Raw genomic sequence first — 126,908 nt, 5'->3', positions numbered from 1 at the left:
AGATTTCTTAATAAGTAGCTGAATAAAGGTAACTTGTGGTGATTTACCCACAAGAATGCATATAGGGCCTTGTCTCTCACCAGTGAGAATGGCATTTCACTGTTGAACACTTGGTTGGACACTGGGACTTCTGCTCTCTCATTGAGAAGTTCCTACCTGAATGTCTCTCCCAATTTTCTCTTTTTTTTCACCTTGACCCACATCAATCAGGAATTGGGTAAATTCCGACTCAGGTGAGCAAATTGCTTGGTCAATTTCTGGGTGCTTGTTATTTCATGACAAATTTTGACAAATTTGAATTGATTGCTTAATCTGTTTTGGTTGCTGTTTGATACAAAGTAATGTTTCTAATTGAAAAGCAAAATACTGCACATGCTACAAATCTGAAATAAAAACAGACAAAGCTGGAAATTCAGCAACTAATAGCAACATCTGTGGACAGAAACAAAATTAATGTATCATGTCTGTGACCCTTCAACAGAAGCATTAACTCTGAAACATTCTACTGGAATGTTGACTCTGGAATCCATTAACTCGGGTATTGCTGTAAAAATCTGGTGACTGGTTATTCCAAATATCTCTGTTATGAACACCACTGCTCCACTGATTGCAGGCTATGGCATGCAGGAACCTGTACTTGGTCACCACCTATGGTATTATCAAGACAATGATGAATACCACAGACCAAAAGCAGCACAACCAGAACTCTTATGCTTACACTAGGAAATGATCATAACTCTGCAAAATAGGTTCGGTGAATTGGCCCTGCTAAATTGCCCATAGTGTTCAGGGATATGTAGATTAGGTGCATGAGTCAAGAGAAGTGTAAAGTGATAGGATAGGGGAATAGACCTGGTTGGGATACTCTTTGGAGGGTCAGTGCGGACTTGTTGGGCCAAATGGCCTGTTTCCACACTGTAGGGATTCTATTATTATCGATCACCAGTCAAAAGGCTACGTGATACTGTTTGAATTGAATATGTTTTCCAAACATGCAAGTGTAACACTGAGGGACCAATGCTGAATTATTATTTGGTGGACTAGTGCAGACAAACTTTTCTAGTCATCATTCATGGATAGAAAGTGGAGTACACAATGCATTACTTAAATACAAGGGGAAAAGGAAAGATGTCTATGAATAGTATGCAAGTAATGAACTACAAATGGAAACATTGGGTAGAAAGTTTCAGCACAGCACCTAACTGATGGCACCTAGAATCCAACAAAAATCGTCAGCTTATGCTGAAACTTAAGGTAATTTCAAGTGCATGCACTAAATATCATGATTGTGCGATGAAACAGATTTCAAATCAGAATCATACCACAACCAGAAACAGCAATCAATTCTTTATAGTTAGAACACAATCTAAAAATAACAATATAAACATTGTACATCAACAGCAACCTCCAGCAATGATCACCATAATTATACCTGCAAAGATAAGCAGACTGCCAATACATTTCGGAGACTTGAAAATTTATTAATCTGTGTTAAATCACATCAAATGCAATGTCACTTTGTTTTGGATTAATAGAAATTGTTTGATCCCTTCAGGGTAAACATATAGTTGCAACAAAGTTGACGTCGTAATTCATTGTGGATATATTTTAAGGGAGTGGATCTTAAACGACGGTTAATAATTTCTACTTCAACAGATAATAATGTATTATTCTCATGATTTGCAGTCAACCTGCATTGCAGCGTGGAGATCAAATGCCCTCTAGTTCATCTCCCTGTCAACTCTATCTGCATATGGTTTTATATTTAAATACAGACCTCAGAGTATTGTTTCACAAATCCGTGTATAAGATTAGTATTTTTTACATCTGAAGAAAAACATAACAATGATCTGACAAGGCTTAGTGGGAAAAATAATTGAGCAGATACTTAAAACAAATAATCATATTACAAAACTGGGTTTTTGTGAGAAACAAAGCTCACATATTAGTAAATTTCAGTCCAAGTCAAATTCTGAAGCAGCGAATTTTATTGATACGTACTTGCAAACACGGGTGCCTAATGAGTAAGCACACCGATCTGAGGGTTACATTCTGATTTATGCTGTTCAGTTGCATCTCTTGGTCCTCCCCTTTCACCCCATTAGTTACTTTTACTGTAGCACATAGCCTATCACAAGCTCTAGCTTCGCTCCACCTTTGTCTAGCTTCTCTCCGCCTCTGTTTACTTCTCCCATTACTCTAAACCTGTCGCCCCTTACTCTTATTTATCTCAATCCTTATATGTGACTATTCTGGCATAGTTTGCTGTCTTCGTGCGATCATCCTGCCAAAATAAATTCCATCCGTTGGCCACATCCCTCCTGAGACTGGCGCACTATTCTCCTGTTACTGGTACATCCCGCTACATGGTCGCTCTGCCCTATTAATCATAGATAATTCGGCCTGTTTTCGGTTCTCCTATTCTCCTATGCCTGGTACATCCCGCTCCACGATTGCTCTGCCTTATTAGTCATAGATAATTCTATCTGTTTTCGCTTCTCACTGTTTAGTATTTGCATGCGCAGCCTAATTTTATAATGTAAGCTTTTGCAGAAACAACACCTGTTCCCTTATTCTGCACAATTTTAACCTTACAGTTTTTAATTCAACCTTTCTTAAATTAGGACTCTGCTGGAATCTAAATTCATTGTTTCATGAAAGAATAAAAATTGTTTTACTAAACACCATTGTCCCACAATGTGATTAGCAATTGAAACACAAGGGAGATCACCATTTTATACAGTTCATTAAAAGGTAATATGAGCAACCTTGGTGATACACAAATGGTGAAAAGATAGTTTATGTAACCTCTGCAAGTGAACTTCAAGGCCAGACATGGAATGTTTCTTTAAACATGATGAAGCTGCTCAGAAACAACTGCTTATGGCACAGAAAGGAGTCATTCAACCCATCATATCCATGCTAGCTCAATTCTGGAGCAATTCAGTCTGGTCCCTTTCCTAATTTTGTTCCCATATCTTTGCACATTTATTGCTTTTGAGTGCCCATTCAATTTTCATCATCATCCTCGTATGAAGCAAGTTCCAGATTATCACTACTCCTCACGTACAAATATTTTTCATCAGTCCCTTGCATCATTTAGCCAAATCCTTGAGTCTATGTTCCCTAGCTCTCCCTTGTACTAAAGGAAACAGCTTTACTTGCTGCTTTATCTAAACCTCTCATTATGTTGGTCACCTCTGTCAAATCTACCAACAAGTTCCATTTTCCAAAGAGAACAATGCCATATTGTCCAACCTAACCTTACCTCCTGGATTTCTCATCCCTAAAACCATTCTGGCAAGTCTTTTGTTTAATTCTTTCAAAGACTTTCACACCCTTCCTAAAGAAGGGTGACCAGGCTGGATTAAATACTGTAATTGTTATCTAATCCAAACTTTATAATTCATTATAATGTTTTCAATGCCTCTATTTGTGAAGCTCAATATCCTATTTATTTTGTGCAATATAGTTTCACAATGTCCTGTCACCTTTAAGGAGTTATACACAAGTACCTCAAAGACTCTTCTGTTTTTGAAAACACTCCAGAATATTAGCATGAATTCTACCTTGCCTATCCTTATCCCTTCTGAGCAAATGCATCACATCAAATTCCTCTGTATTAAATTGCATTTGCCCTTGGTTTACCATTCTGCTAGTTTATCAATTAGCATCAATCTCACGTTTTATTACTCATCCAAGTTTGGCATTATCAGCAAATTTTAAATTTCACTGTGTATCCACATCCAACTTCCATTTTTTTTAAAGAAGTTGTGGCCCTGGATTGACCCTTGAGTAATGTCACTACTGTATTCAAACCTAAAAATAAGCTATTACCATGACTCACTGTTTTCAGTCCTTACGTAAATTTATTATTTACTCTATGTATTACTCCATCTTTCCTATTCCACATGCCTCAAGCTTGTTAACCAGCCTGTCAGATGGTACTTTGTCAAATTCTTTCTTAAAATCCATATAGCCAACATCTGCCACAATATCTTCACCAACATCTTGTTACTTCATTAAGAAATTCAAACAGATTAATCAAGCATCGAGTGACTTTTACAAATCCTTGTTGGCTATCACTAACCAATGCAAACTTGCACAAAAGTGGCCATTGATTTTTTTCCTTCATTATTGCTTCTAAAATCTAAATGTTGTTCTTGGAATCACACTAACAGAAGAATGCAATTATAAGTCATGAGTCTCTCATTAAGTATTACCTTAAATAACCATTAATCATGCTAATTTTATAAACTACTGACATTTAAGAAAAGCTTGCCTTCACCATCAGAAACACAAAAAAATTAAAAATCAATCAACCACATTTCTCTTGCCTTGCTTGAAACAAAATCAACAAGAATCAATATCTACTACAAAACAATCATCCTTGCATTATATATGTTACATAATTATGGGTAAGATAATATATGGAAAATGTAAATGAGAAAAAAGATGTAACAACATTCAGTTATTTAACTGATGGTCAAAGTAATATTGTAGATAGGAAATAAAATATATTACAAACGTATTTTTGAGCATTATATAAATGCAGGCCGCTTATTGAAATTAATATTGTAGGATAATCTTACAAACTAACTGAATATTTCTAATCCATGCTGAACATTCATACCAGTGCATCTCCATCCATTAAAAGACAGCCAAGAGATAGTAGGGGTGTAGTGTACACAATTTTCCCACACACATTCCTGTTGATGGGAAGTGAGCCGAAGTAAATAAGTCTCCTCCGAATATCAGTGAAATTAAATGGCTTTGTTGGTATGTGCTGAACCGATTGTTCAGATTTCAGAGGTACATCACCTGGCTCATATCAAGAAATAATAACAATGAACCGCCACAAGGTTTACTAGACGGAAGCAGTTTTGTAAATATTTTGAAACTATTCATACCCTTTATTTACGTAAAACTGTCAAAGTCAATATTATGTATGTGAAAATGTGCAATGAAAACTATTTAAATATATCCACATTTTTATCTTTTAGTTAAATCCTTGACCTGTTAATAAATAATGGTCGGGAAAAATGGGCTTCCTTATATTTGACAAATTTAACACAATTACTCAACACAAACTGACTGATCAGTGAGTAAACACAAAGATGTTCAAATTCAAAACAGGACAATTTAAAAATATTTTACCTTTGTTTAGATATTTTAAAATATTTTCATCTTAAAAATTAGCATACTTCACACCACAGCTGTTACACAGTACTTTGAAACCACAAGGGTCAAGTTGTTTCTCCTGTTTTAATTAAATATTGCTTCTGCCACTGGCATGCCCTGCCTTTTAATTTCCTGGAAACTTTAATTAATGTAATGACATTACTCTCAAACAGTGATTCCAGGTCATGATGGTCTTATTTCTGCCCTATTTGCACTGCTCAACTTCCTTTGTTGAAACTGTATTTATTAATCAAATCATCATCAATTAATAAATCAGAGGTAATCACAATTTTCTAGAGTTGATGCTAAGTCACTCATCATTGCCACTTGAACTGAAAAAAAATGAAATTGGTTTCCTGGTGGCAGTTAATAGTTAAAAACAAAAAAAAACAGCATGGTGATTTGGTGGTAGGAAAGATGCCCAGTTGTGGTAGGAGCACTCTGGATACATAACAACAAATGAATCTGGTGACCTCCAAGAATAATATGAAAAAAATACAAGTTTTTAGTTAACTTCAACAGATTATACACACATTGGGAAAGACTTCCTTCTGCATATTACCCCTATTGTTTTATAAAATATTAGAATTATCATTTTATTGAGTTCATACTTTCTTCTCTCCACATAAAATCCCTTGAAGACGTTGTTGAAATTGATGCAAAGCGAAGTCTAACTCTGAATCCGACTAAATTTCTCAGCATTTGATTGAACTGATACCAGCTGTACCGTCCGTACAAGAAAAAGAACTGATGAAAGCACAAGTTAACGTCTTCAATGTTTTAAATTAGAGAAGGAAATTAGGCATGAGTTTAAAGTTTTACATATCACTCCGGGATATAGCTGTCCCACTGACCATCTCCGCTGTGCTGCCTCGGCGGTTTCTGCTTCAGGGATCCCCCCGTTTTAACCTGGGGCTAGTGGGCGGTGCCTCGATCTGCCTGAAGTCACTCTCAGTGACTCTGGAACAGAGGAGGAAGTACATTACCCGATTGGACTGGACTCAAAACTTGCCAGCGATCCTCACACGGGGCAAGAACAGCTTTGATGTAAACCGAATCAGCCTTTCTCTCGGAGGAAAATCAAAGGTAAGAAAGACTGCCCGTTTCGGAATGAGAAGTGTTCGTAAACATAAGTCTTTAAAGAAAACAAACATTAGAGCTGAAATACATTTCCAGATTGACATTGTGATAGGTGGAAGATCTCCTTTGTGTGTGATATTCAATGAGATCGTAACCTGGTTGTTAATAAACAAGTTTACCATTCACCCAACAAGAGGTCATTCGCCCTCTTCGAAATAGTCAAGCTCTTTATATCAGGGAAATATTAGAAGAGTTTGTGACAATGATATCAATGTTAAAGTCCTTAGATTGGGTTGGGATATCTAGTCGACATGGACGAGTTGGATCGAAGGCTCTGTTTCCGTGCTGTACATCTCTATGACTCTAAAGTCACCTAACTATTATTGCAGTTCGATTCTGACTTTTATATTGCTGTTGAGCGAATTCAGGTGTGTATGGATCTAAAGGTAGTGGCGTAAATTTAGATTGGTACTGATGCTCTGTGACAAAAGTGCTGGGGTTTCACATGATTTGCAGTACAACTCCAATTTGTCATTGTTATGTTGAAAACGGCTAAATTGACTTACATTGATGGAATACTTGAAATTCAGTGTTTTAATGTTACAAAGAAATAGTTGGCACTTTGTGTGCCAAAACTTTGGAAAATTAAGTTTTTGTATCTGTAGGAATAGGAATGTATGGAACTGTAGACTGTATTGGAGTTTAAAATAATGTTCATTGAATGTGGATTGTGGGTAAGGTCTGGATTTGTTGCCCATACCTAATCACGCATGAACTGAATGGCTTGTTGAAAGAGAAGTAAAGAGTCAAGTAACATTGCTGTTGGTCTGGAGTCACATGTGGGCCAGACCAGGTAAAGATGGCAGATTTAGTCGTTAGTCTGAGTCATAGCCAGCTAAAGTCTGCAGTGTGACTCAGGTCTTGACAGTTTCCCTTTGCATATTGCAGATTTTCCTGCAAAATTGTGCATCAACAGAGTCAGGATCTGAGGTTCTTATTAACCAAGAGTCTCAGAACGAAATGCCCGATGACATTCTCTAAATTTCCTTGAGCCTTTTTAGTAATTAAAGGTTATACAAATGTACAGCATTGATAAAAATAGCTGGAAATAGTTGAAATGCTGGAGGAAAAATCAAAAGGTAGAACTGTCACATTAGTCCTGCTAAATGTCCAGCAGGTCAGTCAGCATTTAAAGAGCTGAATTATTTAGCTGCAAACCATCAGTAAAGTTTTGAAATATGCTTATTTAAAATATTAAACAGTCATTACTCTCTTTCAAATGAACAGAAGCCCATGACTTCAGATCCACAGCAACATGACTGACTCTTAACTCCCTGCTGGGGAATTAGGGCTGGGTATTAAAGCTGGCCTTGCCAGCGATACCTGCATTCAGTTATACCCTGCAATATATTTCTGACCTTGGCAGTTTCTTTTTCTTTAAATTTGATATGTGACTATTATTATCAATGGAAATATTTGTATGACTTATACTATAAATTGGCTGGGAAATATTACAAGGATAGGCAGTGAACATAAAGTCGCCATAGTTTTACCAAGCCATTGGGTTGCTGTATCATTAGAGAGAGACAACTGGTGATCATTTAACTTGTGGGACACCAGACCTCAGACAAGGTGGGGGGGGGGGGGGGGGGGGGGCGTTGAGAAGGAGAGACTTCATGATAAGTATAATCACCCAGTTAAAAAGTAGCTATAGGTCTGTGTGTAGGATTTGGGGCAGCGAGATTGGTTGAGGATTAAAGCAGATATGAAGAAAAATTGATGGTCTTTCAGCACACTTGTTCTCATAAATCCATATTTCAGAAATGAGTATAAGATGTTCTGTGTGATGCAGATGAGGAAATGTTCTCTCATATTTTGTTGTGTTCTATTTGTTTTTGTTTATTTTCACAGAATATTCCAAAATTATACATAAGCCAGCAAACTCCCCAAACCCCAAATGTCACTCTCCCAGTCACCTACAAACTATTAACCAAATTGCCTTCTAAGTGTCTGTTGCATCTGCATACTTAACCTCAGTTGCTGGTGTACAAGTACACCCAAGTATCAGTGCACATTCTCCTCCCTCAATTTATAACTATTCAAATAATAATCCACCTTTCTGTTTTTGCTCCCAAAGTGAATAACCTTACATTGATTTACATTAAACTGCATCTGCCATGTATTTGCCCACTCACTCAGCTTGTTAAAATCATACTGAATGAATCTCTACATTCTCCCAACTCACTTCCCCACCTGACTTTGTGTCATTTGTAAACTTGGAGATATTAAATTAATTATATTAGCATTAAATATTATCCTAGCTCCCTGATGTAAGTGATTAATATATATTGTGAATAACTGGGGTCTCAGCACTGGTCTCTGTGATACCCAGCTAATTGCTGCATGCTATTTGAAAACTAGTCACAAACACAGCAAATCACCATTGTTGCCTTGAGTTACAGATGTCACCCAATCAGGGTTGTGAGTTTCTGCCTTGGATTCTTATGTGACTGAACAGACTAATTCTTGACCCATAGATCTTGGAGCACATGGGGAAATATATTGCTTGAAGCAGTGGGCTCCAATGACCAAGATTTGTTTCCTTTTCTTTCCTTCTCTGCCACTGCCTTGTATCATTATTAAGCTATCTGGACTTAGAGTATGATGTAGCTTTTAACATTTTGAATGGCTTATAGCAATCTCTTCTCAGAGAAGAATGACAATGTTACAGTACTTCAAGAAAAACTTCAGTGTATTTTGGTAGCATTTTAAATATCGTCCCCTGGAATACTTGCCATTGTAGATTAGAGAAAGCCGGGACTGGTGGAGAAGACACATATGAATCCTGAGGGCAGTGTTCAATCCATCGTAACTGATTTTGCAGGAGTTTTACCTGAATAGCTATGAAGCTAGAGTCCAATGGATCAGAACTTTGAAGCTCGGGCATTACTGTGGTGTTTTCGGAATGTATTGAATTCTACGACCATCATACTCTTTCTTTGAACCATGTATTTGGGGCTCATCCATATGCATACTATCCTTTCTTTGTTGGATATTGTTCTCGAGAATGTTTTGAGTTGTTGATGCTATTCCAAATGAGTCAATTTAAAAAGTATCAATAAAAATAGATTATAAAATGAGTTAATAATCTTGACTCGTTGTCTAAGAATACTTGCCAAAATCCACTGTTCACATCTAATTAAGAGAGCAGTGTTCTATTTGCCAATTTTGCTAAGCTATTATCAACTAATGACATTGGATATATTTGCCTTGTGTAACTGAGTTAAATTGCATTAGGTACACACAAATCCTGATATTTCAGTTTGTTTAGAAACAGTGCCCACATCTGAGCACTTGTTAGTAAGACTGTAATTGATTAAATTACCCCTTTTACGGCATTATTTCACTTTTCGCATGAGTAGGTATATATCTCCCTTGGAGTAAAAAGGCAAATCGGCAATACATTTGACTTTACTGTAATATGTTAATGATTTTTCAGCTTACTCATCCTGAAAATAATTTAGGAAATGCTTCTCTAAATTCTGCGTTGCTGTCTTCATGAACAATTTACTCTACTTAAACGATGAGCTTTAATCATAAGAGGTACAGTTAGTAAGTTTGCAGATGACACCAAAATTGGAGGTGTAGTCGACAGTGAAGAAGGTTACCTCAGATTACAACAGGATCTTGACCAGATGGGCCAATGGGCTGAGAAGTGGCAGATGGAGTTTAATTCAGATAAATGCGAAGTGCTGCATTTTGGGAAAGCAAATCTTAGCAGGACTTATACGCTTAATGGTAAGGTCCTAGGGAGTGTTGCTGAACAAAGAAACCTTGGAGTGCAGATTCATAGCTCCTTGAAAGTGGAGTCGCAGGTAGATAGGATAGTGAAGAAGGCGTTTGGTATGCTTTCCTTTATTGGTCAGAGTATTGAGTACAGGATTTGGGAGGTCATGTTGCGGCTGTACAGGACATTGGTTAGGCCACTGTTGGAATATTGCATGCAATTCTGGTATACTTCCTATCGGAAATATGTCTTATTCATGGACTTACCCAAATGTCTTTTAAACATTGTCATTGTGCCCACATCAGGAAGTTCATTCCACACACAAACCACTCAGATAAGAGTCATAGAGTCATAGAGATGTACAGCATGGAAACAGACCCTTCGGTCCAACCGTCCATGCCGACCAGATATCCCAACCTAATCTAGTCCCACCTGCCAGCACCCGGCCCACATCCCTCCAAACACTTCCTATTCATATACCCATCCAAATGCCTCTTAATGTTGCAATTGTACCAACCTCTACCACATCCTCTGGCAGCTCATTCCATACATGTACCACCCTCTGCATGAAAATGTTGCCCCGTATGTCTCTTTTATATCTTTCCCCTCTCACCCTAAACCTATGCTCTCTAGTTCTGGACTCCCCAACCCCAGGAAAAAGACTTTGTCTATTTATCCTATCCATGCCCCTCATAATTTGTAAACCTCTATAAGGTCACCTCTCAGCCTCCGACGCTCCAGGGAAAACAGCCCCAGCCTGTTCAGCCTCTCCCTTTAGCTCAGATCCTCCAACCCTGGCAACATCCTTGCAAATCTTTTCTGAACCCTTTCAAGTTTCTCAACATCTTTCCGATAGGAAGGAGACCAGAATTGCACACAATATTCCAACAGTGGTCTAACCATTGTCCTGTACAGCCGCAACATGACCTCCCAACCCCTGAACTCAATACTCTGACCAATAAAGGGAAGCATACCAAAAGCCTTCTTCACTATCCTATCTACCTGCGACTCCACTTTCAAGGAGCTATGAACCTGCACTCCAAGGTCTCTTTGTTCAGCAACACTCCCTAGGACCTTACCATTAAGCGTATAAGTCCTGCTACAATTTGCTTTCCCAAAATGCAGCACCTCGCATTTATCTGAATTAAACTCCATCTGCCACTTCTCAGCCCATTGGCCCATCTGGTCAAGATCCTGTTGTAATCCGAGGTAACCCTCTTCGCTGTCCACTACACCTCCAATTTTGGTGTCATCTGCAAACTTACTAACTGTACCTCTTATGCTCGCATCCAAATCTTTTATGTAAATGACAAAAAGTAGAGGGCTCAGCACCGATCCTTGTGGCACTCCACTGGTCACAGGCCTCCAGTCTGAAAAACAACCCTCCACCTCTGTCTTCTACCTTTGAGCCATCAGACTCCCATGGGGAACCTTGTTGAACGCCTTACTGAGGTCCATATAGATCACATCTACTGCTTTGCCCTCATCAATCTTCTTTGTTACTTCATCAAAAAGCTCAATCAAGTTTGTGAGACATGATTTCCCACGCATAAAGCCATGTTGACTATCCCGAATCAGTCCTTGCCTTTCTAAATACATGTACATCCTGTCCTTCAGGATTCCCTCCAACAACTTGCCCACCACCGAGGTCAGGCTCACTGGTCTATAGTTCCCTGGCTTGTCCTTACCACCCTTCTTAAACAGTGGCACCACGTTTGCCAACCTCCAGTCTTCCAGCAAATCTGTGACTATCAATGTTACAAATATCTCAGCAAGAGGCCCAGCAATCACTTCTCTAGCTTCCCACAGAGTTCTCGGGTACACCTGATCAGGTCCTGGGGATTCATCTACCTTTAACCGTTTCAAGACATCCAGCACTTCCTCCTCTGTAATCTGGACATTTTGCAAGATGTCACCATCTATTTCCCTATAGTCTCTATCTTCCATATCCTTTTCCACAGTAAATACTGATGCAAAATATTCATTTAGTATCTCCCCCATTTTCTGTGGCTCCACACAAAGGCCGCCTTGTTGATCTTTGAGGGGTCCTATTCTCTCCCAATTACCCTTTTGTCCTTAATATATTTGTAAAACCCCTTTGGATTCTCCTCAATTCTATTTGCCAAAGCTATCTCATGTCCCCGTTTTGCCCTCCTGATTTCCCTCTTAAGTATACTCCTACTTTCTTTATACTCTTCTAAGGATTCACTCAATCTATCCTGTCTGTACCTGACATATGCTTCCATCTTTTTCTTAACCAAACCCTCAATTTCTTTAGTCATCCAGCGTTCCCTATAGTTACCACCCTGACAGGAATATACTTTTCTTTAAATAAAACATAGGTGAGGCAATTTGTTTCATTTTGTTGACCTGTGGTTGATTAAATTAAAAGTGAGAGAAATGGCTCTTAAAATTGCTAAAGAGGTTCTGGGATTTGAAGATTTGCCAGGAATGTTTAGAAGGAAAGAAATAGGCCATACTTTTAGAATTAGCCACAAAGTTAGATTTGAGTTTAAACAAGGACAAAGGTAAAGCTGAAATTGTAAGGGAGTTACTCAAACACTCAGGCATATCAGAGAAACAGACAAGTGCAGTAGAGGTGGTAAAACTTAAATTACAATTAAGGAAAATGGAGTTAGAAGATAAACAAAGAGAGAAAGAGAGGAAAGGGGGGAGAGAAAGAGAGGGAAGAGAGGGAGAGAGAAAGAGAAAGAAATAGAGGAGAGAGGAAAAAGAGAGAGAGGAGGTTCTTAGCTGAGCAAAGAGAGAGAAGAAAGGGAAAGAGAGAGAGAAGAGAGAATTTGAACTTGAGAATTTGTGACTTAGTCAGCAGTCAAGTTAGTAAGAGGGAAATGAAAAGAGAAGGTAGTGATATATATAAATATGTCAAAACTGTCACATTTTGATGAGAAAGATGTTGAAGCTTTGTTTATTTCATTTGAAAAAAATGGCTAGGCAGATGGAGTGGTCTGAGGATTTTTGGGTAATGCTAATTCAGACTAAACTGGTAGGCAGAGCTAGTGAGGTATTTGCCGCACTGTCAGATGAGGGGTCAAGAGATTGCGATGAGGTTAAACAGGCTATTTTAAGTACTTATGAATTGGTACCAGAAGCATATAGACAACAGGTCAGAAACCAGGGTCAAACTTATGTTGAGTTCGAAAGATTTAAATGTAGTCATTTTGATAGATGGATGTATGCTTTGAAAATCGATAGGACATTTGAGGCTCTACGAGAGATTATTCTGCTGAAGGAGTTTAAAAACTCATTTCCAGAGATGGTAAGAATTCACGTGGAGGAACAGAAAGTTCAAGAAGTGAGAAGGGCAGCAGAATTAGCAGATGAAGATATGTTGGTGCATAAGACAAGCTTCCGGCCAGAATTTGAGAGAGATAGAAGTTGGGAGAAGGGGCGATCCTACATTATGAAACCAAGAGTAGAGAGTACTGGTAAGAATTTACCACAGGGTAAAGAAGAAGCTCAACAGGGTGGGAAGGAAGTGAAAGGCCTCAGGTGTTTCCACTGTGGTAAAGTGGGACATGTAAAGTTACAGTGCTGGTCATTAAAGAAAGGCACTGTGGGAAAAGATATGGTAAAAGAAGCTAAGCCAGTGGCATTAGTGAAGGTCGTAAAGGAGACTCCAAGAAGAGCCAAGGAGCTGCAGGAGGGTGCACAGCCTAGGCAGGGGCTGGATATGGAATTAGTACCTTATCTCTACAAAGAATTTGCCTCTGTGGGTAAAGGTTACTCAGAAAGAACAGGGGGAGAAGGATAAGAAGTTATAATTTTGAGAGATACAGGAACTAACCAGTCGCTGACAGTAAGAGATGAGCGAATAAGCACTCTTTCCGATCTGTTACCTGAGAGTATGGTAATTTGGGAGATTGATGGACAGAAATTTAGCAATCCCCTATGTAAGGTTAGGCTGGAGTGCCAACTAAAGACTGGGGATGTTACAGTGGGAGTGATTGGTAAAGTGTCAGTTCCAGGAATTCAGTTTGTTCTTGGGAATGATTTGGCAGGATCCAAGGTGGGAGTGATACCCCTTGTTGTGGGAGTGGCATCCCTTGTTGTGGAGAAGCCCAAGGAAGACCAAGAAACTGAGGAGTTAAAACAGAAATGTCCTGGTACTTTCCCAGACTGTGTGGTAACCAGATCCCACTATCGTAAGTCACAGCACAAAGTGAAAAAGGAAAGAAAAAGATGAAGGAGTTGAAGTTCAATTAGCAGATACCCTGTTTGACATAATGGTGCAGAAAAAGCCTGAACAAGAGAGGGTCAGACAGAAGTGTTTAGTCCTGAAAGGCTAAGGGTGTTGCAACAGCAAGACAATATGATAAAATATATATATGTGGTTGCGTACTCCGAAAAGGAGGCAGAGAATATTCTGGAGGGTTATTATCTTAAAAGTAGAATTCTAAGATGGAAATGGAGACCACGGCAGGTTAATGTAGAGGAGAAATTGACCAAAGTTGCCCATAGCATACAGACAGAAGGTGTTATGGGTTGCACATGAACTATCTGTAGGAGGTCACCTCAGGGTACGAAAGACACAGGCTAAGGTACAAAAACATTTTCATTGACCTGGAATGCACAAGGATGTGGTTAACTTTTGTCAAACGTGTCATACATGCCAAATGGTAGGTAGGCCACAGGCGGTAATAAAACCAGCACCTTTGTTGCCAATTCCCGCATTTGAAGAACCTTTTACATGGGCTATAATTGATTGTGCAGGTCCCCTCCCAAGAACTAAAAGTGGGAACTGGTACTTGTTAACCATAATGGATGTGTCTACCAGATTTCCGGATGCAATTCCATTGCAGAATATCAAGGCAAAAAAGGGTAGTAGAGGAATTAGTAGCTTTCTTCACAAAGTAAGAGATATTCAGTTGGCCCAAGGGTCCGATTTTACTGCTAGGCAGTTTAAGGAGGTTATGGATAGCTTAGGTATACCGCACTTTTATTCCACTGTGTACCATCGTAAATCCCATGAAGCTTTAGAAAGGTGGCATGTTGAGAACATACTATCAGGATTACCCAAATGATTCGGATAAAGGTATCCCATTCGTATTGTTTGCCATTAGAAATTCCCCAAACAAATCTACTCAGTTCACTCCCTTCGAGTTATTATTCAGACATGAAGTGAAAGGTCCTTTGAAATTAATTAAAGAAAATTGACAGGACCAGTTTCAGAGACCTCACACTTAGATTATGTATTGGAGGTGAGGGAGAGATTAAATTGAATAGGTGAATTAGCTAAACAGCACCTAAAGAGGCCCAGTATAGAATGAAGCAGGCGGCAGATAAAAGCTTTGAGACCCGGACGTTTCCAGAGGGGATGGCGTGTTAGTACTGTTACCAGTGATAGGAGATCCCTTCAAAGCCAGGTTTAGTGGTCCGTATCAAATTGAGAAAAGTTGAGTCAGGTGAATTATCTAGTAAAGATGCCAGATAGAAATAAAAGGTATTGGACATGTCATGTGAACATGTTGAAACCATATTATACTAGAGAGAAAGAACTGGAGAAACAGGTGTTAGTTACTGCCCTGCAGATTAAGGAATCAAATCTGATTTGGATTTTGAGGTGCCTCAAAACAGATTTAAAAATGAAGAAGTCCTTGAGGAGTGGGATAGGTTAGTAAGCCTCAGGAGCATAGAACGCAGTTGAAAGATTTGTTACTGCAGAATAAGCACATATGCAAGAATCAGATGGGGAGGACTAATGCTATTGTATATGAAGTAGACGTAGGGTATTGTTCCAATAAAACAACACCCCTATTGGCTTAATCCTTTCAAAGCCAGACAGGTCCAGATGGAGGTGGAGGCCATGCTCGACGAGGACATCATCGATTCAAGCCAGAGCGAGTGGAGTTCACCAATCGTCTTAGTTCCCAAATTGGCTGGGACTCAACGATTCTGCATGGATTATCAGAAGGTCAACGCTGTTACAAAACTGGACTCATATCCAATTCCTAGATTGGAGGACTGGATCGCGAAAGTTGGACAAGCCAGTTACATCACCAAGTTGGACTTAAAGCGTTGTTACTGGCAGATACCTTTATCAGAGACGGTGAAAGAAATTTCTGCGTTTGTAACTCCAAATGGGCTATATTAGATTTAAGTGATGCCCTTTGGAATGAAGAATGCACCGGCCTCATTCCAAAGACTCACAAACAGAATTGTGGCTGGGTTAACAAACTGTGCAGTCTTTTTGGACGATGTAATGATCTTTAATAAGTCCTGGAAAGATCGCATGGTATAGTTGCGGATCTCTTTGACTATGAGACGCAAAATTGGTAATAACCTTAAATGAAACTGAATTCGCAAAAGCAGAGGTGACATTCTTGGGACATAACATCGGTCATGTAAGGTTGACCCCATGGAATGGAAAGAGGAAGGCCATCAAGGAATTTCCACGGCCAACCTCGAAGAAAAGCTTCGATTCTTTTTAGTGTAGTGGCACCGTTAACCAAATTGCTGAAGAAGAACACAAAGTTTCGGTGGACTTTGGAGGCATTTGACCATTTGAAATCAATGTTAACCACCACACCAATTTTAGCGACACCAATATTTTCAAAACCTTTTAAAGTCGCCAGTGTTGCTAGAGTTCAAAGTTTGGTAGAAGATTTGTAGCTCGGATGCTCGTTGTTGTGGTTCTGTTCGCCGAGCTGGGAATTTGTCTTGCAAACGTTTCGTCCCCTGTCTAGGTGACATCCTCAGTGCTTGGGAGCCTCCGGTGAAGCGCTTCTGTGCTGTTTTCTCCGGTATTTATAGTGGCCTGTCTCTGCCGCTTCTGGTTGTCAGTTCGAGCTGTCCACTGTAGTGGCTGGTATATTGGGTCCAGGTCGATGTGTTTGTTGATAGAGTCTGTGGATGAGTGCCATGCCTCTAGGAATTCCCTGGCTGTTCTCTGTTTGGCTTGCCCTATAATGGTAGTGTTGTCCCAGTCGAATTCATGTTGCTTGTCGTCTGTGTGTGTGGTTACTAAGGATAGCTGGTCGTGTCGTTTCGTGGCTAGTTGGTGTTTGTGTATACGGATCGTTAACTGTCTTCCTGTTTGTCCGATGTAGTGTTTTCTGCAGTCCTTGCATGGGATTTTGTACACTACATTAGTTTTGCTCATGTTGGGTATCGGGTCCTTTGTTCTGGTGAGTTGTTGTCTGAGAGTGGCTGTTGGTTTGTGTGTTGTTATGAGTCCTAGTGGTCACAGTAGTCTGGCTGTCAGTTCAGAAATGCTCCTGATGTATGGTAGTGTGGCTAGTCCTTTGGGTTGCGGCATATCCTCATTCCGTTGTCTCTCCCTTAGGCATCTGTTGATGAAATTGCCAGGGTATCCGTTTTTGGCGACTACTTTGTATAGGTGTTCCTCTTCCTCTTTTTGTAGTTCTGGTGTGCTGCAGTGTGTTGTGGTCCTTTTGAATAGTGTCCTGATGCAACTTCGTTTGTGTGTGTTGGGGTGGTTGCTTTCATAGTTTAGGACTTGGTCTGTGTGTGTGGCTTTCCTGTAAACCTTTGTGGTGAATTCTCCGTTCGGTGTTCTCTGTACCATCACGTCTAGGAATGGGAGTTGATTGTCCTTTTCTTCCTCTCTAGTGAATCGGATTCCTGTGAGTGTGGTGTTGATGATCTGGTGTGTGTTCTCTATTTCTGTGTTTTTAATTACTACAAAGGTGTCATCCACGTATCTGACCCAGAGTTTGGGTTGAAGTTGTGGTAAGACTGTTTGTTCTAACCTTTGCATTACTGCTTCTGCTATGAGTCCAGAGATCGGTGAGCCCATGGGTGTTCTGTTGATTTGTTCGTATATTTGGTTATTGAATGTGAAGTGTGTTGTGAGGCACAAGTCCAGTAGTTTAAGTATGCCATCTTTGTTGATAGGTTCGACGTCCTGTTGTCTGTTACGTCTGTCCAGCAGGTTGGCTATTGTTTCTTTGGCTAGTGTTTTGTCGATGGAGGTGAACAGTGCCGTTACATGGAATGAGACCATAGTTTCTTCCTTGTCTATGTGTATATTTCTGATGATGTCCAAGAATTCCTGTGTCGATTGTATAGATTGTCTGGATCCGCTGATCAGGTGTTTCAGTTTCTGCTCTAGTTCTTTGGCCAGTTTGTGTGATGGTGTCCCTGGTAGTGATACTATGGGTCTGAGTAGGATGTCTGGTTTGTGCACTTTGGGTAGTCCATAGAATCTGGGGGTGTTGTTGCTTTCAGGTTTCATTCTTTGTACTCATGGCACTATAGCACTCATCCACAGACTCTATCAACAAACACATCGACCTGGACCCAATATACCGGTCACTACAGTGGACAGCTCGAACTGACAACCAGAAGCGGCAGAGACAGGCTACTATTAATACCGGAGAAAACAGCACAGAAGCGCTTCACCGGAGGCTCCCAAGTATTGAGGATGTCACCTAGACAGGGGACGAAACGTTTGCAAGATAAATTCCCAGCTCGGCGAACAGAACCACAACAGTGTTGCTAGAGACATAGGAGATAGAGCTGTACTCCTACAGGAAGATGAGGAAGGGATTGAAGTTGATTATTTTTCGAAGAAGCTCAACATCCACCAGAGGAAATACTCTACACTCGAAAAGGAACTATTGAGTTTGGTACTGGCCTTGCAACATTTTAACATGTATGTCACGAAAAATGTGTTGGAGATGGTTGTGTGCACGGATCACAACCTGCTTACATTCGTAGAATGCTTTAAAGGCAAGAATGAGACTGTTTTGTTGGAGACTTATGTTACAGTCTTTTAAGAATGTAATCGCAGATGTGTTATCGCGGATTTAACTGATAAAGTTTAGATGAGATTTGTATTTATTTAATGTTTTATGGGAAGAAGTTAAGGTGAACTTTAGATTAAAGTTATTGGTATGTTAATGTAATGTATTTAAAGAATCAAAAAAAAGAAGCCATCTTTACATTATGATGGTTCATTTTTTTTTAAGGGGGAAGATGTTCTGAAGGTGTGGGTGTACTATACCTTTAAGAAAGTTAAAAGCTAGCAGAACTACCTGACAGCACCAACTGTTCTGAACAAGATACAATGTAACCTTTTGGTCCAGCAGCTAATGAAGCTGGTTGCCTGGAGACAGAAACAAATCTGAATTACGCCAATCAGTTTAAATTATAAAGCAAAAAATACCCAGCTCCAATCAAGTTTTAATTTAGTATATTTGCTGTGTTACTGGTTTAAATTAAACAGGAGGGTTTGTAACAAGCATAAAATATTTGACAATGTCTCATCTGAGGACTGTGTGGACTGAGTTAATTCATTGCTGCATCCACAATTGTCTCCCAATCCACAATGTAATTGAAGCATGAATGAAGGGAGTTCCCTGGTCATTGGTTAATTTGAAAAATATAAGGTAGCGTCTGTAATGAGGTCAGCCAGGTGGACCTCATAGAATATAAGTTTTCTGATTGGAACAGGTTAACAGCCCCTTTCAGGGAGATCTGGCTGGCACGTTTGAGCAGGACTGTCAGAGGTTCTGTTCACTCTGAGTGCTGGCTTTGAGGAAGCTGGAACAGTGCCAGGGACTCTCCATATGTAAATAAAGGGTGACTTGGTGACAGGAGACCAGCCTCTGTGCAATTATTTCAATGGCAATGAGAGAAAAAAAATCCCGCCTGAAGAAATTCATTCGCAACAGTCATCTTTGAATTGAGGTAAGTATTTCTGGCATCATGCGATTGTTTGGGAAGCTTGACTTGTTCAATCTTGCCATCGAAGACTGGGGCCAATATGTGGAAAGAATGCACTGTCTTTTCTGGACAAGTCATATTGGGACAGACACGAGGCAACAAATAATTCTCCTGGCAGCTTGTGGTCCGTCAGCTTTTTGGTTATTAGGACCCTAACGTTTCCTGAGTCACCAGATGCTAAAACCTTTCAAACATTGATGGATTTTCTTAAGGGATTTTATGAATCTAAGACTCTAATTCTGAGATGTTGTCAGTTTTACTTGGCAATTTGAGAACCAGGGGAATTCGTGTCGGGATTTTTGACGAGGTTAAGATGACTCGTCTTCCCTAAGGCATGGCTTTTAGGGAAGTGAGGGAGCAGCTATCATCCTCTAAGGTGCTGTCACACTATGATCCCAAATGAGATCTAGTGCTAACAAGTGACACCTCCACATTTGGTATTGGGGTAATGTTGCACACAGATGGCCCAATGGAGAGGAATGCCTGATTGCATATGCTTCTTGGACTTTCTCTGATGCAGAGCACACATACACCCAGATGGAGAAGGAAGATTTGGTGATCATCTTTGGTGTGAGAAAGTTCCACTAATTCCTTTATAGATATAAATTTGTAATAGTAACAGACCAGGGACCCCTGCTAGGGCTACTCAAAGAGAACAAAGGCCACCCTTAGCTTCAGGTTGAATTCAGCAGTGGGCCCTCATTCTAAGTGCATACCACTACAAATTGGAACACCGTCAGGGAGGCCAAGTAACAAGCCAACAGGGATGCCTTGAGCTGCCTCCCCCTGGCAGATACATTACTTTGGTTTTGCTACGAGAAGACTCCATTCTGTATTTAAACTTGCTGGGCATCCTTCTGGTCACCACTGACAATATCAGACTGTGGACACGCAAAAGTCCAGTCCTAGCAAAACTAAAACAGCTGGTGGTGATGGGCGAAACAGGAGGGCCATCACAACCAGAATTAAAATCATTCTGGACCTCGTGAGACCACATCAGTGGATAGAGAACGGGGACAAGGATGATTGTCCTGAACAAAGGTCACTGCAGACACTCACTGAACTCCACCAGGGTCATCCAAGGGTGTCCAAAATGAAGGTGTCAGCAGCAAGTTATGTCTGGAGGCCAGGACTGGATGCAGACATTGCTGCATTGGTGGGGCAGTGCCCAGAGCACCAACAAGTACAAGTACATTCATGGGAACACCTGGGTACACCTTGGACTCGATTACATGTCAGCTATATCGGTCCTTTCATGGGCTCAATGTTCTTAGTCATTGTGGACGCCTAAATGGTTGGATGTGTTTAGATTAAATTCACGAACACAGGGATGACAATAGAAAAGCTGTGAGCATCTTGTGTAATACAGAGGCTTCCAGAAGTGTTGGTCACAGATAATGAGCCATCATTTATCAGCAGGGAATTCAAGTATTTCCTAATGTCCAATGGCATTCAACATATAAGGATAGCTCCATACCACCTATCATGAGCCTGTTAACCTGTTCCAATCATGGAGCCCTGGCTGACAGATTCAAATAGAAGTGTCAGACATCCTGTTCACTCTGAGAGCTGGCTCTGAGGAAGCTGTACCAGTGTCAAGGACTATGCACGTGTAAATAAAAGGTGACTCGGTGGTGGGATCCCAGCCTCTGTAGAGTTATTTTATATAAGATTCAATGAATAGAGTTTTCAGGCAATGGCATTTATGACAAAGATTTCCAGGTCTTCCATCAAAGAAAGATGAAATAACATCCATCTTCTCTGATCAAAATATCATCCATGATGGTATTGACTGAAAAAAAGCAAAGTTATAACCTGAACATGACACCTAGCAAAGTGTCTTCTCCAGTCAACTCACATGTGTACCTGCTGCAGGAATAATTTGTAAGTGGCAAAACAGATTCCATTCTCTTGATTGATGCCTGCTCAGAGCTCTGCTGCTTTGCACTGTTGCTGATATGGGATATTTAACCCACTCTCAGTTCATAGTGGCTGCTTGCTGTATAGCTAAAACCCTTTTACTCTTTTTCCCTTCAAACTACAATCTGTGATATCATGAATGTCCCCTGTTGTACTCTCTCTTTTAGTTTTGACTAATTTTTGATACTTCTTCTTATAAATGAACCAAAGTTTATTCATTGGATGGCTGTTGTTGGGAGTTCATTGGAGGAAATTCAGGAGGCACAGATTGAGTCCTGCAAAGGTAGCGTGCCTGGTTCAGATAGGGATTGGAGGAAGTACGTGTTCAGGCCAATTCCTGCTGAGAGTGCTGGGTCTGGGGGTGTGACTGGTATATGGGATGGGTGGGAGTGAGGGGCAGGACCAAAGGAATAAGGGTTAGAGTTAATTGTCTGTGGGTTGTTGAAGGGAAGGTCTTGGTGGGTCAGGGATTCAGTTTAACAGCCACCAATGAGTTCGAGAATGCTTTAATTCCTCTAATTTTTCCTGGGTAACAGTTCAATGTCTCCGAAGTTTCAATGTCAGGAGGAATTCCCACAAAGTTAGCGAGATCGAAACTTCTTCGTGATCCCAATAGTTATAGTTCAGCAATGACCATCTTCCCATTGGAAGGTTTGAGACAGTGATGTGCAACATGATAACACATTGCTGTTAATTGGCTATATTTAGATAGCATCCTCCCTAATGTTGACTGACTTGCTGAATGTTGCCTAAATTTTCACCCAACAAAGGAGCAGCACTTCGAAAGCTTGTGATTTCAAATAAACTGTTGGACGATAACCTGGTGTCGTGTGACTTAGTCCATCCCAGTCCAACACTGGTATCTCCACATCATGGCTGCCATTTCTTTCATTGTGTCTATGTTATTCTTTTAAGTGCCAAAATGATCAGACAGACCCATATTTCTGTGATGAACACCAGTTAACAATGGTGCTGTCAGGCAGCATTTGTGGAAAGGGAAACAGCATTCATGTTTCACATTGACTTCCAGTTCAGATGAAGGACCAAAGATTTAACAGTTCAGAATTAAGGCCAATAAAAGCGGGAGGGGAAAGAGAGAAAATGCTCAGAGGTTTGATGTTGACTGAGCTGCTGAATATTGCCAAACCTTTCTGCCTTTATTTGAAATTCAGCAGCATTTAGCTTTTGTATAAGTGCTTTTTAGATTAGATTACTTACAGTGTGGAAACAGGCCCTTCGGCCCAACAAGTCCACACCGCCCCGCCAAAGCGTAACCCACCCATATCTCTACATGTACATCTACATCTACCCCTTACCTAACACTACGGGCAATTTAGCATGGCCAATTCACCTGACCTGCACATCTTTGGACTGTGGGAGGAAACCGGAGCACCCGGAGGAAACCCACGCAGACACGGGGAGAACGTGCAAACTCCACACAGTCAGTCGCCTGAGGCGGGAATTGAACCCGGGTCTCCAGCGCTGTGAGGCAGCAGTGCTAACCACTGTGCGAATATGACAGTGTGAATATGACAAAGAGCTGAAGCTGAGCAGTGATATATTGTATTTGGATTTCCACTCACAGTATGAATGCTCACTAGGTGGCAGTACAGTAGAAGCTTTGGGTTAAAGTTTTCAACAATGCTGCCCTCTGGAGGCATAAAAAAATGAAGTCTTGTATTTTTGTACCTGATTTTGGAAAGTAACCTTAGTTCATTTCTATGTCAGCACTGAGAAGTTCTAGAATGATCAACCACCTTGTGTTTAAGAATTTTTTTTCAAATTAATTAAAACAAAATATAAACGGGTAGAAATTGAAAAGTACACTAGGAAGGAGCTCAGAAACTGTGCAGAAGAATTGAGACGTAGGTCTGGATGGGATGCCCTTCGGAGGGTCGGTGTAGTCTCAATGGGTCCAATAGCCACTTTCCCCCCTACAGGGATTCTGTGATCTTTGAGGCAAAGGAAAGAGTAAACCTTTCAGTTTCACAACCTTTCTTCAAAACTGTGGAGAAGCTGATATCTTGAATATTTCCAGCAGCTCCAGACTTTGCTTTGGTGACAATACTACTGTTTTCTAATCACATTTCTTCTTTTTTTTTCCCAGTTTGATCAATATTTCTATGGTTGTAGACATTAGCAGTGATGCTTCAACATAAGATTGTATTACCCAGCCTGCTGCTATTGCTCATCAGTCAACGGGCAGAATTTGATTGTAGGTCACATACTTCAAATTCTTCCTTTCTGGTGAGTAGCTAGCTTCAACAAACTCTTATAACTGAGAAAAAAATTGAATAAATTCCTAGCTTTGTGGCATATTTTAAACTCTTACACAGACATGACTGAACTTCTTCCAACCAAAACTAATCATTGCTAAGTGTGATATGTTTTTATTAAGGGAAATGCACCCTTGATTATTTGTTGAAATTTGTCATATGTATTGACAAAATATTAAGGATGGTTCTTGATTAGCAAGGGGATCAAAAGTTACATGGAGAAGACAGGAGAATGGGGTTGAGAAAAAATTTAGCTAAATGGTCTACTTCTGCTCCTATATCTTATGGTTACGGAAGCTGCTGTAACAGCAGTGATTGCTTAGTGTTCCTGAAATAGATTCCTTAGATAGTACAGTCCCAAATCCGTGACCACTTCCAGCTTGAAGGACAAGGGCAGCAGATACCTGGAAACACTCCCAGCTGCACGTTCCCCTCCAAGTCACTCAACATTCTGACTTGGAAATAAATTGCCATTCCATCAGTGGCCTTCTGAATTACTGATCCATTGACACCACCAATACTTCGCCACCTCCTTGAAGAGACTTCTTGTGAATTTGTGAATTTATATTGAACTGTGCAATAAAATAACCTCATGTTTTAATTTAGGCAGACGATCCTTCCTTAAAAGAAGATAGTAATAATAATTTTCTTCGTAATGGTAAGCAATTAATTATTAATTTGTTTGTTTCTTTATCTGTTCCTTCATTCATCTTTTTTAATATGTGGAATGTGGGCGCCATTAACTAGAGAAACATTGATTACCCATACCTAATTGTGCTTGAGAAAATGGTAAGCCACGTTTTTGAACCAGTGCAGTCCTCCCGAGGGAAGGGTAGACAAGAACTAGCGGGCATAGGTTTAAGGTGCGTGAAGAAACATTTAGAAGGGACCTGAGGGAAATGTTTTCTCCCAGAAGGTGGTGCATGTAGAGAACGAGCTGCCAGAGGAAGTGGTAAAGGCGAGTACAATTACAAAATTAAAAATGCTTTTGGACAGATACATAGATTGAAAAAGTTTAGAAGGATATGGGCCAAACACAGGAAAATGGGACTAGTTCAGTTCAGGAAACCTGGTTGGCATGGATGAGTTGGGCTGAAGAACCATTTTACATGCTGTATGACACTATGACCCTATGTGGAAAAGATGATCACAATGCTACCGGAGTGGGAGTACCAGAATTTTGACCTAGTGATAGTGAGACATTGGCAGTATAGTCCCACTTAGGTTGTTGTGTAACCAGGAGGGTCACTTGCAAGTGATGGTGTTATATCTGTTGCTGTTGTCATTCTGTGTGGGAGAGGCCACAAATTTGAAAGGTGCTGTGGAAGGAGCCTGGTGAGTTGCTGCACTGAATCTAGGACTTGGTACACCCAGCTGCTGTTATGCATTGACCAAAGAAAGAGTGAGTGTTTAAGATAGTAAGGTGGGTGCTAATCAAGTGATTTGCATTATCTTACACAGTTTTGAGCTTCTTGAGTGTTTTTGGAGTGGCAACTTGTTACTTGAAGACTATGGTAAAGATAATGTTACCATAGTCCTAAAAGACCATAGGGATGCTCTCTCATGAGAGAGAGATGACTTATGAGTCTAATCCAATAATCAACATGCATTAGACAAGAGGACACTCTGGGAAAGTGGGATCTTCATGGTTACCTAAGCTGGTACAGATATTAAAGCCTCACTGGTGGTGCCACGTTGTTGGAAAACAACCGTCCAACCATCAGAGCTAACTATTGTGAGTCACAAGGGGAGTCATTCATGTCCAAACTTCCTAGCCTTTTACCTGCTCTTGTAGCTATTTATGTGACTAGTCCAGTTCAGTTTTGATCAATTCAGTCCTGCAGGATGTTGATTATGAGGGTTCAATAATGGTAATAACACTGAGTGTCGAGGGCATCTGTCTTAGACTTGGTCTTTGCCAGGCATTTTTGTGGCACAATGGTTAATTGCTATTTATGAACTCAAGCCTGACTGCTATACAAGATCTTGCTGCAAATGGTCATGGACTTCTTGAGTATGTATGAAGTTGTGATTGGTGCTGGATATTGTACAATCATCAAACATTTCCACTTCTGAACTTATGATGGGAGGAAGTTCATTGATGAAGCAGCCAACGATGGTTGGGCCTAGGACATTACCCTGAGAAATGCCTGCAGTGGTGTCAAGAAACTGAGATGATTGGCCTCGAATATCCACATTGTCCTTCTTTGTGCTAGGCATGACTTCAGCCAGTAGAGAGTCTCTTGTTGACTTTGGTTTAGCAAGGGCACATTGATACTAAACTCAGTCAAGTGCTGGCTTGATGTCAAGAACAGTCACCCTCAAATCTCTACAGTTTTGTCCATAATCGGAACAAAGCTGCAATGAGGTCATGAACGGAGAAGCCCTTAGGTTATGGCTGATTAAATTCCATATGAAGCCACTGTTAGCAACCCATTCCTTCAATTTGATTAAGGTCATGAGTTAAACTGATGGGGCTGAAGGTGACTGGGTTAGATTTGTCCAGCTTTTAGTGGACATTGCCAGGCAGATGCCATTACCTCAGCTGTTCCAGAACAGCTCAGCTCGGGCCATAGCTAGTTCTGGAGCTCAAGCCCTCAGCATTATTTCTAGAATGTTGTCGGGCCTCATACCTTTTGAAGTGTCCAGTGTTATTTCTTTGCATCTCATGAAGTGATTTGAATTGATTGAGATTAGCACTTGTTATTATTTTACAATTCCCTGCGGAGGGTTCCTAAAGAGAATGGTGAGATAAATTTTTTTAAAAGTTGGCACATTTAGATTAGATTACTTACAGTGTGGAAACAGGCCCTTCGGCCCAACAAGTCCACATCGCCCCGCCGAAGCGTAACCTAGATGTAGGGGTATGGGTGGGTTGCGCTTCGGCGGGGCGGTGTGGACTTGTTGGGCCGAAGGGCCTGTTTCCACACTGTAAGTAATCTAATCTAATCTAATCTACCCCTTACCTAACACTACGGGCAATTTAGCATGGCCAATTCACCTGACCTGCACATCTTTAGACTGTGGGAGGAAACCGGAGCACCCGGAGGAAACCCACGCAGACACGGGGAGAATGTGCAAACTCCGCACAGTCAGTCGCCTGAGGCGGGAATTGAACCCGGGTCTCTGGCGCTGTGAGGCAGCAGTGCTAACCACTGTGCCGCCCAAAAGTATTACTCTACATTTACCCCCGACAAATGCACCTAACCTACACATTCCTGAACACTATGGGACAATTTAGCATGGCCAATCCACCAGAACCTGCACATCTTTGGACTGTGGGAGGAAACCCACGCAGACACGGGGAGAATGTGTCAACTCCACACAGACAGTCGCCAGAGGCTGGAATCGAATCTGGGACCCTGGTTTTGTAAGGCAGCAGTGCTCACCACTGAGTCACCATTTGCTTTAAATAGCAACACTTTTACAATTTTACTACTCAAGAGGAAAGTTTCACATGATTGGGGATAATGACAACATGGCTCAGTGGTTAGCACTGCTGCCTCACAGCGCCAGCGACTCGGGTGCAATTCTATCTGAGGGTGATTGTGTGGAGTTTGCACACTCTCCCCGTGTCTGTGTGGGTTTCCTCTGAGTGCTCAGGTTTCCTCCCAGAGCCCACAAAATGTGCAGGTTAGGTGGATTGGCCATGATAAATTGCCCATAGTGTCCAGGGATATGCAGGCTAGGTAGATTAGCTGTTGCAAATGGTGGGGACGGGGAGGGGAAGGAGGCTGTATCTGGGTGAGATGCTCTTTGGAAGGTCAGTGTGGGCCAAATGGCCTGCTCCTACACTGTGGGGATTCTATGGTTCTGAATACTGGATTTCAATGTATTAGGAAGACTGACACACATTTGTTGTTAATCTTGCACAGAAATCTTTTAATTTGGAGAAATTATTGTTAAAATGCCGTCATTTATAAAGAATGTGTATTGCACTCAGTCAGACTGTGGTATCATCCAGGAGCAGATCATGCAAATCACTTCATGGAGTCTGGACAAAAGTCTTGACATTACAGCACATAACATTCATTCTGAGAAACTATAGAGTCAGTAATAAGTTGAGTATTTCTCTGTTACAGCTTGTTAAACTTCAGATGATTCCAATATTGTTGGAAATATGATATATGCAAAATAGAAAGCAATTTTCTTGTGCCTTATATATCAATGCTATAGGAAGGTTATTCTTTTCATCTCACCAGGGCAGGTGCCTATGTTGTATTTTCGCAGTTGTTCGAAATAATTTGGGATGAGCTCAGTGACTAGAGAAGATAGAAGCCCTGTTCAGCTGCACTTCTGTTGGCTTATCTGTTAATCCTACTAAAACAACTGGATAACTTTAAGGATCAGCACTGAGACCTTTCCTGATGGTTATACATGTTCTCACGGACAAGTGAAATGGAAGTGCCATGATTAATGAGATTTATAGTTGACGTTGAACTATATAATGGTGATGATGAGACTATGGAAGGACAAGAACAATATCTGGAGAAAAACACACATGGACAACATGGATATGAAGTTCAGTGGTATAGAAACCCACAATAATGGATTGTCAGTTTGAGCTTATGAAGAGGATCAGAGAGATGATGTATAGATTAAGTGTGAAGAGTTGGAGAAAGTGCTTAGTTTTGAGTACTTGGAGAATGTGGTGGCAAAAGATAGAAGTTTGGAGATGGAAATTAAGTAAGGTATAAGCTCTGGTCAGAGTAACTGGAAGTGATATTGTTGAAACCACAGGGTTTTACTGTGTCATGCAGAAACTTGTGCAATGCCAAGAAAAGAGGACCAGTGTCTGAATACTAATGATATGCAAATAGTGAGATGAACGTGTAGAGGAATATGAAAAGCTAAAATCAGGAACTAGCATGTCAGGGGGTCAGTGAAGTTTGTGGGAGTTTCAAGGGAAGTAATCAAGAAGGCATTGAAATGACCTGGTGAGAAATGAGAAACCTAAACACAGTGGAAGTGGAAGAAGAATGGGTGTCTAACAGGAACAGATGTAATGGGGTGATCAAACAGCATTATAGTGACTCCACTTAAAATGGGAGATTCCAACAAAAATAATAATGGAATAGTAATATTATTAATAATAATAATTTTAATCGATAATTAGAGTGACACAGTGTCTCAGCGGTGAGCACCGCTGTCTCATAGTGCTAAGGACCCTGGATTACTTCTAGCCTTCAGTAACTGTCTGTGTGATTTTTGTATGTTCTCTCCAGCTGAGTGGGTTTCTCTGGGTGCTCTGGTTTCTCCCCACAGTCCAAAGGTGTGCAGTTTAAGTGGATTGACCATGTTAAATATGGAGCTATGGGAAGAGGATGGGGGACTGGCTTTGAGGGGGGGATGCTCTTCGGAACATGATGCAGGCTCAAAGGGCCAAATGGGCTCTTTCTGCACTGTAGGGATTCTACTTGATGATTTTACTCAGTACTTTGCTTATAGAGTCAATAGCTATTGAACATATTGCAGCTAACCACTCTGCAACAACCTGCTGCTGTTTAGCATCTTTAATGTAAAAAATGAGATCCAAAGAACTTAAGAGACATATTGTAGGGAAACCAAAAATCAGTTAGGTAATCAAAGATTAGTGGGTTTTATGAATGTCTTAGCAAAGAGTTGATGAGGAGAAAGTACTTTTGAGAAGGAATTCCTTGAGTTGACTGAATGATATATTGTAAGAATTGATGGTTACTGTGGTATTGCTCCTTCTTTTGGATTATCGATCACATGTCCTTCAACAGGGTAGTTTGCATTTTTTTTCCTTTCCAATTGAATACATAATACAGAAGGTGAGGCTAATCTGATGTTTTTCTTTATCTTTTAATTAAGGATCAGAGAACATTGTGAATCACTTTTAAAGATTATTTCAAGTCATGCTTGTGAACAGCTTAGTAAGTTGTCACTGTTTGAATGACGAACCTTTGCACAAAAAACAAGTTTGGGGAAAATTGAGGAATTTAGCCCCAGAAATTATGCACAAAGCCTTCACATTAGAAATCAATCCTAGATTCATTTTTGTAGGTGTCCTACAAAAACAGCAATTAAATCCAGACCAAGTTTTTGAATAAGGCAATAAGTTGTTCCAGAAATGGGCCTGCAATGAGGTTATTGAAATAATAAATAGGTGCCACAAATTGCCAGGAAGTTCTTTTCATGAATCTTTAGGGAAAGACCACTCAGTTTCAGCAAGGTGCAGATCCTAGCAGCTACAGTCAGCGTCCGAGTCAGACGTTAAGAACTTACCATTACCATGGTGCCACCAATCATCTAAATATCTCCACTTCCAGTCAAATGGACATGCAAATATAAAGGAAATCGTAATGCTCTGGGTTATAATCAAATATCAATTCTTTGTCAAGAATCAAGTGGATATGTGATAGATGGGAAACAAGAATCCATGTTATTCAGGTAGTAAGTTGTGACTTATGTAATAGGGCTGAATATAAATCCCACAGGGCACAATTGTCACCTGTTCTGATTCCCCAGTTTATGGTTCCAGACTAGATCGCACAAATGATTAAGTTCCAGGTGAGAAAGGATGAACTGGATCCCCACACCCTCAGTTAGGCATAGCAACATTAATTTAAAGAGGATCCCTTTTCAGTGGAAAACATACTCCCAGAGCAAATGATTTTATGTTTTAGAAGTAGTAAATTTAACAGAAAGGCAGAGAGGAAATTGGTGACTGTCAGTCAGAAGAAGGGTGGAAAACAGGTAGTCTAGATTGCCCCAGAGGGAATATCTCCTCTTGAGTGAGATGCAATGTTGGAAAATGGTGAGAGTGTCACAGTTCCTGTGGGGAATGCAGCCAAAGCCTGGTTTGCTGAGCAGAAAGAGAGGGACAGCCAGATTGGTCAGAGATTCAGTAGTGAGGGGTGCAGACAGACATTCCTGTGGCTTCAGACATGACTCCAGGATGGTGAATGGCTTCTCTTGGATAGTGGTTTTCAACCAGCGTGTGTCACGAAATATTTGGGAAGCAGTACTGCTGTATGAGAGCAATGAGGCTGCATCTGTGCTTATTATTGAACACAGTACCCGCTGATACCAGGCACTCCAATTGACTGCACATCCACAAGCTTCCAGAGCTATGCATGCAGAGCTAGGCAAGCAGGTTAAACAGCAGGACTTCAACGGATGTAATTTCTGCATTAGTTCTGGTGCCATTGGTTATAAGAATAGCTGGATAGGACAGATAAATGCAATGCAGAAGAGTTGATGCATGAGGGAGGGCTTTCGATTCCTAGATCAAAAGGATTCATTTCTTGGGATGATAGGACTTGTACAAGTCTGAAGGATTGCAAATGACCAGGATGGGACCAATATCATTATTGGAAGGGAGGGGTTGTCAGTGTAGTTGGTAGGTGTTTAAACTAATTAATTAGGGGGATGAGACAGGAGTGGAGTCACAGTCAGGAGTGGGACTCTAGAAGGACAAGGGAGCGTGGCAAGGCTGGGTGGCATTTCTTTTACTGCAAAGAGTTTTGTGAGTAAGGCAGATGAGTTGGGAGTTTTGATTAACACATGAAGATGTGATGACATTGCTATCATGAAGATATGATTGAGGGAAGGGCAGGATTGGCAACTCTATATTCTGAAGTGTAGAACATAGCGAGATAGAGAGGTGTAAAAGAGGAGAGGGTGTAACACAACTTGATCGGGGAGTCACTTATTGCAGTAAAGAGAAATGGTCTCTTAAGAACATCCTCAACTGAGGCCATATGGATAGAACTTAAAAAAACAAAAAGGGGGAATCAGTTTGCTGGGTTGTTCGATAGACCCCCCAGCCAATCAGAGGGAGATAGAAAGATAGATATGTCGGCAAGTTTCAGAGGTATAAAAATGACGGTGTTATCATTGGGGATTTCAACATCCCAATATTAACTGGGATAAATAAAGTGCGAAAGTCATAGAGGAGGCAGCCTTCTTAAAATATACTCAGGAGAGCTTTGTAAACCAGCAATGAAGAAAGCACTACAAGAGAGGGAGCATGCTGAATCTAATTTTAGGAAACGAGGAGGATTTTGTTGATAGTGACTAGAATTCATTAAGATTTATAATGAATATGGATAAGTGCAGTGAAAAAGAAGTATAAAAAGTAGGAGCAGGAGTAGGCCCTTTAAACCTGCTCCACTATTCAATATGCTCATGGCCAATCATCCTACTCAGTATCGTGTTCCCACTCCCCCTCTCCCCCTTTGATCCCTTTAGCCCTAAAAACTATATCTGTCTTGTTTTTGAGAACATCCAATGCTTTGACCTCGACTGAATTTAGTGGCAGAGAATTCCACACAATCAATTCTCTGAGTGAAGAAATTTCCCCTCGTCTCATTCCTAAATGGTTAATTTAGACTGTGACCCTGGCTGTGGATCCCTGGTCATTTGGAACATCCTTTCCGTGTTTAACCCGTCCAATTCTGTTAGAATTTTATAGAAAATTCCTCCCCTCCCCACCAACCCATTCTTCTAAACCCCAATGAATATAGTCCCAACTGATCCAGCCTATTTTCATATACCAGTCCTGCCATCCCAGCACACACTTCACAGCACACTAGTTTATTAGACAACTAAGCACAAAGTTCAGGGGTTGTAGCTTTTTTAAAAATCCTGATGTAAAGCACAGGTTTAAAGGTAAAGCATAGACAAGTCGGCAGGAGACTGCTTCCTGCTGAGAGAGGGTGGGTAGTCAGCCTCTCGTCATCTCTTCCTTTTAAGTTTCTATTTGAAGTTTCCCTGACACTAAACAGGCATGACACCCATTGGTCAACACAGGACTCTATGAAACAGTCACTGAATGTCCACCAACAGTCATCTTTTGGCTGTCTCAGACCTCTTTAACAAAAAAAGTTAGCATTAAACCTTCAATTTGTCCATAAGGAATTGTGATTTTGATCTGTCATCATATCATAGTAGAAATGAAAGTAGGAAAGTCAGCCGTAACTCAGTCACTTTATTCATGCAGCTACGTGATGTTTGTTACCTTGGAAGTAGAATACAAGGAGTCACATTCCCTTGTGCAAAACTGGCGTAAAACTAGCCAGCTCTTTGAATGACATTATCCCAGTGTTAGGTTAAATTATTGGAAGGGTGAAATGCAATGCTGCATCCTATTATTAGTTGGAGGAACAAAGTCTCCCATTATGGTTTAAGGCGATAGAGTTAAACTGGTGAAATTATTTACATTGGAGATCAGTGTCGATACGGCCAACATTGAGAAAGTGTTAAAGAGCACAGTGAGTTTTCAGCAAGAAGGACCAATGACACCATAAGAAGTAGGAGCAGGAGTAGACAGTTCAGACCCTCAAACCTGCTCCACCAATCAATTAGATAATGGCTGATCCAACAATTCTCACACTCACTTTTCTGTCCCTTCTCCAAAACCCTAGATTCCTCTACTGACCAAGAATTTATCTATCTGAGTCTGAAGTATACACAAGGACTCTACCCTGACTGCTCTCTGTGGCAAGGAGTTCTAAAGAAATTCCTTCTGAACCCTCTCTGAGAGAAGAAATTCCTCATCTCAATCTAAAACTGGTTTATCTAAGACTGTGGTCGAAAAGTGTGGCGTTGGAAAAGCACAGCAGGTCAAGCAGCATCTGAGGAGCAGGAGAGTCGATGTTTCTGGTATAAGCCCTTCATCAGGAATTGGGGGGGAGGGGGGAAGGAAGGTCGCTGGGAAAGAGATAGGTACATGCAGGTGTGGGGTGATGGTGACAAGTCGAAGGGGAGGGCGGAGTGGATAGATAGGAAGGAAGCTGGACAGGTCAAGAAGGCGGTGCTAATTTGGAGGGTTGGATCTGGGATGAGGTGGGGGAAGGAGAGGTGAGGAAACTGGTGAAGTCGACGTTGATGCCGTGTGGTTGGAGGATCCCAAGGCAGAAAATGAGGCGTTCTTCCTCCAGGTGTCAGGTAGCTTGGATTTGGTAGTGGAGGAGGCCCAGGACTTGCATGTCCTTGGCAGAGTGGGAAGCGGAGTCGAAGTAGTTGGCCACAGTGTGGTGGGATTGTTTGTTGCGTGTGTCCCAGAGATGTTCCCTGAAACGTTCCGTGAGTTGGCACCCTCTCTTCCCAATGTAGTGGAGATCACATTGAGAGCAACGGGAACAGTAGATGGGGTCAAAAAGTGTGGTGCTGGGGGCTGGAAAAGCACAGCCTGTCAGGCAGTATCTGAGGAGCAAGAGAGTTAACATTTCAATCATAAGCTCTTCTTCAGGAATGTGGAGGGAGGCCTAAGGGAGCTGAGAAATAAATGGGAGGGGGTGGAACTTGTGGAAATATGGCTGGGAATGTAATAGATAGATGAAGGTATAGGTCAGAGAGGAGGCTGCAGTGCATCTCCTCCACTTCCCACACCTCCACCTTTGAACCCCACCCCTCCAACCGCAACAAGGATAGAATTCCCCCCCCCCCCACCCTGGTCCTCACCTTTCACCCCATTCATCTCCAAATACAGGGCATTATTCTCCACCATTTCCCCCACCTTTAATCAGACCCCACCACCAGAGATGTATTTCTCAGCATTCCACAGAGACCATTCCCTCTGCGACTCCCTCATTAGGCCCACACCCCCACAAAACTACCCTCCACTCCCAGCACCAGCCCTTGCCACTGCACCAGTTGTAAAACCTGTGCCCACACCTCCCCCTGTCACCTCTGCTCCAGGCCCCAAAGGATGCTTTCACATTCAGCAGACATTTTCCTCCACATCCAAACACCTCATCTACTGTGTCCGTTGCTCTCGATGTGGTCTCCTCTGCATTCGGGAGACAGGACACCAACTCTCGAACATTTCAGGGAACATCTCTGGGACACACACACCAAACAACCCCACCGCTCTGTGGCCGGCCACTTCTACTCCCCCTCCCACTCTGCCAAGGACATGCAAGTCCTGGGCCTCCTCCACCGACAAATCCAAGCCATCCGACGCCTGGAGAAAGAACACGTCATCTTCTGCCTTGGGACCCTCCAACCACATGGCATCAATGTCGACTACATGAGTTTCATCATCTCTCCTCCTCCCACGTCATTGTCGTTCCAACCCTCCAACTAAGCACCACCCTCTTGAACTCTCCTACCTGTCCATTCTTCTGACCCACCTATCCCCTCCACCCTCCCCTCTGACCTATCACCATCACCCCTCGACCTGCCTGTACCTATTGCCTTCCCAGCTACCTTTCCCCCACCCCCACCCTCCTATTTATCTCTCAGCATCACCCCTCCCACGCCTCCCCACATTCCTGATGAAGGGCGTATGCATGAAACGTCAACTCTCCTGCTCCTCAAATGCTGCCTGACCTGCTGTGCTTTTCCAGTGCCACACTTTTCAACTCTGATCTTCAGCATCAGTCTCTTCTGAGACTATGCCCTCTAATCCTAGACTCTCCCATGAGAAGAAATAGCCTCTCAATATTTACCCTGTCAAACCTTTTAAGAATCCTACATGTTTAAATGAGATCACTCTCATTTTCCTAAAATCTAATTAGTAGTTTCCCAATCTGTTTAATTTTGCTCTTAAGACAATCCCATCATATTGTGAAACTTCACTGAACTGCCTCCACTGAAATAACATTTTTTCTTCAATAAGGTGATCAAAACTTCTCACAGATCTCCAGATATAGTCTCAGCAGCATCTCGTACAGTTGCAGTAAAACTTCCCTCCTCTTCTTCTCCAAACCCCTTGAAATAAGGGCCAACATTCCATGACACTTGCTGGTTACTTGCTGCACCTGTGTGCTACCTTTCTGTGTTTCATGCATAAGTAAGAAAGGACTTGAGAATATTTGCGCATGAAATACAGAAAGCTAGTACATAGCTAGCACACAAATGTTCTGAAGAAGGATCGCCGGACCTGAAACATTAACTTTGCTTTCCCTCCACAGCTGCAACCAGACTTGCTGAGTCCAAGTTCCTTTGCAATGCAACTTTCTACAGTTTTATTCCCATTTAAGTTATATTCAGTTCTTTTTTCTCCTGTCCAAAATGAACAGCTTTGTGCTTTACCACATTAAACCCCATTTGCCAATGTTTTGCCCACAGACTTAACTAGTATCTCTCTGTAAGTTGTATCCTTCTTGCAACCTACATTTCTACCTAATGTAGCGAGAATAATTGGCTTCCTTTCTCCAAGTCATTATATAGGTTGTAAACAGTTGTGATTTCAGCACTGATCCCTGTGGAGCACCACTGGTCATAGGTCGCCAATCTGAAAAAGATCCCCTTTCTTGTTGCTTCCTGCTCATTCGCCAATTCTCTGCCCATGCCAATATGTTACCTCCAACACCATGGGCTCTTATAACTTAACCTTTTATTGGTACATTGATGAACACCTTCTGGAATTCCAAATACAACAGATCTACTGTTCCTCTCCATCCACTCTGGTTGCGACTTCCTCGAAAAACTCATAAAAAATTAGTCAGACACAACTTCCCTTTCATGAAGCCATGCTAACTCTGCTTGACTCGATCATGATCTTTTTGTTTGTTCCCTGTTTAAATATATCCAGTTTTCATGGGTGTTATCAACTTTGTCCCAACTGACATTTTGGGCATGATGATTTTAAATTATTAATCAAATTTAGCTGTTTATGGGTAAATCGAACTATTAGGTTTTTTTGGCATCAAACTAATGATGTCTGTTTGTTGTATTTCACAGTTAATCAACAATTGGGATACAAGCTGGACATTGTACTAGAGAAAACAGAAACTGAAATTAGTGATAGTGATCTGAAATATTTATTGGAACATACAGTGTATCCCATTAATTTGCAATTTGAATTCGGCACAATTAATATTCACAACATCATCCCAACAACAGGTGAGTACTTGGAATCTATCAAAACTCTTATACAATATAAGGCAATTGTAAAGATAGCGTATGTTATGTAATCTTAAAATATACCTCTAGTTAACTGCAATATGGCAAAATTTTATTTAGTACAAAAAGTTGCTGTTTCTCACATGACATTTTTATTGTTGCAGAAAGTTGTCTGGTAGTAAATGCCAAGTTGTTATAGTCCCAGAGGATCATAGGGCTGCTCTCCCATCAGCGAGAGGATTCTTCAGGGAAAACTAAGCTGATGTAGGAATTGAACCCTTGTTCTTGGCATCATTCTGCATGGCAAACCAACTGTCCAGCAACTGAGCTAACTGATACACAGAATCTGAGTATTATCAAAAAATACATTATGCCTTTTTTTTGCAAGCATACCAATTGAAGGGGAAAACTAACATTTGTACTGCATGAGAGTAGATTGCTGATTGGTTGGCAAGTGGAGTCTTAAGTTGTACAGATGGTTCCAAGGCATTCCTCCCATAATATCTTCGTCCACTCCTCAGTCACCTCAAATTGTTCCTTCATTTCTTTCAGTATTTTACTATGCAAAAGCAGAAGATGCAACAACTGCTCCTTTATCTCTCCCATCTGACTACCCAAGGCTCCAAACTATTTAAGTTTAAACAGAAATTTACATATGCTATCTATCGTTTCAACTCTCTACCTTTGCTCAAGTCTGACCTCAGTCCTTGGCCTGCTACAGTTTTCCAAAAAACCCCAACTGAAGCATCAGGAACAGCAGATTATCTTTTTAACAAGCAATTTACAGCAGTTTGGACTCAGTATGGAGTTCCACATTTTTGATCATAACCATTTTGCTTCCCCTTAGTTGCTGGTTGGGTTCTCTCACTTCCTTTGCTTGCAGGAGACAGTGATTTGGGATCCTGTCATTCACACTTTATCTAACACATCTTTTTTGTCCCTTATCACGCCCTTTGAACTTAGCCACAAAGCCCTTGATCATTTAACCTCATTGTCTTCCTACTATCACAGAATTTTGCAATTTTGCAATTTTTCCTCATTGTCCCCCTTTCACTGGCTCAAACCTAATGCAGGCAATGGTTAGTGGGTAAAGTGATAGTTACTTTCAGTTATTTTGTTCTGATCAAGGTTCAGAGACTAGAAATATTAACTGTTTCTCTCACTATAGTTGCTGCCAGACATGCTGAGTATTTTTAGCATTTATCTTTTTAATCTGTGATGTTACGTTTAAAGATTTATGAAGACTATATTGACCAAAAGGTGAGAACGAGCATTCAATGATGGAGCGCTTAAGAAATGTCCATGAGAAAGCCTGGCTTTTCCACACAGTTTTGTCTGATTACAATACATTTAATGTGTTGGAGCCAGACAGGTAGGGTGGAAGATCATCTTGGTATTGGTTGAAAAAGGCAGCACATTGTACACAGCAACTGACATTTAGTTCCACTGATTGTTGTCTGCCTGTATATCAGAAGCCACTGATAAGTTGCATCTGTGCCACTACTGAGCATTCTGCAGAACCACACAAGATAAACTGAGCACTCAAGTGCTGATTAGATTCAATTTTCCTCAAGCAGAAGACTGGGCTTCTTTGCCCACTTCCATTGAAGATATGGAGTACCACAGCTGATATGTGGTAGCAGGTTTCAGCATGGCTCAGGGACTGAGTGAGACCTCCAAAGGATTGGTCTGCTAAACCCTCTCTGAACCACTTCCTCCTCTACACACAGAAGAAAATGAGTCATCTTGTCAGTCTGTTCCTCCAAACACTCTTTTGGGCAACAGCAACTAATGATCTACCTGACCTCATGTTCTCCTCATTCAGACGAAGAGGTACTATTAGCAGATACTCATGACCAAGGAGTCCCTTGCTCCTGACAATTCCCATAAAGTGGAATCACATAATACTTTCAGGCAATCAAATTTTGTGCTCAGAAAGCATGTAGAGGTTTTGATATATAATTAAACCTCATCCATTCCTTCTGACATAAAGATGGCATGACCTTTGTGCTGTCAACTCATTACAAAGTGGTAATGTGCAAATAGTAATAAACATGTTTTTGAGTGCCAAGTGATTTAGCTTGTAGCTTGGGGCTTGTAGATCTTAGAGCTGGTTCACCGCTTAAAGAAGTGGTTAGGAATAGGCCCTTAAGCCTGCTCCACGATTCAGTTAGATAATTGCTGTCATCTGCCTTAACACTATTTCCCAACTACCTTCATAATTCCTTGATTTCATTAGTTTTCAAATGAACAAGGACTAAGAATAGGCCACTTAGCCCTTTGAGCCTGTTCCACTATTCAATAAGATCATGACTGATCAGGTTTTCACCCCAACTCTATATTCCTGTTTATCCTTGATAATCTGTTATCCCCTTGGTAATCAAGAATCTAACCTCTGTCATAAAAATATTTAACCATTCTGTATCCACTGCCTTTTGAGGAAGGCCATTCCAAAGACACTCAACACTGAAAATTGATTTTCCTCATCTGCCTAAAATGGGAAGCCACTTATTTTTAAACTATGACCCCTAGTTTTACATTCTCCAATAAGTGGAACCATCCTTTCCGCACCAACCTTGTCAAATCCCCTCAGGATCTTATATGTTCCATCTAAGTCACTTCTGTCTTCCCAAACTTCAAAGGAAGCAGTTTGAATCTGTCCAGCCTCTCCTCATGTGGCAATCGGCTCATTTCAGGATCAGTTTGCTAAACCCTCTCTGAACCACTTCCAATGTATTAACATACCTCTATAAGTATGATGACCAAAACTATATACACAGACTTACGGGCTCCCTCATTCCTTGCGATCCTAATATATTGGCTTCCTCTGTGCTGTATACCTTACTGTCCCAGACATCACTGACCACTTCATTTGCATTATCATTTTTGGACACAGAGACCAGGGAAATAAAATGGATGTTTAACCATGAAGGAGAATGATGTCAGCAGAATGCATTGCCTTGTTCCCTGTGCTTCCACAGGCTGCAGCAAGCTGTTCACACAAACATTAATCCACAGTGCATGATAAATGGATATAATATGAAATCAGACATTATTTTACGATCTGGTCTACACAGTGACCCAAACAGATTAATATTTATGCAAACTTGAGATTTTATAGATTACATAGGCCGGCATCCCGCCACCAAGTCAAACTTTATTTATAGTACATGACACTGACCCAGCTAGTTCCTAGAGTGAGCAGGACCTTTGACACTCCTGTTTATATTTGTCAGCCACAGCTCCCTAACTGGACCAGATTAACAGCCTAAATCAGGGAACTCATAGTCAGTGAGATCTACCTGGCTGACATTGGTCCGATCACTATATCCCTTGCCCTCTAGGTCCTGGGACATAGATCCATTGTTTTTCCTGTAGCTTCTCCTGGGGCAGTTTCACATCAGGTCTAGCTCCTCTCATGCTGGTCTGTAGTCTGCCTCTCGCACCTGGAGCATATTGGCCAAAATTCATCTTCTTCAGACTGCGACATCTGCTGTATCCATCTCCTCCTCTTTGATGCTCAGCAGATGGGAAAAATCCATGGGTTCTGATAGCCATGCTGGATGTTATGAGGAGCTGGGTATGTTTTGCTCCTGCCCTATTTGCGAGGTAGCAGCTTTCATGTGGTCCACATGCTTGTTCAGGACCACCTCATCCACTCAATCTGTGTACGTCATGTACCTCATGTTGACCACGCCCCTACCCTCAAACCCTCCCAGTCCTCAAAGTAGGGGAACATTTAACTTGGTACAGAGTCTTCTCCCCATCAACAACTCTGCTGGAGCTGTTCCTTTAGTTGAGTGAGGAGTGATCCGACAATTAAACAGGACAGTTTGATATCAAATGAAGCTGTCGGCTGTTTCTTTAAGACTGCCTTCAAAATTTAGACTGCTGTTTCTGCCAGACCGATGGATGATGGATGGTACGGAGCTGTCCCTACATGTTGATTGCCATTTGACTTCCGGAAATAACTCAAATGATGGCCTGTTGTCTGTGACCAGCACCTCCACGAGTCGATGTATTGCAAAAGATGCTCACAACTTATCAATCATAATCCTTGTGTTTGACAAATAAATTCTACGCACATCCAACTAGTTTGAATGGGCATCCACAATCACTAAAAACATGCAGCCTATGAAAGGACTGGAATAATTGATGTATAACCGAGTCCAGTGTTTACTCGACCATTCCCATAAATGTTGGGGGAGCTGATGGCGGTAATTGGCACTTTGGGCACTGCCCCAACAATGTGGCTATCAGCATCCAGTACTTACTACCAGATATAACTTCTCACCAGCATCTTCATTTTGTAAACCCTAAGATGACCTGGTAGAGTTCAGCCAGTATCTGGCAGGAAACTACTTCGGACAATCAATATTGCTCCCCATAATAAAATGTCATCCTCTATACTGATCTAGTCGAACCAGCTCCAGAAAGGTTTCAAGTCTGTGATAGGCCTTTTGGTTGTGATGGCCATTTTGTTTCCCCCATCAGCATCAGGTGCTTTAGTTTTCCTATGATGGCATCTTTTTGTGTCCACAGTCTGATATTGTCAGCAGTGACCGGAAGGGTATCCAGAAAGTTTAAACCTAGAACAGAGTCTTCCAGTGGGACCCCGCCCCTAATGGTGTATCTGCCCGTGGGATCTGGATCAAGGCATCCACATTTACCACTTGGCTTCTTGGACATTGTTCCAATTTGTACTTGTACACTTTCAGGAAAAGAGTCACTGCTGAATTCAACCTGAAGCTACGGGTGGCATGGCCCTGTCCACTTTAAAAAGACCTGATGGATGTTAGTGGTCCAATACTATTACAAATTTACATACATAAAGGTATTGCTGGAACATCCTCAAACTAGACATGACAGCCAAATCTTCCTTCTCTACCTGAGCGTATCTTCATTCATCATCTGCCAAAGTCCAGGAAGCATAAGCTATCAGATGTTCCTCTCTGTTGGATCATCAGTGAGCCACCATACCCTGATACCATACAGGGAAGCATCAAATTTATTCGTCAGCACAACATCTCGCTTGGAATCGTAGTGTGCCAACACCTTAGATGATGCTACCCACCTCTTTACTTCCCTAAAGGATATGTCTTGGCTACAAGACCAGTTCTAAGGTTGACACTTTTTCAATGGCAAATGTAAGGGTGTCAGGATGGAGGCCAGGTTATGTATGAATTATCCTTAATAATTCACCAGCACAATGAAGGACTTGAGCTCCGGTACAAATGTAGGAGCCGGACACCTTTGATCACTCTCATTAATCTTCCAACGGGTGTAATGGTGAAAAGAAAAAGAAATCCTTATGATGCTGCATAGGTGCAGGGTCAATGAATATTTTTAAGGCTGAGTTGGATACACTCTTGATTTTCAACAAAGTCAAAGTATATAGGGAGAAGACTGCAAAGTAGAAGCCAAAATCAGAACAGTTATGATCAAAGGATGGAGAAGATTCAAGGGTTTAAATCACTTCCTCCTCCTCCTAAGGCTATTACAGAGCAACCTTGATTATTCAGCATTCGATTATCTGAATTTCAGATAAACCGGATGACCACAAGGTCCCAATGCTTGGCTAAATGGTGTTATCTGGTATTCGATTATCCAAGCATTCGATTATCCAACAAAATATTATCACCCATGTCATTCGGATAATCAAGGTTCCTCTGTGTATAGACATTGTCTTTGCAAGAGCCACACTCAGTCAAATTGTGCCACGGTATCAAGGGCAGTCACTCCCACACCACATCTGGAATTCAACTGTTTTGTCCGTGCCTGAATCAATAATTGGTTTGCATGTTGATTGAAAAGTAAATATTGACCAGGGCAGTGGGAATAACTCCCCCGATTCTCTTCATAATAGTGTTTTGTTTTTCACTTCCACCTCAGAGAATAAAAGGAGCCTTGTGATAATTGGTCATGCAAAATGCAGCACAGAACCCCCTCTACTCTCCACTCAAATAGAAATCTTGATTTTTTTTTTGGGAGGCTCGTTTCCTAGTGTGAAACATAAGTCTATATTCCCTGATTCAGAGGCACAACAGTGACCAGCTGAGTCACGGCTGACAGTAAAATGCATTAAACAAGGTATTTTCTAAATGATGAAAAGGTAAAACTAGTGCACACCGAAAGAGCTGCAGAGATCCTGGTACACAGCTTATCAAGCTATTGTGAGCGGATGCATAAAATAATTGAGAAGGCTAACACAATTCTGGCCTTTATAAGTAGTGACAAGAATACAGATCAAGTCATCTTTCATGTATACAAAACTCTGTTTAGACTACGCTGAGTGCATTTTGGGGCACTGCATTTATTAAATGAGAGACTACAGTATGGATTTACCAGACTGCCCACTGCTATTCTAAAAACTATTTTAACAAGAGAGTTTGCACAAACTAATGTCCATGTTTGTGGAATTTAGAATGTTAAGGAGTAAATTGATTGAAGTTCTCAGCAAATTGAGAAAAGAACAATCATTGAATGGATAGATAGTAGCAGTTTTCAGTGTTGAAAACTAGACAAGAAGGCACATTTGAAAAGTTAGAACTAGAGGTTGAAACACTGTTCTGCAAATGACAATTGATTAATTGTTAATTGTAAATTAGAGATTAATTGAACTTTGGTCTCTGAAAGTATTAAAATATCCTTAGCAATGGTGCTACAAAGAATTTATCTACAAATCAGCTATGTAACTGAATGATGGAACAAAATTGATGAGCTAAATTGCCTATTCCTATTTTCTGGTTGTGTAACAATGGTAAAAGCTAAACGTTTTAAGGTCATTACAACCACAGAATCTAGGTCAATGTTCATTATCTGCATTAAATGGGAATCCTGTATATCCATTTCTATTATATGAAGCAGCACTATAAATAAAAGTTAGTAAATTAATACATATTTTTGCTTGTTCACTCCATGCAGTGAAAGCAATAATGAAACAACTAATTTTAAGCATAAATTTGGCAAATAATTATTCCATTTCCATTTTGTTAGACATATAATATTTAGTAAAACTAAGTTTATTTTTCCATTTTCCAAGAATTTTGAGTTAGATAGAACTTACGTAAAGTTGATCATTAATTTGTTAGCTTTATTAAATGTATGTTCCATTACCAAGCATAGGAAAATAGTTTCCTCTATACATGTAAACCATGGAGCAGAAATATGTTGAAACAATGCCATTTCTTTGGGGCAAAGGAGTACCTCACAGTGCTATCGTCATGGTTTCTGCAATGTTCTTGAGGGGAACTACTTTCTGTGACCATGGAATCAATATAATCTGTTGTAGCACATTTGAAGTGGCACTACATAAACTCATAACTCTATCACAAATTATTGGAAATGCTTTAATTACATTTTGCTCTTCACCAGTTTGTCAGATTTTGAACAATGAAACTCAGTGCATGTGCGAGAATGGATTTACTTGGAACTCAACATTTTGTAGTAAATACAAGTCCTGCTGTGAGAATGTCACAGAGGGTCAGAAGTGTGACTGCATCAGAGGTGAACCAATAGAAGGGACATACTGCGAGCCCACATACGTGATGACAACCCCCACACCAAGCACTGTGACCACATCTACAACATCAACAGCAGCAACAACAACAGCAGCAGCAACAACAACCTTGCAGAGTAACTTAAGTATGTTAAACAATGGTTTTCTTTTTACTAACAATAAATTACACTTGTTGATTGTGACAGAATTATCACAATTAAATTGATCATGTATTGACAGGGAAAAAAAATTAAAACTGACATTTTGTGCTGAGTATAGACCATTGAAAGATCATTTAACTGAATTAGTGGCTTCATAATTATCAATTTACTGAATATTTGGATAAGTTTTATTCAGATGGTGGATTTTCCTACTTGTATGTCCAAACTTCATTGCAGGCTTTTCAGGGCCATGAAGCTGTGGAGCTCTGTTACCCAGAGTGTGGTGAAAGCAGGGTCATTGAATATGTTTAAGGTACAGTTAGATAGTTTCTTGACGAACAGGGACTTAAGAGGGCACAGGAAGTTGCCACAGAATTACAGGAGGACGTTGTTCAGCACAGAAATGCTGGCCTCTTACCTTCTTTTGTAGCTACAGTACTTACATAGTTAATCCAGTTCAGCTTCTTGTAGAATAGTAACCTTGTTGAGTGAACTATTCTCTGAACTATTTTTAAATCCTTAAATGAGGCAATCAAAATAGTACTTAGTAGAGTAAACATAGTGGCATCTATTTGGTAAAGTAACAAAACACCCCTATTATTATTATAGTCCATTCTCCTTTCAATATAAAGATTACATTCCATTTTCCTTTCTGATCACTTGCAGTGACTGAATATTGATATTTGTGATTCATGTACAGTGCACCTAAATCCCTTTGACATTTAGTGTTCTGTAATCACCCAATAATTGAATCAATATGACATTCCAATATTGCTCAACCAGGTTTGCAAAAATACAACAGTCATCTGCTTGGAAATCTATGGGCATTCCCAATAGCTGGGTTGCAAATTACCCTGTTTTCACACTAAACAGGTATTAGAAATTAGCCTGATTCTTTTTGTTTCATATACATATTATTAAATATTTGCTCATCTATGAACGTCTCAGTCTTATGTCTAATTCTTCTGAAAACAATTTTCTCAGTTATTTGAGAGATATTGGATTATAGTGTGACTATAAGATGTTAGTAAAACAAAGTGCCTTAAAGCAAACAATAGCATTTATTTATAATTAACACTTGTATTTTTGTGTAAGGAAAAAACTTTGCGTTCAGAATCTTCAACCTGACCTTCACAGATGAACTAAGCCAGGCCTCCTCAACCTTGTTTAAAAGTCACTCAAGAACATTCCAGGGGTTGGTATGTAACTGAATGAATCACATTACAAATTTAAAAAGTATTTTTGTTTAACAATTCTATAAAGATGGGTAACATTACCTTTCAGGAATGAATAACAGTAAATCTAGTTGAAGACACTGCTGGTATCTTGAAATGATATTATTAATGTCGATCTTAAAACAAATTCAAAAGCTTATCAAATAGGAAAGAAATGTAGTCCTGTCATGGTACACTATCTCATCTTTCTGAGAGAAGTAAAGTTTGGTTTAGTATCTAATCTTGAACACTAGGGTAATTGGAACATTTTGCAACAATGTATTTTGAGGTAATCAGATCATTAATTCACTAATTGTGCCAGTAACAACTTTTATATTATTTTCCCATTGTAACATTTTCAATGTGGCTTCCCATTTTAAATATTACCAGGAAAAATGTTACCACAAATTTCTAGTATATGGTAACTTAATATAGACTTACAGTGATTTTTAAATAAAATTTAAATAAAAGAATATACTGTGTATTTTAACAATACCAGTGAAACTGACGTGCTACTTTGGAAGGTTCACATTAACTGTTCTGCATCTTTTGGTTTAAGCATACAAACCACCCAAGTCTTTGTTGTTTTATTTACCCAATATTTCTTTCCTGTTTTGATTAGGTTATGAATATAATGAATAATTGAATCATAAGAGAGAATGTGTTACAATCCAGAGCTAATTTTCTTCTTAATTGGTAGTGAAGTTTTCTTACAATGATTCCTCCTGTGGCTGTGCTCTTATGATTACTTAGTGAAAGTTTTCATTGGCTCATTGGGGTGCATTACCAAAGTTCTTTTTTTACAGAACAAGTAAACTAGAGGCTAAACCAGTGATCAGGCAACAGCAGTTCAAACTGCACTGTGGCAGTTGGAAAATTTAAATTCAATTAATTAAATAAGAATCTGGAATAAAACAATTGTATCAACAAGGGTAACCATGAAACAACTAGGTGCCATCTTGGGCGGCATGGGCACAGCACCAGGGTCCTAGGTTTGGATCTAGCCTTGGGCAACTGTCTGTGTGGAGTTTGCACATTCTCCCTGTGTCTGCATGGGTCTCCTCCGGGTACTCTGGTTTCCTCCCACATTCCAAAGATGTGCAGGTCTTAGAATTGGCTATGCTAAATTGTCCATAGTTGTTAAGTGCATTAGTCAGAGGGGGGTGGGTTACTCTTCGGAGGGTTGGAGTGGTCTTGTTGGGCTGAAGGGCCTGTTTCCACACTGTAGGGAATCTAATCTGAAAAATTCTGGTTCTCTAATATGCTTTAATGTTGAAAATCACTGCACTCACTCAACCAGTTGACATTTGACTCCAAACCTATGTCCCTCTAAAACTTTCCTACCTGCCCAAATGTTTCTTAGAAATGTTACAATTGTACCAGTCTCTGTCACTTCTTCTGGTAGCTTGTTCCATAAACAAACCACACTCAGTTTTTAAAATATTGCCCTCAGATCCCTTTTAAATCTTTCCTTTCTCACCTTAAATCTATGTTGTCTAGTTTTGGACTTCCCTACCTTGGGAAAAGACCTTGGCTATTAACCTTAACAATGCCTGTTATGATTTCATAAACCTCTATAAGGTCACTCCTCAATCTCCTACTCTTCAGCCTACCAAGCCTCTGCTTATAACTCAAACCTTCCAGTCATGGTAACAGCCCTCTGAATCTTTTCTGCACCTTTTCCAGTTTAACAATATCCTTCCTATAGGAGTGCAACCAGAACTGTATGCAGTACTCCAAATGGAGCCTCACCAATGTCTTGTACACCCACAACAAGACATTCCAACTATTCTCAGTGTTTTGACCAATAAAGGCAAGTGACCCAAACAGCTTCTTCACCACGTTGTCTACCGGTGACGCCAAAGAACCATGTACCCGAACTCCTTGATCTCTCTGTTCGACAGCATTCCCCAGGGCCCTACCATTAACTATGTCAATCCTTCCCTTGTTTGTCTTAGCAAAATGTATTAACTTGCATTTAATGGAATTAAACTCCATCTGCCATTCCTTGGCCAAGTTGATCAAGGTCGTATTGTACTCTTAGGTAACATTCTTCACATAATACTATGTCACTAATTTGGCTGTAATTTGCAAACTTGCTAACCATGCCTCCTATGTTCTGATAGAAATCATATACATAAATGAAGAACGTGATCCTTATGGCACACTGCTGGTCATAGACCTCCTGTCTGAACAACAACCCTCTACCACCATCCTCTGGCTCCTATGATCAAGCTAACTTTTAGATAAGATTAGATTCCCTACAGTGTGGAAACAGGCCCTTCGGCCCAACAAGTCCATTCCGACTCTCCGAAGAGTAACCCACCCAGACCCATTTCCTTCTGACTAATGCACCTAACACTGTGAGCAATTTAACATGACCAATCCACCTGACCTGCACATCTTTGAACTGTGGGAGGAAACCCATGCAGACATGGGGAGAATGAGCAAACTCCACACAGTCATCCGAGGCTGGAAACAAACCTGTGTCCCTGGTGCTGTGAGGCTGCAGTGCTAACCACTGAGCCACCATGCCACCCCAAAATTTAATGCAACTTCCACCATGATGGGATTTGAACCCAGATGCCTCAAACATTACTTTGCTAGTCAAGTGATAATACCACTAGGCCATTGCCTCATCTATATTCAGTTGCCTCGCTTTCCCTCAATCACATGTGATTTAACCTTACTAACAAGTCTACAATGCAGAACCTTGTTGAAGGCTTAGCTAAAGCTCATGTAGACAACATTTACTGCATTGCCTTCATCTGTCTTCTTGGTTACCTCTTCAAAAAACTCAATCAAATTTCTTACATACAAAGCCATGCTGACTATCCTCCTAATTAATCCTCGTCTTTCCAAATGCATTGAAATCTTGTCTCTCAGAATTCCTCCAGCAGTTTATCCACCATTGACATTGTTGACTCTTAACTGCCTTGCAAAGTTGCTCAGTCAACCACCAAACTGTATTCAAAAATAACTTCTCAGCAACAATTAGGTAATCGATACTGGCTTTGTCAATGATCCAAATGTCCTGTGGATACAAAACAAATTGGCATTTAACAACTTTGATGTCAATGTAATTTCAAGAGAAACACAGTTAGTTCTTCTATAACCCCGCATTATACAAAACTTGCACTTTAGAAACAGTGCTTAAAATGTCAGTGATGTAATCGCGTTATGGCCAACACACGTTTTAAAAGTTCATATTTTAGAAACAGTGCCTCCAATTCGTCAATTGTGTCACAGCAGTTTCACATCAACAAAACACACATTATAGCAGAACAACCTGTATTTGGTAAGCTTCTCCTAGGCTTTAGGCAATATCTCAGCAGTTCTCCTTGGCCAATACTTTCCTGAGGATGACGTGTGTTTATCAACCAAACTGATCTAAGTCTGAAATCAGTTCAATATGTGTTAATTGGTTGATTCTCAAGAGCCCAGTAATGATACTGTATTTCAAGATCAGAGGAGTTATAAGCTTTATGAAATTTCATTGAATATGATAGGCAGATTTAAAATGCTAAATCTTATTGAAATGCAACAAAACTGTAATGTCATTGAATCATGAAAAGCGTGGGTGCTATTAATAGCGAACTACTGAATCATAATTTACTATCGCAATAGAAATAATGCTAGTGACATTTAAATAACTTCTTCGCATAGGAACAGTGGGTGTTTACATTCAAATGTCCAAAGGTAACTATCTGAGTTCCTCTGTTGCTTTTCAAAATACGGCATTTCATCATTTGAATGTTGATATTCATTGAGTAGCTTGAAGGTCCAATTGAAATGCCAACTAATCACATCACAGACAATTAAGAATTGTCTGCTTAAGCCTAATTACTATTTTAACAATATGATACATGTTAATTATGAATAATCAACCTCTCTGGCAATGAAAATGAAGTGTTACAAGGGGGAGGGGATGACCTAATAGTGTTATTGCTAGAATGTTAATCCAGTAACCCAAGTAATGTTCTGGGGACCCAGGTTCAAATCCTTCTGTGGCAAATGGTGGAATTTGAATTCAATAAACATGTGGAATTAGAAGCCTAATGATGTCTATGAATCCATTGTCAATTGTCAGGGAAAAAAGGTCCTGTTTCATTCATATCTTTAGGGAGGGAAACTGCCGTCCATACCTGATCTGTCACAGGAATGTAGATGACCCTTACCTGCCCCCTGGGCACGTGGGACAGGCCATAGTCAGTAATGTCCTCATCGCATGAATAAATAAAAAAAAGTGGAGTCTTATTATGTCAGATATTAATTGTTGGTGAAGATTTTAAGAGCATGAACTTTTATTTCCTTTTCAATTGCAGATGCTTGGTTTCCTTGTTTGTAGTGTTAGCAAATCAAATTAACTGTCTGCAACTTGGCATGTAAAATATTTAAAATAATAAACATGCAAAGATAAACCTATTGAATTGCAGATATTAGACAGCTTGCCATAGCAAAATATGTCATCATATTGTTGAGTATAGATATGAAAGTGTTTTTTATATGCATCCCTTTGTAATATAACCGTATTCCCATGTACATTTTATGTATTTTTTGATGTTATCTTTCAAATCAACTTCTATGCAGCTGCAAACAGCCTATAGAAATGTACAACGTGATGCAACAGTGAACATTCTAGGATTCGCGTAAGTAATACATTTTAATAAGATACATTTTATTTTAAGATATAACATCAAAGTTATAGAGTAGAGTCTGGAAGCTGCACACATGAATGAATAAAAACATTTTGTTTTTGATACTTGATGATATGTTTTTATTGCTATTGTTGAGATCCCAAATATCTGCTCTGCAATTTGAGAAATATGACAATTTTGAAGTTGCCAATTTTGTAAAATATGAAGGGCTCAAACTTTCGACAATGTTTTTGGATTCTCCAATTCATGAATGTGCAAGTCAAAAAACTCTGTCAATCACAAGGAGGGTCAGTGACTGATGCCTGAGATGGCTGCATTCTGTCACTTGTGGTAAAGTTTACTGGAAATCAACATGGAAACAGGTAGTATTAGATACTAATTCAGCAGTTCTCAGTAGAGGGTGTTTTTTTTAAAAGAAATTTCCTTGGATATGAACAATGCTGGCTAGGGCAGCATTTCTTGCCGTTATAATCCATGTGGGGAAGGCATGGCAGGAGCGCTTTCGGGAAGATAATTCCTGGACTTTGATCCAGTGACAATGAAGGAACAGCAATATAGTTCCAAATTAGGTTGATGTGTATCATGGAGGCAAACTTGCACATCCGTCTGCTAGTCTTGTTTTTCAAGGTCATATACTTGGAAGGTGCTGTGTTATTTGTGTACACATGTGGAGGGAGTACATAGTGGATGGGATGCCAATCAAACAGGTTGCTGTGTCCTGATGGTATCAAACTCGTAAGTGTTGTTGGAATTGCACACATTGAAGTAAGTGGACAGTCTTCAATCACACTCCTGACTCGTGCCTTGTAGATAGTGATAGGCTTTGGGGAGTCTGGAGATGTATTACTCATTGTAAAATTTCCCAGCCAATGACCTGCACTTATAACCACAAAATTTATATGGCTGTTACAGTTTAGTTTCTAATCAATAATGACCCCATGTGTTGAACATGGAAAATATCCATCTTAATCTTATGCCATGACCCAGAGAGAAATGGAAAGGAGAGATTATCTCAATTGTTTAGGGTGATGAGGTTCATGTGCCATATAAATTGGTCAATATGATTGTTGCCATTATTAATGCCATGCCAATGGACAGATTAATGTGCCAATCTCATTTTTTTTCTGAACCCATGCAATCCTGTCTAATCTGTTTTCATGTAGACCTTGTGGACATATCGTTTGCTTGCCTTTCAAAGTTATGTTAAGGATTGAGAAGGGGAAGGGCAATGTAAAAGGCCCAGAAAAAGAAGTACCAGGGCCCATAATTCACTCCGTGGTCTGATATCCTAGCCATTGACACTTTGGTGGAAGCTGCAGTCTGGTCAGTCTCCAATTTCACATTTGAAGATTATGGAGGAGAATACAGCCTTTATTTTTGAGCAATTTCAAACTGTACAAGATATAGGAACCACTTTCTATTAATATGTGCCTTCATTACATCTTCAGTTGATTACTTAATTCCCTTTTCTTGTCTCCAATAATTTAGCAATGGAAGTGTAATTGTACTCCATCAAGTCATTTCTGAAGAGCCTTTAACTAAAAATATCGAGAAAATTAGAGAAAATGTGAGAAATGCTTTTTCTCCAAATTACACAATAGAATGGTTACAGGGTAAGTAGTCTTTTGAAGAGTAAAATAATTTTGCCATTGAAAGTTGAAAGTTATATATGTGTCAAAATGGAGTACTTACTGCTTAAGTAAATAGGGTGTTTGTATTTGTATTGTTGGGTATTAAAGCACTTTTGGCAATTTATGTATTCATAAATATTTTTAAGTAATTCAATTATTTAGGATGCAGTGTAGTTTGAGTCATTGGGTTTCATTGCATGTTGAATTTATAAATCAAACTCCTGCTATCTAGAAATGTTAGGAGAATAATGATCGAGAAAATTATGTCAAATAAGTTACAAATTATAATTAATTGTCAGAAGTTGTTAGAACATCAAAAACATGTGTATCCTCTGTAATAATTTCATAACTTGTAACACAGTCATTGTGTGTCCTTGGAGAAGACAGATCTGTAGGGACAGTTCCAATTTGAGGTTCAGCTGGAAAGCAAATGTTTTGGAGCTTAAGGTTTAATGTTGAAACATCCTTGTTAGATAAGGGGAAAGAAGCTTTAAATCAGTGGTGCAAAGGGCCAGGTTTGAAAAGGTAGACGTTAAGAAAAGAATACTTGCCATTTATGAGCATCACTGTCCTAGTGAGTGTACACCATGAAGTATAGCCAGAGTAGTAACATCCAGGGTCATAGTTTATACGGATTCTACAGCATCAGAACATCAAGGGGCAGATCTAATGTGACAAAAGGGCAACTTAAAGATGAAGAAGACAGTCTTACAGAAGAAGATAGTTGCAAGACTTCTGAGTCTATAAGCAGATGGAAACATTATTGTTAAATTGTCCCATCAAAATCATAATTTAAATTAAGCCAGCAGCTACAAAGCTGAATTTGGAAAGTTGTGGAGGGTTATCTACAGTATGTATTGGGTTGTGAATGGCAAGAAGTCCTTAAATTTGTCCACAACAAAAAGTAAGAAATTTTGTATTGTCATAGAATGCAGGAAAGTCTCAATTTTAACTATTGAAGGTGAGAAACCACTATATTGACCACAAAAAGATGAGAAGACCCCCAGTAAGCAGTGTAGAGAAGCAATGTCATTTAACTAACTTTAAAACTATATTTGAAAGAAAACAGCATTACTACATTAATACTAAATGTAGTGTTTTAAAATAAGAAATATAATGTTATATTGCTGTATTGCGCAGTTTATGAACATACATAATGAAGAAAATAAAACAGTATTGTTGTTCAGTGTTTAGATATTGCGGAACCTTCTTGAAGGCTTTACTAAAGTCTGAGTATGGCGCGGTGGTTCAGTGGTTAGCACTGCTGCCTCTCAGCACGAGGGACCTGGGTTCAATTCTCCACCTCAGGCAACTGTCTGTGTGGAGTTTGCACATTCTCCCCGTGTCTGCGTGGATTTCCTCCCACAGTCCAAAGATGTGCAAGTTAGGTGAATTGGCCATGCTAAATTGCCAGTAGCGTTAGGTGCATTAGTTAGAGGAATGGTTCTGGGTGGGTTGCTCTTCGGAGGGTTGGTGTGGACTTGTTGGGCCGAAGGGCCTATTTCCACACTGAATGGAATCTAATCTAAACACCGTCTACTGCTCTGCTCTCAATCTTTTTGGTAACTTCCTCAAAATAGCCAGCCAAGTTTGTGAGACACAATTTTCCTGACTATCCCTAATCAATTTTTGCCTCTCTAAATTCCTGGAGATGTTGGAAACCTGAGGCAACATCAAGACTGTGATTTTTAAATCATATTCACACTGGATGCTACTCAAGTTCACATTTGTAAATTCAGCCCTTTGAATTGTCCTGTCAACTTGATTTCCCAGCTATTTTGTATCAGCAGTTAATCCATTACTGTGCACTTTGTCCCTTCATCAAAGTCATTAACACAGATTGTAAATAGTTAAGGCCCCAGCATCGATTTTAGTGGCAATCATACCATGTTGGTTTATCAGCCTGAAAATAACTCTTATTCTAACTCTCTTTTCCAGTTAGTCAATCCTCTCTGCACGCTGAGCTATAACCTCCAACATCATTCACTTTTGTTTTGTGCGGAAACATTTTATATACCACGCCAAACACATTAGTGCAACTGCCTCCAATCTATCTATGATTTTTTTATATCCTTAAAAAAACTAATGAATTAATGAAAGATGATTTTCCTTTCATGAAACCAAAATTCATACCCTACTCCCATTTCTACAATGATGGATTCAAACATTATCCCAATGATTGATGTTGGCTAACTTGTCTATCATTTCTGCTTTCTGATTTTCTCTTTTGTGCTGTTTTCTAATCTGCTGCGCCCTTTCCAGGATCGATGAAGCTTTGCAAGATTATAATTGACATACTATTAATTCTGCAGCCACTTCTTTTAAGGCTGTATGATGCAGGACATCTGATCTACTATCTTTTTCTATCGTTATATCAGCACTTGTTGTCAATTTTTATATTTCTTGCCTGTTTAATTTAACTTCTCCCTATTTTGAAGCCATTTGTCATTGGTTTCTAGAATGCTCCCAAAAATTAACTTCTGTGCTTACCCAGGAATGGTACATTCTTGTCTTGGAGTTTTTCTTTCTCATTAAACAATAGCTTTCTTGAGAGTTATGAAGCACCTCTTCAAATGTCAAGCACTGCTTGTCTGCCATAATATCTTTTTCTATTTCCAGCTGACTTTAGCCAGTTGTTTTAATAGCTTTATTTTTATGTGTGACAAACTGGTTTCAGACCTAAATTTTCACTTTCAAAGTGAATGTAAAGTTCTCTCATGCTGTGTTCCCTCTCCCCTAGAAAATCTTTTGTTTTAAGATTGTTTATTAATCCTATTCCCACATTGCACATTACTGTATCTAAAATACTTTGATCGGTCCAAGAACATAGTATTTAAACAAATTCACCCAAATGTAAGTAGCTCAAGACGAAATTAACCAATTTTAATTCATCCCCAATCTAAATGAAGTTTAAAATTGCCTTAAGTTATTTCACTGCCTTTTTTAGAAGCCCCCATTACCTTGTCATTTATACCTTGTCCTAATGTGTAGCTATTGTTAGGAAGCTTGATAACTGCATGCACCACTGACTTATGTTCCTTATATTAAAATCAGTCCCAGTCTTAAACATTGTCCCTGTGAGGGTTCTGAGGAAGAGTCACTGGAACCGAACCATTAACTCTGATTTCTCTCCACAGCTACTGCAAAACCTGCTGAGCTTTTCCAGCAATTTTTATATTTGTTTTTGATTTGCAGCATCTGCAGTACTTCCAGTTTTTAAAAAGAAATCCCTGTTTGTTTTAATTACTGGATTCATCTACTGATTATTGTAAGATGGAATTGCTTTCATTTTCTCACTTTTTTATCCTTCATTCATTTCAATACATTCCTGTTACAATTAAACAATTTGATGTTTATATAATACCCATTGACAGAAATAAATGTCATTTCACCATTACTTCCGAACATATGCTGTGTCATGTATTTGTGGCTCAATAATCAAGTATGTGCAGAATAGATGGGTACAGAATAGTTTAAAGGAACAGTAAGAACTAAATTGTGTAGCTTTTGGAAAAAAACCTGAATATTGCTTTGTTTAAACAGATGATGAAATACCGTGCTTTCACGAAACTTACGGCATAACAAATTACAATACCTGCGTGGAAGTCCCCTGTGAAAATAAGACAGGGATCATGAAAATTAGATGTGGAAAGAATGGAATGTATAAACTAGATTTTTGTATATCTGAAGAAATCCACAAAATTCTTGAGGTATGAATTACAGGGTAGAAATTAAAGTAAGTGCTGGTATGATAAAATATGTTTTAGTTTAAAAATGCTTCTAGCTAGTTTAAACCTACAGATGAGAATTTATACTTGTTTGGTAGACCTGAAATCACACAGACACTGAAGTTAAAGTATCTATTACTTGGCATCTCAAAGCATTGGCGAAGTACCATTAGCAGTGCCTTTGGACAATCTTTTCCAAATCTAGTGACAAGAAAGTTGATCCTTTCCCAATCTAACATGCCTAGCATTGGGATAATAATTAACTCAATACCTGCTGTGCTAGGCCAGACATGTTGTTTCTTTGACCACCACCAGGCTGCAAATGCAATTGGTATAATTGGCATTCATTTAAAGCATGGAGGAAAATGGAAATCTTTCGGAGATTACTTCAACACATCCCTGAAGAAGCCAAAGATTCTCATTGACTTATGAGAATCCTAGGTTTGTGACAGACCAAAATGGAGAGAATTTATGGTGAAAGCACCAAATAGAGAGACTTCATCATAAACACTCAAAAGGTAAGTCAAGGCATCAGAGAGAACACACAAATCCCCCAACAATACAGCTATTCAACCCTCCAAGCACTAGCTGCAACCCACAATGCAGATTCTGAAGATCATCATCAATTTATCATCCATCTCAGAATCTGTTAAACTAGATTGAAAGCAAGTTATCTTTGATCCCAAGGGACTTCCAGCAAGAAGAAAATTTAGCATTCAGACTTGACCAAGATTAGACCATAATTATTGACAAAAAATAGAGGTCAAATAAATTCCTTTGATCTTTAAGACCAGGACACTTACGATGCGATGAAAATTCCCTAGATTAATCTCAGGTTTAACTGCTTCAGCTGAATTAATATTGTATCCACCTGATCATCAAAGTGAATGGTCCTTTGTGATACCAGATTCATTTATGGGCGGCACGGTGGCACAGTGTTTAGCATTGCTGCCTCACAGCGCCAGAGACCTGGGTTCAATTCCCGCCTCAGGTGACTGACTGTGTGGAGTTTGCATGTTCTCCCTGTGTCTGCGTGGGTTTCCTCCGGGTGCTCCGGTTTCCTCCCACAGTCCAAAGATGTGCAGGTCAGGTGAATTGGCCATGCTAAATTGCCCGTAGTGTTAGGTAAGGGGTAGATGTAGGGGTATGGGTGGGTTGCGCTTTGGCGGGGCGGTGTGGACTTGTTGGGCCGAAGGGCCTGTTTCCACACTGTAAGTAATCTAATCTAATCTAATCTAATCTAATCACCTGAGCCATCAAAGCATCTGAAAGACACAAGTCAAGAAATAGATGAAGAAGCTCAACTCTATCTAGTAAAACAATAGTTCCCTTGTATGCCAGTCATTGATTTCAGTACCTTTAACCCTCCCCCACTGATGAACTCTGTATTCTCTACAAACTGCACCACAACACTTTCTTGCCCTGAAAGCTGTTTCACCAAGTGAAAGAAGGACACTATGTTATGTACACCATCCTGTTTAGGCAGGGTTCCCAACAGCCCCATTTTGAGTGAAGCCCACAGAGATGGTCTCTTTACATGCTGGTGCTAATGACTGGACCAAAATGGTCCTTGTATTTCTGATTCACTCATACACAGTCCAACAGCTCATGGCTTGGAACTAACCCACATCATCCAAGTCTTGCTGTTCCTCCCATTATTTGGAAAGCAGCTTCATCATCGCACTGGGGATAATGAAAAAAAATTGATATCCTGTGTCCTGAAAGAGCAATGAGGGAGGAAGAGAAAAAAAGTAAATGGTAGGGGAGAGAGTGACCCACCAATTAAAGGGAGAAAGCGAGAAACTTGCACTAGGGTAGATAGAAATCAGCACAACTAGGAAGTGAGGAGAGAGAGAAGATCATAAACTTGAGAGGGAAAGAAATAGGATCACAGACTAGGGAGTGAAGAAACTAAAAATATAAATCCGTGGAGGAGGTTAGAAACACAAACTGAACAGAGAAGAATATGATATTCATCCAGCTCCTCGAAACCGTGCTAGGGAACTGGAGATGGAGCTGGATGAACTTCGGATCATTCAGGAGGCAGAGGGGGTTATTGAGAGGAGTTACAGGGAGGTAGTCACTCCTAAGGTACAGGAAAAAGGCAAATGGGTTCCAGTCAGGGGCCGGAAAGGGAACCGGCAGGCAGTGCAGCGATCCTCTGTGGCCATCCCCCTCAACAATAAGTATACCGTTTTGAATACTGTTGGGGGGATGGGGGGGGGGACTTACCATGGGCTCTGGCACAGAGTTTGTCCCTGCTGCTCAGAAGGGAAAGGGGAAGAGGAGCAGAGCAGTAGTTATTGGGGACTCCATTGTTAGTGGAACAGATAGGAAGTTCTGCGGGGACGACAGAGACTCACGGTTGTGTGTTGCCTCCCAGGTGCCAGGATTCGTGATGTCTCTGATCGTGTTTTTGGGATCCTTAAGGGGAAGGCGGAGCAGCCCCAAGTCATGGTCCACATAGGCACCAACGACATAGGTAGGAAAAGAGATAGGGATTTCAGGCAGAAATTCAGGGAGCTAGGATGGAAGCTTAGAGCTAGGATGAACAGAGTTGTTGCCTCTGGTTTGTTGACCTTGCCACGTGCTAGTGAGGCAAGGAATAGGAAGAGAGAGGAATTGAACACATGGCTACAGGGATGGTGCAGGAGGGAGGGTTTTGGATTCTTGGATAATTGGGGCTCTTTCTGGGGTAGGTGGGACCTCTACAAGCAGGATGGTCTTCATCTGAACCAAAGGGGTACCAGTACCCTGGGGGAGGGAAATTCGTTAAGGCTATTGGGGTGGGTTTAAACTAATCCAGCAGGGGGATAGGAACCAAAATTGTAGTTTGAGTATAGAAAAGGTTGAGAGTAGGGAGGTCCAAAATCAAGTTTCAGGGATGCAAGATGGCACCAGCAAGCAAGAAGTTGGTTTGAAGGGTGTCTACTTCAATGCCAGGAGCATCCGGAATAAGGTAGGTGAACTTGCAGCCTGGGTTGGTACCTCGGACTTCGATGCTGTGGCCATTTCAGAGACATGGATAGAGCAGGGACAGGAATGGTTATTGCAGGTTCCAGGATTTAGATGTTTCAGTAAGAACAGAGAAGATGGTAAAAGAGGGTGATGTGTGGCATTGTTGGTTAAGGACAGTATTACAATTACGGAAAGGATGTTTGGGAACTCGTCAACTGAGGTAGTATGGGCTGAAGTTAGAAGTAGGAAAGGAGAGGTTACCCTGTTGGGAGTTTTCCATCGGCCTCCAAATAGTTCCAGAGATGTAAAAGAAAGGAGAGCAAAGATGATTCTCGATAGGAGTGAGAGAGACAGGGTAGTTGCCATGGGGGCCTTCAACTTTCCAAATATTGACTGGGAACACTATACTACGAATACTGTAGATGGGTCAGTTTTTGTCCAGTGTGTGCAGGAGGGCTTCCTGACTCAGTATGTAGGCAGTACAACAAGGGGCGAAGCCACATGAGATTTGTTACTGGGTAATGAGCCCGGACAGGTGTTAGACTTGGAAGTAGGTGAGCACTTTGGTGACAGCGATCAGAATTCTGTTATGTTTACTTTTGTGATAGAAAGGGATAGGTGTACACCACTGGGCAAGAGTTACAGCTGGGGGAAAGGCAATTACGATGCGATTAGGCAAGATTTAGAAAGCATAGGATGGGGAAGGAAAATGCAGGGGATAGGCACATTAGAAATGTGGAGCTTATTCAAGGAAAGGCTCCTGAGTGTCCTAGATAAGTATGTACCTGTCAGGCAGGGAGGAAGCTGTAGAGCGCGGGAGCCGTGGTTTACGAAGGAAGTGGAATATCTGGTCAAGAGGAAGAAGAAGGCTTATGTTAAGATGAGATGTGAAGGCTCAGTTAGGGCACTTGAGGGTCACAAGGTAGCCAGGAAAGACCCAAAGAGAGAGCTCAGAAGAGCCAGGAGGAGACATGAGAAGTTGTTGGCAGATAGGATCAGGGTAAACCCTAAGGTTTTCTATAGGTATTTAAGGAATAAAAGAATGACGAGAGTAAGATTAGGACCAATCAAGGATAGCAGTGGGAAGTTGTGTGTGGAGTCAGAGGAGATAGGGGAAACACTAAATGAATATTTTTCAACAGTATTCACTCTAGAAAACGACAATGTTGTCGAGGAGATTACTGAGATACAGCCTACTAGACTAGGTGGGATTGAGGTATTAGAAATCCTGCAGAGTGTGAAAATAGATAAGTCCCCTGGGATGGATGGGATTTATCCTAGGATCCTCTGGGAAGCCAGGGAGGGGATTGCCGAGCCTTTGGCATTGATCTTTAAATCATCCTTGGCTACAGGAATAGTGCCAGAAGACTGGAGGATAGCAAATGTGGTTTCCCCTGTTCAAGAAGGGGAGTAGAGACAATCCTGGTAATTATAGACCAGTGAGCTTTACTTCAGTTGTTGGTAAAATGTTGGAAAAGGTTATAAGAGATAGGATTTATAATCATCTAGAAAAGAATAATTTGATTAGGGATAGTCAGCACGGTTTTGTGAAGGGTAGGTCGTGCCTCACAAACCTTATTGAGTTCTTTGAGAAGGTGACCAAACAGGTAGATGAGAGTAAACTGGTTGATGTGGTGTATATGGATTTCAGCAAGGCGTTCGATAAGGTTCCCCACAGTAGGCTATTATACAAAATGCGGAAGAATGGGATTGTGGGAGATATAGCAGTTTGGATCAGTAATTGGCTTGCTGAAAGAAGACCGAGGGTGGTGGTTGATGGGAAATGTTCATCCTGGAGTCCAGTTACCAGTGGTGTACCGCAGGGGTCAGAGGTTGGGTCATTTTTATAAATGACCTGGATGAGGGCGTAGAAGGGTGGGTTAGTAAATTTGCAGATGACACTAAGGTCGGTGGAGTTGTGGATAGTGACGAAGGATTTTGTAGGTTACAGAGAGACATAGATAAGCTGCAGAGCTGGGCTGAGAGGTGGCAAAATGGAGTTTAATGCGGTCAAGCGTGAGGTGATTCACTTTGATCGGAGTAACCAGAATGCAAAGTACTGGGCTAATGGTAAGACTCTTGGTAGTGTAGATGAGCAGAGAGATCTCGGTATCCAGGTACACAGATCCTTGAAAGTTGCCACCCAGGTTGACAGGGTTGTTTAGAAGGCATACAGTGTTTTAGCTTTTATTAATAGAGGGATCGAGTTCTGGAACATGAGGTTAAGCTACAGCTGTACAAAACTCTAGTGCGGCCGCACTTGGGGTATTGTGTACAGTTCTGGTCACCGCATTATAAGAAGGATGTGGAAGCTTTGGAAAGGGTGCAGAGGAGATATACTAGGATGTTGCCTGGTATGGAGGGAAGGTCTTACGAGGAAAGGCTGAGGGACTAGAGGCTATTTTTGTTAGAGAGAAGAAGGTTGAGAGGTGAATTAATAGAGCCATATAAGATAATCAGAGGGTTAGATAGGGTGGACAGGGAGAGCTGAAAAATGTGTTGCTGGAAAAGCGCAGCAGGTCAGGCAGCATCCAAGGAGCAGGAGAATTGACGTTTCGGGCATAAGCCCTTCTTCAGGAATGAGAAAGGTGTGCCAAGCAGGCTAAGATAAAAGGTAGGGAGGAGGGAATTGGGGGAGGGGCGTGGGAATGCGAAAGGTGGAAGGAGGTTAAGGTGAGGGTGATAGGCCAGAGAGGGGGTGGGGGCGGAGAGGTCGGGAAGAGGATTGCAGGTCAAGAAGGCAGTACTGACTCCGAGGGTTGAGACTGAGATAAGGTGGGGGGAGAGGAAATGAGGAAGCTGGAGAAATCTGCATTCATCCCTTGTGGTTGGAGGGTTCCTAGGCAGAAGATGAGGCGCTCTTCCTCCAGGCGTCGTGTTGCCATGGTCTGGCGATGGAGGAGGCCAAGGACCTGCATGTCCTTGGCGGAGTGAGAGGAGGAGTTAAAGTGTTCAGCCATGGGACAGGGAGAGCCTTTTTCCAAGAATGGTGATGGAGAGCACGAGGGGGCATAGCTTTAAATTGAGGGGAGATAGATATAGGACAGATGTCAGAGGTAGTTACTCAGAGAGTAGTAAGGGTATGGAATGCTTTGCCTGCAACATTAGTAGATTCGCCAACTTTAAGTACATTTAAGTCGTCATTGGACAACCATATGGATGTACATGGAATAGTGTAGGTCAGATGGGCTTCAGATTGGTATGACAGGTCGGCGCAACATCGAGGGCCGAAGGGCCTGTACTGCGCTGTAATGTTCTATGTTCTATATACACATAGGGAAGGATAGCAGAGACAAGACAGAGAGGGAGGGAACAAAAATTGGAAGAGAGAGAATAACACAAAATGAAGAAGAGGGTAAAACTGAAAACAGAGACAACATCCTGTGGAATTGACAGGTGGGTTGATTTGGGTTGATTAAACATTTGGTTACGTTCTTTTTTGCAGAAGTTTCTTATTAATGGTGAAGACTTTAATTGTTCCAGGTGAAGACTTGTTACAAGTTGACTACTGCAAGTTTTGGTGTTATTCCTGTTGATTTTAAACTAATTTAGTAATTAGGGTAAAGGCTTTGGGAAACTTGTCACAATTTTGAGAACGGGACAAAGACATATGTAAACGTTAACAGCATGAATGTTAAGAAAAGAACAACGTAATCAGATCAGATGCAATAGTGAAGTAAATAGTATTTGACAGGTGATACTAAGTTCCAATAAATACAATATTTGCATTATATGAGGCTAATACAAAGCAGATGTATATTGTGTGTTCTAAGTATGGTAAGAATATGCATTGTCATAAGTAAACATGATGCAGCAAATCCTTAAAACGAACAAATAGAGTATTGCAATTGAATGATCTGATGAAAACTAAAGATCAGTAAACTAGCCCTTATACAATGCTTTTATCATGGACTTGTGAACAATATTATGTCCAGATTTATATTATGATATGTGATAGTAATGGAATTTTCTTGAACATTACAAACATTTCTACTTCACAGTTTAGCTGAAGTGCTTACTTTGTTTTTTGACTTTTATACAGTTGTCTTTTTACAAGAAATATATATTTCAGGGAGATTGAATGGAATAATCAGAATAATGAGTTACTAGTCTGTAACTGTTCAAATCCAGGCACATCCTCAATTCAAAGTAAAATGAAATCGAATCTCAGGGCTTTTCTTTCCTTTTGCAAAAGGTTTCGGTCTTTGGTGCAAGTTGTCTGCATGTAGCATGAATGTAGATTTATTGTGGTATTTGAAGGCTGAATTCTTTCCTTTGCCTGATATTTCAGCACATAAAAGGGAAACTGAATACTGGATGATACAATGTCACTGAGTTCCCCTCACTTTTTCAATGGCATTTGCAGGTCAGAAAGGAATTTCCATGACATTTTCCTCGAAATTGACTTGGGGTGTTCAAAAGGTTTTTCTCTTTTTGCCAATCTAATAATTTATTTGATGATTGTAAAATGGGAATGGAGGGTGAACAGGTAACATCATGTTACACAATGACTATGTGAAATATTTACCTGTTTGTTTTTTCCAGTCTGTCAAGTTGCTGTGTGCTCACATTTACTTTTACTTTTACTTCTTAGATGACAAAAGGCTCAAATTTAGAAGACATTTTTTCCAGTCTTCTTCGGAATTTATCCATTGCTGTTACTGAGGTCAACGTAAACACTGCTGGAAATATCCAAGCTGTGGTTGACATATTGACAAGTATTTCAAATCTAGGTGTCAATGTTACGGAAACAGACATGACGGTAAGAATCAGAATCTTCCAGAAAAGATCTTGGACTTACTGTAGCACTTTTAGTCATTGTGCCCTTTTTTGTATGAAAATGTAATTGTTACATGTTTTGACTTGTAATACATAGAGTGAGAGGAATGTCTTTTCCTTTTGATTCACAATGAAGAGAGGCTGTGAAGACACATTTTAGTAATGCAATGGAGTTTCAATTTTCAATGTGCAACTTTGATTGAAAATGAGTTTTTTTTTGGCTTGCCAACGTCCATCACTGCAGATTCGAGCTTCTCTTCAAAACCTTCACACAGTTTGTTTGAAAACTAACTATAAGATCGAAAAATGATCTATATTGCTGTAAGGGAATTTTGTTCTCCAGAATGATTAAACTAAGAACATCTGAGTACATAAGATCCAGTTCAGTCAGGAACATTTCAATCTCAGCAATGTTAATCCTGGCAAATTTGAAGCATCTTCCTAAACCATGATGGCAGGTTCTCAAGTTGTCATGTATTCTATTATACAATGTAGAACCAGGGAAAAGATTTTGGACCTGATACAGAAAGTAGCTAGCAGAGAATTGGGCTGCAATATTCGTACATTGCATGATGACGGGAAAAATTGACCCAATTGGTACTTCTTTCTTTAGAGTAAGCTGAGAGCTGACCTCATTAAGCTATTTCAAATAACAAAAGATACTGTAAATATAGAGAACCTGTTGGGGAGATCAAAATTTGGGTAATCATATAAGATAATAATTAAATGATTTGAGCTTTAATTGATCATGTTGGGCTCAGTATCAGTAACAAAATCAACAAACAGTTAAGTGAAGCTTAGTTTTCAGCTAAATTGATTAGCTATGTTGTCCATGAAATAATTGAGTGGAATCTTCCAGATCTGCCAGGAGGAGAGGAGGAACTTAAAGGAAAGCTAAAATTCATAATCTTGTTAGTTGGTTCAAGTTTATCTATTAAACTAGATGGAAGTGTCAGCCAGGTCAGCCTTTCGAAATGTAATTTTTGCAATTCTTGTATTGATTAGTATAACATAAATACTCATTGACCATAGCTTGCTGTGGCTTTAAATTCATAAGTACAATCTCATCAGTCAAAAGCAAGAAAACTTCATCTACATAAACCTGACCATATATATGAGGCATTTGCCGAGGGGGATAGACTTCCTCCTGGTTGCAATGGTGAGTACACACTGTTTCATGAGACTTCTTCACTAGCTGGACCCTTCACAACATTGTCTTTCAAGGTCTTCCTTTAGTCATAAGATTATTGTATAAGAATTGCAGGCTGCCCAAACACTTGCACATGAAATACCTCACAGCTATTGTTGTGAGACCTTTCTATTCTCCAAAGATTATCATGTAAGAATTGAAGCCTATCTGGGAAAACTAGCATTTCCAAGCGCGGCAGTTGCTGGCCTGCAATTCAAGGAGTTGGTGAAGACTTGCTGCAGTGCACCTAACTTGTGCATGAGTTCATAGAACATAGAACATTACAGCACAGTACAGACCCTTTGGCCCTTGATGTTGTGCTGACTTGTGGAACCAATCTAAAGCCCATCTAACCATTCTCATCCATACGCCTATCCAATGACCATTTAAATGCCCTTAGAGTTGGTGAGTCTACTACTGTTGCAGGCAGTGGGTTCCATACCTCTACTACTCTCTGAGTAAAGAAACCACCTCTGATATCTGTCCTATATCTATCACCCTTAAATTTAAAGCTATGTCCCCTCGTGCTAGCCATTGCCATCCGAGGAAAAAGACTCTCACTGTCCATCCTATCTAACCCTCTGATTATCTTATATCTCTCAATTAAGTCACCTCTCAACCTTCTTCTCTCTAAGGAAAACAGCCTCAAGTCCCTCAGGCTCTCCTCATAAGACCTCCCTCCATGCCAGGCAACATCCTAGTAAATCTCCTGTGAACCCTTTCAAAAGCTTTCACATCTTTCGTATAATGCAGTGAACAGAACTGTACGCAGTACTCCAAATATGGCTGCACCAGAGATTTGTACAGCTGCAACATAATCTCATAGTTCTGAAACTTAATCCCTCTACCAATAAAAGCTAACACACCGTATGCCTATCAACCTGGGTGACAACTTTCAAGGATCTATGTACCTGGACACTGAGATCTCTCTGCGCATCTACACTACCAAGAATCTTACCATTAGCCCAGTACTCTGCATTCCTGTTGTTTCCAAAGTGAATCACCTCACACGTTTCCACATTAAACTCCATTTGCCACCTCTCAGCCCAGCTCTGCAGCTTGTCTATGTCTCTCTGTAACCTACAACATCCTTCGTCACTACCCACAACTCTACCAACCTTAGTGTCATCTGCAAATTTACTAACCCAACCTTTTAAGCCCTCATCCAAGTCATTTATAAAAATGACAAGCAACAGTGGACCCAAAACAGATCCTAGCAGTAATCCCACTATAACTGAACTCCAGGATGAATATTTCCCATTAACCACTACCTTCTGTCTTCTTTCAGCGAGCCAATTTCTGGCCCAACCCGCTAAATCACCCTCAATCCCACGCCTCCGTATTTTGTGCAATAGCCTACCATGGGGCACCTTATCAAATGCCTTACTGAAATCCATATACACCACATCAACTGCTTTACCCGAATTCACTTGTTTGGTCACCTTCTCAAACAACTCAATAAGGTTTGTGAGGCATGACCTACCCTTCACAAAATTGTGCTGATTATCCCAATCAACTTATTCCTTTGTAGATAATTATAAATCCTATCTCTTATAACCCTTTCTAAACTTTATCCACAACTGAAGTAAAACTCGAAGGTCTATAATTTTCAAGATTGTTCCTACTCCCTTTCTTGAACAAGGGAGCAACATTTGCTAATCTCCAGTCTTCTGGCACTATTCCTGTTGACAATGAGGACATAAAGATCAAAGCCAAAGGCTCTGCAATCTCCTCCAGGGCTTCCCAGAGAATCCTAGGAGAAATCCCATCCGGCCAAGGGGACTTATCTATTTTTACTTTCCAGAATTGCTAATACCTCCTTCTAATGCAACTCAATCCCATCTTGTCTAGCAGCCTGTATCTCAGTATTCTCCTCGACTACATTGTCTTTGTGAATACGAATGAAAAGTATTCATTTAGCACTTCCACTCTGACTCTGACTCTGACTCCACACACAACTTCCTACTACAATGCCTGATTGGGCCTACGCTTACTCAAGTCATTCTTTTATTTCTGATATATCTGTAGAAAGCCTTCAGGTTTTCCTTGATCCTATCCACCAATAACTTCTCATGTCCTCTTCTGGCTATTCCTAGCTCTCTCTCTAAGTCTTTCCTGGCTAACTGGTAACTCTCAAGCACCCTGACTGAGCCATCACATCTCATCCTAATATAAGCTGCCTTCTTCCTCTTGACAAGAAATTCAGCTTCCTTAGTAAGCCATGGTTCCTGCACTCGATAACTTCCTCCCTACCTGACAGGTACATATGTATCAAGGAAATGCAGTAGTTGATCCTCGAATAAGCTCCTCATTTCAAGTGTGTCCATCCCCTGCAGTTTCCTTCCCAATCCTATGCATCCTAAATCTTGCCTAATCACATCGTAATTGCCTTTCCCCCAGCTATAACCTTTGACCTGTGGTATATACCTATTCCTTTCCATCGCAAAAGTAAACATAACCAGAATATGGTCACTATCACCAAAGTGCTCACCTACCTCCAAGTATAACACCTGACTGAGTTCATTACCCAGTACCAAATCTAATGTGGCCTCCTCCCTTGTTGGCCTGTCTACATACTGTGTCAGGAAACCCTCCTGCACACATTTGACAAAAACTGACCCATTTAAAATACTTGAACTATAGTATTCCCAGTCAATATTTGGAAAGTTAAAATTCCCCATAATAACTACCCTGTCACTCTCGCTTCTATCAAGGATCATCTTTGCTCTCCTATCCTCCACATTTCTGGATCTATTTGGAGGCCTACAGAAAACCCACAACAGGGTAACCTTTCCTTTCCTGTTTCTAAACTCAGCCCATATTACCTCATTAGACAAGTCCTCAAATGTCCTTTCTGCAAATGCAATACTGACTAACAGTGCCACACCACCCCATCTTTTACCATTATCTCTGTTCTTACTGAAACATCTGAATCGTTGAACCTGCAATAACCATTTCTGTCCCTGCTCTACCCATGTCTCTGAAATGGCCACAAGATTGAAATCCCAGGTATCAACCCATGCTGCAAGTTCACCCACCTTATTCTTGATGCTCCTGGCATTGAAGTAGACACACTTCAAACCAACCTCTTGCTTGCTGGTGCTTTTTTACGATCTTGAAATCTTAGTTCTGACTTCACTACTCTCAACCTCCCCTATGCTTGAACTACAATTTAGGTTCCCATCCCCCTGCTGAATTAGTTTAAACCCACCCAAACAGCATTAGCAAACTCCCCCCCAGGATATTGGTACCCCTTTGGTTCAGGTGTAGACCATCCTGTTTGTAGAGGTCCCATCTACCTGAGAAAGAGTCCCAATTATCCAGGAATCCAAAACTCTCCCTCCTGCACCATCCCTGCAGCCATGTGTTCAACTCCTCTCTCTCCCTATTCCTTACCTCGTTAGCACATAGCACGGGCAACAAACCAGAGGCAACAACTCTGTTTATTCTAGCTTGAAGCTTCCACCCAAGCTCCCTGAATTTCTGCCTTAAATCCCAATCTCTTTTCCTACCTATGTAATTGTGCCTACGTGGAACACAACTTGGGGCTCCTCCCCCTTCCCCTCAATGATCCCAAAAACATGATCCGAGACACCACGAACCCTGGCACCTGGGAGGCAACACACCAACCGTGAGTCTCTCTTGTTTCCACAGAACCTCCTATCTGTCCCCCTGACTATGGAGTCCCCAATGACTAATGATCTGCTCCTCTTCCCACTTCCCCTCTGAGCAACAGGGACAGAATCTGCGCCAGAGACTTGTGCCCCATTGCTTACCCCTATTAAGTTATCACCCCCCCCAACAATATCCACAACAGTATACTTGTTGTTGAGGGGAATGGCCATGGGGTTCCCTGCATTGCCTGCCGGTTCCCTTTCCACCCCTACCCAAATATAAAGCCTCACTTACTTAGCAGTCCCGTGTCTGCTCCTGCTCAGTGTACGCTCCGCTTTTGTACCTTTTAAAATTTACCTTCCTGTCAGCCCTCTGGTCCTTGCTGTTGCTCCTCCCACACCAACTGCCACTGGAAAAATGAAGAACTCCCGAGAAAAGCTTCTATATCTCTTAAAATCTCTTAAAGTTCCTGCATATCTCAAATATGTATATGACATGAAACAGAAAACGAAAAGCACATTGCGATATTACTCAGTTAAGGAAAACAGGCAGCAATAAAGTGTTCACCACAGACTAAAGGCTTCCGTGCTATAATCTCTTTTAATGTTGATATCCTAACCAAGCTGAAATAATGCATTGAACTCAGAGCTGAAGGGCAACTTGCATATAGGTCATAATTTTCCCACCGTGGACATCCTGTTGGTATCTGCAAGACATAAAGTGAAAAAAGGCATTGGAGTTTTTGGTTAGATAATAGTGAGCATTGAATGACACTGTCAATGGGATAATATGAGAGTTACTGTGGAATAATGAATGCTACTTACTCAGTTACATAGAGCCACCGAGACTAGGATTAGGATTGGGTTATTTCACTATTTGGGCCTGCTGTGCCCTTCGGTATGATCATAACTGGTGATAAACTTGGCACCCTGCTCCTGCTTTCTACCCCTACCCTTTGATCCCTTTAATCCTGAGGACTATATCTAACTCCTTCTAAAAACATTCTATGTTATGGCTTCAACCATAAATTGCTATAGTCAATAATTCCACAGCTTCACTTTTCACTCCTTGGGTGAAGAAATTTCTCCTCCTCTCAGCTGTAAATTGCTCACCATGCATCCTTAGATTCCTGGCCTGGACTCTCCACTCAATGGGAATATCCTTCCTGAGCATACCATGTCTAGTTCTGTTAGAATTTTATAAGTTTCTATGAGATTCCTCACCCCCAACCCCACTTGTTTGTGTAAGCTCTAGTGAATAAAGTTCTAAACAGTCCAATTTCTCTTCAGCTGTCAATCCTGCCATCCCAGCAATCAATCTGGTGAATCTTTGTTCCCCCCGAGCCAGAATATCCTTCTTAAGATAATGAGACCAAAACTGCACACAATGTTCCAGGCGTAGTCCTGCCAAAGGCCTGTGCAATTGCTGCAAGTCATCACTGCTCCTTTCTCAGATAATCCACCTTCTTGCTTTTACTCACAAACTGGGTAACCTTGCATTTATCCACATTATGCTTCATCAGCCATATATTTGTCCACAAACTCAATTTGTCCAAATCACACTGATGACAAGTCATGGATGTCTCAGCATCCCCACAGGATTGATCTCTGTCCTCTCCTCTCCTGCAAGGGGCAAGATTTTCTCCTCATGGGAGGTGAAGAACCTGATATCAGGCCCTCCACCATCTGTCCTTGCTCTTTGTGCTCCCTTGTGGGCTCTCTTCTCCTGAAATAAGAGAAAAGGAAGGGTTGAATGAAGTAAAAATGGATGGCATATCTGTTAGTCCTAATGCAGGTGGAGGAAGGTTAGTGAGATGGCCGGAATGGTTGAGTAGGGCACAAGGGCAAGAGATTGAGGCAGGAACAAGACGGAGTGGAAGAAAAAAGTAACAGAGAGAGTGAACATGAGGTAGCAGAGAAAAGATTGTGGCACTTACCCTGACGGAGTGTGGAAGGTCATTGACCTTTTTGTCTCACCACTGGCTGTTCCCCCATGTTGGGGAGAAGGGACTGATCCAGGCGATTACCTCAGAAACCACTGCCAGGATGCGATGACATGGCCTCCTCTGCCAATCCAGGAAAGAGGAGACCTGTCCACTGGGACCTCCATGTCTCTATTGGAGAATCGTGGTGTCACCATGCCCAAAGTTTTGGTTTCATTGCCATTAACTAGCAAGAGGCTTTGGAGTGCCATTGCTTGTTCAATTGTATAGTAGTCCGTTTAATGTGGTGTGGATGGTAGGGATGCTGGTCTTCCAGCAGATACCTGGAAAGTAGTGAGTTGATCCTGCAACAACATGTGGGACTGAAATCAGATGTGAGGAGCTCCGCAGGGGCAGAGTCAGTCATTAACGGGGTAAGATGCAGTAATAGATCCTTTGGGGAGAAGCCCTTTCGAAAACTCAATACAGCTTATGCTTCACCACATAAAGAAAGATTCTCCATCCCACACAGCTATGGAGGCTTAGTCATTCAGTATGTTCAAGGTAGAGTTTCATACCATTTTGGGTGTTAAGGAAATTACAGAATACAGGGATGATGTAGGAAAGTGGAGTTGAAGAAGATGAAGCATGGAAGATTCAAAGAGAAGCTGTCCAGTTTTGACTTTATTGGTTCTGTTGGTTTTTTTTGGCTTTATTTGAGAGGCATAAAATTGCATGGAACAACTGCTCCTTCTCTGCATGCCAGTTTTGTCTGTTCATAGGTTCAAGTGTGTACCTTTCATCTATTTTCTGAGGCCAAAAATAACTTGATTTGCTGTGATTGTGAAATTGGATATTTAATTAATAACGCTTTTTTTTTAATTTTCAGCATTTCTTGAAAACAGTAAGCGAAGTTCTCTCTTCTGAATCAATAGAAGCTTGGAGAAGTATTACAGCTGTAAATGGCCGCAGCGCTAGTTCCCAATTATTAAAGTCAGTGGAAAATTTTAATAAACACTTCAGAATGCAGAATGACACATTTATCAATACAGAAATAAACCTTGTCTTCAAAGCCTATAGAAATCGCAGGCGGTTTATTGATGAAACCTTTCATAATATCTCTGCAGAATATTCCAATTTAAGTGCGAATGTATTCATTTCCTCAGACGAGTTTAAAGATAAGCCAAATGCCACAGTCATTATTGTTGCGTATCCAGTATGGATTGATATTTTACCCAATACCACAACTTTTGATGGAAATTTTTTGATTAATAGTCTCGTCCTGACATTAAACATTAGTAAACCTATTAACGTCAAGATGACCTTCTCACCAAGAAATCGCACACTAGATTTCAACACTGCAGTGTGTGGCTTTTGGGATTTTACAGGCAGGGGTGCGTGGAATGATACTGGCTGTAAGTCTGAAATCAACGAAGAAAATATTACATGTCACTGTGACCATTTCACATCCTTTTCGATTTTAATGTCCCCTGATACCAAAGACAGCCCTGCTTTGAGTTATATCACCAGTATCGGAGTTGCCATCTCAATCGGAAGTTTACTAATCACTATTGTTATCGAGGCCATGGTGTGGAAGCATGTGACCAAAAATAAAACCTCATACCTTCGCCATGTTGGAATTCTGAATATTGCAGTAAATCTGCTGGTCGCTGACGTATGGTTCATTGTGGCTTCAGCTGTAGAACCAGGAACACGGGCTTGCACAGCTACTACTTTCTTCATTCATTTTTTCTATCTTGCCTTATTCTTCTGGATGTTAACCTTGGGCCTGCTGCTTGTCTATCGTTTACTATTCCCTTTCCATGATCTCAGCAGATCAGTTATGATGGGAATATCATTTGCCATTGGTTACCTGCCTCCATTGATAATCTCGATCATCACAATTGGAGTTACCTTTCCAAGAAACAGTTACACCAGAGAAGATGCCTGCTGGCTCGGCTGGGAGACCGAATACCCTCTGCTTGCATTTGTTATACCTGCATTGGTTATAATCGCAATCAATGTCATCATTCTGATTATAGTCATTTTTAAGTTGTTGCGACCAACAATTGGGGATGGATCCAGAGCCAATAATCAGGAAAGAGAAACGTTCAAACGGATCGTGAGAAGTGTTGCTGTGCTAACCCCAATCCTTGGACTCACCTGGGCATTTGGAATACCAACCTTTCAACAAGATTCCCCTATTGCTTTCCATTATATATTTACTATTCTCAATGCTTTTCAGGTATGTGTCAATTATGTTTTATAACTTTTGACTTCTGTTTGGTTAACTCATTTGTGCACAGGAATTCAGATTAAGCAACATTCAACAACTAAACATGCTCCATAGTTTCATTACTTTCTGTGTTATTCCTTAAGATGTAATTTTATAGCTAACTGGATGAAAGCAAAGTCCAGTATAAGATCAGCCCATAATATCATATAAAGCATTAATCAACAAAAAAAACTTACATAGGTTTATAAATTCTGGAAATAAGAAAAGTCTAGCATCAACTCAGCCCAATTCAGCGAGCGTAGCAGAAATGTTAGTTTTCTTGACAATTATTCCCAATGATCAGTAGATGAGCTATTTGATATGAGATTTAACTTTCGCATTGTGAGAACAACTCTAAGTGCTTATAAATTAATGTTTAAAGTGTAATTATTGCAAAATGAGCAAAACCTTTATTCCAATCTTCCATAGATCTCTTTTGAGGCTGCATTTTTAAAAATTTTAATAGGAGACTGCATTTACAAAACTTGGGAAGATTTGGTTTGTGTGTTATGGGTGATAAAGTCTTGATCTTTTGGTGTGCATAATTTTATCACAGTTAGATCAGAGGAAGTCTTTGTTTACTGTGTAAAACTTCCATGCTGCATAAAGGACATTGATGAATGCACCTATGTCTGATTTAACCAAATGGGACTAAGGGTCAAACAACTAAGTTGCTGCAGAGAACTGGTTCAATAATTATAATACAATGGTGAATGTGCTATCTTGGATTTCAGTAGCTTTTGGGAATTTTGGGCTCAGGAAATCAACTGCTAAAAACAGATACAGAGGATGGGATAGGTCATCAGCACGACTTGTGGGAAAGGAGAAACAAAGTGCGTCCCTTGAACCCCTCCTGCCTGTCACCTTCAGATCCTCTCCTCATTATCTCCTAATAAACTTACCACCACAGCAAAATGTTTTTGGATCTTGCACTCTACTGACCAGTATTCGGAAACTCTGGGATACCAAGGGCACCTCTCATGTCTCAGAAATTGTTCCCCATCAGACCCTCTTTTAAGATATTTCAAATCAACCTGTAGAGAGATGTTAATACACCCCTCTGGAGTAGATAAAACTTGAATCCAGACCTTCTGGTGCAAGACAGGGTCATTACTACTGCAGTGCAAGAGAATTGTATTGAATTGAATTGAATGCATTGTCACATGTACCGAGGCACAGTGAAATGCTTTGTGTTGTGAGCAATGCAGACAGACCACATAGTTAAGTAGCATAGATAAGTAAATAATAGGTAAACAGCAGCAAAAACACAGGTACAGGCGAATATTAAGAGTTTGTGAGTCCATTCAGTATTCTAACAGCAGTAGGGTAGTACTGTTACGAAACCAGCTGGTGTGTGTGTTCAGGCTTCTGTACTTCTCCCCAATGGTAGGGGTTGTAGAAAAAAATTGCCAGGGTGGGATGGATCTTTAAGAATTCTGACGGCCTTTGCTTGACAGCGGGCCTTGTAGATGGATTCCGTAGATGGAAGGTTGACCTTTGTGATTGTCCGGGCCAAGTTCACCACTCTCTGGAACCGTCTCCCATCTTGGATGATACAGTTGCCATACCGGGTAGTGATACATCCAGGCAGAATGCTCTCGATGGCGCACCTATAAAAGTTGGCAAGGGCATTCGCCATCATGCCAAATTTCCTCAGCTGCCTGAGAAAGAAGAGACATTGTTGGGCCTTTGTAACCAGTGCATCCACATGAAGAGTTCAAGAAAGCTTGTTGTGGATGACCAATCCCAGGAGCTTGACACTCTCCACTCCTCCCACCTCTGTGCTGTTAATGTGTAGAGGGGCATGAGTAACATCCCACCAAAAGTCAATAATGAGTTCCTTGGTTTTGCTGGATTTGAGAGCTATGTTGTTCTCAGTGCACCATTTTTCCAGGTCTTCCACCTCCCATCTGTCGTCTGTTTCATTGCCATCTGAGATGTCATCAGTGAACTTGTAAATAGCAACAGTCTGGTATTTGGCGACGCAGTCATGGGTTTACAGTGAGTACAGTAGGGGGCTGAATACACACCTCTGGGGGGCTCCAGTGTTGAGTGTTAGTGAGGATGAAATATAGCCCCCAATCTTCACTGATTGGGGCCTGTGGGTCAGGAAACTGAGGATCCAGTTGCAGAGAGTGGGGCTTAGTCCAAGATCACTAAGTTTAGTAATCAGTCTCGAGGGGATAATAGTGTTGAAGGCTGAACTGTAGTTAATGAGTAGGATTCTTACGTAGCTGTTCTTGGTGTCAAGATGTTCTAGGGAGGAGTGAAGGGCAAGTGATATAGCATCTAACGTGGTCTGATAGGCAAATTGGAGTGGGTCAAGAGTAGTGGGGAGGCTGGAGTTGATTAATGCCATGACCAGCCTTTCAAAACACTTCATGACCACTCACATTAGGCCCACTGGGCAGTAGTCATTGAGACATGCTGCATGAGCCTTCTCAGAGGCACAGGGATGATGTTGGCCCTCTTGAAACAGACAAGGACAGTGGCCTGCTGCAGGGAGAGGTTGAAGATGTCTGAGAAGACCTCTACCAGGTGATCCGCACATGCTCTGGGTGCATGGCCTGGTACTCCATCTGGTCCTATTGCTTTCCTTGGATTCACACGAAGGAAAACTGATCTAACCTCTGATGCAGTGACTGTTGGATAGATTCGTTCGGACTTGTCAGAATAGGTGTTACCTCTCCACTGAAATTCTGCTCAATATGAGCATAGAAGGTGTTGAGATGATCTGGGAGGGATATGTCATCATCTGCTATCTTGTACTGTTTCTTTTTAGAACCTGTGGTGTCATTCAGTCCTTGTCATAGTCGCTTGGTATCTGTCTGGGTCTCTCGTTTGGATCGGTATTGGTCCTTGGCTATAGTAATTTTTAAAAGCACTCTATTAAGTTTAAAGAGTGTAGAACGATTATAAGAAATAAGAAACCTAGATCTGCACTCAGGAGCTCTCAAGGAGTCAACCATCCATCAGACCCAATATTTTATAACTGCTTATAATTGTAAAAACACCCACCAACAGCGTTTCCTCATTTGGTTTCAGCCTCCCACTGTTCTGAGGTACCAAGTTCCCTCACTTATCAGATTTACATGCACTCACAGTTCTGATGAGATCTCAGTAATTACTTCAACATGTGATCAATGTGGAGCTTTCCCATAGGTAAAATACATGGAAACTTGCCTTGTATCTTAAGTAACAGGCATGTTTGATTAACTGTCACCTTCCATTCTTGGAGTATGAAGGATCACAAAGGTGTTTTTGCATCTCCAGCCTTCCTCCTTCTCACTGTCCTTAGCATCTTTCCTCCTAAGTATCTGCAGAGTCCCTCCTTCTTATTATCTCCAGACCCACAACTGACTATACCCAGACTGCCTACTCCTTACTATCGTCAGGTTACCCCACCTCACTCTTATCCCCAGTGTCTCACTATTTTATATTCATGTATTTGGAAGTGGGTATCATTGACTAAGCCATTTGTTACCTATCCCTAGTGGCTCGTGAGAAACTGATGGTCAGTGGCCTGCCTTCTTGGATCACTGAAGTTAATTGTTTGGCATTTGAACACTGACTTCCTTCCAAAAGTTGTACCAGATCTGTGTGAATAGTAGAGCCTCTCATCAGGTGTAATAACATATTTTAACTTGCTTTGTCAAGAATTAACCCCTTATTAATCATATTGAATCATGACACTATGTTACTATGTTTAATGGGGAGATTTCGCTGCAAGATTTCAAGTCTTTGACTTGCTCTTGTAGCAAATGTACTTACATGACTAGTCATTAGTAACCACCAAGATGTTGATAGTGGGGGAATGACTATGCCAATGAATGTGAAGAGGCAATTGTTCGATTTTCTTTTATTGGAGATGGTCAATGTCTTGCACTTGTCACCTGTCAGCCCTAAACTGGATGTGATCAGATCTTGTTGCATTTTGACATGGACTGGTTCAATATTGAGGAGTCATGGATAATACTGAATATTTAGCAATCATTAGCGACTGTCCTCACTTCTAACTTTATGATGGAGGGAAGGTCATGAATAAGGTAACTGGATATAGTTGGGCTTATGATACTACCCTGAGGAATTCCTGCAGTCCTGGAGCTGAGGTGACTGACCTCCAACACTGCAACCATCTTCCTTTGTATGAAATGTGTCTCAAAATAGCAGTGATTTCCTCCTGACTGTCATTGATCCAGTGTTGCCATGAGTCCTCGAAGCTACACTTGGTCAAATGTGGACTTAATATCAAGAAATGTGGCTCTCACTTTATTTCTGGAATTCACCTCACTGTCCATGTTTGAACTAAGTTAGTAGTGAGGTCAGAAGCTAATTGGCCTTCGAAGAACCAAAAATGAGCATCAGTGAATAGGTCATTGCTATAGAAGTGTTGTTTGATAGCATTGTTGATGAAACTTTCTACCTCTTTCCCATTGGTCAAGAGTGGCCTCATGGGGCAGTAATTGGCTGGTCTGGATTTATCCTAATTTTGCATTTTTTTGTATGGGACAAACCTGGGCAATTGTCCATATCATTCAATAGAGGTTAGTGTAGTAACTGGACTAGAAAAGCTTAGCTAGTGTTGGAGCAGATTCTGGAGCATGCATCTTCAGTACTATGTCTAGAATGTTGTCAGGGCCTGTAGCCTTTGCTGTATCTAGTGCCTTCAGCTATTACTTAACATCATGTGAAATAAATTGGATAGACTGAAGACTGACAACTGTGACACTGGGGATATCTGAAGGAGGCCAAGATGGATCATCCACTTGGTAGTTCTTGCTGAAAATTGTTGCAAATGCTTCAGCCTTATCTTTTGCCCTGATGTATTGAGCTATCCCAGTTTTGACAGTGGGGAAAATTATAGAACCTTCTTCATCCTTGAATTGTTTAATTGTCCACCGCCATTCACGACTAAATATGGCAGACTGAAGAGCTTAGGTCTGATCGATTGATGGATGAATTATTTATTCCGGTCAATGATCTGCTATTCATGCTGCTTGACATGCACAGCTTCCTGTAGTGTAGCTTCACCAGGTTAACACCTCATCTCTAGGTAAGCTGCTCCTGGTATGTTTGCCTGCACCCTTTACTGATTAGCTTGCTGGCAGTAGTAAAATCGGGATATGCCAGGCCATGAGGTTACACATGGGAATGGAGTGCAGTTTTGTGACTGCCAATGGCCCATGGCTCCTCACAAATGCCCATTCTTGAGCTGTTCTAAGTCTGTTCGATTTGGCAAGTTGATAATGCCTAATAACATGATGGAGAGTATCTTCAATGTGTGGGCAAAACCTTGTCTCCACAAGGGCTGTGTGGTGGTCAGTCTTACTGACACTGTGATGGACAGATGCAGCTGTAGTCGGCAGATTAGTGATGATGAGGGCAAGTATATTTTTTCCCTCATGTTAATTGTCTGCCGCAACCCCAGTCCAGCAGCTATATACTTTAACACTTAACCAGCTCAGTCAGTAATGATGTTGCCATGTCATTCTTGCTGATTGATATTGAGGTCCCCTAACCAGAGTATAGTCTGCACCATTGCCACCCGTAGAGTGTTCAAGATAAAACTGTGTAGACTCGTTAGCTGATGGCTGATGGTATATGGTGATCAACTGGAGGTTTCCTTGCCCTTCTTTGACCTGATGCCATGTGACTTCATAGGTTCAAAGATCAAAGTTCAGAACTCCCATGGCAAATCCATACTTCCTGTTGTACCACTATGTTACCACTACTGATTGGTCTCTCTTGCCAATGGGGCAGGACATAGCTAGGGATAGTGGTGGTGGTTTCTGGGACATGATATGAATCTGTGAGTATGATGATGTCAGGTGATTGATTGATTAATCTGTGAAATGGCTTTTCAAGTTTTAGCACAAACTACATATATTGGTAAGAAGAAACACGTAGGGCTAATAGGGCTGAATCTGTCACTGTCATTTCCACAGTTGATGGCAAGTGATCTGTTTGGTTTCATTCCTTTTAAGTATATTCATTAGTTTGGTACAACTGAGTGGCTTTTAGAAGTCAACCACTTTGCTGTAGGCCAGACCAGGAATGGATGACAGTTACCCCTTCCCTATCAGAAATGAGTGAACCAGGTGCGTTTATACAATAATCAACAATGGCTTCATGGTCATAATGAGACTTCAATTAAGATTTCACCTCCGGGATTTTAAGATGAATGCTAAGAGCAAAATCTGGGTTGCTAGTCCAGTGACAACACCAATACTACATTCTCCAACCCATCCCTTTTCCTTGTGATCTTTAGAGACTCTCCGCCTTGCCAAATTCAGTTCTCTTTTCACTAATTCTGGACTCCCCTTTGGATGCTGTCCCTTCATATTCAGAATCTCACTCCCTGTGATATACAGCTCCCATCTTTCTTGTATCGTCTGTACCCTCCTCCATTCATTCTCCTGCTTCCTCTGTGTGATTTTCAAACCTCAGTCTGTTTGATCCTTTCCCTTGTGATCGCTGCAATTTTCTTCACCCAACTCCAGTCCCTTTTCCCCTTGACACTACTGCATGATATCTGCAACCCCCTCCCCCAACACACTGTGACACTGGTGTCTGCTCTCCATTGTTGATCTTTGTTCCTCTTCTCTATGCAATCCCAAGAGACCCTTCCCGGAACCTAATTCTCCTCTTGCCATTTCTGGATTCCTTTCATGCGGTTTTCACTCTCTTCCCTTTGATTTCAGACCACATTACAAATTTCACATCTTATCCATTCTCCATACCCACCTCCTGCTAAATCAAGGAAATGTTGCTTGGAAAGCTTTCAGGAGATAATTCTTTTGGCATCAGTGATTATAATTACTAATACACAAGAGGGCAGAATAGAAGGCATAGAAAGATTGCAGTGCAAGTTACAGAATGGGATAAGGCCACAAAAAGTCTGAAATCACAAATAAGAAAAGCAAAGCATCTTAACAACCTTCAGCAGTTAAAGGTAACAGAATTGGATTCATCAGTATGTTGGTTTAAATGCAGCCAAGCAACATGTTTAACATTGTTCTTCAGGCCAGGAATTTGCTCTGATAAGCATATTGTTAGATACTATTATTTAAAAGAAATCTCTGCTTTTAGCTTCTATTTTAATCTGAATAAACTGTTGACAAATAATAATCGTTAATGTAATTATTACAAAAAAGTGTTTGCAATTAATTAAAAGATCTACTTCAGAATTATCTTCTTTTTTTAGGGATTCTTCATTTTGGTCTTTGGGACATTCATGGATAATAAGGTGAGCCACAGATGCCATTTCCACCAGTTTTGTGATATTTCTGTTTTCACTTCACCTCATGATGTGCCTTCCTTTGCTGTTAACTTAGGTACGAGAAGCCTTGATGAAGAAGATTTCAATGGGAGGATTTTCTTCCATAGCTAAGGTGAGGTTATGAAAAATAAGAATGACATCTCGCATTAGCATCAGAAGGAGAAAAGATTAGTTTAGATTCCCTACAATATGGAATCAGGCCCTTTGGCCCAACAAGTCCACACCAACCCTCTGAAGAGTAACTCACCCAGACCCATTCCCCTACCCTATATTTACCCCTGACTTGGCAATTTAGCATGGCCAATTCACCTAACCTGCACATCTTTGGATTGTGGGAGGAAACCCATGCAGACACAGGGAGAATGTGCAAACTCCACACAAACAGTTGCCCAAGGCTGGAATCGAACCCAGGTCCCTGGGGCTGTGAGGCAGCAGTGCTAACCACTGAGATACCAATGCCTCTGTGCTTTTTAAAGTAGCCGCTTAGTTTCCCTATAATTTCTTTGTTCTCCACAATATATTATCCTGTCCGTCCACTCACTGTTCCACATTTGTGGATATCATAGAATCCATTTGTGGATATCATAGAGTCACCAGAGGCTGGAATTAAACCTGATCACCGGCACTATGAGGCAGCAGTGCTAACCCCTGAGTTACAGTGCCACCTCCTAGACTACACCTCCTCCCACCCAACCTCCTTTAAAAGCACTATCCCTTATTCCCAATTCCTCTGCCTCCGCCTCAGACCAATTCCACCTCAGAAAATCCCAGAAGGCCTCATTCTTCCACAATCACAACTGCCCTTCCCACGTGGTTGGCAATGCCCTCCAGAGCATCTCTGCCACTTCACGTACCACCGCCCTTGAACACCACCCCTCCCAATGCAAGAAGGACAGAACCCCCTAGTCCTCACCTTCCACCCCCGAATCTCCACATACAAGGAATCATCCTCCGCCACTTCCGCCACCTCCAAATGGATCCCATCACCATAGATATACTTCCCTCCCCACCCCTATCAGAGTTCCAAAAAGACCGACTCCCTTGTCAGGTCCACACCCCACTCCTGGCACCTTTCCCTGCCACTGCAGGAAGTGCAAAACCTGCACCCACACCACTCCCCCCACTTCCGTCAAGGATCCTTCCACATCTGCCACCTGTACCTCTCCCAATGTCATCTATTGCATCCGTTGCACCCAGTTTGGTCTCCTCTACATCGGGGAGACAGAACGTCTTCTTGTGGATCATTTCAGAGAACACCTCTGGGACACCCACACCCACCAACCCCACCGCCCCGTGGCTGAACACTTCAACTCCCCCTCCCACTCTGTCAAGGACATGCAGGTCTTGGGCCTCCTCCACCACCAAACTGTTATAACGTGATGCATGGAGGACGAACGCCTCATATTCTGCCTTGGGGCCCTGCAACTACACGGGATAAATGTGGATTTCACTAGCTTCCTCATTTCCCACCCAAAATTATCCCAGCCCCAAGCCTCCAATCTGGCACTGCCCTACGGACCTGTCCTTCACTCCCCCCTCTGATCTATCACCTTCTCCCTACCTTCATTCATCTACCGCTTTCCCAGCTACCTCCCCACAACCCCACCCTCCCCATCCTATTTATCTCTAGGCCCCGACCCACAAACCTCATTCCCGATGAAGGGCTTATGCCCAAAACATTGATTCTCTTGCTCCTCAGATGCTTCCTGACCTGCTGTGCTTTTCCAGCCCACACTCTTGACTCACAGTGCCACCCCCAGGCTGCGTACTGGTTATTTTGTGAGATATGCTCCCAGTGAGCACTGATCTTGATCAGAACACTACAGAGAAATGGGAGAACAGGAATAAAAATTAGAAGTGATTAAGCAAAGGCTGCTGCATATATTCATACTGATAATTTTTACTTTTCAGTTACCATCGAGTTCATCTGGTGCAAAGCCTTCCTCAACACCTCATCATTTATTTCATTCTAGAAAGAGTGAGTATAGCAATGAAATTAACCAAAAGTAGACCCGGTTCCATAATAAAAGTTACTCCAAAAATATTTTATCGTATTAAATGTAATTTATTGGCTATGACTGAAGGGAAGAGTTTTGTTCTGTGATCAAATTGGACCTGAATTTTAATTGCCACAGCATTTCTAGTGGGAAACTGCACTTGAGTTCATTCTCTGCCCCCAGGCATCAGAGGAAAGCCTGGTAGATTTGAATGGCCAAGCCTTATTTAAAACACTCACTTATTTCCTGAATGGGTGTCTGCTAGAAGCTGCCCTTGATGTTAAGTAGATGCAAGCTTGGTTATCAGAGCTGTCTTCTGGGGGTTCCTATGATCAAGAAGGATTAGAGGGTAATGATCACAAGTCTGTTGCACACCTAGTTCTTCTGACCATTGCAAAGGAAAATTCAGATACTTGGCTTTCAGGAGTGTCTCTATCTTCATAAGTGTTTCCGCCCATAGTTGAAGAGCTGCTTTGACATCCTTGTTTCACTTGCCAAACACAGTTGGCCATCAGTATTATGGATGTGACAGTAAATCACTTTGCAGAGATGAATTAGGGCTTCTGCCTCATTTCAGCCAGTTTGTTTGCAAAATCAGAAATGATGAAGATCTGAGTGAGTAAATAACCTACTCCTTTCTAGCTGCTGGGTCAAACTGGGGAAAAGAGATGAGCAGATGGTGCACCTTACATATTTATTGAATGTATCAGAAAATGTTGCTGCATCCATACATTTAAAAAATGTTGGTAATATGCTGAAAACTACCAGTCAGCATGACACCGTTGGACATGTAAAATAAAGTACAGTTTTAAACTTTAAGGACTTGAGTCAAGTAAATGCAAAATTATATTCTAATGATGAAGGTCTTAAGATAATATTAAGATAAAAAGAATCCTGAAGACAGCAAAGGCTGGATTTTTCAGATGACAGCGTTTCCTGCACTGCTATTCAAGAAGGTGGTGTGATACACATCTTCTTTAGTGCTGGCTGCATTTTAGCTGTTTAATGCAAGGAAGCCATGAAATGGATAAGGGGGAGTTTTTTTCGCCATTGGAAAAGAAAGCTCCTTTAGAGAGCTCCCAGGCAAACAGTGTGCTCACTGCAGTACAGTTCTAACAGTGTCTGGTTTGAGCAGTAGCCACTGTGGGTACCACAGCCAGAATCTGAAGCATAGGACATTCTGGAAAATGGATCAAAGTACATCCAAAGTATGACAGGGCTTAACAAGAGGGTTTAAGTGAGGGAAGTGAGGAGGTTTCTGGTGCCGAGGATAGGTCTGAGCTCCTAAGAATGAGACTTAAAAGGTGAATGATCTTGGGGTGAAAAGTAAGATGTCTTACATGAACATATGAACAGATAGGCCACTCAGCCCTTCAAGCCTGCTCCACCATTCAAGGAGATTGTGGCTGATCTGATTTTAACCTCAACTTTACATCCTTCAATACTCCCAGTAGTCTTTCATCCCCCTGGTAATCAAGAATATTATTACCTCGGCTTTAAACATATTTAAAAATTCTGCATCCTCTGCCTTTTGAGGAAAAGATTTTTAAATATCCTCAACTCACTAAAAAACAAAAATGTTTCCTCAACTTGCCTTAAATGGACACTTCCATATGTTAATCTATGATCCGTAGCTCTAGATTTTTCCATGTAAGAACACATCCTTTCCACATCCAGCTGGTCAAGACCCCTCAGGATCTTATGTACTTTAAGGCAATGCTAACTTTTCTAAACTCCAGAATGTACAGGCCTAGCCTGTCTAGCTTTTCCTCAAAAGGTAATTCACCTGTTCCAGGTAAAAGTCCAGTAAATCATTTCTGAACTGCCTGAAAGGCATTGTCATCATTCTGTGATCAGTACTGTATACAGTACTCCAGGTACAGTCTCATCAAGGGCCTATCTAACTGAAGGATAACCTCTTTACTCTTGCACACATTGCCGCTCATGATAAAACTAAACATGTATAGAGCCACACAGCATTAAAACAGATCTTTCAACCTGCCGTGTCTGTACTGACCAATAAACACCAAACTACTTTAATCTCATTCACCTGCACTTGATCCATACCCTGGCATTTTAGCTGCTCATTGTAATGTTTCTTTAAAACTACAAGAGTACCTGTCTCCACCATCCTCTAAGGCATCACATTCCATTTTTCTACCACCCTCTGGGTGAAAATTGATTTTACTCAGATCGCCTCTAAACCACTTGCAATTCACCTTACATTTATGCCCGCTAGTCTTAAACATATTTGTTTGAGAAGAAATTCTCAGAAACTACTTTGTCTATGCCAGTCTTAAGTTTGTATATCTCAATCATATCCCTCCGTCAACCTCCTCTGTTCCAAGGAAAACAAACCCAGCCTATCCAGCCTCTCCTCATAATTAAAACTTTTCATTCCAGGCAACATCCTGGTGAATCCCCTCTGTATCCTCTCCAGTGCAATTATGTAGTTCAATAGTGTGGCATCCAGAACTGCCCACAGGATTCCATTTGTGGCCTAATCAATGTTGTGTAAAGTTGTAACAATACTTCCTTGCTCCTATATTTTATGCCCCAGCTATTGAAGGCAAGCATCCCATATGTCACTTTCACCACTCTGTCTACCTGTGCTGATATCTTCAGTAACCTATGGATTTGTACACCAAGGTTCCTCAGTATTCCCTCATTACCTGCCATTCATTATGTATATTTAATAAGCTTTCTTGATTACTTGCTGTAGCTGCATACTAACTTTCTCCAGTTCATGCACTAGGACACCCAGATCCCTCTGTATTACAGACCTCTGCAACCTCTTACCATTTAGATAGTATTTTTCATTCTTTGTGCCAAAATGGACAATTTCACATCTTCCCACATTGTAGTTCATTTGCCAGATCTTTGCCTATTTACTTCACCTATGTCTTTGTGAGCTGCTTATGGCCATGTCACAACTGTCTTTCTTTACATTGTCATAAAATTTAGATACCAAACCTAGAGTCCCTTCAACCAAATCATGTATAAGAATTGTGAAGAGTTGAGGGCCCAGCACTTCTTCAATAACTTTCTTTGCTTTTCTTCCATCACTGCTAATGTCCTGTCCTCAAACATTGTTACATCTAAAGCTGTTGCTTAAGTACAAATTGTTGTTTCTGTAGATGTCCAACCATATGCTGTAATTAGAAAACCTGAACCATTATGTAAATGTAGGGTAATACAATGATGCTTTGCGATCTCAACTTTATTGATCTTGTTTTCTGCTTCACAATTTCAGAAAACTACAATATAAGTGATTCAACTGCACTTCATTAACAATACACCATCTCCAAGCTCTCTATTCTGAATTAACTGCCGGAACTCAATACATAGATTCTGCATCTCTTTAGATAACGAAGATATTTGAAGAAAAAAAAATTTGCACCATAAGAGACAAACTTCAGAATTTATACAAGAAGAAATTGTTTTTGCTGATAAAAATGTGTAAAACCTTGTGACAATGAATATGAACAGACAGTATTTGATTTAGGTAGCAACATTATTCATTGTTCACCAGATAATAGTTCCTATCAATAAAAAGAAGCTCATAAGAACTTATGATATAAACTAACAATTGCCTGCAGTATCATTATGTTCATTATAATATTGCGTTAATATCAGTGGAATTTCTCACTTGTGTAAGTAAACAAGACAATCTGGTTTTGCAGATTATGCTGTGGGTAATTTTAGAACAGTATTCACATATCTTCTTGAATCTTTAAGAATAAAATCCTTCTTTCCCACCACTATCCCGGGCCGCCCCCATGCCCCCACCCTACCCTGCCATAATACCAGATATATTCCCAATTCATATTTATATTTACTGAGGGTATAACAAATCCAATGGTCACCACAATATAAGATTGTAATCAGTTATTGAAATTTTGCTTGATTTTCTCTTAAAAATATAGAGCAGCTTTCCTTAGTAAAACAATGCACTGGACTATACTTGTTCACACTGTTTACATGGAACAGAGTCCTTCTAAGTAGGTTTGATAATAAGAATAAATCATGGTATACCTTGGAGGGAAAGGGGAAAAAATGCCAGATTTTGTCACCATGTACTGATTTCTGCTGCAAAAGATGCTTGTCAGAATATAGGTAATTATTCTCCCCCTTTCACACCACTTCCCCTACTCACCATTCCCCCTCCCCCCACCCTAAGCCCCTGCACACACACCATTTATATGATCCCAATGATTACAGAACTGTCGAGATTCACACTAAATCAGTACTATTTGCAGCAGTACTTCTGTCCCAGTACTTTTGTTCTATTACCAAAGATAGATTTTGTTTAATTCACATTCGGGATGGGTGCCTCTGGCTAAACCAGCGTTTACTGCCTTCTTCAACTGCTGCAGTCCATTTGGTTTAGGTACACCGACATTGCCATTTGGGAGGGAGTTCCAGGATTTTGGTGCTGTGACAGTGAAGGAATAGCAATATATTTCCAAGTCAGGATGATGTATATCATGCAGGGGCATTTGTAGGTGGTGTTCCTGTGTATTTGCTGCTCTTATCCTTCTAGCTGGTGAGTCATAGCTTTAAAAGGTGCGGTCTAAGAATCTTTGATGAATTTCTGTAGTGCATCTTGTAGGTAGTATGTATTGCTGCAACTGAGTGTTGGTGCAGGGACTGAATGTTTGTGATTGTGATATCAATTAAGTGTCAATTTTCTTAAGTTAAGTTTCTTGACTGTTGTTGGAGGTACATTCTTCCAGGCAAGTGGAGAGTATTCTATCACACTCCTGACTTGTGCCTTGTAGAAGGTGAACAGACTGGGGAGTCAAGAGGTAAGTTACTCATTACTCATTACCTAACCTCTGACCTGGGAAAGGATAAATAATGTCTGACTCAAGCTGGGTGGAATATGGGTCAATATTTATAAAAAGAAACACCTTTGGTAATAGTTTATTTAACTAATTTTAAAGAAATGGTTATGTTAAATACTCGAACTACAGGTGTTCCAATGTAAGAAATTATTAATATGACAAGATTAGTGAATGTTTCTAATAAAATATCATTTGAAGTAGTGTAAAAATGTATTTTCGTGATTTGTAATTTTTAATCCTCTATAAGATAATACCTCAAACCTTAGGAAATAATGGATTTTTGTAAAGTTGTTTTGGTTTCAAGACTGGAAATATTTTATGGTAGGTAGAATGTACATTGTTTCTTTTTATATAATTAATATTTAGAAATGATCAAAGGGCACTTATGAATGTGTTTTGTTTATATCTGTGGTTTAATTTTTAACGTGTAGTATTTTTGCTTTGCATATTTTATGACAATTGTGGTTGCAAGACAGCCCTTTGTGACATTTGTGAATGCAATTTGTTGATTAAGGAGAAAATGGCGTAAGTGAATAAACAAAAACTGTGTTTCGTGCTATAAATATAATGGCTGGTATTTCAATGTAATGCTCATCAATTTTTGTACGCAATTTGAATTAAATGGCTACATACTATATAAATGTATAGATACTTCTGTATTAGTATACACTTCTTATTTCTATGATTATTGTATTCTGGGTGTGATGTTTAATTGACAACCATGAAGTAATAAGTTTCAATTTATCCATTATTAAATGTGAGGAAACCAATATGAAATGGTACATTTCTTTTTTTTTATAGATATTTTTATTAGAAATTTAACATTTTTACAAGTTTACAAAAATAAACAAAACTCTCATATACAAACATTGATATACAATTAAATCAAATATACAATAGCCAAAATTTAACAAAAGAAAAAAATACCGAAAAAGAAAAAAAAACAAAACTCAACTGTCTACTAATCTAACCTACAACGAACCAGAGTGTATATTTAAGTCTCTTACATGCTCGGAATGTGTTAACATCAGATGTAATAAAACCTGTATGTGTGCGGGATTCCTCTCCTAAGGGGCCCCGGACCAGCCAGGTTTATAATCTCAATTAAATAAAAGCCCTTGTTAGGATACTGAAATATCTGTATTTATGTAATTCAAGAAGGGCTGCCATATTTTATAAAATAATTCGGTCTTTCGGTGTACCATATTTGTAAGGAAGTCAAGGGGAATACATTCCATAATTAATCTGTGCCAATTTGAAAGTCTAGGGGGGCCCTCAGCCACCCAGTTCACCAAAATATTTTTCCTTGCACAGAGAGAATAGAGAATAGTCTCTTCCTGTACACGTCCAGGGAGGGAAAGTTCGAAAAGCCCAAAAGGAGAGATACGGGTTCCACTTTAATTTCCGTTCCTAAATTTTCTGTCAGGGTACTTGCTACTTTAATCCAGTATCTGCGAATCCTATGACAGGTCCATAGGCAATGTACAAGAGTGCCCACCTCTATTTTGCATTTGGGACACATTGGAGATGCTCGTGCCTTAAATTTTGCCAATCGAACTGGTGCTATATGGGCCCTATTAGTATCTTCAGCTGGATAGCCTGGGTTCTGTTACAGATAGTAATTCTTCTAGCGTTTTCCCAAATATCATTCCACGTTTCTATAGAGATTTCTAGTCCCAAATCCTGATCCCATGTTTTAAGCAGATTGTCCATTTCTCCCGATACTTCGTCATGTAGTAAATGATAAATAGTACTGACGGAAGATACCCCACTGGTCGTAGGACACTACATTCTCTATCTGATTTATAAAGACTATCTAATAACGTATTCTTCTTCTGTATATAGTGTCGAATTTGGAAGTATCGAAAGAGGTCTCCATTAGGTAATCCGAATTTCTGACGCAGTTGTTCAAAAGACATCAGGACGCCATCTTTAAATAGGTCCCCTAGACATGAGATACCCCTAGATCTCCAGAGTTTAAAAGTGGCACCTGTAATCCCCGGTTGGAATCCCCATGCTCCCATTATCGGTGCATAGGGGGATGTTTTATGGGAATTACCCTCATTTTGCCGCATTATATTCCAAGCCTTAATTGTGTTTAGTATTATAGGGTTTTTACAGTGATCTGTAATGATTTTCCTCTTGTTTGAAAATAAAAGGTGAATAAGTGGGTATTTTACTTGAGAGGCCTCGATGTCCAACCAGATTGATTGTGGATCAGACAAGACCCAATCAGCTATGTAACTTAATAGGGAACTTAACTGATATTTCCTAAAATCTGGGAAGTCCAATCCTCCCCTTGTCTGTGGAAGCTGTAGTTTCTTCAGCTTAATGAGGGGCCGTCTATGATTCCAGACAAAGGAACCCAGCCAGCCGTATAATTTACGTAGAGCCATCCTCAGCAGCATCACCGGAAGCATTCTCATAGGATATAGGAGACGGGGCACGATATTCATTTTAATTAGTGCTATTCTACCCAACCAGGAAATTGGAAGGTCTCCCCATCGCTGGAGGTCCTGCCTTATCCTTTCCAGTAAATGCACAAAATTAACCTTATACAACTGACCAAATACTGGAGTAATAAAAATGCCTAAATATAAGAAGCCCTCCAGGGACCTACGAAAGGGAAAAAAGGTATCCGTCCACTAAGTGGGGTGTCATAGCAAGGCCACCCATTGGCATAGCCTCCGATTTTGAAAAAATAATTTTATAGCCTGAGAATGCGCTAAATGTATTAATAACTTGGATTAGGCAAGGTATGGACATCAGAGGATTACTGAGGAATAGAAGAACATCATCTGCATAAAGGGTAATTTTATGTTTACCTGTACCAATTCTTGGGGCCGTTATATTAGGATCAGCTCGTATAGCTTCTGCTAGTGGTTCAATTATTAACGTAAATAACAATGGTGAGAGAGGACATCCCTGACGGCAGCCCCTACCCACACTGAAGCTATCTGAACCTAATCCATTGGTAACCACAACTGTTTTGGGATCACTATACAATGTTGAGACCCATTTGGTAAACACCTTTCCAATGCCAAACCTTTCCAATGTGTAAAACAAATATGACCATCCAATGCCAAACCTTTCCAATGTGTAAAACAAATATGACCATTCAAACCTATCAAATGCCTTATCCATGTCTAATGAAACTACTACTCCTGGTATCTTTCCCTGATGACAGGCTTGAATCATATTCAAAACCCTTCTTTTATTGGATGATCTACGGCCCTTAATAAACCCCGTCTGATCCTCCCTTATAATATGTGGCAGTACCCTTTCTAGTCTCAGTGCTAACGTTTTAGAAAGGATTTTAAAATCTACATTTAGCAAGGGTATTGGTCTGTATGACGTACAATCTTCTGGATCTTTTCCTTTTTTAAGGGTAAGAGAGATATTTGCCTCTTTCAATGAAGGCGGGAGACAGCCTTGACTATATGCATAGTTATACATGTCCATAAGTGGACCAGCCAATATTTCTGTAAATTTTTTATAGAATTCAGCTTGAAAACCATCTGGGCCAGGTGCCTTACCGCTCTGAAGTTGCCTAATTGCATCCAGTATTTCTTGGACTGTTAGAGGAGCATTTAGGACCGATACCTGTTCCGGAGTTAGGCCTGGAAAGGTCAAATTTTTTTTAAAAATGATTGCATCCTCCTAGTCCTATCTTCACAATCCTGCGATTTATATAACTCAGAATAAAGTTCTCTATAGATCGCATTAATCTTTTTATGATCATGAGTCAAAATACCCGTACTTTCCTTGATAGACGTAATAGTCTGAGGGGCCTTTTTTTTCTTTGCGAGACATGCTAAGTATCTACCCAGTTTGTCGCCATATTCATATAACCTTTGTTTTGCAAATAATATTTCCCTCTTAGCCGTTTGAGTAAGCGTAGAGTTTAGAGCTGTCCTAAGAGCCGTAATCCTTTGCAATTTAATAATAGAAGGTCTATCAGTGTATGCAGTTTCAGTTGCTTTTAAGCGAGCTTCAAGCAGACGCTGTTGTTCTCCCTTCAATTTTTTCTGGGTCACTGAGTAGGAGATGATCAAACCTCGCGCGTAAGCTTTGATGGTCTCCCACATCATTGATGGGTTGCTAGCCATACCTGAATTAATTTCTAAAAAAGTTTTAAATTCTTGAGAGAAGTACTTTACAAATTTACTATCTTTCATTAGAAAGGGGTCCATACGCCAATGCCGAGGGGATGTCCCATTGTTCCTCGCCTTAGTTTCCATTTATACAGCAGCATGGTCGGAAATTGCTATACTACCTATTTTACAGGATGATATGGAATTTTAAAAAATCGAGGGGGCAAAAAACATATCAATTCTGGTATGACATTTATGTGGATTAGAGCAGAAAGAAAAATCTCTGCCCTGTGGATGAAGACATCTCCATACATCTACTAATCCTAATTCTTTGTTCAGATTCACCAATTGTCTACATCTGGGAGATACTCCTGCAGTATTCTTGGGAATCCTATCTATTTCCGGATCCATAATACAATTAAAGTCTCCCCCTATAATTGTATGACGGGCACCAAAAGCCATCAATTTTGGAAAGGCTTCCATTATAAATTTAAAGGGGTGTGCTGGGGGGCAGTACAAATTTAAAGTCACATATTCCTCTCCATTTATAAGGGCTTTAATCAAAATATATCAATAGACAATAGACAATAGATGCAGGAGTAGGCCATTCTGCCCTTCGAGCCTGCACCGCCATTCAATATGATCATGGCTGATCATTCCAATCAGTATCCTGTTCCAGCCTTATCTCCATACCCCTTGACTCCACTATCTTTAAGAGCTCTATCCAATTCTTTCTTAAATGAATCCAGAGACTGGGCCTCCACTGCCCTCTGGGGCAGAGCATTCCACACAGCCACCACTCTCTGGGTGAAGTAGTTTCTCCTCATCTCTGTCCTAAATGGTCTACCCCGTATTTTTAAGTTGTGTCCTCTGGTTCGGCATTCCCCCATCAACGGAAATATGTTCCCTCCTGCCAGAGTGTCCAGTCCTTTCATAATTGGGCGGCACGGTGGCACAGTGGTTAGCACTGCTGCCTCACAGCGCCAGAGACCTGGGTTCAATTCCCGTTTCAGGCGACTGACTGTGTGGAGTTTGCACGTTCTCCCCATGTCTGCGTGGGTTTCCTCCGGGTGCTCCGGTTTCCTCCCACACTCCAAAGATGTGCAGGTCAGGTGAATTGGCCATGCTAAATTGCCCGTAGTGTTAGGTAAGGGGTGATGTAGGAGTATGGGTGGGTTGCGCTTCGGCGGGTGCGGTGTGGACTTGTTGGGCCGAAGGGCCTGTTTCCACACTGTAAGTAATCTAATCTAATCTAATCCTATACGTTTCAATCAGATCCCCTCTCAGTCTTCTAAACTCAAGGGTATACAAGCCCAGTCGCTTCAGTCTTTCCGTGTAAGGCAATCCTGCCATTCCAGGAATTGACCTCGTGAACCTACGCTGCACTCCCTCAATAGCCAGAATGTCTTTCCTCAAATTTGGAGACCAGAACTGTACACAGTACTCCAGGTGTGGTCTCACCAGGGCCCTGTACAGCTGCAGAAGCACCTCTTTGCTTCTATACTCAATCCCTCTTGTTATGAAGGCCAGCATGCTATTAGCCTTCTTCACGACCTGCTGTAACTGCATGCTTGCCTTCATTGACTGGTGGACAAGAACACCCAGATCTCTCTGAACAGCCCCTTTACCTAATTTGATACCATTGAGGTAGTAATCTGCCTTCCTGTTCTTGCCACCAAAGTGGATAACCAGACATTTATCCACATTAAACTGCATCTGCCATGCATCTGCCCACTCACCTAACTTGTCCAGGTCACCCTGTAATCCCCTAACATCCTCATCACATTTCACCCTACCACCTAGCTTTGTGTCATCAGCAAATTTGCTAATGTTATTGCTGATACCATCTTCTATATCATTTACATATATTGTAAAAAGCTGTGGTCCCAGCACGGATCCCTGCGGTACCCCACTGGTCACTGCCTGCCATTCCAAAATGGAGCCGTTAATCACTACCCTCCAGATTCGTCCAGATTCGTCTTTTATCTGTTTTAGGATTTTGAAAGGGAAATTCTTCTGAACAAGAATAACAACTCCCCTGCTTTTTGAGCTAAAAGAAGAAAAAAAAGTCTGATCAAATCCACACTGTCGTAATTTCAAGTGTTCTTTATCTGACAGGTGTGTCTCCTGTAGGAGAGCTATATCAACTCTTTCTTTCTTTAGATTTGATAATATTTTCTTCCTTTTGACTGGCGAATTACTCCCCTTGACATTCCAGGTGCACCACTTAATCGACTGATCAACCATAATCATCTGGGCAAATCCGAGATCCCACAGGAGGGGAAACCCTATCCAGAACATCCCGAGCATAGAGTATATAAAATTTGCAAAAATAAAGGCTCTCTAATACACTCACAACAGTATAACAAAAAACTATTTCTAAATAAAAAAAAACGTACCTAAGTGGAGATTTTCCCCCTTGTTCCCAGGGGGTGTCACTTCCTCTCCAAAAGTCCATCATATCCTCTTCCAAACAATGCCCCCTCCTTGACCCAGGCACTCCTCAATAAAATGAGGAGAATTCAGATATAATACAAAGCTAGAGTTAACAGTGAGCACCCTACCCCCACCCACACCAACACCTGGATATATTTGGTAATGTTAATAACATATATAAACATATAACTATAAAATTACAACCTCAACAAATAATAATTAAATATAATAATACAAAATAACAAGGGAGAAACAACCCTGCTCCTAAAGACAGAGGTAAAATAGAATAAGGTAACCACCTCCCCCCACCAACACCAACCAAACCCCCCAGCTTATATATATATATATATATTTATATATACATACATACATATACACACACATACATACATACCCACATATATACATAAAATAATAAAAGAAAACAACCCCAAGGGGGGGGGAGAAAATCAAATCCCTCTCCCCACCTCCCATGATAATATTAAACAGTAAGGTAAGAAAAAAGAAAACACAAGGGGGGGATATAAACCAAAGCGGGGGAGGAAGGCAAACCAACATCCATTATCTCTTACAGTTTATCTAAGAGAGTCCAAGAATTCCTTAGCCTTTTCTGGCGATCCGAAGTTATACACGGATCCTTCATGGTTAAAGCGTAGTGTCGCTGGGTAGCGTAAGGAGTACTGAATATTTAAGTCCTTTAAACGCTTCTTCGCCTCGTCGAATGCCTTCCTCATTTGGACCAGAACTGGAGAAAAGTCCTGGAATAACATGATCTTGGATCCTTTATAGATCATAGCTTGGGGGTCTTTTCCAAGATTTCTAGAAGCTTCTAGGAGTATATCTGCCTCTCCCTATAGCTCTGCAGCCGGAACAGGACCGGGTGTGGGCGCTGGTTCGAGCCGGGCCCGCGTATTGCGACCCGGTAGGCCCATTCTACCCTTACCTGGCCTGATCCAGCCTCCAGATTTAAAAGCTGTGGCAGCCACTGCTCGAGGAATGCTGTAAGCTGGCCTTCCTCTTCCCGTTCGGGAAGGCCCAGCAAAAGAATATTTTTTCGACGATCTCGATTATCGAGGTCATCAATATGATTCTCTAAGGTCCGGACTCGCTGTTCAAGAGTCCGGACCTGATCCACGGCCGATTGCGCTGTCGTTTTGGAGGTTGCGGCCTTTAACAACGCCCCTCTGACTCGGCGCTCAATTTCCTGGATGTCTCGGTCGTGCTTCTGCAGCGCGGCCGAGAGTGAGTCCCATTGATTTCGGGATTCTTCAATAAAAGCTTCGATCTTCGCATCCAGTTTGGAGATCATTTCTACAAGGCTTGTCACTGTAGGTAAGTCCCCCGGGGCATCTGTGGACGCCTCTGCTGCAGCTGGAGAGGTTGGGGGAGGGGTTCCTGCTTGTTGAGAGCTGCGGACTCCTTTCCCTTTGGTCATTTTTAGTAAATGTTAGATTGTTTAAATTTAATATTAAACAACTAATTAATTTAAACAGCTATTATAAATGATTTGGTGAGTGTGGTGGGGGTGGGTGACCCACTCTACCCAAGTCTTGGGAGGAGCACTATAGACTCAGACTTGCTGGGTCGCCGCCATCTTGGATCTCCCCGAAATGGTACGTTTCTAATGTGTTACAGTAAGCCTGAGGATGGTTTGGAAAACAAATGAGAGGAAAATTCAAATGTAGTGATTATTTAGAAGAGCAGAATAAATATTTGAATGTAAAAGTATAATACTGACTTTGAATTTGTACAGTACAATGAAGAGTTTATTGAGATGACTATTGAGGGGGAGGTTATAACATAACTTAGATTATAATTTTATAAGTGCCTGAAATGGAAAAATATAAATATATGGTTCTTCGCTAACTCCACTTCACATAAACCCATTGGATCAATGAAATCTTTTTTGTGCTCTCACCACAGTGATTCTGTGATTCTTTGTTTTTACAATGACTCTGCTTGAGGTTTTATAATTTATCAGATTTGAAGATAAACTACCCTGCCCAAAGATTTTATATTAATGTAACATTACAAAGTGTTATTTTGTCTTTTGATTGGATTGCTATTTCTGAAAGGCAGGCCACCATCTTTAAATTCGGCTAATTTCCTGACTGCCTGCTGTCAGCAAAGTTGCCTGGATGGTCCTGCCATTGTCCCATGAGGGCTTGGGACTCATTTTGCTACTGTACATTCCTATATATTAATGTATATTCCCTGCTTCAGCCCATAAAATCCATCTCTGCTTCCATAGATGTAGCATATTCTATTTTTATTTCAGTTTTCTAGCATGTACAGTATTTGGCTTATGTGTTTATTCAAATTCTTGTTATTCTTCCTGGTACGGCCCCCATTCTATCTTGGGCCCTGTTCATGAAAATATGATACACCCACTAAACATATTCATTGACGTAACCAGGAAATTAACAATCAATTCTGTGTTAAAGCTACTAATGGTTGTGTTCTGTAATTTATTTATTTCGATAATAGTCCCCTATTTGTTTCAAAGTGTATGAGCCTAGAAATATCTGCTTAAAGTCTAAAAGTTCTGGTACATCTGTCGGCTATGATATTGTTTAACTGAGTCTCTCTAGGTGGGTCAGTATTATTATTCAAATGAATATTATATTCAGTTAAATCAATGTAACAATTTAAAATTGCAACTGTACTTCAGAATTCAGTTAGCTGTTTAAAACATTGCATTATGCAGAGTTTAATATAAAACAACATAGAATCATTGAATAACTTTGCCAAAAGGTAAGTTCCCAGACCTAAAACATTAAGTGTTACTCCTTATGCAGAGATTATGATAAGTTGTTGAACATTTGTGCTATTTTCTGTTGTTTCAGATTTCCAGCATAAGCAGTATTTTGCTTTGATTAATAATTATGTGCTTCAACAGAAGGTGATGGGGCTATCTGAAAGGGATACATGTACCAGAACTTTCGAGAACTTGGCATTTTCTAGACCCAGTGTGTAATGTCTGTTCGACTTCCAAAAGGAGTTTTGAATTGATGACAGCTCAGTGAAGTAAGAAGAAACTGGATCTTTTATGAATGAGAAGCAATTTAAGTACCTAAAGAGAAAGGTTGAATTGAAAGAGTAAAATTTGACTGAAAGAGAAAAACATAAGTCTGCTTGGGGGGAGTGGGGTTGCAAAGAGAAAATAAAAATGTCAATACTTCAATTTTCCCATTCTTTTGAATGCCAACAATTCAAATACTTATGGATGAGACTCTACATAGTTAATAGTTCACTTTCTTGACCAAAGAGGTTGATCACCATATTCAATCCTGATCACATTGTTGGTAGAATACTTGTGCTATTAAGTAAGACAACTCTCTATGATTGGTTTAATGGCCAATTATTGTGTAAAAGCAGCAATTTTCTGAAAAATCATTAGAATGCGAAGTGCAACTGCTGCTTTTGGAAAGTTAATTCCTGATTGGGAACCAGATTGTGATGATTCAAATTCTAGGGTTTCCCCTACCTCACCACAGGTTGTTTCACACACTTCTAGTGAAGCTAGAATTTGAACCCTGCCCTTCTGGCCCAGAGTTAAGTACATAACCTTTACTCTACAACAGCCCTCATGGTTGGGCATTGTGTCAGTCATAAATTCAGAGCCAATCACAAACTATCTTGTTTCAATTATATACAAATAGCTGTTTTACTTCCAAATGGCAATTCCCGCACAGTTCACATGATTTGAATGGTATCTTTGTAAGTGAGACCTGTGACAATGGAAATGGTGAGCACTGTTTACCCAATTAGAAGCAGCTGTACAGGATATGAGGTCATTGTGAGTGTGGAAACCTTATTAGGTTTATAACATTTACATTTTATACATAAAGAATCTGGTTTCCTTAAATTCTTCACACCATAATGGTCATTTCTGTTAATGAACTGTGAACCAGCTTCTACCATTTCAGCAAGTTCTCCTTTTTTTGGTCCAACTGAACTAAGGGTCTTTGTTGGAGAATATCTGTTAACAGAGAGGGGAAAAAAAACGGTTCTTTGTCCTTTTGGGCAAGTAGCGGGCAGCATCACATTGACCTGGATCAAGAGGTGGATCTTCTTTATCTGGTGGGTTAAAAGTACTTGGGTTTCTGTTTCCTCTAAGACTAGGCCATTACACAGTGTATAGGGTTGTTTTTTTTCATCACAGGTGGGGCGAGCAGGGGTTGGTTCAGGTATGGGTGGTTTCGGTCGTTGTCCTACTTGGATCTGGTTCCGCTTTCTATCAATATAGAAGTATCTGTCTTCTCATTTGCTATATTTCCCATAATAAACAGTAGGGTATATGATTTCAGAGCATGCTGTCAAGGTACAATTGGTACGAACAGTCTGTCACTGTGGTTTACTGCTTGTTTCTCCCACATTTTGGGTTTGGGACTATACGATAGTACCATTGATTTTTCTGATCTGTCGTCCTTTATATTGTTGCTGGTTACTTTGATTTGCAAGGGGAAGGAGGTTGCACTCTGAAAGTCTTGATAATGGGTTTTCTGTCTGAATCTGTGCTGGTTAACAGTGGAATATCCTGTGCACAGGTAAATTGGATAGTTTCTTCCCTCCTTATCCACTATTCACTGATTTGGCAGGTGTCAGTGTTGCAAGTTTAAGCTGTTTCAGTATTCTGCTGTATACAAGTGGTGTAGTTGCGGTTATGTTCGCAGGCCTGTGAGAGCATGGAGTAAGCTTCTATAGTCATGATAGTGTGATCACCAGTCCAGGTGATCACCTGCACTCCAATGTTATAGCTGACAACAAGAGTCCACTGGATCAAGAGGTACCACCTGTGGAAACATAATGTGGGACACACACGTGCAAGTTCTTGACCGTGCTGTTAGTTTTCAGATATTTTCAATTGAGATGGATGGTGCCATTCTCCCTGTGCCAGATTTAGTAACTAACACTCTGCGATTACCTGTTATTATTACTTCATAAGGTCTATACCATTTCTGTGACAATCTCCCTTTTGGTGATTGTCCTTGTACTATAACCCTACCTCCTGACTTAACAGTGGGAACATTGGAGAAAGTGAAAGTGCCTTCCTGTTCCTAGTCATGAACCTGTTGTATTTGCGTCATTTGATCATTCAGCTGTTGTACGTGGGCACATAGGAGTCACATATTCCCAAATACACCCTTTTACATTTATCATCGCTGCTGCCCCAGGGATCAGGTCTTGCTGCAGTTTCATAGCGCATCCTGTCATCAGTTTAAACTGTGTCAGTCCTGTCGGTCTATGAGGCGACTCCTCAATGCCATTAATATAGCAGGGAGTGTGGTGTTCCATTTAAGACCATAAGACATAGGAGTGGAAGTAAGGCCATTCGGCCCATCGAGTCCACTCCGCCATTCAATCATGGCTGATGCGCATTTCAGCTCCACTTACCAGCGTTCTCCCCGTAGCCCTTAATTCCTCTAGACTACAAGAATCTACCAATCTCGGCCTTGAAGTCATTTAGCGTCCCGGCTTCCACTGCACTCCGTGGCAATGAATTCCACAGGCCCACCACTCTCTGGCTGAAGAAATGTCTCCGCATTTCTGTTCTGAAATGACCCCCTCTAATTCTAAGGCTGTGTCCACGGGTCCTAGTCTCCTCGTCTAACGGAAACAATTTCCTAGCATCCACCTTTTCCAAGCCATGTATTATTTTGTACGTCTCTATTAAGTCTCCCCTTAATCTTCTAAACTCCAAGGAATACAATCCCAGTATCCTCAGCCGTTCCTCATATGCTAGACCTGTCATTCCAGGGATCATCCGTGTGAATCTCCGCTGGACATGTTCCAGTGCCAGTATGTCCTTCCTGAGGTGTGGGGACCAAAACTGGACACAGTACTCCAAATGGGGCCTAACCAGAGCTTTATAAAGTCTTAGTAGTACATCTCTGCTTTTATATTCAAACCCTCTTGAGATAAGAGACAACATTGCATTCGCTTTCTTAATCACAGACTCAACCTGCATGTTTGACCTCTTCCTCCTGACCTGCCCTCATCAATGCCTGTTTCAAAGTTCTATTTGTCCTTTCCAACATTCCTGAGTTCTGAGAATGGTAAGGGATGTGAAATAACTGGGAGATTCCTGATAGTTGCATGCCTTCTTGAGGCATTTGCCAGTGAATTGGGTCTCCTCGTCTGAATCTAGTTGCTGTTGGACTCCCCATCTCGGGACTATTTCAGTCACCAAGACTCAGTTCCCAGTTTCTGCCACACACACGCGAGTGGGAAAAGCCTCCACCCACCGGGTGAATTGGTCAATCAAGACTAGGCAATATAGTTAATTCTGGCTTTGCAGTAAGGGTTCAATGAAATCCAATTGCATATCTTCCCATGGTCCCTTAAATTGGGGTTGGTGTACCATTTTAATTTTCCCGAACTTTGTCCTAGCACAGGAGATGCATCGCTGGCAATGTTTCACTATATCTCTTCCAATTCCCTTCCATCACCATATTTTGGACATCAAATGGGTCATTTTGTCCTTACCAACATGTGCCATATCGTGGTATACGTCAAGTAAGGTCTGTTGTGTACATTGTGGAGCAATTACTTGTTTCCCACACTTTGTCTTAGTCCTGCCTCCCATCTGCCTGTATCCACAAGGCTGCTGTCTGTATTTGTGATGTAACCCATAATGGGCTAGCTTCGGGGTTGTCCTTTCTAACTGCACTTATGCTGCTTTGGTTTCGGAGTAGCATAGATTTTGCTGCTTGATCTGCCCACATATTGGCCAGTTGTTCTGGGATAGTTATTTTCCTGTCGGTCTTTATTTTTATTACTGCTGCCTGCTTGGGGAATATAGTGACTTTTACCACAGCCTGAATACAGTATTGGTGCTGGATTGGGTTGCCTGCTGAGGTCACAAATCCCCGTCACGCCCATGCTGTCATGAAATCATGCACTACCCCAAACGTGTATCTACTTCCCCATAAGTGTTTGTTCTTCTTTTCCCTTCGCTAGCACCAGTACTTTGTGAGGGCTGTCAACTCTGCTGCTTGTGCTCAGTGTACCCCATCTATCCTTCTTCCTGCCAATATCCAGCCTTAGCCATCCATCACTGCTCATACAGTGGGTGATTCCCCATCAACATATTTTCGCACCCCATCTACATATAAGTTACATATGTCACTTCCTCCTGGATCTGTTTACAGTCTTTGTCATCTCTATTCTTGCCTGGCATTCGTGGACCCCTTCTGTTACCATATAGGCAGCTGGGTTCAGTCTTGTGTCCTTCATCACTTCTATTTGTTGCCGTATCGGTAGGAATGCTGCTTCCCACTTGGCCCTTCCAGCATCAGTGATGCCTTTCAGCTTTACAGCCTCTAAATAGTGGACAATATTGTGTGGGGATTATAGGCTAACTTTCCCCATTTGGCATAAGCCCTGGGTGCAAGTATACAGTGTATTGTGTGGCTCAGATACAACTGTGTTGTCCTAGGACTGCAGGGTCCAGTTTTCCCAAGTAATATCCTAATGGTCTCACTTTGTCTCCATGCTTTTGGAGGGCTATCACTGATTGATGTCTGTTGGCCTCATGGCAAAACAGGTGGAAGGGTTCCTTCAAATTTGGCAAGTTCAAAGCAGGGGCTGTGGTCAGCCTGTCCTTTCACAAATGTTGCCTCCTGCTGGGATCCCCAGGATATTTTATTGTGGCTGGCCTTGTCCCCTACAGTAAAGTCTTATATGGGTTTTACTATCTGACTGTAAACTTCTATGAATATTCTGCAGTAGTTTAGGAGACCCTGTAACTGTCTCACTCCTTTTACAGTAACTGGTCTAGGCGTTTCAGCTATCACTGTTTTCCTTTTCGTTGGGATGGGCCTGTGCCCTTGTGAGATCATTTGTCCAAGGTATTTGATTTCTGTAAGGCCCATTTGGGCTTTTCTAGGGTTATTTTCAGTCTTGCTGTCTCACTACCCCTTAATACTAGCAATACGGTTGTCACATGATCCTTGTTATTCATAGATGCTATTAGTATCTTATCCACATACTGAAGGTTGGTGCAAGTTGTGCACCATTCTTTACCCAGCTTAAAGATATCTGCCACTGGTTGGTGAAATATTGCCGGGCTATTGTGTAACCCTTGAGGCAGTCTGGTCCATGTATATCCATGGTCGCCTACCGTAAAGTCAAATTTGTATCGATGTTCCTCATCAAGAGGAATGGACCAAAACTCATTTGCTGTGTCCAATACAATGAACAATCTATGCTCAGTCCCAATTGTTCAGAAGTGTGCTTGGGTCTGCTGCTATGGGAGCTATCCTGTCAGCATATTTATTTAATTCTGTGTAGTCAATAGTAAGGTGGTAAGACCCACCAGGTTTTCAGACTGGCCAAATTGGCAAATTGGCAGTGGAACGGGTTTCTTTTAAGACCCCTTGTGCCATCAGGTCTTTTACTATTTTGTCATTGGTTCTAGCCACTTGTGGACCTATGGGGTGCTGTTTCTTGGGTGGATGTACTCACTAGGTATTATGAGTGGGGTCATGTCTATCTTTCCACAAACTGTTTTACTGTGAGCCTGTAATGCGGAGCATTTTAGGGCTATCTGGTGGTATGGGTTGTGCCGATCCATTCCCATTCTGGCCGAATATTTTCTACCAGATATTCTAAAGTCATTCTAGTCACAGATAAATGGCCTAATCTGTAACTTCTTCAGATGTGATAAATTGTTCCATCAGGTCCATCCCCAAGATGGATTCTCCGACGGTCTGCACATATCGGATGCTGGCTGTGACAACTATATCTTTAATTTGAGCAGTAACTGAGTCTGTTTCTAGTCCTCTTGTTATTCCTGCTACTCCCAATATCCCACAAGTTCTACCCGAGAAGGGTAGTCCTTGCATATTAGTAACCATGAGAGCAGCTCCAGTATCTACGAATATTGCCGGGCCCATATCAACGCTTCAATGTAGATTCTTTCCTTGCCATTGTTGTTATCATCTCTGAGGGCTGCTACCCATCATTGCAGATGGAGGATTTTCTGCAATGTCTCCATTGTCATCTTTGTCAACGGTTCCCTGATTCCCTACTTGGGCAGGCGCTGGCTAACAGGGTGTGTTAGCTGTCACAATGTTCTGCTTCTGATTTGGCCCTTGTCCTGCCTTTCTGCCTCCTGGTCTCCAGCATACTTGTTCACAGTGACCCTTCTTCCCACAGTTGCACTGTGGGTGCACTATACTGGTGGACATATCTAGATGCTCTGCTGAGGCACCGATTAGTAAAATGGCCCTTGTCCCTTCATGCAAAACAAGTGAGGGTGGCTCGGTCCTCCAGGATTGCCCCAATGGCACAGACCATGTATTGTTGATCAGTGGGGGCCAATCTCTTTGCCCCTGTTACATTGACTCAGTGAGATTTGCTATTGTTCTGATTGGTGGAGAAAGTGAGAACTGCAGATGCTGGAGATCAGAGCTGAAAATGTGTTGCTGGAAAAGCGCAGCAGGTCAGGCAGCATCCTAGGAACAGGAGAATCCTGAAGAAGGGCTTATGCCCGAAACGTCGATTCTCCTATTTCCTGAAGAAGGGCTTATGCCCGAAACGTCGATTCTCCTGCTCCTTGGATGCTGCCTGACCTGCTGCGCTTTTCCAGCAACACATTTTCAGCTATTGTTCTGATTGGTCTCTGTTGTCATTGCCCCAGTTAGTAATATTATATGCGTTTCCTATCAGGAGTCCCAACTGGATTGCCTGTAGGTTGGATGCCTACTCCATCCTTAAGCATTTGTAGGAATACATTATTGTCCCTGCCTGGCCTATCAACCCCTCCATACTCACAATAAGCTTTAAAACTTTCTTTTTGCATAACCTTTGAAGGGTTTGAGGGGCTTCTGTACTGTGAGGGAAATACAGGTCTAGTCACTTTGAAGATTTCCTTGTACTCCTTCTATTTGTTCTCTGAAGTTGGGAAATGTCTGTGCATTAGCTCCCTGTTGGTTTGTTATCCAGCCCCTGGTCTGATACTGCTGGGTCAACTGAGCCCAAACGGCTTGCGGGACTTTAGCCTTTATTAGGACCCGAAGGTCAAATCATGACCTTCCTTAGGCTCTTGCAATTTTTCCCAAAAATCTGCATGTTTAGAGTTCCGTTGGGGTTTGGAGAGGGTGTCTAAAACTTTCTCCCTTGGTGACAGGGCCATTTCTACCATTGTGGCGGTAGGTCCTCCACGGGAGCTTTGGGTTGGTTGGGTGCGAACGGGTGTAAGATGGTATTGAGATCCCCCAGTGTGTCCCTCATCATTTGGCCAATGGTCATCATCATCATGATGCTCATATTTGACTTGTTAGGTATGGAGGTCCCAATTATTGGGTCACTTATTAATTATTTACTTCCTTGGTCCACACATTCTCCAGAATCATCTGATCTGGGGTTGCTTTTAGCAACAGAAGGTTGAGGCCGAGGGACAGCGGCTATAAGGTGGTGGGTTCTAAAAGAAAACACCGTGTGGGGCTTCAGGAGACGGATACAGTCTTCCCCAGGCCTCAGTCACCTTCTGGGCTGTGGCTATTGTGAGCTCCATCAGGGCTTTGTTTGTATAACATAGCTACGACAATTAGTCCTTTCTGAGCTTTGTCCTTGTCGTTTTTCTTGGCGGCAGATTGACGTCTGTCCCAACCATTTCTTGTCATTTTGTTAATAGGTTTCTTGTTTGATTCAAATGCTGTCTGTAAAATGGAGCCTTCTGGTCCCCAGTTTTCGAGGGCTTTAGGATCTGAGGCAGCCATTGTTTAACCTGTGCCCTTAACTTGGTTGAGTATTAAAATTCCTCAGCTTCTCCATCCTCATTCCGTCCAACCAGTGGTCTCTTCGCCCATTTCACCTGGGCATCACATAGCCCACCAGGGCTCTTAATTCAGGCTCAGTGTAGGTGTCGGACAGCTTTGCTGGGCACGACCTGCCTGTTTCTGAGTAACTGAGGTCTGACGTCTTACTCACGCAATGTAAGTGTGAATGATGTCAATATGAAATGCTTTTAATTAAAATACTTATGCTTTATCAAATGTAAACAATTCTCAGACTATTCTTGTTCGCCCCTACAGTCTGAGTTCCTTAATTTACTCTATCCATGGAGTCCATCTCACAAAATACATTACTCTTTTCTCTTTTTCTTCTTTAAACAATGCCTTGCCTGCCTGCCTGTCTGTCAGAAATCTTTAATAGGGCTTACTCTAGTGCAAGTCAGTCAGCGCACTTCTACTTCCTATTCTGGCAAAGTTTGCCGATGATACTAAGTTAGGTGGACAGGCAGGTAGTACTGAGGAAGTGGGGAGGCTGCAGAAAGATTTTGCCAGTTTAGGAGAGCGGTCCAGGAAACGGCTGATGATATTCAATGTGAGCAAATGCAAGGTCTTGCACTTTGGAAAAAAGGAAGACAGGCATGGACTATTTTCTAAATGGTGAGAAAATTCATGAAGCCAAAGTACAAAGGGACCTGGGAGTGCTAGTCCAGGATTCTGTAAAGGTTAACTTGCAGATTGAGTCCATGATTAAGAAAGCGAATATAATGTTGTCATTTATCTCAAGAGGGTTGGAATATAAATGCAGCGATGCGCTACTGAGACTTTATAAAGCTCTAGTTAGGCCCCATTTAGAATACAACTTTGGCCCCACACCTCAGGAAGGACATACTGGCACTGGAGTGTGTCCAGCAGAGATTCACATGGATGATCCCTGGAATGGTAGGCTAACATACGATGAACAGCTGAGGATCTTGGGATTGTATTCATTAGAGTTTAGAAGGTTGAGGAGAGATCTAATAGAAACTTACAAGATAATGCCTGGCTTAGAAAAGGTGGACCCTGGGAAGTTGTTTCCATTAGGAGGGGAGACTAGGACATGTGGGCACAGCCTTAGAATTAGAGGGGGTCAATTTAGAATGGAAATCAGGCGACATTTCTTCAGCCAGAGAGTGGTGGGCCTGTGGAATTCATTGCCATGGAATAAATAGAGGCCGGGACGTTAAGTGTCTTCAAGGCAAAGATTAATAAATTCTTGATCTCGCAAGGAATTAAGGGCTACAGGGAGAGTGCAGGTAAGTGGAATTGAAATGCCCATCAGCCATGATCAAATGGCAAAGTGGACTCAATGGGCTGAATGACCTTATTTCCACTCCTCTTTCTTACGGTTTTATTGGAGCTCACTCTAGTGCTAGTCTGTCAGCACCCCGTCTGATTCACTCCTCACACCGCCTCTGTACTCTGGTTTGTTCGGTTGTTTTATAAAATGGATGTCCTGGCTTACAGGGACTCTTGCCACAGGCTCACTCTACCCACAGGGTGGTAAAATATAATGTTCTCACCCTCTTAGCAAATCCCATGACAGTTGTCTCAAGCGGGACACCCTGCTCGCAGTGCCAATCTTCATGGACCTTCATGGAGACACTAACAACTCGGAGGCAGAGGGGCTTGTTAAAGTAAATCGAGCAGTTTATTACAAGCAGTTACCAGAGGGGAGGAGTTCCAGGTAGACACACAAAAATACCAGACTCACTCTAATTCATAAGCATCTCTCTAGCAATCATCAGCAGATTTTCACCATTCCCCTTTCTAGTGTGGTCACTCCCTAGGGCATGTCATTTTAGTTTGCCAATTTAATCCGCTATCTATTTTATCAGCTATTCCTGTCCTATTATCCTGTCTAATCTCATCAGCCAGCTAGCTAACAGTCAGGGTGCATGGTCCTGTTGTTGTTCCATTCTCCCCCCCCCCCCCCCCGTCAAAGCAAAACACTCAGTGACACAGTTTGGTTTTACCCTCTTCATCTTTATTCTGGGCCCTGGAGGGAGAGAGAACGATCGTCCATGTGTACAGAGACATGCATTCCCGGTCTTCTCTGGAAAAGCAGTTTCTTAATGATTTATATAGTCATTTTACAGGAAGGAGCATCCTGATAACGCACCATACATATTGATTGGATGACCGTTACAATCAGTGAGTGTCAATTGTAAAGATTAAGCCATCTGCTGTTACACGATGATTAACTGGCTTTATATAATGAATACTTTTCACCTTGTTAACTGACTTTACACACTGATTGCATCCAATATTGTTAAATGGTTTAACATAATGAATGCGTTTCCACCTTGTTAACCCATTTACCCTTCCCTCCAGCACCCCATTGTTAACTACGAGTTCTTATCTGATCTGAGTCATGCTCACTGGATCCTCTTGTTTCACAAAATTCAGAACTTAACTCTTTCCCTACCTGCTCATACCCAATACACTTTTTTATTCCCTCCTTTTATCATTTCATGATAACCACTTCAATGGAACTACCAGCTTTCATTAGACTCTGGCAGCCAGTATTTAAGCAAGTTATTGACGTGCAGCAGTCAATGATTATAACAACAACAATTACTTGTCCATTACAGTAAATAGAGTTTGAAAAATCCTCCCATGTGGAAAAAAAAATTCACCAGTAAAGTTCTTAAATCCACAGTCCTTAGTGACCACTCCATCCCCTCCAAGTCAAGTGGAAATGAGCCAGTTCTCCAAAATCTCCTTCAGTAAAGTCCAACCTGAAAACAACATTCAGTCTGTTCTTTTATCACTCCTCAGAGAAACCTGACTTCTTGGATAAGGACAGTTAACTACTTAACAAAACTGACGAGCCTTCCATCCTTCTGGAGATGCTTCAGATAGAGGATACCAGCGCATCTGAGCGTGCAGTGCAGCAACTGCAACAGCAGGCTAGGTGAATGCAGCTTTTCTTGCTGCTTCTGCTCCCGCTCAGCTGTTAAATGTAACAAAGCCAACTGGCTGTTGTGATGTTAGCTTGATCAATGAACCTTCATATCCCTTAAATGATTGAAAGACAAGGTAAAGCTCACGTGGTTTAATATCCATATGAAGGCCGCTGACAAAAAGTGTACTGACCTCCTCTTCACTGTTGTTATCTTCTTCACTTTTCATGTCCATGACAGAGGGGATGATTGAATCCATTGGATCAGGTTGTGAAGGGGTGGGCAGTGGTCCGAAGGCGTGCTTTACCTGTGAATGGAGAAACTCCAGAGACAATGTTAACTACTACAGTACCTTTGCATTTCCTGTCTCATTCCTTCCTTGCCAAGGTGGGTGTCAGTATGAAGACAGTCACACATTTAACTGCACTAGATTGTGTCTGCCTGTTTTAACATTTTCAGTCATTCTGAAGTTTGTTACTCTGTTCTCTATTTATGAGATTATCAAGTTTTATACAATCCAGAACCTTCTAAATTGTACTGCCTAAACAATTCAATCAATTATAAAAAACAATAAATGGTCATAAAATCAAACCCTCAGGTACCTCATTCGGGTTATTCAAAAATTGTTTTCCTTTAACAAATTGATACTTGGCTAATGTGAAAGCTGTCAGGAAAAATATTTCAAAAGTCTGAAAAAGCAAGAAAACAACAAAATGTTTGCTGAGCTTTAGCAATTGAAGAGGCAGTTTCAGTTCAGATTTAAATCTCAAATATTCGTGGGAAATAAATGCAGAATATTTTAAAATATTTTCTCCAAATGAAATTTCCCAAATAAAACAGTCGGAATTACCATGGCAACTTTGGTAGAGATCGACATTCCTTGACATTGCAAAATGAAGGGGGCGAGTGAAGTCTTAACAATAATTAACAGAACTGGAACAGCTCAGCCTCAAGTTCTAATATTCTCTAAAATCTTAATCAAACATCAAACTCAAAATGAACTCTTTGTGAACACTGCATTAAGAGCACAGCAGCAGCAAAGATATTTTAATACAATACACTCATCTGGGTAAAGCATGACCACTGACCCAACTGGATTTTTTTAAACAGGCATTGTAGAATTTCAAACAAATCAGGAGCTCAAAGCACTCAATCGATTTGTTTTAAGGTTACAAGTTTGATCATTTTAAAAAGGATGTAATGTTATACAATTTCAATGTAAAAACAAAATCTGCCCCATTACACAGCCCACAAAATACACTGAGATTCAAACAAGGCAAAACAGTTACTTTAAAAGGATTTTCTGAACCAGTATTTTAACAAAGCAAAATTTTAAACATCAAACACTCTCAGCATGGTACAATTTATATTGAAACTTTCCTTTTTCAACCCAAGTATTATTACAACCTTAATTTCAGCGTTTCTTGCCTTCATTTCTTTTTTTGCACCCTCTTGATGAAACTACACTTAGAACAAGAGAAAGCCCTCACAACAGACCACATGGCACTGCAATCAAACCCACTCTCTTCCCCCAGAACAAATATTCACAGAGCCTCAAATTTCACCACTAGGGGACTTTAACTCTTTTCCCATATTACTCCTCACAGGGGCTCGAACCCCAATTAAACACAGAGAACTCAAAACCTGCTTGAACACAGAAGACTCAGATCCCAATTAAACACAGAGAACTCGAACCGCGCTTGAACACAAAAAACTCGTACCCCAATCACACCCATCGAGGAGACTCGAACCCCAGTACCACGCAGAGGACACAAATCCCAATCACACCCATCGAGGAGACTCGAACCCCAGTACCACGCAGAGGACACAAACCTCAATCACACCCATCGAGGAGACTCGAACCCCAGTACCACGCAGAGGACACAAACCTCAATCACACCCATCGAGGAGACTCGAACCCCAGTACCACGCAGAGGACACAAACCTCAATCACACCCATCGAGGAGACTCGAACCCCAGTACCACGCAGAGGACACAAACCTCAATCACACCCATCGAGGAGACTCGAACCCCAGTACCACGCAGAGGACACAAACCTCAATCACACCCATCGAGGAGACTCGAACCCCAGTACCACGCAGAGGACACAAACCTCAATCACACCCATCGAGGAGACTCGAACCCCAGTACCACGCAGAGGACACAAACCTCAATCACACCCATCGAGGAGACTCGAACCCCAGTACCACGCAGAGGACACAAATCCCAATCACACCCATCGAGGAGACTCGAACCCCAGTACCACGCAGAGGACACAAACCTCAATCACACCCATCGAGGAGACTCGAACCCCAGTACCACGCAGAGGACACAAACCTCAATCACACCCATCGAGGAGACTCGAACCCCAGTACCACACAGAGGACACAAACCTCAATTACCCACCTCAGGGAATGCTAATACCAGTACCATACAGAGGACTGGAACTTCAATCACATCCACCCCAAGAGACTCGAACCCTAGTACCGCACAGAGGCCTTGAACCTCCATTACACCCATCCAGGGGACTCGAACCCTAGTACCATGCAGACGAATCGAATCTCAATCACACCCACCCCAGGGGACTCGAACCCTAGTACCGCACAGAGGACTTGAACCTCAATTACACCCATGCAGGGTACTCGAACCCCAGCACCGCGCAGATGACCAGAACCTCAATCACATCCACCTCAGGGGACTCGAACCCTAGTACCGCACAGACGACTCGAACCCCAATCACACCCATCCAGGGGACTCGAACCCTAGCACCGCGCAGATGACTTGAACCTCAATCACATCCACCACAGGGGACTCGAACCCCAGCACCACGTAGAGGACTTGAACCCCAATCACATCCATCCAGGGGACTCGAACCCCAGCAGCGCGCAGACATCTCAAACCTCAATCACATCCACCGTAGAGGACTCGAACACCAGCACCGTGCAGAGGACTTGAACCCCAATCACACCCATCTAGGGGACTCGAACCCCAGCACCGCACAGACGACTTGAACCTCAATCACATCCACCACAGGGGACTCGAATCCTAGTACCGCACAGAGGTCTTGAACCTCAATTGCACCCAACCATGGGACCTGAGCCCTCGCACCACGCAGATGACTCGAAACTCAATCACATCCACCGCAGGGGACTCGAACCCCAGCACCAAGCAGAGGACTCGAACCCCAATCGCACCCATCTAGGGGACTTGAACCCCAGCACCGCACAGAGGACTCGAACCCCAATCACATCCCCTACAGGGGACTCGAACCCCAGCACCGCACAGAGGATTTGAACCCCAATCACACCCATCCAGAGGACTCGAACCCTAGCACCACGCAGACGACTCGAACCCCAATCACATCCACCACATGGAACTCAAACCCAGCACCATGCAGAGGACTCGAACCCCAGTCACACCCATCCAGGGGACTCGAACCCCAGCATCGCACAGATGACTCGAACCCCAATAATACCCATCCAGGGGACTCGAACCCCAGCATCGCACAGATGACTCGAACCCCAATCATACCCATCCAGGGGACTCATACCCCAGCACCACACAGAGGACTCAAACCCCAATCACATCCACCACAGGGGACTCGAACCCCAGCACCATGCAGAGGACTTGAACCCCAATCACACCCATCCAGGGGACTCGAACCCTAGCACCACGCAGATGACTCGAACCTCAATCACACACCTCCCCCCCACCGCAGGAGACTTGAACCCCAGTACCATGCAGAGGATTCAAACCTCAATCACACCCCCTTCCCACAAATGCAGCGCAGGGGACTCGAACCTCTGCCTGCCACCGCACTTGTGAAACTGTGTCACTCAATTGAACCAATTACTGTTCAAGGAATCCGTAGAATAGAGAGTGATCAAGCAATGGGACCATTTCTGGCACACAGGAATATTGAGAAGGACCAAGGTTTAAAACCTTGCCTTGTATGCCCGTCCATCTCGAGACACTGATGTTCTGGGCAGCCACTGACAGTGTTTGATCATAACTATCTGTTTGAATCCTGCCAACTACGCCAATATTATCATCCTGTTCCCATCTCAGTTGAAGCAAAATTCTCAGAGACACAGTACAGTTTTACCCCTTTGAGCCCTGGAGGGAGAGAGAACAATCACCCATGTGCACAGAGACATGCGTTCCTGGTCTTCTCTGGAAGAGCAGTTTCTTAATGAATTATATAGTCATTTTACAGGGAGGAGCATCCAGATAAGGCAACATACATTTTGATTGGGTGACCATTACAATCAGCAAGTGTCAATACTAAAGATTAAGCCATCTGCTGATACACAATGAATAAGTGGCTTCACGTAATGAATACTTTTCACCTTGTTAAACTGACCTTACATACTGAATGATTCCAATATTATAAAATGGCTCTGTATAATAAATGCCTTTCCAACTTGTTAACCCATTACCTTTGCCTCCAGCATCCCATTGTTAACTGCATATACTTAGCTGATCTGAGTCATACTCAGCTGAACCTCTTGTTCCACAAAACTCAAAACTTTGCTCTTTTCCTACCTGCTCGTACCCGATACACATTCTCACTGTGGTCTAACTGAAATATCACGGAGTGTCGACCATTTCAACATAGTCTGTTGACTAAATTGTTCTACCTGAATAAGCCTTGCTTAAGCGTTCTCAGTCAACTATTTCATGTCTATTCTAATGATACTATGTGTGTGTAATGGAAGATTCTTCCCTTTTCAGGGCGATAATTGGTCAGGTTGGATTTGTCCTCTTTTGTGTGTACAGGACATAACATAGACATTGTCAGGTAGATGCCAGTGTTGTAACTATATTAGAAAAGCTTGGCTAGGGGTGTGGTAAGTTCTGGAGAACCAGTCTTCAGCACCATTGCTGCAATGTTTTTAAGGCTCATAGCCTTTGCAGTATCCAATATCTCTTGAAATCAACTGGAGTGAATCAAATTGACTAAAGACAGTTGTTTGTAATGTTAGGGACCATGGGATGGATGGATGGATCATCCACACGTCATTTCTGGCTGAAGATTGCTGTGAATGCTTCATAAAAAGATTGAAACCATAGAGACCACGTGGGGGTTGATCTAGGCCCTTTAAATAACAGTGGCAGACACAGCCCTTTTGACCCTGTAAAGTCCTCCTTACCAACATCTGGGGTTAAGTACCAAATTTGGAAGATCTGTCTCACAGACTAGTCAAAAAACAGTCTGACACAGTCAGACTCACAGAATCATATTTGTCAGTCAAGGTCCTAGAGACTACCATCACCATCCTGGGTACATCCTATCCCAACTACAGGACAGATCCAGTAGAAGTGGCAGCAAGGTAATACACATTCAGGAGGAAGATATCACCGAAGTTTTCAACACTGTGAAGTCTCATAATATTACATCAAATGCAGGCTAGAAAACCTCCTGTAATGATTACATAGAGCCATCTCATCAACTGATCAATCAGTGCTCCTTTACGGTGAACATCACATTTGGAGGAAGTACTGAGGTTAGTGAGAGTGCAGAATGTACAGTGGATGGAGAACTTCAACGTCCATCAGCAAGAATATCTTGGTGACATCACTACTGACCGAACCAGTCAGATAGGGTCTGAAATAAAAGCATATTTGATAAAAAGAAAGTGCTGGAGCAACTCAGTAGATTAGGTTAGATTTCCCTACAGTGTGGAAACAGGCCTTTCGGCCCAACAGGTCCACACCAACCCTCCGAAGAGCAACCCACTCAGACCCATTCCCAGACATTTACCCCTGACTAATGCACCTAACACTGCAGGCAATTTAGCATGGCCAATTCACCTAACCTGCACATCTTTGGACTGTGGGAGGAAACCCACACAGACACGGGGAGAATGTACAAACTCCACACAGAGAGTTGCCTGAGGCAGGGATTGAAGCTGGGTCCCTGGTGCTGTGAGGCAGCAGTGCTAACCACTGAGGCACCGGGCTGGCAGCAACTCTGACGAAAGAAACAGAGTTAATGTTTGGAACTTCCTTTGTATTATATGTGAAGAAGACTGACTATTACTGATTTTCTCCAAACTTATCCAGGCTGATTGAAATCCATTTATTAAATAGATAAAAACCTATTAGTGATTTTCACGTCAGTATCTTAAGGCAAATGAAATACTTAGAATTGTAATCTAAGGAACCAGCAGTCAATGTGCCCCAAGCTCACTCTGCAAATAGCATTTTGATCTTGACCAGTTATCTTGTTTTATTTCAAGTTCAGTGACCCTTCATCGGAATGACGAGGGCTCACTGGATGCAAAATGTTGACACAAGAATGTTAAGCCATTCCTGATGAAGGGCCTTTGCCCAAAATGTCGATTTTCCTGCTCCTCAGATACTACCTGACGTGCTGTGCTTTTCCAGCACCACACTCTCAACTCTAATTTCCAGCATCTGCAGTCCTCACTTTTGCAAAATGTCAACTGTTGTTCTCCCTTGTGACCAACTGACAGACCAATGAATGTGTCTTATTACCATCCCTTTGTTATTTTACCTGTGTAAGGTGGAGGCATAGTCCAAGTCTAGTAACTTCACAGCACAAAGAGGGAATGAAACTCCATTGAGGGGTCTGCTGTACGAATCATTGGCACTTTCCAAAAAAACCCCTTTTACACCCTGGCTCCTTGGTCTCTCAAAGGTAGATTGCCATTCCTCCATCACTCTCCTCACAGAGTCCTGCCAATCAGACTCTGCTGATACCTAGGACTTGGCTGTCAGTCTGGACTCCATAGGTTTGTCTTGATTGAGATGATGTGCAGTGCCAGATATGGCAGCTGTTTGAACCTCTGTTGCTTTGACCACAGAACTGCCAGCTATCAGATTAACCAGCAGCTCTTTAAAGTGGGATTTCTTTCCCAGGTGGGGATGGAAGTATTGACCTTACACAATCAACACTGCTTCCAGTATACAATAACTGCAGGTAGGCGAAAGTGAGGACTGCAGATATTGGAGATCAGAGTCTAGATTAGAGTGGTGCTGGAAAAGCATAGCAGGTCAGGCAGCATCCAAGGAGCAGGAAAATCAATGTTTCAGGCAAAAGTCCTTCATCAGGAATGACCCCCTCGAGGGATAACACTGCTGCCCTTCTTCAAATTGTTACTATGAATCCTTGGCTACCTGACCATGCAGACATGTTTAGCATCATATCTGAAACAGTAGCTGCTCTGATAGTGCAACAGCCCCTCAGTTTTGATTGGGAGGGAGCTTCTATTGACCCCAGAAATGGATGCCATTTAACTGGGCGGGAAGAAAGAAGGACACCAAGCTGGGAATTTCCTTGATGGTAACTTGATGGAAGAGAAATGATACACAACTGAGACTATTATGTGAGCCTGTCAAATGGTGGATGTGGATCATGGCCTGCTCACCAAAGATCAGAACACATTTGTAGAATTTGCCAGCTCCTTTTTATAACAACACAGTTCAGATTCTTTCTGTTGAGGACAACCTTTCCCCCAACCATTACACTCTAGGTGACAACTTCCTGGCATTTGCATTCCTGGAGAGCTGATTGTCCAAGATTGTTATTTGAAATGGATCATTTTCTTCAGACCTCATGTCAGCAGTGGAGGTCAGCAGGTACAGTAGCTACAGGCAGTTTAAAAAATTAAAATAAAACTGCAGATAAGTTCCTGAACCATCACTTTACAAAATAGAGTAAAACTAAACACCAAAGCGGAAATGAATTAAACTGGTTTACAGCCATAAACAACTAAAGGTCAACAGAATACTGCTCTGGTCATTACAACATACTCCTCATAAATCCCACGTTGCCAGTCTCATAGATGAAGATACAGCAGAGACACATAGAGCTCTACAAAACTTCAATTAATTTATTAAGTACTTAAATGAATAACATATGTTTTAACTACTATGGAAATCTCAATCACTGTCTTACACTACCCTAGTTTTTGTAACTAACCCCAGACATTATTACCCGGGAGAGTTGGTAGCTAGCCAGGCTGGAACTCTTCTCGATGTTTTCACCACCCCTCCTGACATAGGATACCTCCCGCAGTGTTAATCTCAAAGTTCTGTTGAACAAAGGATATCTCAGGCTGCTTTATACCTTATTTGGAATTATCCACGCACGTGACCAATCCAGAATGTTTCATGCTTATTTGGTGGAGACAGCAAATTGTACTGATTTCCTTCAATTTTGACTCTTAGCAGACTTGAATGACTCAGCGTAGTTTTACTCCCATAACAGCCCATTGTAAAGCCTCTTATTAGTCCCTGTGCAACTTCAGCCCTCTGCAACACTCATAAAGGTAGACACATACATCCAAACAAAAGGTTCGATTGAAGAAACATGTCACTACTCATTCAGTATCACTGGGTTGAAGTCCTGGAAAACTTCCCACAATCCCCCCTTAACGTTTGGAGGTGCCACCATAAATGGACTTTAGCAGTTCAAAAACGTAGTTCATTCACTTGAGTAAGTAGAGATGGGCAATATATGTTGGACCAACCAGCGATGGCCACATCCCATGAATTAATGGATAAAACAAACAAAATTAGTGCTAGTTAACCACCTTGCTAATGACAAGCAAATACAAAACACCAAAAGAGGACTGAAGAATGATGCAGCATGATATAGAATGCTGAGATATGAACACAGTTCGATAAACAGATTGGCATTTTGTTCAACCCCACTGCCTGAATTTAACCTGGTTTAGCAGATTGCGTACATTTCGGAAAACCCAATCCATTTTTATCCCACTATCCTGTTGGAAATTATGCTTAACCTCGAGATCCTTTTGTGAAAGCACTCATTCTGCAGATTGTTTTGAAACTAAGTACACAATGGCACATTGTTCAGTTCTAAAATTACAAATTTTGACTCAATTCTTTGTGATATTTCTATCTCAAAATAACCAGGGGACCAATTCTTTACTTTTCCTTTTTTATAGAGAGCTGTACTGAAGTGAAGTTGTGGGTGGTACAGTGGTTAGCACTGCTACCTCACAGTGCCAGAGACCCGGGTTCAATCCCTGCCTCAGGCAACTGTCTGTATGGAGTAGGCACGTTCTCCCTATGTCTGTGTGGGTTTGCTCTGGTTTTGTCCCACAGTCCAAAGATGTGCAGGCTAGGTGAATTGGCCATGCTAAATTGCCCGCAGTATTAGATGTAGGGGAATGGGTCTGGGTGGGTTACTCTTTGGCGGGTTGGTGTGGGCTTGTTGGGCCGAAGGATCTGTTTCCACACTAAGTAATCTAATCTAATCCCAGCATTAGCTAACTCAGGACAACACACACACACAGCGTTGTTACAGCCTGTGTGTCCCATTTTCCTAACATAGCATACAATGAATCATTTCTAGTGGGCAATTATTTTAATAATGTTAAGCAATGGCAGAGCAAGAATTGCTTGAAATCATGGGTTCAAGCAGTACTGGAAACACAACAAACCTAACAAATTAATAGGGTGAAATCAAAAAAAGGATTGAACAAGTAGTAAGTAAAGCAATACACTCATTCAATGAAGTTTAATGTTTATTGAATCAATAAAATGCTGACAAATAATTTTTAAACACAAGTGAGAAAGGGTTTTGTGAAGTGAAATAATGGAATTTAAAAAATAATAAAGTTTTAGCTCAACCTGTCTGCATGTAGTTGTAACAAACTAATGAGCTCCAGATAATCAATAACAGTGCACAAAATCTTACAGTTCCACGAGGAGATGGGGGGGGGATCAAGTGATGTTTTGCTTTATATTAGTTCACATGCTTAGAATCCAACACCTGGACAATCTGAGACACTAGAATTTTCACTGAGTTTCCCTCTTATCTTTGATAAAGGATTGATGGAAACTTCAGATTAATGATTCTAGTGCTGTAACGATTGACAGTATTACACTGAAGGAGCCACATAAATGCTTTCAATTCAATAAAATAAATGTAACATCAGTTGAAGACAGTGCTGATATGTCTTTGAATACAAACTAACAGCACATTAACTAATCACTATACGTCCATGCAGCTCATACAAAAGTCAATCATCTTGCAGTGCAGTGATGAACTGAATCATTTTGGTCAGAAGGCTCTCAGTTCATTCCTTGCTTTGTATGGGCTTAGTTGTTCTTGGTCAAGGCAGCTTCAATCAGCCCGAGTCTAAAGAGAGAGGAAGGAGAAACATAAGTCAATACCAGTAATCATGTGACTTGTACAAAAGAACTGAAATATTAGATGCAAAATTGGGATTTTGCACTTTGGTGTGAACCTTGTCAGTCTAGGTATTTTCAGGGTGTTGGACTCATAGCGTATACGATTTTCCAACTATCATAAACACTCATTACTGCCATACACTGATAGTGGGGGGGGGGGGGAGGGGGGGGGGGCATAGTTATTTCTTTCAACTGGACTGGACTGAGGAATAAAATACCACAAAGAAAAATCAAACCTTGCAAAAAGAGCAGCGTGTCTTACATTTTGCGTTAAAACAATCAATTGGGTTGAGATGCATTTTGTACATTAAAAACAAGAACAGAAATACTGTGTGCAATTCTGGTCTCCCTCCCATAGGAAAGATGCTGTGAAACTTGAAAGAATTCAGAAAAGATTTACTAGGATTTTGCCAGGGTTGGACAGCTTGAGTTATAGGGAGAGGTTGGGATTGTTTTCACTGGAGTGTTGGAGGCTGAGGGTTTCTCACCAACAACAATCAGTAAAAGACAGTCTTGCTCATTTTAAATATGAATGAAAAATACACTGGCAAATTGCCACTATTTCATTTCTTGTCATTGTAAATTCAGTTTCCAAATTAGATATTTTAATATAGACATCATGTTCGTCAATCCAAACTTCAGAGGGATTAAGTTGTTTAACTGTTAATATCTCTTCATAATTGTGTATGGTTGACAAACACGAGTTAGCTCTGTAAGCGCCAAAACAGGGCGTTCATATCTCATAAGCACCAATCCATGATTTTTATTTGACAGTGATGATAGATCATGGAGCTTTCACAGCAGACAAAGGGGCCCTTCGGCCCATTAGGTCTATGACTGTTATTAAGCATCTATCTCCTCAAATCGCATTTCCCAGAACTTATTCCGTAACCTTGGACGTTATAGTAATGTCGAATATGATGAGATTAGATTCCCTACAGGCCCTTTGGCCCAACAAGTCCACACTGACCCTGGGAAGAGCAACCCACCCAGACCCATTTCCCTCTCTCTAATGCACCTAACACAATGGGCAATTTAACATGGCCAATTCACCTGAGGGAGGAAACCTGAGCACCCGGAGGAAACCCACGGGGAGAATGTGCTAACTCCACACAGACAGACACCCGAGGCTGGAATCGAACCTGGTGCTGTGAGGCAGCAGTGCTAACCACCGAGCCACCGCGCCGCCCGAGTTTAGTTTGTTTCTCCCTTCAGTTCGCGGAACAAAAATGAACTTCGAGCACTGAACGAAAGTTGATGTACTGGAAAAACAAGGCATAAATTGCAAATAGGCCAGTTTTGAAGAAAGGCTGCGCAAGTTATAATGTAATGAAATGTTCCCTAAGAATTTCCCATTTTGACTTGTGACAGTTGATTCGATTTATATTGTGATCATTATTAATAAGTACGTAAAACATTTCGAAAGAACAGTAAAACTGATTGCATTTCGTATATACACATATTTAAAGAATTATGCAAAACATTGCACAACTTAATTGTACTCCTATTTCCTACAAATTCAACACAATATATTGTGGAACGCTACATTAAGCTGTGACAAAGCTCTTTTAAGTGCATCATTAACTTACCGACGATTTTAGAACGTTTTAACAGAGACTCCCTTCATAGCAATACCTCACCACACACCAAACGCAAGCAATCTTCTGTCACCGAGCTGCCCAACAGTTGTTAGGCCGCCGAATTCTTTTTTATTGCTTCCTGGTAAAGTTGACTCGTTTCTTTCTATTTGCATGTTTATCTCCAGACCATTAATTTTCCAGTCCTAAGGATTGGGCGGGATCATTGAATAAATTGAATTTGAATTGCGATTCTGGGTCATTATTCGTGACGGCAGCTCTGGAGTAGATCTGAATAATTAGCAATGTCAGTAACTATTTCTGCTTTATACAGTTTCGGAATGTCTTGGATTTTGTGATAGTTAGTGAGAAAGCTGCTTAGTTTTTGAACCATATTCTGGGCTCGTGGGCAAACAATAAATTGTTCACAAAACACTGGTCATTAGTTTTGGGCGATACCCGATCCTGGAAACAGCAACTCCCACCGTAAGTTTCCTTTTGCTTTTTCATTTCGGTGTTGAACAAATTATTTGGATTCTGGTTCACGTGTTAGGCTTTAAAGCCCAAATCACCCTTTTTTGTCGTTGATGCGGTGCACGAATTGTTCGTCTTTGTTTGGAAAGCATTCATATCGCAGACAGATTTGAGTGTGAAAGCTAAATCCAAACAGAAAGCACCGTGACTGTCTTCTGTCTTTATAGCGTTTCACATCCTCGTAAGCAGAGGGTAACAAAAAATCGACCTTTACCAACCCAAAACGCAATAAACATTTATTTGCACCATTATTCCTTTCACGTAGATTTTATCTCCCCGGAAAATACTTTTCTACACTTACCTTATGATTCTTTTGTGGTCCACGTTTCCCGTTTAGTGGCTCCGATGCATTTCGTCCATTTGGAAGGAATTTTTTTGTTGTCTTGGAGTTCTTCCAACCTTGATATCTGTATTAGCAGTTTGCTGTCTCAATTGTTGTGCCCCATTTAACTGATCTTCAAACATAAGGAAAATAGCCCTTTGTCAGTAATTTATTGTATACACTTTTAGAGCACTTAATTTGGTGGCAGCAGGCTATATAAGGTAAAGTTGAAAATAATTCTGGATTTTAGTAAGTTTGGTTGTAGGAGGGATTGAGACATTTGGTGGTTGAGGTAACATTTATGTTTGGCAATGTTTAATAGAGATCTAGACAATATGACTTTGATTGTACCTATACTTGTTAGCTCTTGTATCAGAAATGATTATACTAACTATTCGCTACAATATATGTTGCTCTGGCAATGTTGATTTGATCCTTCATCACTCAAAACTGACCATTCATCCTGATGTTTCCAATTATATCTGATACTAATATCATAATTTCAATTCCTATATTATTGCACACAGTTGGGTTAGACTTAACTGGAAAACGTTTGCCATTAAGTGTTGAATGTTGTTGCAATGACTCTTATTTATGACAAACCAGAGGGGATGGTAATAACCTTTTCTGTTTATTTTCCAGGCTGAAAAAAAATCACCCCTGGGTAAGAGTGCACAAGCAGTGGGCCCTAACATGCTGTCTATTATCAAGTTCAGGATGCTGAGTGATGTCCCCAGTGCAGAGATGATAATCTTTAATCCCTGCTGTAGCTGTGCTTGGAGCTAGAATCTTAGTTATAATAATTGGTCAACTGATGAGACCATTCAAATTTGCTATATAAATAGCTGGTGAAAATCACTAAGAGGCAATTAGTGTTAGTGAAGGTGTGAGACAGAAATGCTGCTGTTGATGGTGAGTGCTCTGTTCTGATATTATCAGAAGCAACAATGAAACCCTAACAGTTTTATATTTTGCATGTCTGATTTCCTAGCTGAAACTTCAGATTAATTGAAAGATTTATTTTCACTGCTATAATCACTTGAATCACGATGAAAGGCAGTAACCAAGAAATTAAGATTAAGTGTTCTATTTGAAGATAATTTAAGTATATATTCTAGTATAAGTAAGAATATGTTTTGCTTAAATTTACCTTTCCCAGCAGAAATGCTAAATATCAGTGAACAGTTTAAAGTCTTCTGCTCTTTTAAACTACTTTTCTTCTTTCGGATGTTGTTTTCTTTTATCTTATCTTGGGTTTGGTACATTAACAAAAAGGTACTAAGATGTTAATACTTTTACTCAGTGTATTTCCCAGCAAACTCCTGCCCAAGTAATAGCTTCAGTGAATCAGAAAGAGAGAAAATGCACAAGTCATAGAACCTCCAGCTTTTACAGGGAATTGGAGTTTAAATTATTGAGTTAGATACAGAATGTTTTATACTCAATTTTAATACCATTATACCATATAGAATTATAGAATCTATACAGTGCAGAAAATGGCCATTCGGTCTAGGAAGTCTGCCCTGACCCTCTGAACAGCCTCCCATCTCTCTGTTTACCTTGGTTAACCCACCTAACTTACAGATCCCTGGACACAACGGGGCAATATGCTTTAACATGGCCAATCCACCACATTTTTGGACAGTGGAAGGAAACTGGAGCACTCGGAGGAAACCCACGCAGACACAAGGAGAACTTGCAAACTCCACACAGACAGTCGCTCAAAGCTGGAATCGAACCTGGATTCCTATGAGACAGAAATGCTAACCACTAAGCCACCATGCTGCCTCTTGTCACAGTCAATGTTATAATTAAATAGATAAAATTATAATGTGCACCCGATATACTCCCGTAAAAGTCAAATTTTTCGGACTATTTTTTAGAGTTAAATTTATGGGGTTGACTATTACAGGGATACTACTTTTGGGGGGCTGAATTCATTCTACAATCCAAAATACCTACCATTAACAGAAGCCTAATTGATCTCTAAATGAATATAGAAAAAAAACCACAAGGAATTATAATAATTCCATGAGTGCAACATGGAAACTGAACTCAGCTGAACTACACACAAAGGGAGGTTATCACCTGACTCTGACCTGATGCATCTTAAATTTTCATGCCAAATTTTTCTATTCCCTTCCATTTTCTCTCGTCTACTATTGTTTTAGTTTTTCAAAATAACATTTTCAGCTTTTATTTCTGATAAAAAAATTTCAGACATTTGACTCTCATACAATCATGAGAAATCGTCAACAGCTACATGGTAATTATAGTGAAGTAAATGCATACAGGCCTATTTCATAAAGGAAATGATGGTGTGATAAACTTTGTATTACACCACTCACACTATTTATAGTGCTCATTCGACAATGAACTTAAGAAAGTCTAATGTTGGCATGTATTGTACATAAAAACACATAATAGCGTGAAAAAATTTATGTACAGGATAATACATTGACTCACAAATGTTGATCTGTTATCTGTGAAGAACTAGGGTTGACCATTACGCAAGATATATGAAAAATTCCAGAAAATTTGGCCAAAAATATGTGGGCGGTTTTTACATGAGAACGATTTGTACTTGAGCATATTTGGTCGTTATAGGATAGTTGTGCCCTGTTGACACACTTGGCTGATCTACTGATAATAACTGTGAATGTGCCAGTATTGTCTGGCATATAATGGGCAATGTCTCTACTGTGCCTTTCCAACTTAGTCTTCAATCTGCTCTCTGCTGCTCACTCCAGCAACAATTGTTCGAACACTCAATTTTTCTAAACCTACAATTAAAGTGATCACGACTATGTGACCTAAGCTGTATATTTTCCATGGTAAATGACTTTGTAGGAATTTTGATCTTAATGGATTGGAGGCATGAAGTATTCACCATCATTAAAAACCATTGAACAATCCATAAAATTCGCATCACCTATGGCTCATGAGTTTAAAAAAAATGAATTTGGATTTTCTTAGCTGTTTTTATGTCGACTGATCACCTAACTTCAGAGTGAATGGGTGGAGATGGAGTTGAACAAAAGTGAGGATTGCAGATGCTGGAGATCAGAGACAAGATTAGAGTGGTGCTGGAAAAGCACAGCAGGTCAGGCAGCATTTGAGAAGTAGGAAAATCGACATTTCGGGCAAGAGCCCTTCATCAGGAGCTGAGAGCATTGTGAAGGGTGTGGTTAAACAAGCGGTTATGTGTGGCAGGCCAAGACAGGACAGAAGAGAAGCTGATAATGTGAGGTAATAATGAGAGCTGAGGGTAGTCCATGCTGAAGGCAAACCACACAATAGGTCCGAGAGTGGGTGAAAAAGCGTTGGCTTTACTACATCATAACAGGACTAGGTGTGGGGGTGGGGGAAAAACAGACAAGGATGGAATCAGGATCTAAAGTTATTGTAGTAATGTTGAGTCCTAGAAGTTGCAGGGCCCCCAAGCAGAAACTGAGATGTTGTTCTTTGAGCTTGTGCTGAGACTTGCTGGAAACCCACAGCAGGCCTGTGGCAGAAATGCTGGCTAGGGAAATGGTGGTGAGTTGATACTGGAAGTTCTGAGTCATTATCAGTTATTCAGCTTCTCTTTTGTGCTGGCCTGCCATCCATAATCCCCTCATTTATCTGTGCCTTTCATTTTGCCTCCATTTTCCTCTATTCATTCAGCTCTCCTCCCACCCCTCATTTATCCAACAACCCCCTCCCTCCCCACTCCGCTGCCAAGTTCATCCTCACATAAACCCCAGTTTTTACTAGCTGCTATTAGTTCTGATGAAGGGTCGCCAGATTCAAAATGTTAACTCTGCTTTCTTCTCGCAGATGCAGCCAGACCACTTGAGTTTCACCAGCAATTACTGTTTTTGTATCAGTTCTCCAGCATCTGCAGATCTTTGTTTTAGTTGAGGTTGGAATCCATTCGGCCTTGATCTTGGTGAATGGCAAGGCAGGTTTAAGGAGCAGATTGGCCTACTCTTGTTCTTATTTCTTATGTCTCTGCATTTTTATCTGTTACTCTGAATGCATGCATTCTAGCAATTAACCACAATTAGTCTGAATTGTTAAATTGATGCAGTTTAACTCGATAGGAGATATCAAGCCCCTAATGCCTTCTGGTAACTACACAAAACAGGAACACTTTCTCTTATATGTGCGCACAAAGTCATTTTAGTTTAAACATTGAACTATCAAACTGACAGATCTACAGACAGTTTAGAAATGGGAATAATTTCAGGTGGAGTCTGCCAATTCACTATCATCATTATGCACTACCCTAAACCAATTGCACAGCAGCCATTTACTGGGTGGACTTTTCCAAATCAACCCATTCAGAGATATTATTGTACACCTCTGGAGGTAATGCAACTCAAACCAAGGCCTCTTGGCATAGACTAAACTGACCCCTACTGTACATCTGATCTATTTTTTTGCATTCCATTTAATTGCTGACCCCATAGTGGTAGATAATTGTCAATGTGCAAACCACTGAAGAGGAGAAAAGTTATAGTACTTAGAGGAGGCCTTTCAGCCAGTGCAAACACAAAGGGCTAAATAAATTAGCCACCCATTCTAATCCCACTTGCCAGCACATGGTCCATAGTCTTGCAGGTTAAAGTGATTTAGGCACAGGTCAAGGTTCATTTTACATGAGTTGAAGATTCTAATCTCAATCACCAAATTGGACAATGAATTACAACTATCCCCAATCCTCTGGATGATAAAGGTTTTTCCTCATGTCCCCTCTAATCCTCCTGTCAGTAAAGGTATCCTTCCTGGTAATTAACCTCTCTACTACGGGAAACTGGTCTTCCCTGTCCACTCTGTCCAAGCCTCCAGTTAAGTGACCTTGATTAAGTTACCCATTAGCCTTCCCTGCTAAGAAAAAACAATCTTGCTGTATTCAACCTTTCCTCATCCTGCAAAATTCACACCCTGGCAATATTCTCTAGAGCAATTATCTTTCCATAATGTGGTGACAAAGAGCTGTGTCCTGACCAGTACCTTATATTGTTCCAGAAGTACATTCCTGTTTTGTTTAGATTAGATTAGATTCCCTATAGTGTGGAAACAGGCCCTTTGGCCCAACCGGCCCTCCGAAGTGCAACCCACCCCCTCTGACTAACGCACCTAACAATAAGGACAATTTAGCATGGCCAATTCACCTGGCTGGCACAGCTTTGGATTGTGGGAGGAAACCCATGCAGACACAGGGCGAACGTGCAAACTCCACACAGGCAGTTGCCCAAGGCTGGAATTGAACCTAGGGCTCTGCTGCTGTGAGCCATCGTGGCACTGAGCCATCGTGCCACCATTTGGTATTCAATGCATTACCTCATGAAGAAAGGCATCGCATATGTCATTTTCAGCAACTTACCTCCCGGTCCTGTCACATTCAGGGGCCTGTGGACATGCTCTTGAGGGTTTCTCATGTGCTCTACTTCTCTCAGTACCCTCTTCTTTATTGTGTATTCCCTTGTTTTGTTTGCCCTCAATACATAATACAAATACACATTTCTCAAGATTGAATTCCATTTGCTACTTTTCAGCCTGCTCAGGAACACCTTTGAAAAACATTTGAGCAGTAAGCTGTTGTGGCTATTTGAACTAATTGAATTTTCATCCCATCAATTTCAATGGAATGTCCTTCGGGGTTGTTTGACAATAGACATGCATTTTTTATGTTATTACTAGCCAGGTGACTGATTTTCCCCCCTCCCCACCCCCCCCACTTTGTTGTATCTATATTTTTCAAAATAGGTTCTGAATGCCTTTAAAAATGTGCATATAAGGATGTAAAATTGACTTAATGTTGTGAATTGAAAAAATACAGCCCAGGAATTGGATCTGGTCCAGAGAATATCTAATACACAATGCGAAATGATAGAGCTCCTAGGATAGATTGAAACAACTAGGGTGTTTTAATAGGTTAAATGCAGACTTTAAAGCAGAGATGATTGAGATTTATAAAACTATAATGAAGGCAATGGATTCCAAACTGATGGATAGTTTATTTGAATTTAATATAGGTGCAGATGAACATACAGACATATGAATAAGGAGCAAGAGAATGCCACTTGGCTCCTTAACCTTGCTCTGCCATTCAATAATTGATTATTCCACAATCTCACCTAACCTTGATAACATTTCATCCACTTGTTGATCAAAAATATTTAAACAATAAAAGTATTCAACAACTCTGTTTTGGCCACCTTTTGAGAAAGAGAGTTCTGAAGAGTCATAGCCCACTGAGAAAAAAGCAATTCCCCTCATCTTCATTTTAAATCGGTGACCACTTATTTTTTATGCCTAGTTTAGAATAAGCATAACCTGTCCAAACTTTCCACAAAGGACAGCACATCAACTCAACACAGCCACCCATTCATTTGATAAATTTTCTTTGAATTGTTTGCCTTTCCTTGGACTGATACTGTGCACAGTAATACCAGATGTTGTGTCATCAATGCTCTGCAGAGCTGAAAAATAATCACCACCCTACTCCCACCTTTTGCAATCAATTACTCATAATAAATGATATCATTCTATTAACTTTTCTACAGGATAGTTCAGAGTCATGAATATAAAATTTGAAAAATGTCCCCTTTTTGACTGAGAATGTGGTAAACACAAGACCAGGAGGTGACAATGGCTCTTGACAAGGTGCGACCACTGGTTTTCACTCATCTGATCATATTCTACTCCCCTGATGAAAACAACCTAGTAGTCAGCTGGAAGCAAGGCTTTGTAACAAACTGAGGATGGCATAGTGGCTAGCACTGCTGCCTTACAGTGCCAGCAACCTGGGTTCAATTCCAGTGTCACATTTTCCTCAGGAGTGCGAGGGTTTCTTCCCGGTGCTCCTGTTTCCTTCCACAGCCCAAAGGGCTGCAGGTTAGGTGGATTGGCCATGCTAAATTGCCCATAGTATCCAAGGATATGTGGGCTAGATGGGTTAGCAATGGGAAATGCAGGATTACAGGGATAGGGTGGGGGCTGGTTCTGGGTTTGGGTGGGATACTGTTTGGAGGATCAGTAGGGACCCAATGGGCTGAATAGCCTGCTCCTGATTGATTAGATGCATTTGCTAGTGACTGGGGTGGTGTGGGGAGAGTGTCTGAGATTTGCATGAGGAACATGTGGCACAAAATTATTCCTTGACACTATCCACTGATACAAAATGTATGTTCTGTAAAATAACGCAAATAGAACAAATTTCTACACTTCTAAATGATACCTACACTTAAGAAAACAAGGTTGTGAAATGTTGGGATAGCTCTTCAAATTATGTGAACTGCAATCTGAAACAACTGTTCCTTTTTGAAAGCTTTGATATTCTCTGTTTGCAGATGGAAATGAAGGTTGTTGAAAAGGATGAATCAGTGATCTTCTGGAATTAGAAAAGATATTTAGGAAAGGATTTGCTGGTTTTTGAAGCTATATCAACAACACAAAGACCAAGCACCTTGAAAGAAAACTAAAATGAATTCTAGCCTCAGGAGCACAGAAACGGTTGAATATTGCTACAGTTTTGCGGAGCAGTCTTGCATGAAAG

At 41.1% G+C, this 126,908-nt stretch overlaps 2 protein-coding genes and 1 long non-coding RNA gene across 4 annotated transcripts in view; all 3 read left to right on the top strand.

The window, feature by feature from the left end:
• The first annotated feature begins 5,985 nt into the window (after positions 1 to 5,985).
• On the top strand, positions 5,986 to 72,395 carry LOC140454219 (adhesion G-protein coupled receptor F2-like). Its single transcript, XM_072549044.1, has 11 exons — positions 5,986 to 6,267; positions 23,813 to 23,926; positions 24,562 to 24,613; positions 36,613 to 36,774; positions 44,149 to 44,418; positions 45,529 to 45,632; positions 50,238 to 50,296; positions 51,794 to 51,918; positions 55,480 to 55,646; positions 63,217 to 63,384; positions 71,016 to 72,395. The coding sequence occupies exons 1-11, from the start codon at positions 5,986 to 5,988 to the stop codon at positions 72,393 to 72,395; spliced, it is 2,883 nt and encodes a 960-aa protein (XP_072405145.1).
• Positions 72,396 to 79,734: 7,339 nt separating this feature from the next.
• LOC140455029 (uncharacterized) lies at positions 79,735 to 85,307 on the top strand. Its single transcript, XR_011952759.1, has 3 exons — positions 79,735 to 79,792; positions 81,592 to 81,658; positions 84,931 to 85,307. It is a non-coding gene; the product is annotated as an uncharacterized lncRNA (long non-coding RNA).
• Positions 85,308 to 118,606: 33,299 nt separating this feature from the next.
• The window catches only part of LOC140462963 (trace amine-associated receptor 1-like), a 9,501-nt gene continuing 1,199 nt past the window's right edge, over positions 118,607 to 126,908 (top strand). The window contains exons 1-3 of one of the 2 annotated variants that reach the window (XM_072556538.1): positions 118,607 to 118,651; positions 120,005 to 120,274; positions 126,703 to 126,908. The exon at positions 126,703 to 126,908 is cut by the window's right edge and continues 1,199 nt beyond it. In XM_072556538.1, the coding sequence (XP_072412639.1) occupies positions 126,836 to 126,908 (73 nt within the window). In that variant the 5' untranslated portion in view covers positions 118,607 to 118,651; positions 120,005 to 120,274; positions 126,703 to 126,835. Of the gene's footprint in view, positions 118,652 to 118,799; positions 118,993 to 120,004; positions 120,275 to 126,702 lie in introns of those variants that run through there. The other variant, XM_072556532.1, reaches the window with a different exon arrangement.

The sequence above is a fragment of the Chiloscyllium punctatum genome, chromosome 3 (genome assembly GCF_047496795.1).
Source record: "Chiloscyllium punctatum isolate Juve2018m chromosome 3, sChiPun1.3, whole genome shotgun sequence".
In the NCBI taxonomy this organism is placed as follows: Eukaryota; Metazoa; Chordata; class Chondrichthyes; order Orectolobiformes; family Hemiscylliidae; genus Chiloscyllium; species Chiloscyllium punctatum.
This window is presented reverse-complemented; position numbering and strand designations above follow the sequence as displayed.

Excerpts from the sequence above, each read along its gene's own strand:
- LOC140454219 (XM_072549044.1), top strand. The coding sequence starts at position 5,986 with ATGAGTTTAAAGTTTTACATATCACTCCGGGATATAGCTGTCCCACTG. Across the intron at positions 6,268-23,812 it reads CTCTCGGAGGAAAATCAAAG|ACATTAGCAGTGATGCTTCA; the intron begins GTAAGAAAGACT and ends CTATGGTTGTAG. Across the intron at positions 63,385-71,015 it reads TTACGGAAACAGACATGACG|CATTTCTTGAAAACAGTAAG; the intron begins GTAAGAATCAGA and ends TTTAATTTTCAG.